General features: G+C 42.8%; 1 protein-coding gene across 1 annotated transcript; it reads left to right on the forward strand.

Annotated features, from left to right (window-relative positions):
• The first annotated feature begins 19,145 nt into the window (after window positions 1-19,145).
• Window positions 19,146-121,519, forward strand: CYB5R1 (cytochrome b5 reductase 1). The gene is made up of 9 exons (XM_073618010.1): window positions 19,146-19,333; window positions 49,942-50,088; window positions 59,544-59,628; window positions 61,796-61,899; window positions 71,951-72,080; window positions 78,705-78,788; window positions 109,386-109,471; window positions 113,524-113,623; window positions 120,365-121,519. Exons 1-9 carry the CDS (start codon window positions 19,319-19,321, stop codon window positions 120,535-120,537), a joined length of 924 nt encoding a protein of 307 aa, XP_073474111.1. The 5' UTR covers window positions 19,146-19,318; the 3' UTR covers window positions 120,538-121,519.
• The last annotated feature ends 5,840 nt before the right edge of the window (window positions 121,520-127,359 follow it).

A 127,359-nucleotide genomic window follows, 5' to 3' on the forward strand; every position in this document is an offset into this window, starting at 1 on the left:
GGGGTGTAAGTGCCTGGTATTGAAGTGGTTAAATGGATGAATGCCAAGATGCATGTACCTGAATGTGTCTAAACAAGCCTAAACACGTTTGAAAAACAGCCTGTGTTTAATGCTGCTTTCTTCTGCGAGGAGAAAGGAGTTTAGAAGAGTTGCAGTGGTCATGAGGTCTAAACCTGACAACATTTACAACCCTTTCCATTCTACTAAAATGAGAAGTATGCATGAGGCCTAATCAGTCTCTCTGTCATTTTTGGTAAGATTGCTCCTATGTGGCCTTTGGAAGAAGTATGGGGAAATATCCAGAATAATCACACAGACACCAGTATACAACACTCTTCCTCACTAAGCCAAATAGAAAAAAAATTCAAAATTGAGTAGCGACCATGATGACCATGTAAAATATTGTGCAATATAGAGCCCTTCCTTGAGGAACAATACCAACTCAACACTTCATGTTAAAAGAGCTTGTGAGAAATCTCATATATAGCCTGATCTTTTGAAAGGTGCTACAACACCTACAAAAGAGTGTAAAACTAGATCAATCATTTCATGTCAGTCTTAGGAACTAGACATGTGCACTGCCAAAAACTGTGTTAGTTTCATTAATTTTTTTTTTTTTTTTTCGGGTCATTCGTTATGATCGCAATTTGTAAAATTCGTAAATTCATACATTCATAAATTCGTACATTTGTACATTCAAAATTTTGGAAATTTGGAAATTCGAAATTCTAAAATCAGAAGACCCGAAAATTTGAAAATCTGAAATGACTAACTATTAAATTATAGGTATTGGAATTTCCTTTCAAATTTGGCTGTTAGTGAACGTAACAAATACAAATTTATCTGAAGTTACGAATTATCCGAAATAACGAATGCCGCATCTAAACAAATGGAACGGAACAAATTAATAATAAATAATAATAATAATAAAATGTTTTTATTATTATTATTGTTATCTATTATTATTAATTCATTACATTCCATTCATTTAGATACGGCATTCGTTATTTTGGATAATTTGTGACGTCGGATAAATTTGCATTGGTTACGTTCACTAAGGCCCCTTTCACACTGGGGCGGTGGGGGCGTCGTGGGTACAACAGCGCTATTTTTAGCGCTGCTGTACCGTCGTTCTTGCAGCGGTATTCGGCCGCTAGCGGTGCGGTTTTAACCCCCGCTGGCGACCGAAAAAGGGTTAAAATCCCTCGTACAGCGCGGCTATAGCCGCGGTATTGCCGCAGTATAGCCGCGCTGTCCCATTGATTTCAATGGGCAGGAGCGGTGAAGGAGCGGTGAATACACCGCTCCTTCACCACTCCAAAGAAGCGGTTTGCAGGACTTTTTTCACCGCCCTGCCTGCGCACCGCTTCAGTGTGAAAGCCCTCGGGCTTTCACACTGAACAAACAGCGGAGGCTGTTTAGGGGCGGTTTGCAGGCGGTATTTTTAGCGCAATACCGCCTGCAAACCGCCCCAGTGTGAAAGGGGTCTAACAGCCAAATTTGAAAGGAAATTGCAATACCTATAATTGAATAGTTAGAAATAGTTAAGTTATTATTAGTTAATTATTATTTCAGATTTCCAAATTTACAAATTTATGAATGTATGAATTTATGAATGTGCGAATGTACGGATTTACGAATGTATGAATTTATGAATTTTTGAATATTCAAATTTACGAATATTCAGAAAAATTTTTAAAACGGGTTTTCGTTAATTCGGATATTAACAAATTTGTCAAAAAACTAATTCGGAACAAAATGAATTGCATATGTCTATTAGGAACATCTGAGATGACAAACATAATGTTTTGTCTTCTGATACGGGCTTATGATCAGCCCCCAGCAGGGATCAAAAGTCAAACTACAGAGATCAATGTGATCCATAGCCATGCGTTCACTAGCTCAATAGATCCAATAGCCAATTGTTAAACTAGTCACAGTGTACGCTAATTCGACAGTTCTTTCCTCCTTCTCCAGAGAGTTTCTCCTGAGAAATTTATATAAAACCTTATTTAATCAAATAAGGTGAAGTGAACCAAATATCTTAGGAAGGAATTTTTTTATTAGAATTCACAAACCTTCCCTCTATGCAAAAAAAACAAAAATTAGTAGAATTCTGCTTTAAGCTGCCAGGCATTATTACAAAGTTGACTGCCAGTATGGGCACCACCCTGTAGAGCTTATGTGACCATCAGTATTCAGTCATTCCAACCACCGAAGTAGTAAACAAAACTCTGTGAAATGTGCGCTGTAATAAACTGCTTTTTTTATTAATTAATTTGAAAACACTTCATTTTTGTAAGTGTTATTTTGTTTTCTTTTAATTAACAAGAAATGTACATTTTCGCTCTAGCACTAACAAACAAAAGCAAATTCAGATTTTCAGTTCAGGTTGTTATTATTCATTAATGAGCAAGAAGAAAGATGACATTACGTTTGTCAGTGATTGCAAACCACAAAAGTATTATTAAAAGCATTTCACAAGATGCATCTCCTGGCAGAATATTTGATGGGCACCAAATACTATATTCCATTTATAATTGTCTCTAGAGAGACAGTACAAATGTTGCTTTATTTTCTTTTTACTTAGATTAGAACTTTGAATCAATATGTATTTTACAATATGTGTATAAAAGTATGCTAACACTACTACAATCACCCAAAAACACTGAAAAAGCCACCCGTGCATAATAGTTACATACAGTCTATGGTCTCCCTAATTTCTGCTTGTACTGAACCTGCAAACATGCTGGCAGATCATATTCATTTGAACAAAGAGCAGTAAACTAAAGAGGAAGATTAGTGGTGAGATTTTTGTAAGATGTAGGGATTACATGATTAACCACTTCAGCTTCCTGACCAGACCATTTTTTGCGATATGGCACTGCGTTGCTTTAATTGACAATTGTGCAGTCGTGCGATGCTGTACCCAAATATAATTGATGTCCTTTTTTCACACAAATAGAGCTTTCTTTTGCTGGTATTCGATTGCCTCAGTATTTTGGGGGTTTTTTGCGCTATAAACAAAAATAAAAATCCCTATAAGCATATATTGATAGGTTTGCGCAAAAGTTATAGTGTCCAAAAACTATGGGATATATTTAGGGACTTTTTTTTATATTGTTTATGTCATGGTGGAGATCAGTGATTTTTAGTGGGACTGAGGATAAATTGGACACTATGTGACACTTTTTAGGGGCCAGTGACACCAATACTGTGATCAGTGCTAAAATAATGCACTGCCACAGTATAAATGACACTGGCAGGGAAGGGGTTAACACCAGGGGTGATCAAGGGGTTAAATGTGTTCCTGGGAGGTGCTTACTAACTGTGTGGGGGATGGATACACTGGAGGAAAAGAGAGAATAGAGAGCTTAGCTGAAACACAAAATCTCTCTTTTGCTCCTTGACAGATCAGCAGTTTGCCTTGTCTCTCCACAGAACGATCGGTGGGTCGCGGCAGCCATCGCGCCCGCTGGACCCACTGATTAGCTCCTGCTGTGTCCAATCACAGCAGGAGCGGCACTCTGGCAGCACATGCGCGCCCCCTACACTGCAAGTACAACATTACGTACAGGTACGTGATTTTGCACAGCCGGGCTACTCTGCCACAGTATATATGTGGTGGATGGTCCGGAAGCGGAAAATGTTAAAAAACCACAGGAGAAGGCTTGGGACAAGTCCTTTATTAAAAATAAAACTATTAAAAATAAAAAAGAGATTCCAGCAAAGTAATCCAATAAATCCATGCTCCTACTCCAGCGATGTAATCCAATTCTCGATCTCCAGCGATGGATGATCTCCAGCGACTCCAGCGAGGAACACGCACAGGATCCTGCCTCCACTGGTGGCATCCAGCCAATGACGCGGCGCCAGCTTGACAGCTCTTGACCCCATCCCCCTCTGACAAGGGGAAATACTGGGTTTTCCAAGTGACGTGTACGGGTGACCCCGCCCCCCTCTGATGCAATGCAGGATTCCCGTTGCATCAGAGGGGGCGGGGTCACCTGTACATGTCACTGGGCCCTCAGCTACATAAGAGCTGTCAAGCTGGCGCCGCGTCATTGGCTGGGTGCCTCCAGTGGAGGCAGGATCCTGTGCGTGTTCCTCGCTGGAGTCGCTGGAGATCATCCATCGCAGGAGATCGAGAATTGGATTACATCGCTGGAGTAGGAGCATGGATTTATTGGATTACATTGCTGGAATCTCTTTTTTATTTTTTTAATTTTGAATAAAGAACTTGTCCCAAGCCATCTCCTGTGGTTTTTAAACATTTTGACACTTTCTTTTTGTGAAATGGTAGGGGTACAATGTACCCCTCACCAATTCACACGGGGGGGCGGGATCTGGGTGTCCCCTTTGTTAAAGGGGGCTTCCAGATTCCAATAAGCCCCCTGCCCGCAGACCCCCACAACCACCGGGCAAGGGTTGTGGGGATGGGGCCCTTGTCCCCATCAACATGGGGACATTCTCCCCATGTTGAGGGCATGTGGCCTGGTACGGTTTATGAGGGGGGGCGCTCTCTCGTCCCCCCTCTTTTCCTGCGGCCTGCCAGGTTGCGTGCTCAGATAAGGGTCTGGTGTGGATTTTTAAGGGAACCCCGCGCCTTTTGTTTTATCATTTTGGCGCAGAGTTCCCCTTAAAATCCATACCTCAGGTCTGGTATGGATTTTTGTGGGGAACCCCACCCCATTTTTTTTTACATTTTGGCATGGAGTTTCCCTTAATATCCATACCAGACCTGAAGGGCCTGGTAATGGAATTTTGGGGGACCCCACGCATTTTTTTTTTTTTTTATCTTTCAATGACTTTCAATGACTTTTATGTGTATTGTCAGGACCAACAATTCATTAATAGCCGGCACTAGCGCTAGTACTTTTAAATTACTTTTTAGAAATGTCATTTTGCTCTCAGACTGTTATAAACACAGGAAACATGCGCTACTTTTCAGGCATACTATAGACACCCCCCAGGTATGAAATTTAAAGGAATATTTCACTTTTATTGTTTCACTTTAAGCATTATTAAAATCACTGCTCCCCGAAAAAACAGCCGTTTTTAAAACTTTTTTTTGCATTGATACATGTCCCCTGGGGCAGTACTCGGGTCCCCAAACACTTTTTATGACAATAACTTGCATATTAACCATTAAAATTAGCACTTTAGATTTTTCCCATAGACTTTTAAAGGGTGTTCCGCGGCTTTTCGAATTTGCCGCGAACACCCCAAATTGTTCGCTGTTCGGCGAACGGGCGAACAGCCAATGTTCGAGTCGAACTCATGTTCGACTCAAACAGATAGCCCATCCCTAGTCGTGTGTACAGGGCATAAGTGATGGACCTTCCAAGAAGGGTGGACTCTCTTTTGACAGGATAAGTAATAGAAAAACTTCTACCAAAACCACACTCATGTGTATATATGCACCTTACTGAATGGCAAGACCATCTGTAACGGATGGTCAAACATGCTCTGTGTGTAATCCATGCCGTAAGGGAATTGCTGGAACTCCAAGAGACCTTCATTATATCACTCAAAAACATCCACTAAAAGGTCAAGAAAAATGGGGAGAAACTCTCATGGTGTAGTATGTAAATAAACTGGTTTAATGTAAACAATTGAAAATACTCACATAGCAGATAAAAAAAACAAACAACATCATATATTGCAGTACACAAGCATCGGAACTTCCTCCTCGTGCTGAAGTGGAAGGGTGTACAGCACGAGGTGGAAGTTCCGATGTTTGTGTACTGCAATATATGATGTGTCTTGTTTTTTTTATCAGCTATGTGAGTATTTTTATTTGTTTACATTACATGTGTCAAATGCAAGGCCCGTGGGCTGAATCCAGCCCGCCAGGCCATTTCATGTGGCCCATGCACCTCTCCTGCAGCTGCAGCACCCCTCTTATCTCTGCCCCCACCTGTACAGAAGTACACCTACAGATCATGCATCTCTATGTGCACCTTCAGGACCCCCTTGTCTCCATCTCCCCTCGTCTCAGAATTCAACAGACTCTGGAAGCTGACTCCAGCCCTCCTCTGGTCCTCCTCCAGACCCTGCACTTTCTGCCTCCCAGCTTTACCCCCTTCTTAAGGGAGTGCATTGTGATGTAAGGGAGGGTGGAGGACTCTTGACTTCTGATGGTGATGGGGGGGGGGGGGGTGCTCTGGCTATCTGCTTATAAATATTATGAGAATTATACAATTCTATGCCAGGAGGGTCCCACACTGCTGGTATCATCCACAAAAGTATTCATTGGAGAGGAGACTGTTTAGACAAAACACCATGGCAGATACAACTGCCCCTTTCGAGGGCAACCATAATGCTAATGCAGCCCACGATGAAATTGAGTTTGACACCCCTGGTTTACATTAAACCGGTTTATTTACATACTGCACCATGAAAGTTTCTCTCCATTTTTCTTGACCCTTCGGTGGATGTTTTTGAGTGATACAAGGAAGGTCTCTTGGAGTTCCAGTGATTCCCTTGCCGCATGGATTACACACAGTGTGTTTGACCATCCGTTATAGGTGGTCTTGCCATTCGGTAAGGTGCATTTATACACATAAGTACGGTTTTGGTAGAGGTTTTTCTATTACTTCTCCTGTCAAAAGGGAGTCCATCCTCATGAGATTCATCACTTATATGATTTTGGGACTTCCTTTTAAAAGCAGTCCCCGGGTTACAAACAAGATAGGGTCTGTAGGTTTGTTCTTAAGTTAAATCTGTTTGCAAGTTGGAACAGGTACATTTTTCAAGTGTAGCTCCAGCCCCAAAAAAATATTTTTAAGCTTTTTGGATAGCATAGGGAAGGGTTAACACCCCTGTAATGTTTGTTTTGGTGTCTGTGCCCTTGTTCAGAAGATTTCACCTCACTTCCTGTCCCAATGACAATTGGATTTTGAAAATTTTGGGTTGTTGTGGAAACAAGCCTTGGTGATAAAGCATCAGTGGAGACCCTTTTCCCATAATACCTCTTACAGGAGTGAATTTCCCTTCCTAGGGGTAGATTTCCTCTCACTTCCTGTTGTCTTCCTCCATTTGTAAGTAGGCGTCATTTGTAAGTCGGATGTTTGTAACTAGGGGACAACCTGTATATTTCCAAATCCTGTGGATTTATCACTTATATGAACTCTTGATATTTATATTTTCGCACACTTGTGGAGGTGAATTTATTTACAGCAATATTTGGTTTTCTCATTTGATGGTCTCTTTTTTTCACAAAATAATTGTTTTATCATGTATATTTCTTTGCATGAATTTATTTATTATTGTTTTTTGAGCTTTGCACTTTCTAAATTTGCAGGCGTCAAAAGGCTGCACACCTGGTGTTCTCTAAGCATAAGAGTGTCTGATGTATACAAGTATATTGGATAACGGAGTCAGTACAGAGAACTAGGAGTCAATAGTGTTATTGCTGCTTGCTTCTAAGCCCGGGACACCTGCCTTATGTTGACTGTCACATGACCGCAGCTCCCAGCCGGAAGTTCAGGCATTAGCAAGCGCAGTTCCACTTGTCCCCAAATGTGGTGATAAGCCCCCCCCCATAAGGGTACACTGACAAAACCAAGAACCTAATGGTACTTTCTGCTGCACATCTTTGCAAAAATGAAACAAATATTCTGTATTTTTAAATTATTTGTTATACACCTACATTTTCCAGTCTGTAAGATTACATATTTTATGACAATTGTGTGCAAAAATAATGGCAATCAATATCAAGGTTGAGCATACATTCACATAAAAAGCAGCTCTCCTCTATCATCCTTCCACCAGTTGATTTTCCTGTCTACCAGTTTTCAGTAATCCTTCTACAGTCCCTAGCACCCTTGCAACTGTATTAGCATTATAGAAATGAACTTAGGTCTAGCCCAGCAAGGGAACTACTGGCATTGTACATGTTAGGTTTGGCATAGAACCAGACTTGTTTATGACTCCTTCCATTAAAAAATTCATGTTAAGATCATATAACTCACCTCTCCCATTACATCAACCTCATCACATGCCACTCCTTCAAACCAAAATGTCACTGCAACATAAATTCAGTTCTCGTACGTTGTAGATACTTCTAAAGAAGCCATGAGGGACATTAAAGGTGTCTAGTTTCTTCTCTGAAATAGAGCAAACTGAACTACTATTTAAATATATATGTCAACTATTATGGCTTGGAATTTTAGACTTGTATCTTAGGCTTTATAGCCCTTATATCAAATAACATGCACAGAGATGTGTGATAATCAAGGCCCATTCACATTTAAAGTGGTATTAAACCCCCCAAAAAATGTAATATTTAAACCCACCCCATTTAAAAGGATGTGCATGGAGGCTGGATTGCCTAACCAGGCTATCTCTTGATCCTATAAACTCCTAATACAGCCTCCAGAGTCTTACCTCCTTTTTTTACTTCTCCCATTACTTTCCATAGTCAGCAGATTCCAAGAGTCTGGACACAAAATCTTGACAAGGTTGTACAGGGTGCCAGTAGTGCTTCAAAAAATGTATCCACAAACCTCCCACCTATGTGGGGAGTCGGACAGTATACTCATCTACATTTTTGGTCCTCTAATAAACTGAATTCTTTCTGGGTGAAGGTTGGTGAGATTATAAAAAAACTGCCAGATGCAGACCTTGGTCATGACCCAGCCTTTCTCCTACATGTTGAGCCTTGCAAGAAACAGATATAAACACTCCCTAATGGCCCATCTCCTGTGCAGAATCACATATATCTACGTGATTCTGCACTTCCTTCTACGGGGAGCGAACACGCCGCCAGCGGTCTGTTTCTGCTGTAATTATTCCCAGCAGAAGCCGATCTGCGGGTGCCGGGCACTGGATGTCCACTGGCACCCGCTGATCTTCAGGCAGAGTAACCAAGGCAGAGCTTCATTCTGACAGGGGGGAAATAATGCAAAGCAGGGAATAAAATCCATCACTTCCCTTAGTAAAAGCAGCACATACAGTACACAAAAACCCTGGCTGGGCACACAGAGAACCCTTTGATCGCACTAGTTGTTTAACCCCTTCTCAGTGTCATTAGTACAATTCTTCTTGAACAAAGCAATCAGGATTATGGGAGTCTTTTCCTCTGCCTTGTTTCTATTTTTATGTATACTTTAAAGTGAACAAACCATCAACACTATTTCCCCTCATTAATCCCCCTCCCTTATTTTTCCTTTCTTTCTTTTTTTTTTTATTTCTTTCTTTCCTTCCCCTTTCTACTCCATGGTCAGTCTAGGAAGATGGTGATTTTAGACTAGTAGGTTTACTGTACAACATAGAAGAACTTGACTAAGAATTTGATGCTGAATTCCAGCTAACAATTTATAAGGAGTTACAACAAACAGTTTTGTCTTCCTTTTGAGATAAAGGCTTTGCCTAAATGAACAAAAGCTGACCATTGTAAGCACCCATGTTAGTATTAAATGCTTTGTCTCAAACCTCACTCCGTATTTGCGCAGCGGTCTTAAAAGTGCAATTTTTTGGGGAAATAATACACTTTTTTTTTGTTTGTTTCACAAAGTTTTTATTGAGTGAACATAAGAACAAATTACAACATAATTTTGGTATAAACGCGTAAACAAATTATATATGACAGTTGGGTTTTAGTACAATTTATAGTAGAATATGGTAACGATATGATTATATACTTTTTTAAATTAAAAAATAAGACACCAGTAAAGTTAGCCCAATTTTTTTTATGTTGTCAAAGTAAATGTTACGCTGAGTAAATTGATACCCAATATGTCACGCTTCAAAATCACGCCCGCTCGCGGAATGGTGACAAACTTTGACCCTTTGAAATCTCCACAGGCGACATTTAAAAAATTCTACAGGTTACCAGTTTTGAGTTAGAGGAGGTCTAGTGCTAGAATTATTGCTCTCACTCTAATGCCCTGTACACACGATCGGACATTGATTGGACATTCCGAAAACAAAATCCATGGATTTTTTCTGACGGATGTTGTCTCAAACTTATTTTGCATACACACAGTCGCACAAAGTTGTCAGAATTTCCGATCGCCAAGAACACGGTCACGTACACCACGTACGATGAGACTATAAAAGGGCAGTTCAGAACCAAACCCGGCACCCTTTGGGCTCCTTTTGCTAATCTCGTTTTAGTAAAAGTTTGGTGAGAGACGATTCTCACTTTTTCAGACTCGTTACTGATTTTCAGGTCGCTCTTCACAGGCCTTGCTGTTCTTCAGTGCGTTCTGTTACTTCGTTCTGACCAGCCGACTGTTTTCTAGCCATGTTGCGTATACGTACTCCTCGTAGAGTTCGTGCTGTGCGAGGGCTTGGTTTTGGGGTCCTTACCTTGACACAAGCCCAGTCCATGAACAGGGTGGGGAGGAGTTCATGGACCAAGAATTGGTTGCTCCAGCGTGACCAATTCTGTCACATGCCTTTGCTCCGTGAGATCCGTGAGAATAATCCTGATGATTTCAGGAACTTTGTCAGGATGACGGACCCCGTATTTCACAGTTTGTTGGCTTTGCTGACCCCCTATATCAGCAGGCAGGATACCTGCATGAGGCAAGCCATCACTATGGAGCAGAGGCTAGTCGCCACCCTGCGGTACTTGGCGATGGGGAGAAGCCTGCAGGACCTCAAGTTCTTGACAGGCATCTCCCCCCAGGCTCTGGGGATCATTATCCCAGAGACCTGTTCTGCCATCATCCAGGTCCTGCAGAAAGAGTATATTAAGGTAAGATTTTTATCCTTTAACATCACATTTTATTGTATTTAATGTTTGATAATATATTGTATTTCTTTCCTCATTCCCTAATTACCATGATTGTAAAAAGCTGTGAATGTCCCCTTTGTCCTCATGCACGTTGGATTTTTAGCTAATTTTTATTTTTGTCCTTCATACATATTTGCCTTCACTTACCTCCCCAGCATGCTCTCCTGGGCCTATATTCACCTTGTGTAGTCACTTAACAATGTATTTTGTCAGGTCCATAGTAGTGCTTTACCCTAAATACTCCCCAAAATGTGTAAAATTGTGATTTGTGCTTTAAATTCTGGCAGAGTGCCAGAGGTTTTTTTTTTTGGGTCACAAAATCATTTGGAACCCCCCTCCCCCCAACTGCTAACTCAGCTGATACCAATCCTCTATCTGATGACTTTGCCAAACCCATACACAGTATACCCACCTCTTTTGTGGTCAGATTTATGGATGAATTCCCCAAAGCATGTAGTGCAAGGGCCGGCCTGAATACTTTCAAATGGTACTGTTTGAAGTTTTTGGATCCTATTATTATCTTGATAGGTAATAGCAGAATGTAAAAATGTGCTCAAATGTGTACAGTGTGTATTTATAGCTTTGTATTATGACATTTCTTACCTGTCCAGTGCGCTGCCAATAGTGTAAGTAAGGAAGGGCTGGCCAAAGTAATACACATTATTTAGGCATTAATCTCTCAATGAAGTGGAGAGGGTTACCTGTCCCAAACATCTCCCCCCCCCCCCGTAAAATTCACAAAATGGCCCATGAGAGGAGGGGGATCTGATAGGTGGACCTTATACCTTTGTCTTTAAATACTCCTTAAAATAAATGTAATACTGATGTTGGCAAAGAATGTTTGTGTCTAATCTGCTTTCCATGTTTATGTGAAAAATGATTAATTTTATTTTCTTGTTTGACTCCACAGTTTCCTTCCAACCCACAGGAATGGCAGACTGTGGCCTCCCACTTTGCCCAGCGGTGGGACTTTCCTAACTGCGGAGGGGCAATTGATGGGAAACACGTCCACATCATCCCACCACCCAACTCAGGGTCATACTATTACAACTACAAGGGGTTCAATAGTATTGTGATGTTGGCGGTGGTGTCGGCCACTTACGAGTTCCTGTATGTGGACGTGGGGAAGAATGGCCGGATGTCAGATGGTGGAGTCATCGCCCAGACAGAGTTCTACAGGCGTCTCCAGAATGGCAGCTTGGACTTGCCACCTCCAGAAGACAATGTGGAAGGACTCCCATTCGTCTTTGTTGCGGATGAAGCGTTTGCGCTGGGGGACCATCTTATGCGGCCATTCCCTATGAGGACACTCACCCCAGACCAGATGTTCTTCATTTTGTTTTTAACATCACTGATGTTTTTCTGGATGTTTTCCAAGTCCCTATTACACCCCATGATCTCCCCGATCAGGATCTGGGCACTTTCACTAGGTGAAATGTCCTTCATCCACAACATCACAATCACCTAAAAATATAGAAAAAAAAACACCATGTATTATAAATATGCCGGCATCCATCTCTTACCTGAGCCTGTGGTCGCAGACACTCACCTGTTGTGGTGACTATTTCCACCACGTCTCCTTCTTCCTCCTCCTCCTGTTGGCTTTGGTGGATTTCCACTTCCTCATGAGGTGGGGGGTCTGTGGTCTCCTCGGATGAGTGGTGTCCTTCGAGTCTTTCTCCCCTATGTAAAAAAAAAAATAGGTATACTTAGCACACAGATATTTTATGACAGAAATAGGAATATGAAACATTGCTTGGAAGTGGGGTACAATTGTCTCTTTTGGCAGAGTTGCAAGATAAAGAAATATTTTTTTACTTTGTCAAGTTTGAATACTTACCTGTTTTGTATAAACTTCACAGATGGAGACACCCCTATAGTATACACTGGAGCACCTGTGTGGGCCCTCTAATAAAAAGGGTGTTCTGTAGTCCCACACTAGTGCTCCAGTGTCCAGATGTGTAAACAGCTGCTGAGTGTCCTCTCCTTACACAGAATCTAGTTTGCATTTCATTCTAGTTAACAACCCATCTAGACAACAAAATTATTTGAAGAGAAGTAGGCTTGCAAAAATGTATTTAAATGCATATGTCCAAAACATGGTGTTTTCTATGCCAAACAAACAATGTTTCATACGAACGAATAATGTGCCCATGAACATGAAAGTTGTCATTTTAAACTGTACAACAGTTAAGAAAAGCACATGGAGCAGCACGAACGTTAGAAAAATAAAGAATAGGAACACAGGACAACTACTTACTTTTTTGCAGTACTCTCCTGATCCTTCTGTGCTGCTCGTGCTCCCTTAATTTGAGGTCCGACCACCACTTCCTGAGTTGATCTTTCAAGGGTCGTACCCCAAAATTCTTCTGCAGACTCTTGACTACTTTCGCCATGATCTTGGCCTTTCGACATTGGGGTTGGGGTAATGTCCATACTTCCCTTCATAGTCGGCCCTCTTCAGGATGTCGACCATCTCCAACATCTCCCCAAAGGACTTATTTGAGGCCTTATATCATCTCTTCTGGGATCGGGACGTTTCTGGTTTCGGGCCTTCCTCCTCCTCCTAATCGTTGGTGTAATTAGCACTCACCTGCTCTGTCTCCGCCATGTGCTCTTCCCCACTGCGCCGAAAGAGAAGGGGCGGGTAATGGACTAGAAAGAACGTCGGGGGCGGGCGGAGTTTCACGCATGCACAGTGTATATAAAGCGTAACACGCATGCGTAGTATGTACGATCTGTGAGTAGAGGAAAGAGTATCGGAGGCGCTGATCGTGATAACGAAGGTAAGATTTAAAATTGGGCCTATACTGCTTCTAGATTGAGGCCTATATTGTGACAAGATTAGGAGAGTTTAGCCTGACATTAGGGTTTGTGTTGTGTTGTGTCTTGCAGATAAAATGGATGGCTTCAATGACCACAACTTCCTCCCCCTGTTCATAGACAAATACAGGGAGCTGCCCTGTCTGTGGCAGATCAAACACCCACAATACAATAATAAACAAAAGAGGCAGGCAGCGCTGGAGAAATTGCTGGAGTTGGTGAAACCGGTGGTCCCCACAGCAACCATCCCCTATTTAAAAGCCAAAATTGGTTGCCTGAGGAGCACTTATCTTAGGGAGCGCAAGAAGGTCACGGATTCCCAGAGATCTGGAGCTGCAGCAGATGACGTTTATGTCCCCAGACTGTGGTACTATGAGAGACTGTGATTTCTGTCAGACCAGACTGAAGTCAGGGAATCCCTCTCATCCCTTCCTTCCACTCTTCCTTCCACCCTATCTTCCACCCCAGCTGAGGCTTCCGATGTCCAACCTGGGACTTCTAGCCAGGAAGAAGTGGAGGAGCCCAGCTGGAGCCAGGTATAGCATTGTTCAACAGATTTCTGTTCAAGAAATAAATGATGTTTACTGGATGTTATTATTGATCACTAATTGCTGATTTAATAAAGTGTTTTACATGTCAATAGACAGTAGTGGGCAAAAATAATTGGGGCAAGAATGAAAAATGCTGGGCTGAGAATGATAGTCTTTTATATTTGTTAACATTCAATTTGCTACAGTCATGAGATGAAAATTGTGTGTGATTGATGAAGACAAATCTAAAACGTTGTCCCTTTTTCATACACAGGAAGACCTCAGCCAGGAGGAGGCTGTGGAATGTGGCACACAGGAGGAGGCTGTGGAATGTGGCACACAGGAGGAGGCTGTGAAATGTAGCAGCCAGGAGGAGGCGGGGCTAAGTGGCAGCCAGGAGAAGGCCGGGCCCAGTAGGAGCCTGACAGAATCACAGGTCCCTCCCCTCCGCCTTCCAAACAAAAGACCCAGGAAGGTGAGTAACGTGCAGGATTCAGCACTCAGGCTAATTCAGGAGGCTCCTGCGTCCCTCAGAGCCTTCCCCACTCACGAAGAGGCCTTTGCCTGCATGGCTGCCACAAAACTGAAGGACATGCAGGAGGGTCAACGCCTCATGTGTAAGGCTTTATAAAGCCTTAACTAAGGGGGTGAGGGGCGAAATCACACACAAAACCCACCTGTATGAGTTGGACCATCCTCCTCCTCCTCCTCCTGCCACAACTCCACCACCACAGACACAGCATGGAAGGAAGCGTGGAAGGAAGACCAGAGAGTGATGGCCCTGGGTGCAGTCTGGTCTGACAAAAGATGCAGGCTCTTGTATGACCACAGCCTGGGGACATACATGTCATCGGCTGCTGTTCATGATCTCTTGGACTTCTGGACCAGATTGAATTCCCTTATATATGGACTCCTCAGGCCACCAATTTTGCAGTAAAATAATTGATGTCTGCCCTGGGGGCCAAAGGCTTCGCCAATTTCTGCTGTTTCTTCAGCGTTGCCTCCCCCTTTCCTTGGTTATGAGCCCTTAATAAATTTGTGATTTGATTTATTATACTCGCCTATGTGTGTTTTCCTTTAAAAAGGACAGTTTGCTTGTGAGGAGGCAGATACATTTCAAAAATACAATGTGAAATTAACAAGAGACACCAACACCAAGAAACCTCCTTGAGATTAAATAATACAAGATAATAATGGTGTTGTGGTAACTTGACACACAAAACACACCCAAAAATATTCTGGAGTTCAAAAAGCCCAAAAAAAAAAAAAAAAAAAAGTTTGAAATTTTTAAGTCAGATGTGACAAATCAAAATATAGTGATGAAATCACGATAAATAATAAAGAAAAAAGTTTGTGAGACGTCTGTGTGAATATGAGCAGCAAAACTACTTCATTCTTCTAGCATTATAAAGAAGAAGAGAGTGCGCTGCATTCAACAATTTCAAACATTGCACCGTGACGAAAGTGCTATATCCATTACGAACGCTAATTTTACCAGACCGAGCAGTTCCGTCTCGGAATTTATTCTGAGCATGCGTGGCACTTTGTGCGTCGGAATTGTCCACACACGGTCGGAATTGACACAATCGGATTTTGTTGTCGGAAAATTTTATAGCCTGCTCTCAAACTTTGTGTGTCGGAAAATCCAATGGAAAAAGTCAGATGGAGCCCACACACGGTCGGAATTTCCGACAACAAGCTCCAATCGAACATTTTCCGTTGGAAAATCCTACCGTGTGTACAGGGCATAACAATTGCGGCGATACCTCACATGTGTGGTTTGAACACCGTTTTCATATGTGGGAGTGACTTACGTATGCATTCGCTTCTGCGCGCGAGCTCGGCCAGACAGGGTGCTTTTTTTTTTTTCTTATTTATTTTACTTTTTATTTTTTATTTTGACACTGTCCTTTTGAAAAAAAAATTAAGTAAATTTTTTTCCTATTACAAGGAATGTAAACATCCCTTGTAATGGAAAAAAAGCATGTCAGGACCTCTTAAATGTGAGATCGGGGGTCAAAAAGACCTCCGATCTCACATTTACACTAAAATGCAATAAAAAAATTAAAAAAAGAAAATTTAAATGTCATTTTTTTGTTTGTTTTTGCAACAAACAAAAAAGTTCCCTTTTAAGACCATTGGGCATTAGTAACGTTTGACTTCGCTTCCGCCATCCACTGAGCGGGGGCCATCTTTCCCTCACTCTGCATTCAGCCTGTGAGGGGAGAGGACCTGATCGTGCCGCTGCTACGATGGCTGCAGTAAGCGGCAGAGACCACCGGAGCGTGGTGGGAAGGGGGGCCCTCTCCTTCCCCCGATAAAAGTGATCGTGCGGCGAATCCTACGTGGAGACCACTTTTATCTGAAAGAGGACAGTCCGCCGTTGAAGAGGATACCGGGGTTATGGCAGCTATCTGCTGCCATAACAACGGTATTCCACTTCAAACAGCCGACGTACAACTGAGGTACTTACTGTCCTTAAGTACCGGTAGTTAAATATCAACATGGGTATTGTTATTGCTACTACAGCCCCGAAATGTAGGGGCCAAAATACCTATTTATTTAACGATATAGCCAGAATCTTCCAGGTTAAATGATGTTGGGAGTCATTTAACTTGTAAGACATCTTGTGGTAAAACAGAAGTACTGCAGGGGACAACTCCAGATAAAAGGTGAATATTGCAGTCTGAGTTGCTTTTCAATCTTGTACCCTGCCTCAGGCCCCATTCACATTGGGATTTTAAATCTACAGAGCTAATGAGATATAATATCATCCGTACAGGGAGTGATTTGTTTTTAACCACTTAAGGACTAGCCTCGTTTTGGATTTTAGGTGTTTACATGTTTAAAACAGTTTTTTTTGCTAGAAAATTACTTAGAACACCCTAGAGAATAAAATGGCGGTCGTTGCAATACTTTTTTTTACACCGTATTTGCGCAGCGGTCTTAAAAGCGCACTTTTTTTGGAAAAAATTCACTTTTTTGAATAAAAAAATAAGACAACAGTAAAGTTAGCCCAATTTTTTTTTATATTGTGAAAAATAATGTTACGCCAAGTAAATTGATACCCAACATGTCACGCTTCAAAATTGCGCCCGCTCGTCGAATGGCGTCAAACTTTTACCCTCAAAAATCTCCATAGGCGACGCTTAAAAAATTCTACAGGTTGCATATTTTGTGGTACAGAGGAGGTCTAGGGCTAGAATTATTGCTCTCGCTCTACTGGTCGTGGCGATACCTCACATGTGTGGTTTTACCACCATTTTCATATGCAGGCGCTACTCGCGTATGCGTTCGCTTTCTGCGCGCAAGCTCGTCGGGACGGGGGTTTTTAAAAAAAAAAGTTTTTAATATTTATTATTTATTTTACATTATTTTATTTATTTTTACACTGTTTTAAAAAAAAAAATTGTGTCACTTTTATTCCTATTACAAGGAATGTAAACATCCCTTGTAATAGAAAAAAGCATGACAGGACCTCTTAAATATGAGATCTGGGGTCAAAAAGACCTTGGATCTCATATTTACAGTAAAATGCAATAAAAAAAAAAAAAAAAAGTCATTTAAAAAAATGACATTTGAAAAAATGTGCCTTTAAGAGGCGTGGGCTGAAATGACGTTTTGACGTCGCTTCCGCCCAGCAGTGTCATGGAGACGAGTGGGCGCCATCTTAGCCTCACTCGTCTCCAGGCACAGCACGGAGAAGGATGCGATCGCCTCCGCTGCTTCCAACGGCTCCGGTAAGCGGCGGAGGGCACCGGATCGCGGCAGGAGGGGGGGCCCTCTCCCACCACCGATAAAAGTGATCTCGTGGCGAATCCGCCGCAGGGACCACTTTTATCTGAAAGCCGGCCACTGCACGAAAACAGGGATACTGGGGTTATGGCAGCTAGCTGCTGCCATAACAACGATATACCCCTTCAAAGTTTGGACGTACATCGTCGTGCGGCGGTCGGCAAGTGGTTAAGGATTTGATTGATTTACAGAATTAGATTGTGAGTTGAAAGAAGCCATTGTATCAATGGTGGCCTGTCCATTAGCGGCGCAGGGGCGGCCGCCCCCTATCCATGCATCCGGCCCCCTAATCTACATGCAGGGCGACAAACGCATTTCTTCCAATGAGGGTTTTTTTTTTAAGCACGTGATTAGAACCAGAGACTCTAATAGGCTTCAAAAAAGGGTGGGCTCAGGGCGCAGAGCACTGCGCCGTGAGCCTGCCCAGTTGTGTGACAATAGCAAATGAATATTCGCTATTGTCACATTGATTCTCCTACCGGCCAATCAGGAAGTGGTGGGAAGTGAGACCTGTTTCCCGATTGGCCGAAACAGAAGCCATCCTATTGGCCTATGAGGAGGAAGGAGGAGGAGGAGGGAGGAGACGTACGGCCGCCATGATGCCGATGAGAAGCATGGGAAGCCCGACCGACGGAGCCGGATCACGGAGGAGACTGAGGGGAGAAGCCACCGCCTCCACATGTCAGTCTGGGGGCAGCACAGAGTGAGTGAGCTGGCGACCGGGGGGTGTGTGGGTATGGTGCGCAGCACGGGCTGGAGTAAAGGGGGGTCCGTGGTCAAGTCCATCTGCCGACCCCCCCCCCCGCACACCGATATAGCACCAGCCGCCACTGCATTGTATAGTACTAAAAACAGGAAGCAGAGCCTGGGTAATGAGCAAATATGACTCCCCCAATGTACATAAATAACTCTGATTGATACCTAAAATCAGATCATTTGCAAGCTGATCACTTTTGCATGTATGTCTTAACATCGGAAAAAAAACACTTTCCATTTAGGTTTTGGCCTCGTGCTTGCACTTAATGTTTGCCATTAAGCTACACGAATAATAAATAATGATATCCTACAAATCTATTCATTTAGGCTTACTTCATTCATTCTTGCTTTTCTCTACAGTCTCTGGGTTTGTAGTGCAGCTTTGCTAAGCCTGAGGTACAAAACCGGAAAAGTGTATGTTTTGTACAATAAATAAGCAAAGTATTGGGCTGTCTAAGGAGGGGCTTTAAGTCTCACAGGCAACCATGCACAGTGCCAATCAGTTTAGGCTTTCATTATATCTTCTCTCTAAAACACTGCTACATCCTGCTTATATTGCTGCTCAGGAAGCACTGAAAAGCACTGGTCCGCAACAGTCACAACTATCTGACATCATTTGTTAAATACAAATACTAAAAAACAAGTGGAAACATATTCCTGTTATAACATGGAATTTCTGCAGGTAAGTGATTTTTTTCTGCATGTTTAAGTCATGTTTGCAATATAAACATAGTTGTGCTACCTGCTGTGACTATTGCATTTGTTACATCAGTAACAATCAATACATCAGTAACCTGTATGTGTAATATATATATTTTTATGTATATATGTATGTATATATATATATATATATATATATATATATATATATATATATATATATATATATATTTAATATACCTAATCTCAAGTAGAATTCTGCATTTTTTTATTTATTCCCTCAATTTACACAAGCATACAGCAGACTGGCAGCTTCCTTTATTTACTGTATACATCTTCCAATAGCAAAACTGTTTTTGTCTTTGCACCTTGTACTAGATTTCCATATCTGATGAGCAATTAATGTTTTGTAAGGCTGATTTGTTGTATTGTATAAAAAAATTAAAATAAATCAATGGTCTTAACTAGTGCATGTAGTCTCTCCCCTTCACTACCTCTTTCCATAGATATACAGCCAGGTTTTAAAAACTATTATGTAATTGTAAAAGTCAAGAAAACTAATTTGATCTCCTTACTGCTCCATAAATCATCTTTTAGGAGAAGACTTCATCCGGTAGGATGAATGTGTATCCTTTTGCATGCAGTGGTGATAAAGTGGTCTGATGCGAAAAGTTACCCTGTGACTTTGTCCTAAAGGTAGCTTTACTTGTTTTGTTTTGTTCCTGCAATTTCCATCAGATTTATGCCGCATACAGACGATCGGACATTCTGACAACAAAATCCTGGATTTATTTCCGACGGATGTTGGCTGAAACTTGTATACACACGGTCGCACAAATGTTGTCGGAAATTCCGATCGCCAAGAACACAGTGACGTACAACACGTACGACAAGCCGAGAAAATGAAGTTCAATAGCCAGTGTGGCTCTTCTGCTTGATTCTGAGCATGCATAGAATTTTGTGCTTCGGAATTGTGTACACACGATCAGAATTTATGACAATGGATTTTGTTGTCGGAAAATTTGAGATCCAGCTCTCAAATTTTTCTTGTTGGAAATTCTGACAACAAATGTCCGATGGAGCCTACACACGGTCGGAATTTCCGACAACAAGCTCACATCGAACATTTGTTGTCGGAAATTCCGACCGTGTGTACGCGGCATTACAGTTATACTGTATGATGGCTATACAATTAGGCTCTGATCTAGGGTGTTTGGGCAGTTTTAGTCTACTATCTTGGGTCAAATCTGTTTATTTTTGCTCATGCTTTTGCCATTAATTTATATATTGTAACTCATTATTAAAGTGGGCGGAGCTTAGAAACCAGCCCAACTATGTACTAGTTAAAAGCCGTCCAGGATTTAGAAAGAAGATACAAGATTATAACAGAAAAGCCTATCTTTCATGTAGTGAACTAAAAAATATGATTATTCTATTTTTTTGTAAATGTATATGGTTGGTTTTTATTTTCAAAATAAGAAAATAACTTGTTGATTTGGAACTTCAGGCCCAAAAACTTTAATCTAAATCCATGTTATGGGCAGTAAATACATTTGCAGACCCAGATGTTTTAAAATTAGCAGTGACACCATCACTGTTCCTCACATACCCTGTGCAGACAGCAGAGCATTGGGTGTGACCCAACAGGTCTATCAATTACAAGGTGCCTACAGAGAACTACAAGGGGGCATATATAAGACAAGTCACTGTACCCAAGGGGAGAGAGCACCAGAGACCACCCTTTAATACAAGAAACTCCTGGAAAGAGGCAAAGTGCAGAAGTTATTTTATGCTGGAATCCTGCCAGGAGCAGTGTTGGCACTGGGCACCCAGGGCACATGCCCTGCATCCACTATAGGATGGTCTTGGTCATCAGCCACTGCAGCAGCCAGCATCTCTCCCAACCAGCTGCATGTCACAGCTATTTACACTAAGGCTAAAGGAAGATGCCCCTAGGCTCCTCCTGGGCTCTGATGTGTCACATGACACAACAGTAGGTGGCACCTGGGAGGAAGAGCATCCCCTGGCCATCTGGGAGGGAGGAGTGATTGTACTGGGCACATAATGACCTGGAAGGGGAAAGATAACACAAATCGGTGCTTTGAGAGAGAGCATTTATGCTGGGAGAGAAAATCAGGAAGGGGGAATTCATGTTGGGGGGATTTGTGCTGGGCGGGGGCATTTTTGTGGGAGAATATTTCTGCTGGTATATGAGATTTTGGATGGGAGAGGATTTGTTCTGAGAGGGAGGATTTTGGAATGAAAACATTTCTTCTGGGAGGGGGGATTTGCATGGGGAAGGGATTTGTGCTAAGAGGGGAGATTTGAGTGAGGCAAAGATTTGTGCTCTGAGGAGATATTTGGATGGCAGAGGATTTGTACTGGGGGGGGGGGGGTTGGGGGCAAAGATCCATGGTGCAGGAGATATTTGGGGGAGAAGGATTTGTGATGGGGAGGTTGCATTTTTGGTTGGATAGAATTTGGCTTGCAAAATGAATTTGTGCTTGGGGGTGAGTGTGCAGATTAGTGCTGAATTTTTTGTGGGCTGAGGGGACTCCTGTAAGTAGTGTGTTGCATACAACTGACCCCTGCACACTGTTAATGCACTTTAGCCACACCCACTGCTTTCCATGGTGCATTATTGCTTTATTTGGAGTGCCCAAAGGTGCATCTTGTTTTTTACAATCCTAGCAATGCCCTTGACGCTGCACAGATCTGGAAGAAACACATAAAGGACACCAAGATTAAACTAATAATTTACAGTACATGCTTCTCTTTTTTAGTCAATATGTGTTTGGCCCTAGTTTTCGGTTTTTCATTGTAAATTTTACTAGCAAAAGTGTGACTGTTACAGAATCGCAAGGTTGGGGTGGTCTGAGTTATGAGAGCTGGGGTGATTAGCTTCAGGGGAATTGGATGCAAAGGAGGGGCGGGTAGACAGCAGGCACAGGATAACAACTGGGGGGGGGGGCAATAGTCATAAAGTGAAAGTGAGGGGGAGGTGTACACAGGCATGGTGAGTGAGAGGGTACAGATACAATAGGTGAAAGGGTAGTGCAGCTGTCATAATGAGAAGGGAGGGCTTGCAAGCTTGCAGGTGCACTGCTAGAAGGCAGGAGGGCTCTTTCTGCAGACATGAAATGGTAGATGGGCAAGATAGTGGTAGTAAAGGTGCATTGGTTAGTAGGGATGAGAACATGCCAACTGGCAAAAAATGTGTTGGAACACGCGAACACCGTTAAAGTCTATGGGACACGAACATGAATAATCAAAAGTGCTAATTTTAAAGGCTTATATGCATGGTATTGTCATAAAAAGTGTTCGGGGACCTGGGTCTTGCCCCAGGGGACATGTATCGATGCAAAAAAAAGTTTTAAAAACGGCTGTTTTTTCTGGAGCAGTGATTTTAATAATGCTTAAAGTGAAACAATAAAAGTGAAATATTCCTTTACATTTCATACCTGGGGGGTGTCTATAGTATGCCTGTAAAGTAGCGCATGTTTCCCATGTTTAGAACAATCCGAGAGCAAAATTACATTTCTAAAGGAAAAAAAGTCATTTAAAAGTACTCGCGGCTATAATGAGTTGTCTATGAGAGAAATCAAAAGTGCTAATTATAAAGGCTTATATGCATGGTGTTGTCATAAAAAGTGTTTGGGGACCTGGGTCCTGCCCCAGGGGACCTGTATCAATGCAAAAAAAAGTTTTAAAAATGGCCGTTTTTTTTGGGAGCAGTGATTTTAATAACTCTTAAAGTGAAACAATAAAAGTTAAATATTCCTTTAAATTTCATACCTGGGAGGTGTCTATAGTATGCCTGTAAAGTAGCGCATGTTTCCCGTGTTTAGAACAGTACGAGAGCAAAATTACATTTCTTAAGGAAAAAAAGTCATTTAAAAGTACTCGTGGCTATAATGAGTTGTCTATGGGAGAAATCAAAAGTGCTAATTATAAAGGCTTATATGCATGGTGTTGTCATAAAAAGTGTTTGGGGACCTGGGTCCTGCCCCAGGGGACATGTATCAATGTAAAAAAAAGTTTTAAAAACGGCCGTTTTTTTTGGGAGCAGTGATTTTAATAATGCTTAAAGTGAAACAATAAAAGTTAAATATTCCTTTAAATTTCATACCTGGGGGGTGTCTATAGTATGCCTGTAAAGTAGGGCATGTTTCCCGTATTTAGAACAGTCCGAGAGCAAAATGACATTTCTAAAGGAAAAAAAGTCATTTAAAAGTACTCGCGGCTATATGAATTGTCGGTCCCGGCAATACACATAAAAGTAATTGAAAAAAACAGCATGGGATTCCCCCACAGTCCATTACCAGGCCCTTTGGGTCTGGTATGAATATTAAGGGGAACCCCGAACCAAAATTTAAAAAAAAAATGGCGTGGGGGTTCCCCAAAAATCCATACCAAACCCTTATCTGAGCACGCAAACTGGCAGGCTGCAGGAAAAGAGGGAGGGACGAGAGAGCGCCCCTCCTGCTGAACTGTACCATGCCACATGCCCTCAACATGGGGAGGGTGCTTTGGGGTAGCCCCCCAAATCACCTTGTCCCCATGTTGATGGGGACAAGGGCCTCATCCCCACAACAACCAGGCAAGGTCAGATCCCACCCCCTCCGTGTGAATTGGTAATGGGGTACAAATATACCCCTACCATTTCACAAAAAAAGTGTCAAAAATGTTAAAAAAGACAATAGCCGGTTCTTGACAATACCTTTATTAATGTCTTCTTCTTTCCCCGCTTCTTCTTCCATCTTCTTTTGACAAGGGGACCCCCAGATCCTGCCCCCCCTGTGTGAGTTGGTAATGGGGTACAAATGTACCCCTAGAAGCGTCACACAACGGGAGATTCCCATTAAGGCGGATCGTCCGGAGGACGAAGCGGGGAAGAAGAAGCCAGAGGAAGATGATGGAGGAGAAGACCGGAGGAAGGTGCCGGAGGAGAAGACTGGAGGATGAAGCAGAAGAAGATAGAGGAAGAACCGGGGGAAGAACAAGATGGAGGAAGAAGAAGAAAACCAAAGGAAGACCAGAAGAAGATGGAAGAAGAAGCGGGGAAAGAAGACATAAAGGAATTGTCAAAAAACGGCTATTGTTTTTTTTTACATTTTTGACACTTTTTTGTGAAATTGTAGGGGTACATTTGTACCCCATTACCAACTCACACAGGAGGGCAGGATCTGGGGGTCCCCTTGTTAAAGGGGGCTTCCAGATTCCAATAAGCTCCCTGCCCGCAGACTCCCACAACCACCGGGCAAGGGTTGTGGGGATGAGGCCCTTATCCCCATCAACATGGGGACAAGGTGCTTTGGGGGGCTACCCCAAAGCACCCTCCCCATGTTGAGGGCATGTGGCCTGGTGCGTCCCCCTCCTCTTTTCATGCAGCCTGCCAGGTTGCATGCTCAGATAAGGGTCTGGTATGGATTTTTGAGGGGACGCCCACGCCATTTCTTTTTTAATTGTGGCGCGGGGTTCCCCTTAATATCCATACCAGACTTGCAGGGCCTGGTATGGAATTTGGGGGAACCCCCACGCATTTTTTTTTTAAATTTTGGTTCGGGGTTCCCCTTAATATTCATACCAGACCCAAAGGGCCTGGTAATGGACTGTGGGGAATCCCATGCCGTTTTTTTCAATTACTTTTATGTGTACTGCAGAGACCCGACAATTCACTCATAGCCGCAAGTACTTTTAAATGATTTTTTTTTCCTTTAGAAATGTAATTTTGCTTTCAGACTGTTGTAAACACGGGAAACATGCGCCACTTTACAGGCATACTATAGAAACCCCCCAGGTACGAAATTTAAAGGAATATTTAACTTTATTTTTTCACTTTAGGCATTATTAAAATCACTGCTCCCAAAAAAACGGCCATTTTTAAAACTTTTTTTTGCATTGATACATGTCCCCTGGGGCAGGACCCAGGTCCCCAAATACTTTTTGTGACAATAACTTGCATATTAGCCTTTAAAATTAGCACTTTTGATTTCTCCCATAGACTTTTAAAGGGTGTTCCGCGGCTTTCGAATTTGCCACGAACACCCCAAATTGTTCGTTATTCCGCGAACGGGTGAACAGCCAATGTTCGAGTCGAACATGATCATAAAGCCCATCCCTATTGGTGAGCAGTAAAGAGCACAGTGAAAAGAAGGTGAGTAGTGAAAGCAGGAATGGGTGAGGGCATAGAAATGCAGTTTAGTGGTAGGGGTTTGCGCAGGCATGGAGTGAGGGCAGTGAAAAGCACACACTGGTGCAATTGTCAGAAGGGGTTTAGGCACACTGAGGAGAATCTATTAAGACTGGAGCAGCCGTGTATGACAATCAATCAGCTTCTATCTTTAATTTTCAAAGCTTAAATGAACAAGTCAAAGTTAGAAGCTGATTGGTTGCTATGCACAATCAGCTTCTATCTGCTTCAGATTCTGTCTGCTCCAGTTTCAGTAAATCCCCATAATGAGTGCCAAGGGAAAGGGAGAAACTTGTGCAATGGGTGCTGAGAAAAGAGGGATGCAGATGTGGTTGGTGCTTTGAGAAGGGGGTGTAAGCACTGAGTGGTTATGTAGGCAGGTGTTGGGCTGCAGTATAGCTATCAAATTGAAGGTGGCACTGTGCTGTTTCTTCATGGTGGCAGGAGACCATTGAGGACTAATTTTTCCCCTTCTTTTGGCTCCAGGCAGTCATCTTAGAGAAGACAGCATAGCTTAATGGATGACAAAATTCTACAAGATTTGGGGGCCATATTGACACATTGGTGTGCCCACGGTGTGGGAGTAAGATAGAGACAGAGCTCCTACTAGATAGGGAGAGAGGAACAGTAGCATTAGAGAAAGGTACCTGTTAAGGAGGGAAAAATAGATTTCCTATTAGGGGATCTCAGCTTTTCAGAACAGTTTCTGACTGGCAGATGGATATGTGCGGGTGGGTATTTCGGAGATTACAGTGTAATGCAGTAACACCACAACCCTTCCAAGAGAAGTGCTCCTCTGGCATCCTTTGTTCTGTAAGTTTGTATCATAACACTACTGGAAAACTGCATTGAGGAGGGGGCTGCACGCACAGTGGGTGGTGAGAAAAATATATCTGCAGGTGCAGTGGATGCTGAGAGCAAGGGGGCTGCAGGCACAGTAGGTAGTGAGAGAAATATAGCTGCAGTTGTGGAAGGTGTTGAGAAAAGATGGGTTTGACCTGGTGGTAGGTGAAGGAAGGGGCGTGCAAGCATGATCAGTGGTCAGTGATGAGAGAAGGGGGTGCAAGCATGGTGGGTGAAGAGAAAGGGTGATGTGTCCACTATGAGAGAAGGGGAGTACAGGGGCAGTTGGTATTAAGAGATGGAGGGCTGCAGATGCAATGCGGGAATGGTCTTTGGTTTGGTTTATTGTATCATGAAATCCAGGATTTCCCAGATTCCTCTATTTAACTGCGTTGCACAGCATCATGTGTTTTCATGGTGCAAGTGGCCCATCCATAACATGGAAACGAATAAGGCTGATCCAAGGTGGTCACCATCCAGCACCACCACCAACATTTGAAATAAGATTGATGGCTTTACAAGGCCCCCCGCCCCTAACCAAGGGACGAGTACGGGGGGACGTGTGTCGACATATTTAATCGCCAACATACCAATGGCATGTTCTCCAATTCTTCACCTTCACGCATAATACTACGTTGTAGGGATGAGTACACCCCCCCGGTTCGGTTCATGGCAGAACATGCGAACAGACCAAAAATTTGTGCGAACAAGTGAACCCCATTAAAGTCTATGGGACTCGAACGTAAAAAATCAAAAGTGCTAATTTTAAAGGCTAATATGCAAGTTATTGTCATAAAAAGTGTTTGGGGACTGGGTCCTGCCCCAGGGGACATGTATCAATGCAAAAAAAAGTTTTAAAAACAGCCGTTTTTTTGGGAGCAGTGATTTTAATAATGCTTAAAGTGAAACAATAAAAGTATAATATTCCTTTCAATATCATGCCTGGGGGTTGTCTATAGTATGCCTGTAAAGTGGCGCATTTTTCCCATGTTTAGAACAGTCTCTGCACAAAATGACATTTCTAAAGGAAAAAAAGTCATTGAAAACTGCTTGTGGCTGTAATGTAATGTTGCCCCCCCCCAGCCCATTACCAGGCCCTTTGGGTCTGGTATGGATATTAAGGGGAACCCCGCACCCAAATAAAAAAAAAAGGCTTAGGGCCACCAGGTCCTATATACTCTGAATAGCAGTATACAGGCGGTCCCCGGATTACAAACAAGATAGGGACTGTAGGTTTGTTGTTAAGTTGAATCTGTTTGTAATTTGGAACAGGTACATTTTTTAAGTGTAGCTCCAGCCCAAAAATCTATTTTTAAGCTTTTTGGATAATATAGGGCAGGGTTATCACCCCTGTAACTTTTTTTGCTGTCTGTGCCCCTGTTCAGAAGATTTCACCTCACTTTCTATCCCAATGACAATTGGGTTTTGAAAATTTTGGATTATTAGGGAAACAAGGATTGGTGATAAAGCATCAGTGGAGACACCTTTTTCCCATATTAACTCTTACAGGAGAGAATTTCCCTTCCTAGGGGTAGATTTCCTCTCACATCCTGTTTTCTCCCTCAGTTTGTAAGTAGGAGTCGTTTATAAGTCGGATGTTTGAAAATAGGGGACCGCCTGTATATACTATACGGCCTGCCCTATACACTCTGTAGAAAATTGGGCCTTAGGTGTTGGTGGTACGAGAACACTGTAAGCCCTCACAGTAACTCTTGGTGGGCGCTGGAACGGGTCCTGCTTCGAAATATTATATCAAGAATTGTAATTACATGCCCCTGTTAAACAGGGGCAGAAATATTGGGCCTTAGGCGATGGTGGTGGTGGCACAACACTGTAAAGCTTCGCAGATACTCTTGTTGAGCAAAGAAATGGGCCCTGCTGTGAAATATTAGATCAAAAATTGTAATTACAATACAGTGCAGCCGTAGTGAAGTTGCTACTACTTTTCTGGTGGTGTACACAGTACACAATACAGTGTAGTGCGGTGTTGAAAAACAAAATGTACATCATGTCCAGAAGGCCACCAAGGAGAGGCAAACGCTCACAGGCCACTAAAAGAGGGCAAGCAAGCTCTGTGTCTACAGTCAACAGTGCTGGTCATGGACATGGTGCATCCTCTGCCGGTAGCCGTGGGGCACACTTGTCCTTTTTTCTGCTGCTGGCCATGTTATTGAGCCACAACATGCAGAAGAGCTAGTGGAGTGGATAACAAAGCCGTCCTCATCCTCCTCATCCTCCTCATCCTCTGTCACCCAGGCTCAGAGTAGTTTTCCTTCCTATGCAGCTGCCAAAGCGACCTATTCCACCGGCTCCTTGTCCACAGTCACTCCTTCCGTAGCCCAACCATCATGCACGGAGGAGTCCCCCGAACTATTTGACCACAGTGTCGGGTACATGCTGCTGGAGGATATGAAGTGATTTGAAGTCACCGATGTTGGTTCCCAGGTTGATGAAGGGAGTAACGTGAGCCTAGAGAGAGGGGGTGCCCAAGAAGGACAAGAAACTGGCAGTCATGTTCCCCCAGCTGCAGCATAGTGCCAAGTTTGCTCCAGTGACGAGGAGGGAGGGGATGATGAGGTCACTGACTCTACTTGGGTGCCTGATATAATAGAGGAGGAGGCACAACTTCAATGAGGCAGGATGTCCTCTAGGGGGCAGCTTAAGGGCAGCCACCCTACTGCATCACACCGCAGAGATCCGCAGGTGCAGGATGCTGCTGACTCCCCGCTGATTTTGAAACGTTCCTTGGTGTGGGCCTTTTTTGGACACGCATGCAGCAGATCGCACCATTGCTGTTTGCAACTTGTGTATGAAGCGGATCAAGCGTGGCCACAACAGCAGCTGCTTGGGCACCACATACTTGACCAGACATATGACGACCCCCATACAGTCTTTTTCCCGTATACTATATTTGAGATTTAATATCTCTCAGATATGATTCGGGTTAAATGAGAGTTTTTTGACCATGAGTGAAAGCTTTAACACAATAACAACATTTATTGGTGAGTAGTTGAAAGTCTATCTAATACACAACCATCTTTCTATAGTCTACCAAGGAAGAAAACATTAGGTTAAAATAAGAGAATTACATGAAGGAATACAGAGTATATTCCTGAAAACATTAATCTGCAAACATATTTAGTTACAAGAAAAATGCAGACCTTTCCCATAATTACCCTTTGCACCAAGGTTCCATTCTGATGGTTTCTCTCCCATAAAAGTGTGTGTTTCCCTCCCATCTAGTATATATCATTACATGCTGATGCCTCATTGGTTGGCATAGCGTGGCTCTGATTGGTGAGCTTCCCTATTCCTGGTTAAGGACTGGCTACATTTCCAATCCCTATACTTTGCATAAGTCAGCCCCCTTTAATGGAAATCCTTATGACTACTCTGAGCAGGAGCTTAAATTGGTTTTCCGGCCGAAATTATACTTTTTAAATAAAAGTACCCCTATAATACACAAGCTTATTGTATTCTAGTAAAGTTAGTCTGTAAACTAAGGTCTGTTTTATTAGTTTATAGCAGTAGTTTGTCATTTTATAAACTTACAGCAGGCTGTGGCCATCTTAAGTGTGGGCATCTGAAGCCAGACTGTATTTCTTCTTGGATCTCATCCTTGCAGATCTCGCACATGCTCAGTGCAGCACAAGCAGTGTAATAGGTTTCAGGTTAGGTTTCCATAGCAACGGCAGTGTCAGAGGAAGTTGCCGCCCCTTCCCAGAAGGCATTGCAAACAGGAAATGATGCCATGGGCCACGGCCAGGGAAGAGGAAGTGAAAAATGAATACAGCAGATATACAGTAGGTGCTGAGAAAAAAAATTTAAAATATCCAATTCGTTTACAGTGCACAGTTTAGTGAGGGATGCTGAAGAGTTGTCAAAGTGAGTGAAACTCCACTTTAACTTGAATTTTCCCGGGAAGTTAAATGTTGATTATGGGTTGGCCTCCTTTCATTGCATATCCCAGCATGGGATCCTTTGAAGTGAGTATGTGTAAAACAATGAGGTTTGGATCCCTTTGCTTGTATACACAAAGTATTCACCCGACTTGTCTGGTCTACCAGAGATTTCTGTGAAGAAAATATGTTCTGCCCTACATAGATAAAAGCTAAATTAAATATATTCATTAAATATAAATAAATTAAATATAAATTAAAAATAAATTACATATATTCATAATTACAATATCCGTGGGCAACAGCACTTGAAAGACCCACATCAAAGAAAAAGGGGAATTCTCTTTGCTCCTCATCTGGGATCTCCAACCCTACTCCAGTCCTCTCGAAAACCTGCACTGAGAGGAATGAAGGTATAGCAATAGGTGTCCCAAGTACTTGCAGCCAATCTGCTAGCAGTACACCACCATCTAATTTTAGCAGGCAAATTTCCCTACCCCAGTTGCTAAACCATAAAAAGAAATTCGGTCCCAGCCATCCACATGCTCACAGTCTGAATGCCAAGATTCCTCCTTGGGGGTTGCTGTTTGCATTCAGACCTCCTCCTGTGAGCTCTGGGCCAGTCCACCTCAGCTCCCAACAAGCTGATGTTCCGCCGGTTGGCCCCCAGCCTTCCACGCCTATGCCCAACCTCATAGGAGTACCTGTAAGTAGCTTATTGAATCGGGCTCTACCCCCCAGCTTCTTCTCTCTTCTCCCCTCCTCCACACTTACACAGATTAAATATACAATATTATTTTAGATGTTTTTTAATATGGATGTTCTTTAATACTCATAGACACCTACCTCATACTTGCTCCTGAAGAGTGGCGTTCGCCACGAAACGCGTTGAGCCAATAGATGCCCCTACGTTTATACCATATTACCCTACTACTATATACATACTAATTGGACCATACCAATCAACGATGACTATAATCACCTACTATGGAAACACACCTCAGTGAATTTGGCTATCTACATTATTTATGGCATGAACCAATTAAGTTGTTCTATTATGGGAGTACGAGCCATTACTTGGCCCCCCCGTTGTCTATAATTGCATCAGCTTTTATCTTTATTTCTACTCTACATTTAAACTGGATATATTTTTTACCAACTAAGAATATAATGGATTGTTATTGAGACCTGTTATCTATGAAACTGCTTTCTACAATGTTTACAATATACAATGTTTACAATATAAAATTATTTTTGTATTTATGATACATTTTATGTATGATGTAAGACTCGGCTCTCTTAGATACAGGTTGTCTATAGTACCAATATGGACCATGTTACAATGTGTACCTTTTCTACAATCTTATATTATTAAATCATTTTATGCCAATCGATGTCATGTGATGCTTCTACTTAACGTCTTTGGTTCTGCTCTATTTTTGGGTACCTGCCATATTCATGGTGGCGGTGTTGTCTCCTGGAGTGCATGTTTCATTTAAAGTCCCACCTTTTTTGTTCCTTGTCTGAATGCCAGCTTGGCCAAATTGCTAGCACTGCAACTACTGCCTTTTCAGCTGGTAGACTCTGCCCCCTTTCGTGAATTTGTGGAATGTGCTGTACCTCAGTTGCAGGTTCCAAAACGCCATTTCTTTTCATGGAAGGCCATTCCAGCTCTCTACCGGCATGTGGAAGGCAATGTTTTTGTCTTGATGGACAGGGCAGTCAGCAGTAAGGTGTATATTACCGCAGACTCATGGTCCAGCAGGCATCGGCCGGGATGTTACCTTTCCTCCACGGCGCACTGGGTAACTCTGCTGGCAGCTGGGAATAATGCAGGACAGGGTTCAGTATTGTTGGAGCTTGTTCTGCCACCACACTTCCAAAATGCTAACTGTGATTCTGCCACAGCTCTCTCCTCCACCCCCTCCTCATCTTCTTCCTCTATGGCCTCTTCTGCAGATTTGTTCTCTGAACCAGCGGTGCTCCGTAAGCGCTCAAGGGGCTACGCAAGAACTCAGGCAAAAAGATGCTATGCAGTGCATGAGTTACATAGTTACATAGTAGGTGAGGTTGAAAAAAGACACAAGTCCATCAAATCCAACCTATGTGTGTGATTATATGTCAGTATTACATTGTATATATGTTGCTGTCGTTCAGGTGCTTATCTAATAGTTTCTTGAAACTATTGATGCCCCCCACTGAGACCACCGCCTGTGCAAGGGAATTCCACATCCTTGCCGCTCTACAGTAAAGAACCCTCTATGTAGTTTAAGGTTAAACCACTGCTTAGGGGACAGGAGCCACACTGGGGTAGAGATTCTGTCAGCTCTGCAGGGGCAGGCTCAGAGGTGGTTGACGCCACACCAGCTTCAGCCAGGACTGGTTGTATGCGACAATGGCATCAACCTTCTCTTCGCCCTCCGACGGGGACACTTGACTCATGTTCCATGTTTGGCACACATCCTGAATTTGGTGGTGCAGCGGTTCTTGAGCAGGTACCCAGGCTTACAAGATCTCCTAGGCAGGGCAGAAAAGTCTGTGGTCATTTCCAACGGTCATACAATGCCAGTGCTCAGCTGGCTGACATTCAAAGCTAATGCAACCGTCCCACCAACCGCCTCATTTGTGACATGTCCACCAGGTGGAAGTCAATGTTGCCAATGCTGCAGCGGCTGTACACGCAGCAGAGGGCCATCAATGAGTACCTGTGTAAGTATGGCACCAGGACAAGGTCAGGGGAGCTTGGCTTCTTTTTGACAAGTCAGTGGCTAATGATCAAGGATGCATGCACTGTCCTGTCACCATTTGATGAGACCACGAGGATGGTGAGCAGCGACAATGCATGCATCAGTGATACTGTCCCTCTTGTCTTCCTGTTGGAGCACACGCTTCATGGAATAATGGACAGGGCACTTGAGGCAGAACAGTGTGAGGAAGAGGAGGACTTCCTTACCTCTCAAGGCCCCCTTTATCCAGATATTATACCTGCAGGCCCGTCAAACATACAGGAAGAAGAGGAGAAGGAGGAGGATTGTGTCAGCATGGACGTGGAGGATAACACTCAGAAGCTGTCTTCAAGGGATGGTTTTCAGTCCCCAGAAACCCAAGGAGTTGTACGTTGCTGGGAGGAGGTTGTTACTGATCATGTGATCCTTAGTGACCCAGAGGACTCAGAATCAAATGCCTCTGCAAACTTTCGCAGGCTTTGCAGAATCAGGGAGGCCATGCAGCGTAAGGACCCTAGGATTTGTGATATCAAAAAGAAGAAATCATTACTGGCTGGCATCCCTTCTTGATCCACATTACAAGGGTAAGGTTGCAGAACTCATCCTGCCTTCGCAGAGGATGAAACATCTTCAGGAGGCCTTGAAGAAAGGTTTGTGCAATGCATTTCCAGACCCTGTGAGGTTACAATTTCCTGGTGCTGGACAACGTGTTGCTGAGGCTTCTGTCAGGTCACCTGAGGCCAGGTGACAGATGCACACTGTTGGGGTCAGGAGTGCACCGCAAAGGTAGTGGACCCTACGACTGACTGCTGCGGATGTAAGACTAGGTGGTTAAGGAAGGCAAGTCCACTGGAACACCAACACAGATCCCACAGGGGCTAGAGCGTAAGATTCCCCAGGGTGCGGAGTCTAAGAGCCAGCAGGTGTTCACCAGAGCCTCTAGTACTGAGGATGGACTGGGCTGCAACTGGCTCCAGGTCGCGACCCCCAGGGTCTCCCAGCTCACGCCCACAGTAAGCTACAGGAGGACAGAGATAGTAAGGGAATAAGCCAAAGGTCGGGGCGACTAGCAGACAAGGATAAACATAGAACACGCCAAAGGTCAGGGACACAAGCACACAGGGATAGTCGAGAACAAGCCAAGATCAGTAACTGGAATCAGATGTGGAAGACACAGCAAGATGCACACAGAAGCTAAACACACAAAGGTTGATCAGCAAGGCAGGCTTGCAGTGCACAGGTTAATCTAGAGTTCCCTGATAGGGGCTGGGGTAGAGCCATGCTTTGAGGAGAGATTATTTAAGTAGCCAGGTGAGAGTGGCTGGCCTCTAAAGGTGAACACATGGAGGAGAGGTAAGCTGACAAAGATTACTGCATAACCATGACAGCTTCGCTCAGTCAGAGGAAGAGCAGTGGAGAAGGTGGCTGGCTCACCGATGCCTTTAGACAATTTTTCAGTCCTCAGCGCCAAGGTCTGATTGGTTCAAGCAACCTTCGCCAGTGTCTGCATTATATGGTGCAGGAATATCTAGGGGCAAGAGCAGACTTGGAGACCTTTCCAACAGAGCATCCACTGGGTTACTGGGTCTTGAGGATAGACCACTGGCCATAACTAGCTCAATATGCAATTGATCTACTGGACTGTCCTGCATCCAGCGTTCTTTCTGAATGCACATTCAGTGCTGCTGGAGGGTTTGTAAAGGATCATAGAGTGTGCCTGTCTGCAGACTCCCTTGATAGGCTCACATTTATAAAAATGAATCAGTCTATGATCAGCAGCAGCTATCAAGCACCTGATGCTGGTGTAACTGATTGATTTTTTTATGAATGTGGGATCCCTTGAAGACTGCAATATTTTTGGTTTAGGGCACCACCACCACTGCCTAAGGCCCAATTTTTCTGTCCCCGTTTAACAGGGGCATGTAATTACAATTTCTGATCTAATATTTCACAGCAGGGCCCATTCCTGCACCCAACAAGAGTATCTGTGAGGGGTTACGGGGTTGTGGCACCACCACAAGGCCCAATTTTTCTGCCCCTGTCCCAGCAGCAGAAAAAAGGACAAGTGTGCCCCACAGCCACCTGCAGAAGATGCACCATGTCCATGACCAGCACTGTGGACTGTAGACACAGAGCCTGCTTGCCCTCTTTTAGTGGCCTGTGAGCGTCTGCCTCTCCTTGGTGGCCTTCCGGACATGATGGGGATTTTGTTTTGCAACACCACAATACACTGTATTATGTACTGTGTACACCACCAGAAAAGTAGTAGCAACTGCACTATGGGTGCACGGTATTGTGTACACCACCAGAAGTCTAATAGCAACTATGGGTGCACTGTGTGTATTGTGTACTGTGTACACCACCATAAAAGTAGTACTGCTACTGCGCTAGGGGTGCACGGTACTGTGTACTGTGTACACCGCCTGAAGTATATTAGAAATAGTACACCAGGAACGGCCTGCAGTGAGATATAGCTAAACTGTATGCAGTGGATATATATATATATATATATATATATATATATATATATATATATATATATATATATATATATGTATATATATATATATATATATATATATATATATATATATATACACAAGACTATCTGCCTATATCCCTTATGGGGAGTTTATTCGAGCTAAACGTAACTGTTCAACAAACTCAACCTTTGAACTAGAATGTAAGGTCATCCATCAGCGCTTATTGGACCGAGGTTATAACGAATCTGTTACACACCAAGGACTAGAAAGGGTTTTGATGATGGACAGAGAGGAATTACTGTCAGATAAGCCTAAAACTGAGAGAGAGCATACAAATAAAAATAATAACAAACCTCATCAACCTTACAACTCTAGGAATAGAAAAACGGGTAAACCTATCACATTTGTAACCACATTTTCCCAAGAATATAATCAAATAGTCAGAATAATAAAAAAGAATCTGCCAATATTACATACAGCTAAAGATTATAAAGGAAATTCTGCAAGCAGGTTGCCTTTTTTCTAGCCGACGTGCGCCCACAATGGGGACTGCACTATCACCTAGTCTATTTTCATCCAAACAATGCCAACCCACCTGGCTCTCCCATCCTGGCAGTTACCCTTGTGATATAAAAACCTGTAGGTACTGTAACTTGTGTGATCTGGGTAAAACATTTGTTGCCACAGCTACAGGTGAAGAGTTTACTATACAGCAATACATCAACTGTGGCACAAACTATGTAATTTACCCGATCACCTGTATTTCATGCAGCCTCCAATATGTAGGCTGTACCACACGTCCTCTGAGAGCCCGTATAGGGGAATATTACTGTGACAATTAACCCAAATGCTAGAAATATTTCGAATGCAACACGTCACTTTAGGGAATGTCACCAGGGCGATCTCTCCTCTTTCTGCTTTAGAGGAATAAAACAGTTGTCTCACTTGCCCAGAGGAGATGACAGGGAGAGAGGGCTACTGGGGAGAGAAGCATGGTGGATTTTTAGATTAAAAAGTAGATCGCCTCAGGGGTTAAACCTGAGATGGGATCTGGATTTGGACTTACGTTAAGCATGCCTCTCCCCAGAGCCTCCTCTCTCTTTCTCTCTTTTCCTCCTCTGGTGTCTTTTTCACATACCTGAATTATTATTTTTATTTTATTTTTTACTTTTTGTATCTAATGTTTTTTGTATTTCATGGTGTGTTTTGATCATGTATATGTGCATGAGTGCATGCATAAGTGTGTGCACACATGTACTTATTATCACTCTAAGGTGTGTGACAAATAGTGGCATACATATGGATCACCCAATATGCAGTATAGCTGATTCCCCTTTTTTGGATAATTGCCTGTAGTCAATTAAGACAATTAATGGGTGGAGCCAGTGATCCTCGGAGCTACTATTTATTTTCAAAGTTTCATGTTTGTAATGTGGTTATGACTAAAGCCTTATAGGCTGAAATGCGTCAACTGTTCTTACTTGCGTTTGGTCATTGTGGCTTGTCAATAAATATTATACTTCTTAAGACCAATCACTGGAGTGCGGATCATCTTTTCCTCATTTTCCTACTCAGCCAGCGACTGTGGATCGAGCACCTGGGATCTCTGCTTTCTATGTGATGTATGGGTAGTAGCACTGACTTTTTTGTTTATATCTGTATATATACAGTGGGGACGGAATGTATTCAGACCCCCTCAAAAACTTAAACAATGTCCCTTTTTCATACACAGGAAAGTCTCAGCCAGGAGGTGGCGGGGGTAAGTGCCAGCCAGGAGGTGGCCGGGCCCAGTAGCCTGCCCGATACCTATGTTCCCCCCCATCCGCCTTCCACAAAAAAGTGGCAAGAAGAGGAGTAACCTGGAGGAGGCAACAATTGGCCTATTTTGAAAGGCTACTGCGGCCCTCAGAACACCCTACAGTGTTCAAGAGGACTTTGCATACATTACAGCCTGCAAAATGCTGGAAATGGAGGAGGGCCAACGCCTAATATGTGAGTATCTCATCTTCCAAGCCCTAAATAGGGGTTGAGGGGCCAACTCACAAGCCAAAGCCACGTTTGTGAGTTCAACCATGGTCCTCCTCCTCCAGGTCCTCCTCCTCCTCCTCCACCTCCTGCCACACCTCCAACACCAGAGCCACAGCCTGGAAGGAAACGTCTAAGGAAGACCAGAGAGTGATGGCCTGGGTTCAGTCTGGTCTGACAAAAGATGCAGGCTGTGGTATGACCACAGCCTGGGGACAGATATGTCATCTGCTGCTGTTTCTGATCTCTTGTAGTCCTGGACCAGATTGTGCTCACTATTATAAGGACTCCTCAGGCCACCAATTTTGACTGTAAAATAATTGAAGTGTACCCTGAGGTACAAAGGCTTCGCAAATTTCACCAGTTTCTCCAGCGTTGCCTTCCTCCTTATTTTGTTATGACCCAGAATAAATGGATATTTATTTTTCACAAATAGTTGCCTGTGTGTTTTACTTCAAAAAGGACAGTTTGTTTGTGAGGAGGCAGGTACATTTCAAAAATACAATGTGAAATTAGCAAGGGACACCAACACCAACCTCCTTGAGATTCTAAAATACAATATAATAATGGTGTTGTGGTAACTTGACACACAAAACCCACAAAAATAATTATGGAGATCACCAAAAAAAAAACCACAAAAACAGGAGATCTTGATTAAAAAAACAAACAACAAATTATCAAAAATATAAAAACATAAAACCCCAAAAAATTTTGTTAGATCTGACAAATACAAATATTATATTCATGAAATCACAAGAAATATTAAAGAAAGAAGGTTGTGAGAAGTCTGTGTGAATATAAGCAGCAAAACAACTTCATTCTTCTAGCATTATAAAGAAGAAGAGAGTGCGCTGCATTAAACAATTTAAAACATTGCAGCGTGACGAAAGTGCTATATCCATTACGAATGCTAATTTTACCAGACCGAGCAGTTCCGTCTCGGAATTCATTCTGAGCATGCGTGGCACTTTGTGCGTCGGAATTGTCCACACACGGTCGGAATTTACGCCAACGGATTTTGTTGTCGGAAAATTTTATAGCCTGCTCTCAAACTTTGTGTGTCGGAAATTCCAATGGAAAAAGTCCGATGGAGCCCACACACGGTCGGAATTTCCGACAACAGGCTCCGATCGCACATTTTCCGTCGGAAATTCTGACCGTGTGTACAGGGCATACGAGTCATTAACCACTACTCTCTGAATTCTGTCTTTTAGCCAGTTTTCTATCCATTTAGAAATTGATCTTTCCAAGCCTGTAGGCTTTACCTTACTCATGAGCCATGTGTGGGGAACTGTGTCAAACGCTTTTTCAAAATCCAGGTATACCACGTCCACAGCCACCCCTCTGTCCAAGGTTTTACTTACCTGCTCATAAAAAGAAATTAGGTTTGTTTGACAAATTCTGTCTTTCATGAATCCATGCCGGCTGTTGTTTAAAATATTTTTTTCCAGCAAAGAACTTGTTTATTTGATCTTTTATTAAACTCTCCTGTATCCCATAGAAATGGTGATTACAGATCCCGGGGAAGATACTTAGTGGTAATAATTGAAGTTTATTCACGCAGGTTAGCCCTGGTAAATGTATATATTCCCCCTCCTTTTACAGGGAACATCTTGTATGAGGTGTTGGAGAAATTGGCGCCTCACGCTACATTACAGTTATTGGTGGCTGGAGATTTCAATAATGTTCTCAATTATACATTAGACACGTCCAACCCACGCAGGGCTCCAAACCACGACATGTCGCACTGGGCGGAAGCTGCGGGTCTCACTGAGATCTGGAGATGGAAGCATCCCACTGACAGATGCTACTCATATCTGTCCTCGGTACATGCTTCGTCCTCCAGAATAGACCTGGCATTTGCCAATGGGGCTTTATTGTTTAGTAGCTGGGGCATCCGACCTTCAGGGGGGTGTATCGGATCACACTTCATCAGCTGGGATCTCCAACCCCACTATACCTTCAGTCCTCTCTGAAACCTGCACTGAGAGGAATGAAGGTGTAGAATTAGGTGTGTCACAGCCAAGTACTTGCGGGCAATCTGCTATCGGTACACCGACATCAGATTGTACCAGGCAAATTTCCCTGCCCCAGCTTCTGCACCGCCGAAAGAAGTTTGCTCCCAGCCATCCACATGCCCAGCAGTTGAATGCTAGCTTGGCTAAATTGCTAGCACTTCAACTGCTGCCTTTTCAGTTGGTACACTCTGCCCCCTTCTGTGAGTTTGTGGAATGTGCGGTTCCTCAGTGGCAGGTTCTCAAACGCCACTTTTTCTCATGGAAGGCAATTCCGGCTCTCTACCGGCATGTGGAAGGCAATGTCTTGGCCTCGCTGGACAGGGCAGTCAGCGGTAAGGTGCATATTGCCGCTGACTCATGGTCCAGCAGGCATGGACAGGGATGTTACCTATCATTCACCGCGCACTGGGTAACTCTTCTGGCAGCTGGGAAGGATGCAGGACAGGGTGCAGTAGTGTTGGAGGTTGTTCCGCCACCACACCTCCAAAATACTACTAGTGGTGATTCTGCCACACCTCTCTCCTCCACCCACTCCTTTTCTTCTTCCTCCATGGCCTCTTCCTGTGCTGATTTGCCCTCGGAACCAGCGGTGCTCCATAGGCGTTCAAGGGGCTACGCAAGCATGCAGGCAAAAAGATGCCATGCGGTTCTTGAGCTGGTGTGCTTGGGGGATAGGAGCCACACTGGGGCAGAGATTCTGTCAGCTCTGCAGGGGCAGGTTCAGAGGTGGTTGATGCCACGCCAGCTTAAGCCAGGTATGGTGGTTTGCAACAATGGCACCAACCTCCTCTCTGTCCTCTGACAGGGACAACTGACCCATGTGCCTTGTTTGGCTCACATCCTTAACTTGGTGGTTCAGCAGTTCTTGGGCAGGTATCCAGGCTTACAGGATGTCCTGAGGCAGGCCAGGAAAGTCTGTGTGCATTTCCGCAGTCATATAATGCCAGTGCTCGGCTGGCTGACCTCCAAAAGGAATTTAACCTGCCCAAGAACCGCCTAATCTGTGACATGCCCACCAAGTGGAACTCAACGTTGGCCATGCTGCAGCGGCTACACATGCAGCAGAGGACCATCAATGAGTACCTATGCAACTATGGCGCCAGGACAGGGTCAGGGGACCTTGTTTTTTTTTCCCCACACCAGTGGGCTATGATCAGGGATGCATGCACTGTCCTGTCACCATTTGAGGAGGCCACGAGGATGGTGAGCAGTGACAGTGCATGCATCAGTGACACTGTCCCTCTTGTTCACCTGTTGGAGCACACACTGCGTGAAATAATGGACAGGGCACTTGAGGCAGAACAGAGGGAGGAAGAGGAGGTCTTCCTTACCTCTCAAGGCCCCCTTTATCCAGACAGTGTTCCTGCGTGCCCGCTGATCACACAGAAAGAGGAGAAGGAGAAGGATTGTTTCAGCATGGAGGCGGAGCCTGGCACTCAGCATCAGCAGCAGTCTTCAAGAGATCATTTACGTGGCTGGGAGGAGATGGGTGCGGATCATGTCATCCTTAGTGACCCAGAGGACTCTGGGCCGAATGTCTCAGCAAACCTACGCTGCATGGACTCCCTGATCCTGCAAAGCCTGCAGAAGGATCCTCGTATTCATGGTATCAAGGGGAGGGATGATTACTGGCTGGCAACCCTCCTTGATCCACGTTACAAGGGTAAGGTTGCAGACCTTATCTTGCCATCGCAGAGGGAGCACAGGATGAAACATCTTCGGGAGGCCTTGTAGAAAGGTTTGTGCAGCACGTTTCCAGAGCCTGGGAGGTTACAATTTCCTGGTCCTCCTGGACAACGTGTTGCTGAGGCTTCGGTCAGTCACAGAAGGAGCGGTGGAGAAGGTGGCCATCTGACCAATGCATTCAGACAATTTTTTAGTCAGCAGCCCCAAGGTCTGATTGGTTCCAGCAACCATCGCCAGCGTCTGATTCACATGGTGCAGGATTACCTAGGGGCAAGATCAGACTTGGAAACCTTTCCCACCGAAAATCCTCTGGGTTACTGGGTCTTGAGGATGGATCACTGGCCAGAGCTTGCACAGTATGCAATTGAGCTACTGGCCTGTCCTGCATCCAGCGTTCTTTCGGAACACACATTCAGTGCTGCTGGAGGATTTGTAACCGATCACAGGCTGCGCCTGACCACCAAAACGGTTGATCGGCTGACCTTCATAAAAATGAATTAGTCTTGGATCACCAGCTACCAAGCACCTGATGCTGATGTAACCGATTGATTTTTTTTTAAATGTGAGATCCCTTCAAGACTGCCTATGCTGATGCTGAGTGACTATCCTGTTATGCTGAGTGACAATCCTCTTCCTCCTCAATTTTCATGCTGATAGCTTGTAAGAACATTTTTGGTTCTGGGCACCGCCACCAGTGGCCAAGGCCCAATTTTTCTGCCCCTGTTTAAAAGGGGCCTGTAATTACAATTTTTGATGCAATAATTTGCAGCAGGGCTCATTCCTACGCTCCAACTAGAGTATCTGTGAGGGGTTGCAGTGTTGTGGCACCAGCACCAGTGCCCAAAGCCCAAATTTTCAGCCCCTGTTTAACAGGGGCGTATAATTACAATTTTTAATGCAATACTTTGCAGCAGGGCTCATTCCTGCGCTCCAACTATAGCATCTCTGAGGGGTTGCAGTGTTGTGGCACCAGTGCCTAAGGCCCAATTTTTCTGCCCCTGTTCAACAGGGACATGTAATAACAATTCTTGATCTAATATTTCACAGCAGGGCCCATTCCTCCGCAAACCAAGAGTAAGTGTGAGGGCTTACAGTGTTGTGGCAACACCACTACCACCGCCAAAGGCCCAATTCTTCTGCCCCTGTTCAACAGGTGCATATAATTACAATTCTTGATATAATATTTCACAGCAGGGCCCGTTCCAGCGCCCACCAAGAGTAGCTGTGAGGACTTACAGTGTTGTGGAACCAGCACCACCACCACCAAAGGCCCAATTTTTCTTCCACTGTTCAACAATGGCATGTAATTACAATTCTTGATCTAATATTTCACAGCAGGGCCCGTTCCTGTGCCCACCAAGAGTAACTGTGAGGGCTTACAGTTTTGTGGCAACACCAACCCCTAAGGCCCCAATTTCTGCAGAGTATATAGGGCAGGCCCTTACTTTCAAGCATCCAACTTACAAACGACTCCTACTTGCAAACGGAAGGAGACAACAGGAAGTGAGATGAAATCTCCCCCGAGGAAGGGAAATTCTCTCTTCACTGATGCTTTATCACCAATCCTTGTTTCACTAAAAACCCCAAATTTTCAAAAAACATTTGTCATTGGGACAGAAAGTGAGGGGAAATCTTCTGAAGAGGTGCACAGACAGCAAAACAAATGTTACAGGAGTGATAACCCTTCCCTATGTTTTCCAAAAAGCTTAAAAATAGATTTTTTGTCTGGAACTACACTTTACAAATGTACCAGTTCAAAATTACAAACAGATTCTACTTAACAACAAACCTACAGTCCCTGTCTTGTTTGCACCGCCTGTATACTGCTGTTCAGAGTATATAGGGCCTGGGGGCCCAACGCCTTTCCTTTTTTTAATTTGGGTGCAGGGTTCCCCTTAATATCCATACAAGACCCAAAGGGCCTGGTAATGGACTAGGGGGGGTACCCATGCCGTTTGTCTCACTGATTTTCATCCATATTGCCGGGACCCGACATTTCATTAAAGCCGCAAGCAGTTTTAAATAACTTTTATTCCTTTAAAAATGTCATTTTGTGCAGGGACTGTTCTAAGCACGGGAAACACGCGCCACTTTACAGGCATACAATAGACACCCCCCAGGTACGATATTTAAAGGAATATTTCACTTTTTTTTTCACTTTAAGCATCATTAACCGGTTCCCGACCGGCGCACGCGATGTACATCGGCAGAATGGCACGGCTGGGCAAATGGGCGTACCCGTAGGTCCCTTTGAATTTGCCGTCATGCCATTGCGTGCGCACCGCCGGCAGTGCATGCGCGCCGGCTGGGAGCTCCATGAGTCGGGTCGCGGGTCCCGCGGACTCGATCACTGTGGGGATACCCGCGATCTCCTCACAGAGAGGACGAACAGGGAGGTGCTAATGTAAACAAGCATCTTCCCATTCTGCCTAGTGACAGTGTCACTGATCTCTGCTCCCTGTGATCGGGAGCAGAGATCAGTGACGTGTCACACGTAGCCATGCCCCCCCCCACAGTTAGTAACACTCCCCAGGACATACTTAACCTCTCCCTAGCCCCCTAGTGGTTAACCCCTTCACTGCCAGTGTCATTTACACAGGAATCAGTGCATTTGTATAGCACTGATTGCTGTATAAATGACAATAGTCCCAAAAATGTGTAAAAAATGTCCGATGTGTCCGCCATAATGTCACAGTCATGATAAAAATTGTTGATCGCCGCCATTACTAGTAAGAAAAAAAAATTAATTAAAAAAATGCCATAAAACTATCCCCTATTTTGTAAACGTTATAACTTTTGCGCAATCCAATCAATAAACGCTTATTGCGATTTTTTTTTTACCAAAAATATGTAGAAGAATATGTATCGGCTTAAACTGAGGAAAAATTTTTTTTTAAATATTTTTTGGGGATATATATTATAGCAAAAAGTAAAAAATAATGCGTTTTTTTCAAAATTGACACTATTTTTTTGTTTATAGCGCAAAAAATAAAAACCGCAGAGGTGATCAAATACCACCAAAAGAAAGCTCTATTTGTGGGAAAAAAGGACATCAATTTTGTTTGGGAGCCACGTCGCACGACCGCACAATTGTCAGTTAAAGCGACGCAGTGCTGAATCGCAAAAAATGCACTGGTCAGGAAGGGGGTAATTCTTCCGGGGCTGAAGTGGTTAAAATCACTGCTCCTGAAAAAATGGCCGTTTTTAAAACTTTTTTTTGCATTGATACATGTTCCCTGGGGCAGGACCCAGGTCCCCAAACCCTTTTTAGGACAATAACTTGCATATTAGCCTTTAAAATTAGCACTTTTGATTTCGAACGTTCGAGTCCCATAGACTTTAATGGGGCTCTAAAGTTTGCGCAAACTTTCGGTCCATTCCCAGGTTCTGGTGCGAACCGAACCGGTGGATGTTCGACTCATCCCTAGCCACTAGACTTATGTTGGTACTACAGCATGTTATTTCCCCTGACCAGACAGGTTTTATGCTCAAAAGGCCAAGGATATTAATTTGCGCAGGGCTTTCACCCACACTCAGTTGGGCCCAGATATTTCCAGCGGTGGGATACTTGGGTCTTTCTGGATCTAGAAAAGGCCTTTTATTCCGTGGACTGGAACTACATGAGGGTGGTATTGGAGGTTCAGTCCTCAGTTCCGGAAGTGGGTCGATATTCTATATCATTGCCCCACAGCAGCCATAAAGCTAAACAATATGTTATCGGAATTTTTTCCAGTGCATAGGGGCACTCGCCAAGGATGCCCTTTATCCCCGGGTCTTTTCTCTATTATGATTGAACCCTTGGCTGTGGCCTTGTGAGCCTCTGAGGAGGTACAGGGGATAACGGTGGGTAGCTTGACAGAAAAAACTGCACTATATGTGGACGATATGGTTCTTTTTTTGCGAGACTCCAAGAATTCCCTGTCGGCAGTTTTAGACATTCTAAATTCCTTTGCTCATTTTTTGGGTCTGAAAGTCAACTGGGGAAAATCCCAGATTCTCTAACTCAGGATGCCATCCACCAGATGTGAGATTCCCACACATTGTCCCTTGCAGATTGTAGAGGTGATCAAATATTTAGAGTTACATATCTCCAACTCTGTATCAGACTTTATTGCCTTGAATGTCGATCTGCTTTTGACTAAACTAAAATCCAGACTGCAGGCATGGCAGAATCTACCTTTGACACTCATAGGTCCCGACCTTGGCTTATTCCCTTACTATCCCTATCCTCCTGTTGCCTACTGTGGGTGTGAGCTGGGGGACCCTGGGGGTCGCGACCTGGAGCCAGTTGCAGCCCAGTCCATCCTCACCACTAGAGGCTCTGGTGGAAACCTGCTGGCTCTTAGACTCCGCTCTTAGATTCCAGGGAATCTTACGCTCTAACCCCGGTGGGATCCATGTTGGTGTTCCAGCGGCCCTGCCTTCCTTACCACCCTGACTCCCATCCGTAGCAGTCAGCCATAGGGTCCACTACCTTGCGGTGCACTCCTGATCCCAACGGTGTGCATCTGTCACCTAGCCTCAAGGTGACCTGACAGGGGGCTTCCAGACTCCGATAAGCCCTCTGCCCGCAGACCCCTACAACCATTGGCCATGGTTGTGAGGATGAGGCCCTTGTCCTCATTAACATGGGGACAAGGTGCTTTGGCTCTCCCCCCCCACCCCAAAGCACCCACCCCCTCATGTTGAGGGCATGTGGCCTGGTATGGTTCAGGATCCTCGCTCGTCCCAGCCCTTAACTGATCTGGCAGGCTGCATGCCCTGATAAGATAGATATTGGGGGGCCCCAAGCTGTTTTGTTAAAAAATTTTGGCACAGGGCCTGGTGTGGACTGGGCGGGAGGGACCCTACGCTGTTTTTTTCTTTATTTTCTTTGCAACAGCCGGGTGTCATTTTAAATGGCATTTGACTCTTTTTTTTCTTTAGCTACAGATGCGCCACTTTACAGGTAGACTAAGGGGACCACCACCACCACCACCCCCAACACTATATTTATAGGAATTTTTCATTCTTATTGTTGCACTTTAAGCATTGTTAAAATCACTGCTCCTGAAAAAGCTATTGTTTTTTTAAAAAATGTTTGCATTAATACATGTCCCCCGGGGCAGTACCCAGACCCCCATACCCCTTTTATGGCCCATTACTTGAATATAAGCCTTCAAATTGGGGACTTTTAATTTTTCCTGTTCGGCTCCCATAGACTTCAATGGGGTTCGCCATCTAAAACCAAGCCAGCATGTGGCTGTTGGTGTCTGAAAAGAAAACCTTGTCAATCATTAATTGTCATAATTTTCATGGTAAGTGACACTAGCATGTAGACAGGTTGCCTACATTTGGTTAGTTGGTCTACCTGGCTGGGAGGAAAGAGGTTAATGCTTGTGCCGCCTTCCCTTGTGCATTTAGCCTGGATCCACAGGGGGGGGGGGGACACCAAGAACAATGGGAATGTAGAACAAGAGAGCAAAGGGAAAACCCAAAAAAAAGCACAGGAACCTAGAATGGGATCAGGATGCACGTATGGAGACTCCGAATTATGTTGTAAGTATCTTGTTGGAATGCTGACCCATCAGAATATTCCCAAGGACATGAACTCCTTTGTTTGCGCTAACACCAGTTTGGACTTTTCCCAAATGCTACACCCATACAGGTAACCTAGGGCAGACACAGTTAAAGTGATTGTAAACCTTCCTGTTTTACTTTTTTTAAATAACAAACATGTCATATTTACCTCCACTCCATTCAGCTCGTTCTGTACACAGTGGCCCTGATCATCCTCTTCTGGGGTACCTCGGCGACTCTCGCGGCTCCTTCTTGCATCAGATAACCCCCCAGGAGAAGCACTCTCCCGGGTGGTTGCCATGCAGGCACGCCCCCGACTCCAGCATTTGCGTCCATAGACACGAATGCGGGACTCAGCCCCACCCCCGGCACCCACATCATTGGATTTGATTGACAGCAGTGGGAGCCAATGGCTGCGCTGCTATCAATCTATCCAATCAAGAGCCAGGACCCCGTGCAGAGAGAGAGAGAGCTCGTCTCCGCGGAGGGAATTACGGGGCCCAGGTAAGTAAAATGGGGGGGCTGGGGGGGCCAGTCACTGCCAGAAGTTTTTTCGCCTTAATGCATAGGATGCATTAAGGTGAAAAAACATGAGGGTTTACAACCCCTTTAAGCTTAGTTAGGGAAAGAACGTTACTGCATGCTGTATATGTTCTGCCAAGTATTCAGTAAAGTTGTTAAATCTGCTCAAAGCCTAGTCTGAAGCTACTCAAGGGGTGCATGTGGGGTCTTGGCATATCCCTCTAAGGAACCAGGGTCAGAATTAGCACATTGGGGTCTGTGAAACATCATTGCAACAAAAAGTTCACTTTGCTATGAGTAACCAGAAGTAAGAACAGGAACCAGTCCTTGGCATGGTACATTAATAGGTGACAGGTTCTCAGGTAGTCCACCACCCACCCTAGTTGTCTGTCTCCGCCGGTCACCAGAAGAGGACTAGCGTAACAGAGATCTAATACCTCATCACTTGGTGGAACAAAAAGGGTTAAGTGGAGCATGCATGAGGTCTGCGCTATGTGCTCAGCGGGACCCCATTCTGTTACTGGGAGTGATGTAACAGAGGTAAGATGATTGGTGGAGTGGGCATAGGCTCTGCATGTCCCTCCTAATGCAACACATACACCTCTGTTCAAGTGTGTAGGACAAGGGACAACATCTTTGGGAGGAATTCCGCATACAACACCACACACAAGCTGCTCATTTCTGAGTTGGGGGACTGCCTTAATGTTTGACTTTCATATGAACGACTGCTCCCCGGCATTGGTGAGCACGCCTTCAGACAAGTTACCACTGTGCTAGTATGAGTAACCCCATTCATCACCTGGCATAGCCCAAAAAACCCACCCTGGGGTATGCCTCCTATGTGACCCACACTTGGCACCCAACAAGTTAATGAGGAACATATGGAGGAGGTGTCATCTGCCTGCTGCACCTGAAGACCACCCCCAAAGGGACCATGGCTATAGTTAGTTTCAAGGACTTGTCCAGGCTTTCTCTATGATACTCCAGGCAGACAGTGTGTGTCTACCTTTTAATTAGCTCCTACAGAAAGTACCCCCACCGGATTGGTGGAAAAGTTGATAAAGGGTGTATATAGCGACACATCCTGAAACAATTGTGGTTTATGGAATTATGGAACAATGGATTATGGTTTGATAAAGGAGCTGATTGGCGCTCTAAGCGCGTTACCAGGGCAACAGGTTCATCCTCTGGGCATGACGTCGCTTAGGCGTTCCATGGTGGTTACCGAAGTCCTCCTCCGCATCAGATGAGCGGTGACCCGGCTTCCACCATCTGAAGCCACCAGCGGCAGCTGGCTACCGACCTGGAACTTGGGTAACCCCTCTGTTGATACTACCAGATATGCACATCCTTATGGAACACACGTGAGTGTTTATTTGGCTGCTCCACTGAAGTTCTTATAAATATTGCACTTAGAGGCACCCCACTGTGTGTTTTTGTTGTCTTACAGAGATCCTTTCTTGTATCTGGGAAGCACTGCCAACCTAGTGCTCTCTTGATACACCATTCCTTCCTGTGGATTTATGGACTATTGTTATTTTTCTGAACTTTTATGAACTATAATATGACACATATTACAACTGGTTTTATATAAGACTTTGGAAGTTTTACACGATAATTTATCAGAGATTCCGCCATATACCTTGCTGTTGTTGTTACACCAATGGAAGTGACCATTACTGATGAGCAAGCTCCATTTGTCATACAGGTAGACTGCTCCAAGCCACCCAAGGAAATCTTGTGGGACCCGCTGGTGTTTGACAGCGATAAGGAGTCCCCACCATCACTATAACCCAGTGTGTCCTATCTAGCCATTCCTCAGAAGCCTTCTCAATCTAAGGAAGCACCAGTTGAGAGAACTGGCCACAAGTACAGCCGCTTTCCTGTTTGCTTAAACTAGAAATTAATTTTACTCCACTTAGCCATAATCTGTTTTGTTTAACATCTTATCAATCCAAAATAAGCCATGGTTTTTCATGCTCTGCAGCTAACTTAAGGAGGTTGCATGTTTTTTGGCATAAATAGTGTTGTAATTAAACCAGTGGTCCTGAACGTACATATGACCCCAGAGAAAATGAGACATTATTTGCATGCTCCCCCTACTACTCTATTGAGATATAAACCCTTTATATTTTTGAACGTGTGTAGAATGTGAGACATGTAAATACCTATTGTTTCAAAAAGGCTCTACTGTGCTAAAACTCCAGGAAAAGCCAGTTCAGCTTTGTAAGGGCTTGTGCGGATTGTGATCCATAGTGGATCGCTTTTTAGTGGACATTTGACAGGGACTGTTATGTATATTTCTTGCTGCCTATTTTAACCCCTAGCCAACACCACCACGCCACAACCGCCTGCACTGCACATTGTTGCAACAATGATTCTCTACAGTCTTCTCATATGCTCTTCTTGATTAGAAATGTCACAGGAGGTACAAGGTCAGTGTCAGCAACAACCTCTGCAAACCATACTTGATTTGTGTTATCTTTACATACACACAGATTGTATGTGTTTAAATTGCCCCTTCCACCCCTAGGCCCCATTGCAACCATGTGGGCTCCCTTGAATTTTAAGCTGCCTACACACAGAGACAGAAAAAAATTTGACTGATATGATTGTAAGTTATATTTTAGTACTTTTTAACCAATGTTATGTATGTGTTGTTATTCTTTTTAACAGATAAAAGGTGCATTTATTGCCATAGGTATGGTCTTGTTGACTGTATTTAGCGTGGCTGCTGGTAATTATATGTTCTACAAAAAAAGGAAAAGTGTAACTCTGCAAGATCCAAACAAAAAATACAGATTAAGACTCATTCAGAAGTCAGTAAGTACACTATAAACATTGTTATTTTATTCACAAAGTACTGCTTATTTGAATGCTTGAGACACCCAATGCCTGTTTATGTCTTTAAAACAGGATTTAGATGTAAAATATTAAACAGATGGTGTGTCATGTGTGGAATAAAATGACACCAAGTCTAAAACATTTAAAGAGTAAATCCACTTTGGTTGAGAAAAAAAAAACATTCCTTTCTGGTTGATCTATGTATATTACAAGGATTCTACTAAACTTTGTTGCAGATTCCTACCTTTTTTTCTGCAAAGTGAATGTGAATGAGAGTTTTTTTCATCATCAATCAGCTGCTGCACTTGCAGGGTCCTAGTGAGGAAAGTGTCAGGGTCCGCATCCCTATAGACATGATTTTCCTTTGGTAGTATCTTACCATCAATTTCATTTTTGTTGCAGGGGATGCCCAAAATCCGACTTGTATCTTAGTGCAAACTTCTGGAAAAATCAGAAAGCCAATCACACAAGCAGGAAATGACATTTATGGGGGGCATTCGATACAGGTTGCCATATTGCATTGCATTTACAGAAAAATACAGCAGCTGCAGATTGAAAAGAAAAGGAAATTTATAATAATGCTATACTATAGTATAGCTTGTGCAGCAATTGTATATGTATATATATATATTTTTTATTTGCTGTTTGTTTCACGAAAGTGGAGTTACTCTTGAACCATAACCACCTTTTAGGCTGGGTTCCCATATGAGCACGCAGTGGCTCACAGCAGGAGTCTGGAGTGTCCTCGTTCACCGATTCAGGTCCGATTTCAGCACAAATTTTTGGCTGAATTCGGACCTGAAACTGACCAAAAGACGTACAGAGCTCCTGTGCAAATTGCACCGGAGCCGCTGCGGAGATATGTGAACCGGCTCCATGGAGAGCCGGTCACAATCTCCTGCTGTGCGAATTGGATGCGAAGAAAATCGCATCCAATTCCCACTAGTGTGAACCCAGCCTCACACCTTTCTTTTTTTCACATATCTTAACATATAAATGTTCATTTTAATGATTCCATTATCAGACCAAGTGATATTTCATATCTTTGCCACAGAACCCTGTAAATCTATATTTTGTATAACGACCATAACAATGAGTTTTTTGGTTTTTTTTGGGTGGGTAATACACTAAAACAAGTTTATTTTCAATTGTACAGGGATAAAGCGGGTATAGAAAAGAATCATCACCCCCCCCCCCCCGTAAAATAATCACATTTTGTTGCTTTGCAGCCTGAAATGAAAACAGACATAGTTTTTGTTTTATCCAGCTGTATTTACTCTTCTGCAACTTATAACATCCAAGTGAAAGATAAAATACCAACATGTTAGAAAAAAATAAAACAAATTCAAAAACAGAATCACTAAGTTGGAAAAAGGATCACCCCCTTGTGCCAGTATTTTGTTGAACGACCTTTTCCTTAACCACTTCCCGCCCGGTCAATATCATATTGACGTCCGGGAAGTGGTTGCATTATCCTGACTGGGCGTCATATGATGTCCAGCAGGATAACATGCATGCGCGCGCCCTCGGGGGCGCGCAGCGCAGCGATCGGGGGCGACGTGTGTCCCTCGGATTTTATTGGCTGTTTACCCCGTTTACCCCGTGATCGGCTGTGTCAAAGTCACAGCCGATCACCTGTCACAACAAACTCGGCGGCGTGCTCCGTGTGCGCCGCCGAAGGCATCCAGAGCAGGGATCGAGGAAGGCGAGTGTCCCTTGGACACAGCGCTTCCCCGATCAGGGTAAACAGCCAATGAAATTGGCTGTTTACCATGTGACCGGCTGTGTCCAATCACAGCTGGTCACAAATGTAAACAATGAGTAGCTGTTACTATCTGATCCCTGCTCTCTCCTCACACCGATTGTGAGAGGAGAGAGCAGGGATCAGTGAGTGAAATCAGTGTCTGTCTGACATTTTACTGCATTGTACTGTGCACAACACGGCCCCCCCAATAAAGAGGACCTGTCACACAGCCCAGCCAATCAGCCCATCTGTCAATCAGCCCATCTGTCAACCAGCCCATCTGTCAATCAGCCCATCTGTCACAGGCCCACCGCCATCGGTACCGCCACACAGGCTACCAGTACCACCATCGGTACCGCCACACAGGCTACCAGTACCGCCATCAGTACCACCACCAGTAACGCCACTAGTACCGCCATCAGGCCCACCATCTATACTGCAACACAGGCCGCTACCAGTATCACCACTAGTGCTGTCATCGGTACCACCACCACCCGTACCACCGTCAGTACTGCCATCGGTACCACCACCACCCATACTGCCATCAGTACCATCACCACCCGTACCGCCACCGGTACCGCAATCACCACCTGTACCGCCACCACCACCTGTACCGCCATCTGTACCACCATCACCTGTACCGCCACCGGTACCGCAATCACCACCTGTACCGCCACCACCACCTGTACCGCCATCGGTACCACCACCACCCGTACCGCCACCGGTACCGCCACCACCACCACCACCCGTACCGCCACCACCACCCGTACCATCATTGTTACCACCACCACCCATACCGCCATCTGTACCACCACACAGGCCCGCCACTAATACCTCAATCGGTACCACTACCACCAGCAGTACCATTACACAGGCCCGGCAATAAGCATTGCCATAATGTCCCAAAGGGTTTACACACCTGAGGAGGCATATGAGATTCTTGCCATGTCGAATGATGAGAACAGCGGGGAGCTCACATCATCTGGTTCGGAATACGAGCCAGTGGAGGATAGTGGATCAGAGTCCGCGGAGAAAACCGTCCCTCCCAAAAGAATGAGATCAAGACCAAGATCAGGAGATCTGCCCACCACCAGCAGCGCCAGACCCCAGGAAGAAGAGCCCAGTACAAGCACTGGAATGACCCGCCCAACCCGAAGAACCCAGCCCCAGTCCTACCTTCCCGATGCCCTGGCAAACCCCTTATGGTTGCCTGCCAACTCAGGATCCGCTATCATCCCCCCTTTCACCGCACAGCCAGTTGTGCAGCCCGACACTACAAATTTTTCTGAATTCGATTATTTTTCTTTATTTTTCCCACAAGATTTTCTGCAGAATATGGTGGATCAAACTAATTTGTATGCATCCCAATTTATTGCTGCCAACCCCAATTCTTCCTACGCCCGCATGTTCCAGTGGCGATGTGTCACACTGGATGAACTTAAATTGTTTTTGAACCTAACATTCAATATGGGGCTTACAAAAAAGAACGAAGTCCATGCATATTGGTCCACCCACCCCATCCAACACATGCCCATATATTCCGCTGTCATGTCCAGGACAAGATACGACATGATTATGCGTTTTCTCCACTTCAATGACAATTCACAGTGCCCTCCCCGAGATCATCCCAACTATGACAAATTGTACAAGATACGCCCCCTAATCAATTCCTTTTCCCAGCGATTTAAAGAAGTTTTCATCCCAGACCAAAAAATTTGTGTGGACGAGTCACTCATACATTTCACTGGCCGAATGCACTTCAAGGAGTATATACCAAGCAAGAGAGACAGGTATGGGCTGAAGTTAAATAAATTATGCGATCGAGCCACTGGATATGTCTTCACATTCCGGATCTACGAAGGCAAAGACTCCCAGCTCCAGCCCCATGATTGCCCCACATATATTGGAACCAGTGTGAAAATTGTCTGGGAGCTGGCATACCCCCTATTCGACAAAGGATACCATTTATATGTCGACAACTATTATACCAGCCTGCCCCTTTTTCGTCACCTTTATAGTAAAAAAACCCCGGCCTGTGGTACCTTAAAGAAAAACCGTAAGGGATTCCCACAAAATCTGTTGGCAAAAAAATTACAAAAGGGAGAATCGGCATTCATGAGGAACGAGGAGGTGTTGGCCATGAAGTGGAGGAACAAGAAAGATGTCCACATCCTCTCTATCATCCACAATGACATCGTGGTGGAGATCCAAAGAAGACGTGGCCCCATTGTAAAGCCCGAATGTGTCCACGACTACAATATGTATATGGGGGGGTGGATTTAAACGATCAGATGCTACAGCCCTATTTATCAAACAGAAAGTCCCGTTACTGGTACAAGAAAGTTGCCTTTCACCTATTTCACATGGCCCTTTTTAATTCGTTTGTCTGCTACCAAAAAGCAACTCAAAACCAACAAGTCACCTACCTCAAGTATATTGAATATATCGTCACTGCCCTCATTTACCAACAAGGTCCCACCCCAGGAAGCATTCGCTCGGATAATGTGAGTCGACTTCACGAGCAACACTTTCCCTATAGCATTCCCCCCACAGAATCTGGAAGAAGACGCCAATTGAAATGCCGTGTATGCAGCAGAGGAGGAGTAAGAAGAGATTCCAGCTATTATTGTCCCCAGTGTCCCTCCCAACCTGGCCTGTGCATCGGAGATTGCTTCAAAAATTATCATACATCCATCCAATATTAGTTAGCTGTATTATTACCAGACTGCCACTTCCCCATTTGCCTGCTACCATGTTAATTAACTGACCCTGGCCTGTTTACCAACTATGTCTTTGCTTGCCGATTTAAACCACGTTTCTGCCTTCCACGTACACCAACCTCAGCCTGTTTACCGACCATGCCTCTGCCTGCCGATTTAAACAACGTTTCTGACTTCCACGTGTACCGACCTTGGCCTGTTAATCGACCATGTTTTTGCCTGCCACTTGGACTGATCTTTTGGCCATCTACTTTAGTACACAGGGGTCTCACATATGTGAGGGGCTTCAGAATAGCGTTCTGAGTAGAGAAAAACAGTTTTTCGTTTTCTGTGCTCCCAGAACAGGGTCTGGTTGCCCGGAGGCTTCAAAGCGATTTGGGTGGGAGAAGCCTCTACCCCTGTCCCCCTGGCCCTAAGCTTGATGGTCCTTCCTGCTGCCTGGACCAATACTTTGGCTTTGCTGACCATATTGCTGCCTGTAAAGACCCATGACATTATGGACCATGTTTCTGCCTGCTACCTGGACCTGTGCTTTGGCTGTGCTTTGGCTGTGCTCTGGCTGTGCTGACAGTATCTCTGCCTGTACGAACTATGGACAGTATTCCCGCCTGCTGCCTGGATGATTGCATTTACTGTCGCTGACCTCATTCTTGCCTGCTGCCTGGACTGATGCTCTCCTCTGTGGACCACTGCACTTCTAAAACCACAGGTAATCTTTTGTTATTTGGTATGTACCTGCTATGTGTTAGAAATATGAAGGGCCTTCAAAAATGTGATCGGTAGTCAGAAAATGATATGTGTGATTAATGCTGCTAGAATGCCTGGAGGTGCTACTTGGATTTTGGGCCTCTGTATGTGGCCAGGCTGTGTAAAAGTCTCAAACATGTGGTACCGCCATACTCAGGAGGAGTAGCAGAATGTATTTTGGGGTGTCATATTTGCTATGTACATGCTATGCGTTATAAATATCTTATAAAGGGACAACTTTGTGTAAAAAAAATGCATTTTCATTTTTTTCCACATTTTCCAAAAACTTCTGGAAAAAAATGAACCATTCAAAAGACTCATTATGCCTCATAGATTATATGTTGGGGTGTTTTCTTTCCAAAATGGGGTCATTTTGTGGACAATTCCATTATCCTGGTGCTCCAGGGCCTTCAAAAATGTAATAGGTGGTTGAGAAATGAGATGTGCAATTTATGCTTGTAGAACGCCTGAAAGTGCTACTTCAATGTTGGGCCTTTGTATGTGACCAGGCAGTGTAAAAGTCTCACACGTGGTATCGCCATAATCAGGAGGAGTATTGGAATGCATTTTGGGGTGTCATTTTTGGTATGTACATGCTATGTGTTAAAAATATCTTATAAATGGACAACTTTGTGTAAAAAAAAAGCATTTTCATTTTTTTTCCACATTTTCCAAAACCTTCTGGAAAAAAATGAACCGTTCAAAAGACTCATTATGCCTCATAGATTATACGTTGGGGTGTGTGCTTTCTAAAATGGGGTCATTTTGTGGACAATTGTTCTGGTGCTTCAGCGCCTTCAAAAGTGTAATAGGTGGTTGAGAAAGGATATGTGCAGTTTATGCTTGTAGAACGCCTGAAAGTGCTACTTCAGTGTTGGCCCTTTGTATGTGGCCAGGCTGTGTAAAAGTCTCACACATGTGGTATCGCTATACTCAGGAGGAGTAGCAGAATGTATTTTGGGGTGTAGTTGCAATTATGCATATGCTGTGTGAGAGAAATAACCTGTTAATATGACCAGTTTGTGTAAAAAAAAAAAAAAAAAATCTTAATTTTCCCAAGAATTGTGGGAAAAAATTACAGCTTCAAAAAACTCACCATGCCTCTTAGTAAATACATTGGACTGTCTACTTTCCAAAAAGGGGTCATTTGGGGGGTATTTGTACTTTCCTGGCTTGTTAGTGTCTCAAGAAATGAGATAGGCCTTCAGGTGAGATAGTACATCAGGTGTGAATAATTTTTAGTGATTGGCACCATAGTTTGTAGACTCTATAACTTTTACAAAGACCAAATAATATACATTAATTTGGGTTATTTTTACCAAAGATATGTAGCAGTATAAATTTTGGCACAAATTTATGAAGAAAAATGACTTGTTTGCAAAATTTTACAAAAGAAACTAAAAAAAAAGTAAATTTTTTTCAAAATTTTCGCAGTTTTTTTGCTTATATCGTAAAAAATGAAAAACCCAGTGGTGATTAAATACCACCAAAAGAAAGCTCTATTTGTGAGAAGAAAATGATACACATTTTGTTTGGATACAGTGTAGCATGACTGAGTAATTGTCATTCAAAGTGTGAGAGAGCTGAAAGTTGAAAATTGGTCTGGGCGGGAAGGTGCATAAGTGCCTGGTATTGAAGTGGTTAATTACAGCCTTTAGTCTATTAGGATATGTCTCTACTAACATTGCACATTTAGATTTTGCAATATTTGCCCATTCTTCTTTGCAGAACTGCTCAAGTTCAGTTAAGTTTGATGGTGACCGTTTGTGGACTGCAGTCTTCAAGTCATTCCACAGATTTTCAATGGGATTTAAGTCTTAGCTCTGACTAGGCCATGCAAAGACATTCACCTTTTTCTCCTTCAGCCACAGTGTGGTCATGCTTGCTGTGTGCTTTGGGTCATTGTTATGTTAGAAGGTAAACCTTCTTCCCATTGACAACTTTCTGGCAGAGGGCAGTAGATTTTGATGGCATCTTGTCCCATCAATTTTCCTTTCTATCGTGGCAAGTGCTCCTTGCTGCAGAGAAACAATCCCATAACACCAGGGCCGCCATCGGGGGGGGGGGGTACAGCCGTTACAACTGTAAGGGGCCCGTTCGGGCAAGAAGAAGGCAGGACGGGTGAATGGGAGCCGTGCTGTGCATTACAGAAATGATCTCACAGCGTGTACTTTCTGTGGCTTTGAGCTCAGACATCGAGCTCTTTACTGCCACCTCTGGCTACTATGTGCATGGGCACCCCTCATGTACTGGGCTTTTCTGTGCAACATGTCAGCTTTGTGAAAACGGTAGGAAGAAATTCTTTACAAGTATGGGCTGTGAAGGAAAGGGAGGAGGGGCTGTTTGTGTACAGGGAGGGGCCAGATCTTTGTGTGTTTACAGATTTGTGTATGTGTGGGGCTGACATATATATGTCAGGTGTGTGTGGGAGGCTGGACTGGCATATACAAGCAGTGGCGGTGCACCCATTAAGGACGCACGGCGCCGCCCCCTCTCTCCAGCCACCCACCTCTATGTATCATGGATAGATTCATGCATTGCATTGCATGAATCTATCCATGGCCGCTGTAGCCTCCCCTATTCAGGCATCCGGCCCCTTTTCGGGTGCCAGGTGAATTACAGAGGTGTATTTTTGAAACACTTGATTAGAGCCATAGGCTCTAATAGGCTTCAAAAAAGGTGACCTGCAAGCGCAGAGCATTGTGCTCGCAGTTCACCCAGGTGTGTTAGAACAGCGAATGAATATTGCTTCTAGGCATTGTTAAAGCCTTTGAAATTTTTTTGGTATCCATCTTTTTACCTGTGCCTGTCCACAACTTTATCACAGAAATCTTTTGACAGTGCCTTGCCATCCATAGTTGATTGTTTGTTTCAGGTGCACTACCAGGGACTGAAATGCTCCAAGAAAGCTCTTTTCATGGTGAGCTAATCATATTGACCACAGCTGATCACAGTTGAAAGTCAAATGGCTTTGTGTGCCATTGAGATGGTGATTAGAGATGGTGATTAGCTACACCTTTTTGAGTTTTCAAGTATTTTTTAGAAGGGGTGATCCTTTTTGCAACTCAGTGATTCTATTTTTGATTTTTTTTTTGTTGTTGTTCTGACATGTTGGTGTAATATCTTTCGCTTTGATGTTATAAGTTGCACTGAGTAAATACAGCTGGATAAAACAAAAAAACTGTGTCTGTCTTCATTTTAGGCTGCGCAACAACAAAATGTGGTTATTTTAAAGGGGGTGATTCTTTTCTATCCCCACTGTAATATACATGTTTTCCATCCTTGCGATATAAATAAATTAGAGAAACAAGGTGGAAAAACATAAGTTATATAACAAAATAATAATTACAGCTGATTCAGTAATATATATTATTCTTCGTTCAATAAATATCGTGATCAAATAAAGTCCCCCAAACACTACATGAAAATATTTTTAACCAAGTTTAATCTCAAACAAAATATGTTCAAATGAAGCAATTAATCGGTGTAATGACTAAAAAGTTCCCATCACCAATAGTATTATTCCAAGTGTTGAATAATCTTTGATCCAAGGTGACCACCACCACTAATATGGGTGTGCCTATTTCACTACAAGATCGGGCAAACACAGCTTGTACTTTTTCCAAAGATCTTCCAAAACAGGTGCAGTACACTTTAGGGCTTCGGCTCCACTGCTGTCTCCATTCAGTGGTTAGATTTCACAGCCAGCATAAAAATAACAACAACAAAAAAGGCTCCCATAGAGTAGTATCTTAAACATCAAAATTTATTTCACACAAATAATCAAGGTACTCACAAAAGTTGTTTAAGCATAAGCTTAAAATCAAGGATGTGTTGGCAAAGATATACAGAGAAGCTGCTGACTGCCAGCCACTCCAATCCTTACCATCTTACAGAAACAACAAAAATAATGGGACACTCCTACGTCCCAGCTTCAGGTTATGCAGCCATGTTGCACTGCTTGAGCCACAGAATCCATGTTTGTGGAGGTTTCATAATCTTTTTTGTATAATTCTACAGTGTATGCATACTCTTTACAAGCCCAAACCTGTATTGCATGTTGCTTTTACTTTTGCATTTTTTTAGTTAACTGCAAGTTACAGTTATCTGATTTTTTTAGCTAATTACCTATTCTGTTCAATGATTGTTAGATTGGATCTGTACTTTACAGTGTGATTACAAGTTCGCCATGTAAACTAGATATCATTTTATTTTAACTATAGATTATAAATTACAATACAAGAAAATTTCGCTTTGCTCTTCCATCTGTGTATCATACATTGGGACTTCCATTGGGACTTCCTCCTGGTGAGTACAGGTATTCATACAACCATTCAATTTTTTTTTTTTTCTTGATTTATTTCTTCTCGATAGCTTGTTTTATAAAGCTAGTCTTTGATACTAAAATCTGAATAAAAGCTGAAATATAAAGTACAGGGTTACATTTAAAAAAAGATGCATTTTATAAAGGGACTATTAGAAATACAAGTAAAACAAACTAAATATCTGTACATTTTGCTTGTCACCGCAATCGTTTGGAACATATGGAATGCTGTTTCTATAAAGAAGTTATTACAGGTTAATTCAGGTGGACAAGCTCTGGTTCGGTCACTGCCAATGTTTTGGAACAACTAGTGTCCCATTTGTCCAGGAACAAATTGAATTGTTCCACAGGGCCTTCAGCTACAGAGGTGTGTCTTTTAGCTCATTTACTGATTGTTATTGTAAATACTCAAATGTACATAGCCTGGCCACAGGCCAGTACTGTTGATGTCCTGCACCCTCTTTGTGGCCATGCCCTGCCTTCATACATAAACTCTAGTAATGGCGTCCCTAGGGGGGCCAGAGGGGGCCCTGACCCCCCCCCCCCCCCCACACATTATGATGTGCCCCCCAATTTAAAAAAAAAATATATATTTTTTTTTTTTTACAAAAAGGCAATGTCTAAGAGGGGGAGCGCCCCCAGTCAGCTCCTGTGGGTGATTCCTCCCCTCTTCCTCTGCTCACTGACACTGCATAATGCGAGCGCTCACACATCCACGGCCGCCCGATCTGCTCCTTCCCCTGCATCCTCATTGGAAGGGAGAAGAACGAGTTGCAGGAAGGACTCCACCAGGATTCTCAGTTACTGAAAAAACAGACTGATTTCTCCCGTCCTTAGGACAGGAGAACCAGCCTGTAAATTCCAAGAGATGCCAGACCAGCGCTGTCAATAGCAGGGGCAGGACAGCAAGAGGAGGCTGGGGAACCCCACAGTGGCAGAACACCAGGGCCCGGTGGCAAGACAACCTTTGCAACCCTGATAGTTCTCCCACTGCTTTGGACCCTTATATTTTCTTGGTATGCTGGTGACATATATCGCTTGTTTTCTGCCACCCTGGGGGGCCCCCAATACAGTAGGAAGGGAGCTCACTGCAGAACATGTGAAAGGGCCGTTGTGGGATCGTAGTAAAGGGGCCCAGGATATATATATATATATATATATATATATATATAATTGCATTTTATAGTTGCCCCCCCCACTTTTGTCCCTGTCCCCCCATGTGCCCCCTCCTTAATATGAAAGCTGGAGACACCACTGGACTCTAGCACTGGTTGCATGGCATTTCTCAATGCAGGTTCCTGTTGGTGACAAGAGGGGACTATGCCTGCATTATGTGTGTTAAAACAACCACTTGTAGTCTCTATCGAAAGCCATGTGACAGGGTGACAACACAGGAACATATCTGGGAGACAGGGACAAAGCATTGTCACCCTACAACAGTAGGTCCCTAAACAATGACCTTGTGAGATGACCATGTATTATTTTAATGAAATCTGCAGGTTTAAAATTTTCAAAAGTGACTTTTCAAATTGCATTAACATTTTTAGGCTAATGAATGAAATGTTACCGGATTTACATATGCTGTAATAATGCAATGTAATGAGTAGACACCAAATTATACATTCAGCACACATGGGGCTAATGCATTAAAACTGGAGAAAAAAAGAACACACAATTGTGAGCTAACAGCAAACCAACTGGGTTTATACTGTCATTTAAAAAAAGAATCAAGAGTTCTGGTTAATGTCCATCAAACTCCAATTTGTTTTCTAGATTTTTTTATCAGCTACACATATTTTCATTAGCCTTAAGCCAGCCATACTTAGATATTTCAGCAGGCACCAGCCAAATTTTTGATCCATGTATACCAATCATCTTCTGTACAATCAGCCTGTTGGGTTTTTCCTGATTGATCAGTGCCACCGACCATAGCCGGCACCACTAATCAATGCATTCTGACAGCGGGGAAGTCTCCGAACTGTCAGAATACAATAACTCAGCGGAAGTGATTTCAAGTGTGTGGATGGGGGAATCAGGTCTTTTTTTTTTGTTCAACTCGCTGGTTGAATGAAAAAATTATTAATGTATGGCATGTCTTATTTTAAACTGCAATTATCTGCATTTCACCTGTGATTCTTTGTCTCTTCTTAGGTAAATATGTTTACCTTTCCACTAGAATCAAAGGTAATCTTGTGGTCAGACCATATACTCCAGTGTCATGTGAGGATATGGGCTATGTTGACTTCATAGTAAAGGTAACGTCGTATGTAATCATGAATTATATTAGCATGTACCACCAATGGTTTCCGTATTTGTCAATTATGTTTAGAATTAGTGATCAGTTACATATGTCAAAATGCATTAGTGTATCTGTACTATAAATAACATTAAGGGCTTGTCACACTAGGTGTGGTATGGAAACGCGTGCTAAGTTGCATGTTTTCCTGCATTGCACAAAAACGTGCTGCCTTCTGCAGATACGGGTAAGTGCTATGAATTCTTATAGGCACCCACCAAAACGTATGGTACACAAGATTTTAAAAATCATGCTTGCACTAATTTTAGCTGTCTTACATGCGTAGGGCAGCCCATGGAAAATTAATGGGCTGCCCTAAAATGCAAGGTGTGAGACATGTGGGAACATGCACTAAAACCATACATGCTCAGGCACACCTCATGGTGTGAACGAGCCCCTAAGCCTATGAAAAAGTTCAAAGCTTAACTCCATGTAAACAGACAAACATACAGCTTACATTTTTATATACTTCCAAATCAGAGCCGGATCTAGCCTGCATGATGTGAAGGTACAGTTAAAAATGTCAGGGTCAGCAGAGGATGCAAAGTCAGCAATTTGTAGCACAGTGTACAGAGGCCATTCATTTGTAGTGCAGTGTATATGAGTAAGCAGGGAAGAGGACAGGGAGCAGCAGGGCAGTGTACAGTGGGTCAGCAGGGCAGTGTACAGTGGGTCAGCAGGGCAGTGTACAGGGATCAGCAAGGCAGCGGATGGTAGGTCAGCAGGGGAGTGTACAAGAGTCAGTAGGGCAGTGTGCAGTATGTCTGTAGTGCAGAAGACAGGGGTCAGCAGGGCAGATGACAGGAGTCAGCAGGACAGAGAACAGGAGTTATCAGTACAGAGAACAGGAGTTATCAGGGCAGAGAACAGGAGTTATCAGGGCAGAGGACAGGGGTCACAAGGGCAGAGGAAAGGAGGTCAGCAGGGCAGAGGAAAGGGGATCAGCAGGGCAAAGGAAAGAAAAGTCGGCAGTGAAGAGGCTAGGGGTTAGCAGGATAAAGGTCTGCAAAGAAGAGGACAGGGTCACTGCTGGCAGGGCACTCAGATCTCCTCCACACTACACAGCACATAGCTGAGATGGGATTCCCTTACAAACACAGCCTCGATCTGCAGTGTTTAGCTGGTTACTGTAGCTGCCATTCTGATTTGGGAATTTCCCAAATCATAACTGCAACTATCAGGGAAGATGCATGTATGTGCACAGGTGCATGGTTCCTGTCCGTGGCCGTTTAGCGTGTGCGAGTGCACGTACGCATGTGCAAGTGCGCATTGGCGCCAGGCAGGCTATTTAAACTGAACTAATACCTTGTGTCAGTGCCGTTTGGTCTATTGCATTTCTGAAGCATCTGTGTATCTGTTCCTGTATTGCTCGCCTGTTGCCGACCCGATCCGCTCCTGACTTTGCCTGAACTCTTCCTGCACTGACCCCTGGCTCGCCCCTGGACTACATTTCTGCCTTATCCTTCTGCTCATCTGCCTTGTTGTTACTGACCCCCGGCCTGACTTCTGACTACTCTTCTGCCTATGTCTGATCTACCTACTAGTTGCTGACCTGGACTGTCTGACCTTGCCTTGGCTATTATTCCTGCACCTGATCCAGCCGTGCTGTGCAGGGCCAGTACTAGGGGTGGGCAGGATGGGCAGCTACCCTGGGCGGAATGATTTCGTTGGAGGAAGAGGGCGCTGTCTGCCTGGGGTAACCTTGCCCAGCACATAATGTGCTGCTGAGTGCCAAATCTAAAAGAGTAGGTAGATATCGGTTTTGTTCCTGCATGTATTCTAGCTTGTAGCACTACACCTGCCCCCTACCTGCACAGTGCACTGTACAAGTCCCTGATTGACAGTAGAGTGGAGTGGGCGGAATGCATGAGGTTGGGAAAGCATATCAATGCTTTCCTATGATTCCAGATACATACAGCTTTCCAGCTCCTCTGCTTGCCTGGACAGCGGCTTCTCCATCCCCTCTCCATTTCTTTCTATCACTCCTACTTTCAGAGGGCCCGATGTCTGCATGACATCACCAGCTCTGCCCCCTAGCCTCCTGTTTTTTTCCTCCCTACTCTGGACAATGTGGAGGTGTCTCCTCCTCTGTGTTGTGACCCCTCCCCTCCTGTTCTCTTTCCCTCGGGTCCCCCATAGTTGCCAACATTGCAAAAAAAATTTGTGGGACACTTTTTTGGCAGTAGGCGGAGCTGTATAATAATTAGGGGGTGGGGTATGCGTTTGTAGGGGTGTCATAGCAAAAAAAAACTGTGGTGCGCAAAAAAATGGGTTTACATGAAATAATGAGCGTGGCTTAATGGGCATGGCTTAAATGGGCATGGCTCAAATGGGGTGTAGTTAGAGTCTGAGATGAATGAGGGATGGAGCGGGAAAGGGGGAGAGAGGAATGGAGGGACAGCAGGCCCAGATCCTACACAACAATAGAAATATGTGTATTCTAGAAAGTTTAACAATCAGCAGATAAAGATACTCCAAACACCTGGTGTTAGCGCTTCAATCATCCCGGCACCATGATTGTTATGGTGTCAGGATGATTGAAGTGCATTATTTCTATTATTACATTGTAATATAAAATGAAATTATTTAACTCACCATAATGCCGAATCAGTGGGATCCCTGAGCGTGTCACTAGCCACGTTGCCTAGTTGCCGCAGAGTCCTTCCTTGCAACAAGTGCCCCCAGCAGAGTCTGTTCTTGCATCAGGTGTCCCCAGCAGAGTTCGTCCTTGCATCAGGTGTCCCCAGCAGAGTCTGTCCTTGCATCAGGTGCCCCCGGCAGAGTCCCTCCTTGCATCAGGTGCCCCCAGCAGAGTCCCTCCTTGCATCAGGTGCCCCCAGCAGAGTCCTTCCTTGCATCAGGTGCCCCAAGCAGAGTCCCTCCTTGCATCAGGTGCCCCCAGCAGAGTCACTCCTTGCATCAGGTGCCACCAGCAGAGTGAGTCTTTACACCAGTGTTCCCAGCCTCAGTCCTTAAATCAGTGTCCCATGCAAAGCTATAGTTACCCCCCTGTACATAGCTACCCCCTCCCCCTGTACATAGTTTCCCCTCTCCCCCTAGTTACCCCCTGTACATAGTTACCCCCCTGTGCATAGTTACCCCTCCATACATAGTATCACCACTGTACATAGTCCCCCCCCCCACTGTACATAGTAACCCCTCCTGTACATAGTTAACCCCCCTCCTGTAAATAGTTAACCCCCTCCTGTAAATAGTTAACCCCCACTCCTGTATATAGTTAACCCTCCCCTCTCCTCTCCTGTACATATTTAACCCTCCCCCCTCCTGTACATAGTTAACCCTCCTCCCTCCTGTATATAGTTAACCCCCCTCCTATATATAGTTAACCCTCCCCCTCCTGTATATAGGTAACCCTCCACCTCATGTATATAGTTAACCCCCCTCCTTCTGTATATAGCTAACCCCCCCTCCTCCTGTATATAGTTAACCCCCCTCCTCCGATATATAGCTAACCTCTCCCTCCTGTATATAGTTAACCCCCCTCCTCCTGTATATAGCTAACCCCCTCCTCCTGTATATAGCTAACCCCCCCTCCTGTATATAGTTACCCCCCCTCCTCCTGTATATAGTTAACCCCCCTCCTGTACATTAAAGTTAAATTGCTGCAGAGACAAGAGCCAGTGGCATCACTACAGCTGGTGTCACACGGTGCAGAAAAAAATTGGTGTCACTCCCCCCTACCAACTATGGTCCCCCTTCAGTACAGACCCCCCTCCCTCAGTAAAGACCCCCCCACTAAGTACAGACCGCCCCTCCAGCAGTATAGAGCCTCCTCCCTCAGTACAGACCCCCCAACTAAGTACAGACCCCCTCCATCAGTTTAGACCCCCTCAGTGTAGACCCCCCTCATCAGTATAGACCCCCTCAGTACAGACCCCCCTCAGTGCGGTCCCCCATTTATCAGTATAGACCCCCTCAGTGCAGACCCCCTCCATCAGTGCAGACCCCCTCAGTGCAGACCCCCCCTCCATCAGTGCAGACCCCCCTCTATCAGTGCAGGCTCCCCTCAGTGCAGACCCCCCCGTATCAGTGCAGACCCCCCTCTATAAGTGCAGACCCCCCTTTATCAGTGCAGACCCCCCTCTATCAGTGCAGACCCCCCTATCAGTGCAGACCCCCCACAGTGCAGACCCCCCTCTATCAGTGCAGACCCCCCTCTATCAGCGCAGACCCCCCCTCTATCAGTGCAGACCCCCCACAGCGCAGACCCCCCTCTATCAGTGCAGACCCCCCTCTATTAGTGCAGACCCCCCTCAGTGCAGACCCCCCCTCTATTAGTGCAGAACCCCCTCAGTGCAGACCCCCCTCTATTAGTGCAGACCCCCCTCAGTGCAGATCCCCCTCAGTGCAGACCCCCCCCTCTATCAGTGCAGACCCCCCTCTATTAGTGCAGAATCCTACTGTAAAGTGAGTGCTGTCTCTCTCCTATGTCTCTGTGGTGCTGAGGCTGCCACTACTCAGCTAACAGGTATCTGGCATCTTCGCCCTGGGCATTGAATTACCTTGTCCCACCACTGGTGCTGTGCATGTCATCAGTTCCTGCTCTTCTGGCAGTGTGCTACCAGCCAGTTGCTTCTGCGCTTCCCGACACAGATCAGCATTCTCCAGCAGAAGTCCTATTAGGCACTTATGCCACTCTGTGCTCCCTGTTACTCTACCAGGGCTCCTGAGCTAGAGCTGTAAGAGAGGCCATCCTCTACCTTTTGGGCACCACCACCAGGTAGGTAACCGTTACAGCAACATAGCAGCCAGCTACACACTGTGCAGATTGAGTCTGTGTCTGTAAGGCAGGCCATAGATTATGCCATTTTCTTTCCTTCCACCATGGGGAAAGAAAATAGCTTGATTTCTCTATCAACTATTGCAGGAAGCGCAGGAGCACAATGATTAGTATTGCCAGCTATACTCATTTGGGAAAAACCCAACAGGCTGATTGTACACAAGTTGATCGATAGAGGAGGGGGAGAGCACAGAACAGCCCGCACCTCCTTCTGGCTCTCTCTTCTCTGCCGCTGTCACTGCCTGAACTTTAGTGTTCACTTTAGTTTACTGCGCCAGGCGGCCTCCACTTTATTATGGCCCTGAGTACAGGGATGGGGGGAGGAGCTCAGCAGGCCAAGCACAACGTCAATAGTGGGGCAGCCTGGGGTGGGGGACACAACTGAAATCAGGGGACAGCACCCCCCCTAGATCCAGCCATGTACCAAATAATTTGTGAATCTGTTTAGCTAGTCCAATTATCTCATAAACCCTGCTAGATAGCACAGGTCCAGGCAGACATCAAAACAGAAATAGCTGTCAGGCTGGTCAACGTTGTTCATTTCTCAGTGCAGATGTATACTCAGTACAAGCAGCTGGATCCTGGCAGAATCTTCACTGCTGGGATATCCAGTTCTCTTCCTGTCTCTGAACTTCCAGTGTTGCAAAGGTTAACAGCTTCAGGTCTTCAAGCAGAACAGCAGTACAGATGGTCCAACGAGGACACTCCACCTCCTTCCTCCTCCTCTATTGAAATAGTATCTTTTATTAATTACACTGCCTGTAACATGCTCTGTGAGGGGAGAGAATATTGTGAATGATCAGACTCTCCACCATTCATAGATAGCGAGAGTTATGTTACAGGCAGTGTAATCAATGAAGGAACTTTTCTCATGTGAGGAGGAGGAAGGAGGGGGTATATCCCCATCAAACAATCTGTACTGCTGTATTGCCCAAAAACCTGAAGCTGTTATCCAGTAGATATGTGCATTCATTTTAGTCGGAATGCATTTTCCTCAGAATTTCGGGTATTTTCGTTATCGTTTTAACAAACGATAACGAACGTGCAGAATCCGAAAACCAAAAGACACGACATAAACAAATGCTTTATTTTCGTTTTCATTGCGACAACAGTTCGATATAGATAGGAGATTCGACATGATGCTGACAATAGCGATCTGTGTCTATCGAACCTGTGGTCGAATGTGCCTAACCTAACTCTATTAGTCCAAGATTATTTGACATAGAGAGAAAAGATTCAACATGAAGATTCGACGAAAAGGTCACCGCGAGAGGACATTTATGGTCAAATGCTCCGCCCATAGGCTATAGAAGAATTCTAATGTTGGTTGATTAGTAATAATAATTAATAAATATAATTATTACTAGTGTCATACAACATTAGAATTCTACTATAGCTTGTAGGCGGAACATTTGACCGGAAATGTACGATTGCGGCGTCGTACAGTTTAGCTGCTCTGTCGAATCTTCTTAGAACATTCGACAGACACCATAAGCCTTTAATTACATATTCAACCTTAATTATTTCGGATTTTCAGACAAATGCATTTTTTAACGAAACAAAATAAATAAAAACGAATTTCGGGAGTAACTAAATACATTTATTTTTCGGACAAAAACGAAATTCCGAAACGAAATATTTCAAGAGTGCACATGTCTATTATCCAGTACAGCACTGTGGGTTCAGAGACAAAAAGAGAATAGGCATCCCTGCAATGAAGAATTTTCTAGGATCCAGCTGCCTGCACAACATGGGACTTGAGGTGAGTAATGTGACTAAAGCTGTAGTGATTTTCTTTTTGTTAGCTAAACATCAGCTTTAAAGTGTATGTAAACCCTCACATATACCCAGTGAAGTGAACAGCCTCAGATGATACACAGGAATGAAACAAATCTCTCTACATAAGTTGTATTTGCATATCTGCTCTCTTCATCTTTATATACTGTTTAGAAAGTGCACATCCTGTTAGGGAATTTTCTCTTAATGTTTAGTACTGCAGTGAAGCCTGGGCATACAGCCAAGACAGCTGATTGGAGGAAAGGCACACACCCTCTCTCCTCATAGGTAGAAACTTTCAGCTCTGTTTGTAGAGCTGAATCGTTCGGCTGCTTTTATCACATGTGATGGAGAACTTGTCAGAAGTTATCAGGCTGATAACAGAAGAACTGAGCAGGCAATAGCTACAGGACATAGTACTCTGAAGAGAGAATACAAAACACTGCAGATATATGTGCCCAGCTCAAATTTAATGAGTCGGGTTTACATCCACTTTAACCACTTCAATACTGGACACTTTCGACCTTCCTGCCCAGGACAATTTTCAGCTTTCAGCGCTGTCACACTTTGAATGACAATTGCGCAGTCATGCAACACTGCACTCAAACTAAATTTTTATAATTTTCCTTCCACAAATAGAGCTTTCTTTTGGTGGTATTTGATCACCTCTGCGTTTTTTTTTTTTTTTTTGCTAAACAAATGAAAAAAGTCAGAAATTTAAAAAAAAAACAGTTTTTCTTCGTTTCTGTTTTCTCCTTCACTGACGGGCACTAATGAGGCAGAACTGATGGGCAATGATGAGGCGCACTGATAAGGTGGCACTGATGGGCACTGATGATGAGGCACTAATATGTAGAATTGATGGGCACTGATAGGCGGCACTGATGGGCACTGACAGGTGGCACTGATGGGCATTGACAGGCGCACTGATGGGCACTGACAGGTGGCACTGATGGACACAGATGGCACTGATGGGCAGCACTGATGATGAGGTACTGACAGGTGTTACTGATGGGCACTGATTGGCACTGTGGTGGGCACTGAGGTGGGCACTGACTCGCACTGTGATGGGCACTGACTGGCAGCTGATGGGCACATATTTGCAGCTATGGTGGGCACATCTCATGAGGGCTGCGCTGATAATTAATGTGCTGATTATCAGCACAGACCCCCACTCTGACAGGCCGCTGATCAGCTCTCCCTGTCAACGCGAACCAAGGAAAGCCGTTTCCTGGCACTTCCTGGTTCATCCGATGATCGGCTGTGATTGGCCTCTGACGGAGGCTCCTTACCACGATCTGAGATGCGGTGTGTCAGACTGACAACACCGATCGCCGTGCTGCGTGCCCCCGCGTCCAGTCAGGATAACAGAACCACCGCCCAGCCATCATTCTGCTATAGGCCGGGCGGGAAGTGATTAAAAAGTGTATGTTCACTTTGCAAAGTGAATAATAGTTTATAAGGTGAAACTGTGTTCACTTTGGATAGCCAATCATTTGTGAAGGAAATTGATTGTTTGAGGTCACTTTCTTTACTAAGCTCGGTGGGCAATCTTTTTGAGTGAACAGTCCCTATGCCTTTAGTAAATCAACTACAGTGTTTTTATTTAAAGTGGTTGTAAACCCTTACATATAATGAGTGAAGTGACTGATGCACAGAGATGAAACAAATCCTTCTACATAAGTTGTACCTGTTTATCTACCACTCTCTCTTCTCTACATCTGTTCAGAAGTGCAGAATTTACACAGCATTTCTCAGCTTTGAAAAATAGGGGATGGGAAGCTGAAGTTACAATCTGCAGAGCTCAGTGAGGAGAGCTGAGAGCTGATTGGAGAGAAGAGACACACCCCCCTTCACACAGCACACAGGAACAGAGCAAAGACTGTCAATCTACTGGAGCTCCCTACCCTGTCATCTTTTTTCTCTTGGTGTCAGGAAAACTTGTCAGGATTGATTCATTCTGATAGCAGAGGACTGAAACAGCAGACAAGAATGACACAAAGGGCTCATTTACACTTACTTTGGCTTCAACACACATTAAGGTGCCTACCGCTTCAACATGCTTTTATGATGTGTTTTTGATGCTTCGTGGTGCTTTGATGATGCTTTGGTGGTGCATCAATGAAGCTTTGGTGATGCTTCGGTGGAGTGTCGGTGATGCTTCCGTAATGTTCTTTTAAAGCCTTGTTGAAGCTTGATAGATGCCCTGTGTGTGTGTGGATATCTCATACCTGCAATTTCTCCAAAACAGAGTGAAGCTAAAGCTGAATTAAAGCCTCTCAAAATCTGCAGGTGCTTCAAGCGAGCTTAAAGTGAGCTTCAAGTGAGCTTTGCCATAGACTTCTATGGAGGCTTTGAAGATGCTTTGAAGCACCACTAAAGCGACATGGGGTATAATTTTTGAAGGGAAGCCCAAGCAAAGCAAACGCAAGGTGTAAGTTTGCACTTGCTTCAAAACAAAAAGACTTTGTTAAAGCTCTCTGAACGCTAGTCAAAGCTCCTGACACTAAATAAAATGGTTAGCTTACAGTCCTGTTTACACATTGCTTTTGCTTTTCTTTGATTTCGCTTCAAAAATTATACCCCATGTAGCTTTAGTGGTACTTCAAAGCATCTTCAAAGCCTCCATAGAAGTCTATGGCAAAGCTCACTTGAAGCCCCACCGGAGCCTCATCGAAGCCCCACGAAGCCTCACCGAAGCCCCACCAAAGGTTCATCGAAGCCCCATCGAAGCTCCACCAAAGCCTCATAGAAGCACCAAGCAAAAGCAAGGTGTAAACAGAACTGTAAGCTAACTGTTTTATTTAGTGGCAGGGGCTTTGACTGGCGTTCAGAGAGCTTTAACAAAGCGTGTCTGAAGCTATGTTTTGAAGCAAGTGTAAACTAACCCTTAGTGCTCTGAACTGAGACAAATACACACTATAGAGAGATGTGCCTTATTCATGTTGTATGTCTGAGGTTCGCAACCGCTTTAATGATGGCAAACAAATTTAGAGTTATTTCTTGTACACTGTAACTAAGGGCTCATTCACACCAGAATGTGGTGCAGAACACCCACATTCCATGAGCACACCATGTTCAAAATGCACTGGGTGTGCGATCCTCTGCTGGTGTCAATGTATTACAAACTACACTCCAAATGCAGATTGTAAACCGCAGTACCATGTGACCTGGTGCAGTTCATTTCTGAAAATTAGTACATGCAATAAGTTCAGTGTGATCCTGTGCGATTTCAGGCCATTCAAATGAACAGGCTCAAAATTGCACAGGAATCACACAGAAAAACACCTTGTTCCTGTGTGATTCAGGTGTAAACCAACCCTTACAAACAGGGCATTATTAATTAATTAATGGTACTTAGTGTTTAAAAGAAATGTTGCATAAAAGTAAAATGATTGCAGAATTATGATTCCAGAGTATGTTTTTTTTAAAGATCTATTTTAAAGATGAACATCCTGACTTTCCTGAAGGAGGTAAAATGTCCCAGTATCTAGACAATCTCTCCATAAGGGACAGCATTGAAGTTCAAGGTCCCAGAGGACTTCTTGAATACGAAGGAAAAGGTATGGGATCATGATACATAGCTAGATAGATAGATAGATAGATAGATAGATAGATAGATAGATAGATAGATAGATAGATAGATAGATAGATAGATAGATAGATATGATCTAAAGTCATACACAAATCTGGACGCTAGTCTTGGTCCCTCTTTCACACACCTGCTGTGCCCTCTTATTGGTTAATGAGGTAACACATTTTATTAAAGACAAAGAGGAAAATTTTTGAGGCTGAGGGGGCAGGGCCAAGCTTTACTTTGATTGAAAATATATATATATATATATTTTTATATATATATATATATATATATATATATATATATATATATATTCATATATTCACTCTTGAGAAGAGGAGAATAAGGGGGGATATGATCAACATGTTCAAATATATAAGGGGTCCATATAGTGAACTTGGTGTTGAGTTATTCTTTTTACGGTCAACACAGAGGACACGGGGGCACTCTTTACGTCTAGATGAAAAGGGATTTCATCTCCAAATACGCAAAGGTTTCTTCACAGTAAGAGCTGTGAAAATGTGGAATAGACTCTCTCCAGAGGTGGTTCTGGCCAGCTCAGTAGATTGCTTTAAGAAAAGCCTGGATACTTTCCTAAATGTACATAATATAACTGGGTACTAACATTTATAGGTAAAGTTCATCCAGGGAAAATGTAACTATATGCAACCCTAATATCTCTGGATCTTACTACTTACTTTGAATTGCAGCTTTCACTGAAGGTAACCTCCACTTATGATATTTTATTGCTTGCTCAGTATGAATTGCCAGTAGACATGTGCATTCGTTTTCGTCCGAATGCATTTTCGTCCGAATTTCAGGTATTTTCGTTATCGTTTTAACAAACGATAACGAAAGTGCAGAATACGAAAACCAAAAGATCCAACATAAGCAAATGCTTTATTTTCGTTTTCGTTGCAACAACAGTTCGATGTAGATAGGAGATTCGACATGACGCTGACAATAACAATCTGTGTCCATCAAACCTGTGGTCGAATGTGCCTAACCTTAACTCTATTAGTCCAAGATTATTCTACATAGAGAGAAAAGATTCAACATAGTGAGAAAAGATTCCACATAGAGAGAAAAGATCGCTGCTGGAATTGGGTGGGGGAAGTAAAATAAAAATAATGATGATGATGAATGTTATTGGCTGATTGTAACCAAAGAGGAGGGGCAGTAAAATAGCTAGAACTAAGTACAAACGTACACAGGTCTTTTTTTCAGCGGGAACGCGGGGGAACGCAGTTCCGGCACCTCCAGCACTAAATGTATGTAATAGTATGGGGTGTGGGTGTGCTGGAGGGTCTATTGATATTGGCTGCTGGGGAATCTATTGTCACTGGTGGGGATCTGATTTTGTGTGAGGGTCTATTGTTGCTGATGGGGAATCTATTGTTGGGGGGGTCTTATGTTGCTGGAAGAGATCTACTGTTGAGGGAGAGGTCTATTTTTACTGGCTGCTGGAGGATCCATTGATGCTGGCTGCTGGGAGATCTGTTTTTGCTGTTGGGGGGAGGGGGGGGCATCTAATGTTACTTGGGTGGATATTTTGTTACTGGGTGTAATGCTTTGTTGTGGGTGGTTCACTGTTGCTGCAGGTAATCTATTGTTGTTGGGGTGGAGTCCATTGTTGCTGGGGGGGGTCTATTGTTGTGTGGGGATCTATTGCTGGGATTCTATTGTCTATTGTTGCTGGCTGCAGGCGATCTATTTTACTGCTTTTCTTTTTATCATTAATATGTTCCATACAAATGATTTAGCACCACAAAATGATACTTGGTTCTGTATTCTCTAAAAGGGGCAGTACTGGTAGGTGGGTAGATGGTGGAATCAAGGGACGGTGGTCAGAGGTGGGTACGGGCAGAGACAAGGGGTGACTCAGACGGGGGGAGTTCCTGCACCTATTCTCCAAGAAAAAAAGCCCTGCGCATACAGCCAACTTACTTTCACTTACGATTTGCTAGCAGAGAGAGACACACACACTGAATCATTTCAGAAGACAGTCAATCTTAGCTGGTCCGTTTGTCAGAGAGCCTGAATTATTTAGCAATTAAGCATAAGCCAGCAGCAGAACAATACTGCAGCAAGCTACAGTTCAACTTAACTTTTTCATAATAATCTGCTGCTATTGTGTTAATGTTGCGAACTTGATAGTGATACTAGTGTTGCTAGTGTTGTGATAGCCTCAGAGGCTGCCCGTGTTGTGGGGGGGGGATTTATTATTATAGATTCTACTACAGCTAGTTTTTTTAGGCGGAAAATTAAATCGGAAATGTACACGTACAGTTTAGCTGCTCCGTCGAATCTTCTTTGAACATTCGACAGACACCATAAGCCTTCAATGACAGATTCAACCTTAATTAATTTGGATTTTCGGACTAATGCAATTTTTAACGAAAAAGGAAATAAATAAAAACAAATTTCGGGAGTAACTAAATAAATGTATTTTTCGGACGAAAAAGAAATTCCGAAACAAAATATTTCAGTGTGCACATGTCTAATTGCCAGGGCTTTTGACTGGTTTAATATAAAATGTAAAATATAAAATGTGTAAGACAACACCCATAATGTGGGGGGTTGTGTTTCTTTTAGGACAACTTCTTCAGTTATTCCTCCTAGGTCCCAGAGTGCAATTCACCAACTAACATACTTACCTTAGCCCCAATCCAGCAGTTTTTGCCCAGCGCCACACAGACTGACAAATGAACCTCAACCATAATTTATTCACAAATAACTTTGTCAGTATTTAAGATAAGTCTTTATTTTGGTGATATTTTCTTGCCAAAATTCCTAAAATTGTATATAATCCATAAACAAAAAAGCAACAAAACTAAAAAAAAAATCTAATTTTTTTACATTATCATTTTTTAATTTTAACCACTTCAGCCCCGTCAGGATTTACCCCCTTCCTGACCAGAGCACTTTTTACAATTTGGCACTGTGTCGCTTTAACTGCTAATTGCGCGGTCATGCAATGCTGTACCCAAACAAAATTTGTGTCCTTTTCTTCCCACAAATAGAGCTTTCTTTTGATGGTATTTGATCACCTCTGCGGTTTTTATTTTTTGCGCTATAAACGGAAAAAGACAGAAAATTTTGAAAAAAATGATATTTTCTACTTTTTGTTATAAAAAAATCCAATAAACTCAATTTTAGTCATACATTTAGGCCAAAATGTATTCGGCCACATGTCTTTGGTAAAAAAAATGTCAATAAGCGTATATTTATTGGTTTGCGCAAAAGTTATAGCGTCTACAAACTAGGGTACGTTTTCTGGAATTTACACAGCTTTTATTTTATGACTGCCTATGTCATTTCTTGAGGTGCTAAATGGCAGGGCAGTACAAAACCCCCCCAAATGACCCCATTTTGTAAAGTAGACACCCCAAGGAAATTGCTGAGAGGCATGTTGAGCCCATTGAATATAAATTTTTTTGTCCCAAGTGATTGAATAATGACAAAAAAAAATTTACAAAAAGTTGTCACTAAATGATATATTGCTCACACAGGCCATGGGCATATGTGGAATTGCACCCCAAAATACATTCAGCTGCTTCTCCTGAGTACGGGGATACCACATGTGTGAGACTTCTCGGGAGCCTAGCCGCGTACGGAGCCCCGAAAACCAATCACTGCCTTCAGGATTTCTAAGGGCGTAAATTTTTGATTTCACTCCTCACTACCTATCACAGTTTTGAAGGCCATAAAATGCCCAGATGGCACAAACCCCCCCCCCCCAAAATGACCCCATTTTGGAAAGTAGACACCCCAAGCTATTTGCTGAGAGGCATGTTGAATCCATGGAATATTTTATATTTTGACACAAGTTGCGGGAAAGTGACACTTTTTTTTTTTTTTTGCACAAAGTTGTCACTAAATGATATATTGCTCACACAAGCCATGGGCATATGTGGAATTGCCCCCCCAAAACCATTAGCTGCTTCTCCTGAGTATGGGGATACCACATGGACTTTTTGGGAGCCTAGCTGCGTACGGGGCCCCGAAAACCAATCACCGCCTTCAGGATTTCTAAGGGTGTAAATTTTTGATTTCACTCTTCACTGTCTATCACAGTTTCGGAGGTTATGAAATGCCCAGGTGGCACAACCCCCCCCCAAATGGCCCCATTTTGGAAAGTAGACACCCCAAGCTATTTGCTGAGAGTCATGGCGAGTATTTTGCAGCTCTCATTTGTTTTTGAAAATGAAGAAAGAAAAGAAAAAAACATTTTGTTTTCTTTTTTCAATTTTTAAAACTTTGTGACAAAAAGTGAGGTCTGCAAAATACTCACTATACCTCTCAGCAAATAGCTTGGGGTGTCTACTTTCCAAAATGGGGTAATTTGGGGGGGGGGGTTGTGCCACCTGGGCATTCCATGTCCTCCGAAACTGTGATAGGCAGTGAAGAGTGAAATAAAAAATTTACGCCCTTAGAAAGCCTGAAGGCGGTGCTTGGTTTTCGGGGTCCCGTACGCGGCTAGGCTCCCAAAAATTCTCACACATGTGGTATCCCCATACTCAGGAGAAGCAACACATATTTCACATATTCCCTTGCCATGTTTGAGCAATATATCATTTAGTGACAACTTTGTGCAAAAAAAAAAAAAAATTGTCTTTTTCCCGCAACTTGTGTCACAATATAAAATATTCCATAGACTCGACAGCAAATAGCTTGGGGTGTCTACTTTCCAAAATGGGGTCATTTGGGGGGGGGTTGAACTGTCCTGGCATTTTATGCACAACATTTAGAAGCTTATGTCACACATTACCCACTCTTCTAACCACTTGAAGACAAAGCCCTTTCTGACACTTTTTGTTTACATGAAAAAATTATTTTTTTTGCAAGAAAATTACTTTAAACCCCCAAACATTATATATTTTTTTAAAGCAAATGCCCTACAGATTAAAATGGTGGGTGTTTCATTTTTTTTTTCACACAGTATTTGCGCAGCGATTTTTCAACACAAAAACACATTTCTTGGGGAAAAAACACACTTTTTTAAATTTTAATGCACTAAAACACACTATATTGCCCAAATGTTTGATGTAATAAAAAAGATATTCTTAGGCCGAGTACATGGATACCAAACATGACATGCTTTAAAATTGCGCACAAACGTGCAGTGGCAACAAAATAAGGACATTTTTAAAAGCCTTTAAAAGCATTTACAGGTTACCACTTCAGATTTACAGAGGAGGTCTACTGCCCTCGATCTGACCTTCGCGGTGATACCTCACATGCATGGTGCAATTGCTGTTTACATTTGACGCCAGACCGATGCTTGCGTTCGCCTTAGCGCGAGAGCAGGGGGGGCAGGGGTGCTTTTTTTTTTTTTTTTTCCTTTATTATTTTTTTGCTTTTTTATCTTATTTTTAAACTGTTCCTTTCATTTTTTTTTTAATCATTTTTATTGTTATCTAAGGGAATGTAAATATCCCCTATGATAGCAATAGGTAGTGACAGGTACTCTTTTTTGAAAAAATTTGGGTCTATTAGACCCTAGATCTCTCCTCTGCCCTCAAAGCATCTGACCACACCAAGATCGGTGTGATAAAATGCTTTCCCAATTTCCCAATGGCGCTGTTTACATCCGTCAAAATCTAAGTCATGAAATGCTCATAGCTTCCGGTTTCTTAGGCCATAGAGATGTTTGGAGCCACTCTGGTCTCTGATCAGGCGCTAACCTGACACTGCTTGGGGCTGGTGCTTGCCAGTTCACCAAAACGCTACCAAAAAAACTGTTAGCGATCGCAGTGATCAGGCCTGACTCTGCGAATGCTGCAGTTATGCGTTTGGTGTTTTGTAAGTGTCAGTGATCGATCGATACTGCACTTGGGTGGGCTGGGCTGGGCCGGGCGGAGGGGCAAAACGCAGGTGCTAGCAGGTATCTGGGCTGATCCCGCTAACACTGCGTTTTTGGGAACCCTAAACTGCTGGGGACGCTAGTATAGATCTGATCGGATCAGATATTGATCCGTTCAGATACTATACCACTAAGGGAGGTGTACGGTGCGTGCGTGGGTGTTAGTGTTACTGGCGCTAACCTGACGCTGCTTGGGGCTGGTGCTTGCCAGTTCACCAGAACGCTACCAAAAAAACTGTTAGCGATTGCGGTGATCAGGCCTGACTCTGTGAACGCTGCAGTTATGCGTTTAGTGTTTTGTAAGTGACAGTGATCGATCGATACTACACTTGGGTGGGCTTGGCTGCTCCGGGCAGAGGGGCAAAACGCAGGTGCTAGCAGGTATCTGGGCTGATCCCGCTAACGCTGCGTTTTTGGGAACCCTAAACTGCTGGGGACGCTAGTATAGATCTGATCGGATCAGATATTGATCCGTTCAGATACTATACCACTAAGGGAGGCGTATGCTGCGTGCGTGGGTGTTAGCGGTACTGGCACTAACCTGACGCTGCTTGGGGCTGGTGCTTGCCAGTTCACCAAAATGCTACCAAAAAAACTGTTAGCGATCGCAGGGATCAGGCCTGACTCTGCGAACTGTCATTTCATCCGGAACTCCGCTTTAAAGATAAGCAAAGAAAGAACCAATATTAATTTTTTATTAGGTACAAGCCTATTCACTGATTTTACCACTCTTTTTGTCATTAGGTTATTTTGCCATTCAGCCAAATAAGAGATCTCCAGCAGTGAGAAAGTTTGTCCGTCAACTAGGAATGATTGCAGGTGGAACAGGTATGTAAAATGATGACAAAGTCAAAGCATTACTCATTACTCATTCCTGCCATGAGACAGGGTGGAAATCTTGTCTCAAATTTCGCCTTTTTGTCAGTTGTGACAGAAAAGGTCCTGATTGTGAAATACTAAAGCTTAGCGTAAACCTGTCCATTATCACACCTTTTTAAAAATGTTCAATTGCCTGGATGTTTTTGTGCCCCACTACCTTAAGCTGAATTCAAAGAAAACAGCAAGTAAAGTGTAAATATATATAGAGATAGATCTATATATAGATCTATCTCTATATATAGTATCTCACAAAAGTAAGTACACCCCTCACATTTTTGTAAATATTTTATTATATCTTTTCATGTGACAACACTGAAGAAATGACACTTTGCTACGATGTAAAGTAGTGAGTGTACAGCTTGTATAACAGTGTAAATTTGCTGTCCCCTCAAAATAACTCAACACACAGCCATTAATGTCTAAACCGCTGGCACCAAAAGTGAGTACACTCCTAAGTGAAAATGTCCAAATTGGGCCCAAAGTGTCAATATTTTGTGTGGCCACCATTATTTTCCAGCACTGCCTTAACCCTCTTGGGCATGGAGTTCACCAGAGCTTCACAGGTTGCCACTGGAGTCCTCTTCCACTCCTCCATGACGACATCACAGAACTGGTGGATGTTAGAGACCTTGTGCTCCTCCACCTTTCATTTGAGGATGCTCCACAGATGCTCAATAGGGTTTAGGTCTAGAGACATGCTTGGCCAGTCCATCACCTTTACCCTCAGCTTCTTTAGCAAGGCAGTGGTTGTCTTGGAGGTGTGTTTTGGGTCGTTATCATGTTGGAATATTGCCCTGCTTCCCAGTCTCCGAAGGGAGGGGATCATGCTCTGCTTCAGTATGTCACAGTACATGTTGGCATTCATGGTTCCCTCAATTAACTGTAGCTCTCCAGTGCCAGTAGCACTCATGCACCCCCAGACCATGACCCTCACACCACCATGTTTGACTGTAGGCAAGACACACTTGTGTTTAAACTCCTCACCTGGTTGCCACCACATATGCTTGACACCATCTGAACCAAATAGGTTTATCTTCCAGTTCCAGTAATCCATGTCCTTAGTCTGCTTGTCTTCAGCAAACTGTTTGAGGGCTTTCTTGTGCATCATCTTTAGAAGAGGCTTCCTTCTGGGAGGACAGCCATGCAGACCAATTTGATGCAGTGTGCATTCTTCAACCTCTGCGGCAATGCTGGCAACACTGATACATCTATTTTCCAAAGACAACCTCTGGATATGACGCTGAGCACCTGCACTCAACTTCTTTGGTCAACCATGGTGAGGCCTGTTCTGAGTGGAACCTGTCCTGTTAAACTGATGTATGGTCTTGGCCACCATGCTGCATCTCAGTTTCAGGGTCTTGGCAATCTTCTTATAGCCTAGGCCATCTTTATGCAGATCAACAATTCTTTTTTTCAGATCCTCAGAGAGTTCTTTGCCATAGACATGTGCATTTCGTTTCGTTCCGAATCGAAATTCGGACGAATTTTTAATTATTCAGAAATTCAGATGCATCCAAATTTCTGAAATACAAAAGTAAAGAATTTAAACAAATCCGAAAAAAAACGAACAAATTCAAAAACAAATTCGAATCGAATTCGAAAAAAATAGAAAACGTAAACGTTTTTCTAAAAAAAACAATACGATAGAATATAAAATAATAAATAGAATATATATATATATATATATATAAAAAAATTATATATATATATATATATATATATATATATATATATACAGTATATATATATATTTTTTTTTATTATTCTCTTCTATTGTTTTTTTATGCTTTTCTTTTCTATTATTTTATATTCTATAATAGTCTTTTCAATTCCAATTCAAATTCATTCTATACGAAATTTGAATTTCGGAACATGGCTTCTGAAGTTTGAATTTCGTATAGAATGAATTCGAATTTAAATAGAAAAGATTAGAATAGAAAATAATAGAAAAGAATAGACTAGAAAAACAATAGAACAGAATAGAAGAAAATATAATATATATATTATATTTTCTTCTATTCTGTCCTATTGTATTTCTAGTCTATTCTTTTCTATTATTTTCTATTCTATTCTAATCTTTTATATTCAAATTTGATTTCGGTCTATATGAAATTAAAATTTTGGAAGATGTTTTATATATATATATAAAATATTTTTTTCTATTCTGTTTCATTGTTTTTCTATGCTTTTCTTTTCTATTTTATTCTAAACTTTTCTATTCGAATTTGAATTCATTCTATACGAAATTCGAATTTCGGAAGATGGCTTCTGAAAGTGAAATTTCTTATAGAATGAATTCGAATTTGAATAGAAAAGTTTAGAATAGAAAATAATAGACTAGACAAACAATAGAACAGAACAGAATAAAATATAATATATATATTTTATTCTATTCTGTTCTATTGTTTTTCTAGTCTATTCTTTTCTATTCAAATTTGAATTAATTTTATAACAAATTCGAATTTCGGAAGATGGTTTTATATATGTATATATATTTTTTATTTATTTATTTTTTCTATGCTGGTCTATTGTTTTTCTATTCTTTTCTTTTCTGTTATTTTCTATTTTATTCTAATCTTTTCTATTTGAATGTGAATTCATTCTATACGAAATTTGAATTTGAAAATGGTTACACAGAAACAGAATGAAATAGAATGAAATTGATTTCTAATAGAAAAGACTAGAACAGAGAAACAATAGAACAGAATAGAAAAAAATTATATATATATATATATATATATATATATATATATATATATATATATATATATATATATATATAAAACATCTTACGAAATTGGAATTTGGTACAGAATGAATTCGAATAGAAAAGATTAGAATAGAATATAAAATAATATAAAAGAATAGCATAGAAAAACAAGAATAGAAAAAAATATAAAATATTGTATTCTAATCTTTTCTATTCAAATTCATTCTGTACCAAATTCCAATTTCGGAAGATGGTTTTATTTATATACATATATATATATATATATATATATATATATATATATATATATATATATATATATATATATATATATATATATATATATATAATATTTCTTTCTATTCTGTTCTATTGTTTTTCTATTCTATTGTTTTCTATTAGAATTTGATTTCATTCTATTTCTATATAACCATTTTCCGATATTCCGATATTCCGCTATTTGCATATTACTTACTTATGGTAATTAACTCCTTGCCACCCAGGCCAATTCTAACATTTCTCCTCTACATGTAAAAATCATAATTTTTTTGCTAGAAAATTACTCAGAGCCCATAAACATTATATTTATACATATATATATATATATATATATATATATATATATATATATATATTTATACACACAGAGCTTTTTTTCTCAAACAATAGGTGCTGGAACTCAACCACGACCCCCCAAAACCCTCCACCCACATACACCCTCCAAATCACATCAAATAGTGGGTGTGGTCATTCAAATCTTACGAACAGTAGAAGGGTCTGAAAGGGGCATTAAATACCAAGATTGCATTACATACAGAGTGCAGAGTTCAGGGGGGTTACACACAGAGTGCAGAGCTGTCACTTGTAAACACAGTAACCGGACTTCTGTGTTTACAAGTGATTGTGGTGAGCAGCCCCCCCCCGAAAAGGGTCTGAGCCAAGTTCAACCTGAAAAAAATCCCTGTATATATATATATATATATATATATAGTTTTATCAGACACCCTAGGGAATAAAATGGAGGTCTTTGCAACTTTTTATGTTACACAGTGTTTGCGCAGCAATTTTTCAAACAAGTTTTTTTTTCTTTGAAAGAAACAGTTTCATGAATAAAAAAATGTAAAAAACACTAACGTTAGCCCGATTTTTTTTTTTGTGTACTATGAAAGATGATGTTATGCTGAGTAAATTGATACCTAACATGTCATAATTTAAAATTGCGCACACTTGTGGAATGGCGCCAAACTTGAGTACATAAAAATCTCCATAGGCGACGCTTTAAAAATTTTTACAGGTTACATGTTTAGAGTTAAAGAGGAGGTCTAGTGCTAGAATTATTACTCTCGCTCTAACAATCATGGCGTATGTAACCTGTGTGTATCTCGCTCTGATATTAGCCAGTGCCTCACCAGCCACTGACCTCACTGCATGTCCCTGGTATGTAGGTAACCGCTTTGGGCTAAAGCGATAATGCCCTTCTTCAAACCAAAATACATACATAATTTTAAAAATACAAAGACTGGTATACTGTATATATTCATTACATGATTTGGAACCATTCAATCAATAAGTACTTCTCAATAACATTAATCGTTCAAATATGTAACATAGCGAAATGATAGCTACATGCACCGCAGATCGTTTCCTTCTTACAGTGTCCCTCATACGAAATTTGAATTTGAAAATGGTTACACAGAAACAGAATGAAATAGAATGAAATTGATTTCTAATAGAAAAGACTAGAACAGAGAAACAATAGAACAGAATAGAAAAAAATTATATATATATATATATATATATATATATATATATATATATATAAATGAACATCAGGTGGGTTACCCTCTTATCTTGAAGTCCTTGTTCAATCAAAGCACCGTCAAGGTGGACTCCCAAGTTTAACTCCACCATAAATGATAGAAAAAACACATGGAACGATGCTTGATGCCAAAAAGTGTCCTTTTACTGAAAAGTTAATCCATTAATTGTTTCAAAATACAAGCAAGCCACTGTACAGTTCCGAGCACAACTCGCTCTTCGTCAGGCTTTTCAGGCTGTGTGTGAAAGGCTAAACCACACTGTGTTCCTTTATCCACACCCAGTCTGATACACACCTGTGTCACATAATTAATTATCCTATACAAAACACCTAAAACCATTCCAAATTTAACCCTATTAAATAAACCTACTACCCTAAAACCATCCTAAATTCCCCAATAGGGGATAATCTACAAGATAGGTTCATCATATTACATCTCAAATATCCTCATCATATCACTTATGAACCAATTATATTATCTCATTTAATTAGCTCGGTGTTTTGTAAATATTTCTCATGAATATACATATGTTGCTATTTCTATACATGTCTCAAGTTTCTTCATGGATTCCAGTTGATATTCTGCTATCTAGTATTTCCAACGGGAGCCTTTTGTGATCAATCTAAAGAAAATATAACATATTCAAAAATAGTCATACCTCTAATCAATCTTGTACTATAAATTTTTAAACAAACAGAAACAAATCATAGTCCCTGTTCATACCATCAGGGTACAGGGACTGTAATTTGTTGATCCACCAAACTTCACGTCTTTTTAGTTTCAAAATCCTATCACCCCCTCTTTTGTCATGGGGAATCTCTTCTAAAACCATAAAGCGTAGATCTGTGTCTTTGTGGCCCATTTCTGAGAAGTGACGCGATACAGGTAAACTTGATTGAGGATGTCTAATTGTACTACGGTGTTGTGCGATACGGTCTTTAATTTTTTGGGTGGTTTCCCCCACGTAAAGGAGATTACAGGGGCATGTGAGAATGTAAATTACATATGATGACTGACAGGTGTAAAAACCGTTAATGATTATTTTCTTATTAGTCCTAGGATGAGAAAAGTTATTCCCTTTGATAACTAAATTGCATTGAATGCAATTGAGACAGGGGTAACAGCCTTTTCTTTTACTGCCAAGAAAGGTCATCTTTTTCTCATCCTGCCTCTCTGGTTTAAATTCGGATCGCACTAAGAGGTCGCGCAAGGTTTTATTGCGCCGGTATGCCTTCATCGGAGTTAGCTGAAACTCCTCTATATGAGGATAGGATCGTTTCAATATCGTCCAATGTTTTCTTAATACATTAAAGATCCTCTCGCTATAACTGTTAAACTGGAAGACAAATGGAATTCGAGGTTTGTCAACTGAGTATCTTTTCCTATTGGGAATTTCAATAGGATTCAAAATCTTATTTAATTCGTGTCGGATTATGTTTTCTGGGTAGCCCCGCTCCTTAAATTTGCAGCACATTTCATCTAATCTTTCATTTTTAACTGTAGTATCACTCACTATTCGCGTCACTCTGAGAAGCTGGCTTCTGATAATAGAACTAAAGACATGAGGGGGATGATAGCTGTCATATCTCAATAGCTGATTCCTATCTGTAGGTTTCGTGTATATGTCAGTTTCAATCCGTCCCTGTTTTATATATGCCCGTATATCTAGAAAGGGGACCGAATCTCCACCAATATGAATCTTGAACTGGATCTCTGGTGAAATACTATTGATCATCTCATCAAACATTTTGAGTGATTCAATGTTGCCCCGCCATATGACAAAAATGTCATCTATATAACGCCACCAGGTGGCGCAATGTTCCCGAAACAGATCATTCACAAAAATATGTTTTTGCTCAAAATCATGCATAAATGAACAAGCATATGGCGGGGCAACATTAGAACCCATGGCTACCCCCGTCAATTGCACATAGTACCGGTCCTTAAAGAGAAAATAGTTATTGTACAAAATCAATCTAAACAATTTCTCAAAAAAAATGATTTGAGCTTCTGAGTACTCCTGACATTTCCTAATTAGGCTTAGCGCTGCCTCAATGCCAGCCACATGAGGAATCGATGTATATAGACTTGTTACATCCCAAGTGACAAGGATATATTCATTCTGGATTTGTGGTAAGTCCCTGATTTTGGTCAGAAAGTCACCAGAGTCCTTGATGTAAGATGGGGTGGCCTTAACCAAGGGTGATAGTACTTTATCCAGTAACTTGGCCGTGGGTACAAAAATCGAATCCCTCCCCGATACAATCGGGCGTCCCGGTGGGAGTCCACCTTGACGGTGCTTTGATTGAACAAGGACTTCAAGATAAGAGGGTAACCCACCTGATGTTCATTTATTACACTCCCAGTGAGTAAGTTACCTTCAGTTGTGATGGATACTAATGGAGCTACATTTTCATACACCCAAGAAGAGACCACACAGATCATGTCTCAGATCTCAGGATCCAGAAATTTTCTAACGGGCAATACCCCGGTCTACAACTCTCGTACATGGGAGAAATTAAGAAGGAAACATACTTCTCTGGAATTGCACGGGCTAACCTTGGCCGAATACCATCGAGTACAACGAATCCCCAGAGGTCTGAGGGTACGTTTGGCCCCGACCCTATTCAGCGATAATGATGAGTTTAAGAGTACATTTATGCAAATTCTCAACAAATGTTCATTTGATTTAATGACTTTGACCATCTCATTCATACATAAGGAATTGGCTTCATTGTCGGAACAACTCACCAAGATTGAATCAGAATTGCGTACTGCGATGTCTCTGGAAGAGTTTAATAAATGTAAGGAGATGGCCGATGAAAGTATTAACAAGTATCGTTGTGAATTGGAGACCAGAAAACGCAGTAAATTTGATCGGGATATTGAGGATTATGAGAGGAACCAGGTGTACCGATGGCCACGTCCATACAACCGACGAGGTCGCAGCGACTATGGAAGCCATAGGAGAGAGATATCTGACAACTCTTCAGCCAATACAGATACCGATTCCTCATCCAATTTTTTACAAGCAGATCGCAGAGAACGGTCTACCACTCGGATGCAAACCAGGTCCCGCTACAACAGAGAAGAAAGCCACGACAGATATCGCAATACACGAGGCAACCGCGGCCGACCAAGGGAGACCTAGTTCATAATATCTCCAGGCGGGTCCTTTCACCGGATGAGGTAGGACTTTTTAACCGTGGTTTATCTTACTGTCCTAAAAGTCACCTAGATCCATTTCAGTTAGATCAAGATCTGTATCGCCTATTTCGCAATATTAGATGGAAGGTCCATTTTCTTCACAAACCATTTGTTCATAATGACATACCTGAAGGGAGACTAAGCAGTAAAAGTCTAGGACTGGTAATGAAATCTAAATCCGTCCCCCCTACCACTTATGTCCCTGTTGAGATGTTTGTACAGGAGGTTACCCGAGATGTGAAACGTTTGTTGAAACAAGTGGACTTTAAAGATCATGTACCTAACAATCTGTCCCCTCATGAAAGAGTGACATTACGGGAATTAACCAAACGGAATGATATTATTTGCAAACCTGCTGATAAAGGGGGTTCGGTAGTCATTATGGACCCCCAGGCTTATGAGAATGAGATCAGGCGACAATTGGATGACGACACAGTATACAAACCTCTACAATCAGATCCCACATGGAGTATTAGAAAGATCTTGGAGAGTATTGTGAAACCGGCATTTAAAGAAGGATTAATTTCACACGATTTATGCGAATTTTTGTTACCAACACATACCCGCATTCCGGTCTTGTATATACTCCCCAAGATCCATAAGGACAAACATTCCCCACCGGGACGCCCGATTGTATCGGGGAGGGATTCGATTTTTGTACCCACGGCCAAGTTACTGGATAAAGTACTATCACCCTTGGTTAAGGCCACCCCATCTTACATCAAGGACTCTGGTGACTTTCTGACCAAAATCAGGGACTTACCACAAATCCAGAATGAATATATCCTTGTCACTTGGGATGTAACAAGTCTATATACATCGATTCCTCATGTGGCTGGCATTGAGGCAGCGCTAAGCCTAATTAGGAAATGTCAGGAGTACTCAGAAGCTCAAATCATTTTTTTTGAGAAATTGTTTAGATTGATTTTGTACAATAACTATTTTCTCTTTAAGGACCGGTACTATGTGCAATTGACGGGGGTAGCCATGGGTTCTAATGTTGCCCCGCCATATGCTTGTTCATTTATGCATGATTTTGAGCAAAAACATATTTTTGTGAATGATCTGTTTCGGGAACATTGCGCCACCTGGTGGCGTTATATAGATGACATTTTTGTCATATGGCGGGGCAACATTGAATCACTCAAAATGTTTGATGAGATGATCAATAGTATTTCACCAGAGATCCAGTTCAAGATTCATATTGGTGGAGATTCGGTCCCCTTTCTAGATATACGGGCATATATAAAACAGGGACGGATTGAAACTGACATATACACGAAACCTACAGATAGGAATCAGCTATTGAGATATGACAGCTATCATCCCCCTCATGTCTTTAGTTCTATTATCAGAAGCCAGCTTCTCAGAGTGACGCGAATAGTGAGTGATACTACAGTTAAAAATGAAAGATTAGATGAAATGTGCTGCAAATTTAAGGAGCGGGGCTACCCAGAAAACATAATCCGACACGAATTAAATAAGATTTTGAATCCTATTGAAATTCCCAATAGGAAAAGATACTCAGTTGACAAACCTCGAATTCCATTTGTCTTCCAGTTTAACAGTTATAGCGAGAGGATCTTTAATGTATTAAGAAAACATTGGACGATATTGAAACGATCCTATCCTCATATAGAGGAGTTTCAGCTAACTCCGATGAAGGCATACCGGCGCAATAAAACCTTGCGCGACCTCTTAGTGCGATCCGAATTTAAACCAGAGAGGCAGGATGAGAAAAAGATGACCTTTCTTGGCAGTAAAAGAAAAGGCTGTTACCCCTGTCTCAATTGCATTCAATGCAATTTAGTTATCAAAGGGAATAACTTTTCTCATCCTAGGACTAATAAGAAAATAATCATTAACGGTTTTTACACCTGTCAGTCATCATATGTAATTTACATTCTCACATGCCCCTGTAATCTCCTTTACGTGGGGGAAACCACCCAAAAAATTAAAGACCGTATCGCACAACACCGTAGTACAATTAGACATCCTCAATCAAGTTTACCTGTATCGCGTCACTTCTCAGAAATGGGCCACAAAGACACAGATCTACGCTTTATGGTTTTAGAAGAGATTCCCCATGACAAAAGAGGGGGTGATAGGATTTTGAAACTAAAAAGACGTGAAGTTTGGTGGATCAACAAATTACAGTCCCTGTACCCTGATGGTATGAACAGGGACTATGATTTGTTTCTGTTTGTTTAAAAATTTATAGTACAAGATTGATTAGAGGTATGACTATTTTTGAATATGTTATATTTTCTTTAGATTGATCACAAAAGGCTCCCGTTGGAAATACTAGATAGCAGAATATCAACTGGAATCCATGAAGAAACTTGAGACATGTATAGAAATAGCAACATATGTATATTCATGAGAAATATTTACAAAACACCGAGCTAATTAAATGAGATAATATAATTGGTTCATAAGTGATATGATGAGGATATTTGAGATGTAATATGATGAACCTATCTTGTAGATTATCCCCTATTGGGGAATTTAGGATGGTTTTAGGGTAGTAGGTTTATTTAACAGGGTTAAATTTGGAATGGTTTTAGGTGTTTTGTATAGGATAATTAATTATGTGACACAGGTGTGTATCAGACTGGGTGTGGATAAAGGAACACAGTGTGGTTTAGCCTTTCACACACAGCCTGAAAAGCCTGACGAAGAGCGAGTTGTGCTCGGAACTGTACAGTGGCTTGCTTGTATTTTGAAACAATTAATGGATTAACTTTTCAGTAAAAGGACACTTTTTGGCATCAAGCATCGTTCCATGTGTTTTTTCTATATATATATATAAATATATAAAACATCTTACGAAATTGGAATTTGGTACAGAATGAATTTGAATAGAAAAGATTAGAATAGAATATAAAATAATATAAAAGAATAGCATAGAAAAACAAGAATAGAAAAAAATATAAAATATTGTATTCTAATCTTTTCTATTCAAATTCATTCTGTACCAAATTCCAATTTCGGAAGATGGTTTTATTTATATACATATATATATATATATATATATATATATATATATATATATATATATATATATAATATTTCTTTCTATTCTGTTCTATTGTTTTTCTATTCTATTGTTTTCTATTAGAATTTGATTTCATTCTATTTCTACATAACCATTTTCCGATATTCCGATATTCCGCTATTTGCATATTACTTACTTATGGTAATTAACTCCTTGCCACCCAGGCCAATTCTAACATTTCTCCTCTACATGTAAAAATCATAATTTTTTTGCTAGAAAATTACTCAGAGCCCATAAACATTATATTTATACATATATATATATATATATATACACACAGAGCTTTTTTTCTCAAACAATAGGTGCTGGAACTCAACCACGACCCCCCAAAACCCTCCACCCACATACACCCTCCAAATCACATCAAATAGTGGGTGTGGTCATTCAAATCTTACGAACAGTAGAAGGGTCTGAAAGGGGCATTAAATACCAAGATTGCATTACATACAGAGTGCAGAGTTCAGGGGGGTTACACACAGAGTGCAGAGCTGTCACTTGTAAACACAGTAACCGGACTTCTGTGTTTACAAGTGATTGTGGTGAGCAGCCCCCCCCCGAAAAGGGTCTGAGCCAAGTTCCCCCTGAAAAAAATCCCTGTATATATATATATATATATATATATATATATATATATATATATATATAGTTTTATCAGACACCCTAGGGAATAAAATGGAGGTCTTTGCAACTTTTTATGTTACACAGTGTTTGCGCAGCAATTTTTCAAACAAGTTTTTTTTTCTTTGAAAGAAACAGTTTCATGAATAAAAAAATGTAAAAAACACTAACGTTAGCCCGATTTTTTTTTTTGTGTACTATGAAAGATGATGTTATGCTGAGTAAATTGATACCTAACATGTCATAATTTAAAATTGCGCACACTTGTGGAATGGCGCCAAACTTGAGTACATAAAAATCTCCATAGGCGACGCTTTAAAAATTTTTACAGGTTACATGTTTAGAGTTATAGAGGAGGTCTAGTGCTAGAATTATTACTCTCGCTCTAACAATCATGGCGTATGTAACCTGTGTGTATCTCGCTCTGATATTAGCCAGTGCCTCACCAGCCACTGACCTCACTGCATGTCCCTGGTATGTAGGTAACCGCTTTGGGCTAAAGCGATAATGCCCTTCTTCAAACCAAAATACATACATAATTTTAAAAATACAAAGACTGGTATACTGTATATATTCATTACATGATTTGGAACCATTCAATCAATAAGTACTTCTCAATAACATTAATCGTTCAAATATGTAACATAGCGAAATGATAGCTACATGCACCGCAGATCGTTTCCTTCTTACAGTGTCCCTCATTCTGAAATTCAAAAGTTGGAAGGTATGTAATGAGTATGTAACTGCTTTAACTTGTGGTTTTCATATCTGCCTGGGGTTCAGCTTCAATAGCATCGCTGACCAAGAACAAGTATGTAGATCTGGAGAAAGTTGGAGAAAAGTCCTTATTTGTTACTCATTCTGAATCAGTGAAGAGTCATTTGTTCTAGAAGGCACATAAAACATTGTGCAATGCTGTATGTAATTTTATTGAAAGGCCAATAGGTGGCAGCAACAGATAATATAGAAAAATCAGTACATGCCAGCTTTTCAGAGTGTACTAAAACATAAATTTGGTCATTAGAACTGCACATGGATTTGAATATTACACATTTGGTAGCAATTTATATGTATGATAAACTTTGGCGATTGCAGCGTCCTGATTGATAGCTCCAAGTATTAGGCCGGGTTCACATATGTGGGCCTGCGGTTTGCAGCCCGGGGTCCGGTGCGTTCCTGTTCACCGGTTCAGTTGCAAATAAGGTCCGGATTTTTGCCTGAATTTGTCGTGCGAATTGGGTGCGATTTTAACCACATACAATTGGCATAACATGTGAGTGTGACTGACTTTCAATGAAGCCGGTTCACACACTGCGGTGCAGTTTTGAAACGGTCCTGTGCGTTTTTGGGTCCGATTCAGGTGCAAATTCAGGGAAAAATTTGCACCTGAATCGCACTTGAACCGGTGAACAGAAACGCACCGGACACCGGACTGCAAACCGCACCACAGATATGTGAACCCAGCCTTAAACCGCATCCAATTCGCGCATATGTGAACCCAGCCTTAGTGATCAATTATTAGCAAAGAGGCCAATAGGACCAAAAAACTTTTTTAGCTCTGTAGTGCGGATGTACATGTGAGTATTATACTGACACAATTATAAACCTTCCAACTTTGGAACTTGAGAAAAAGGAAGAGTTTGAGATGAAGCCATGCAGCGTGCCCCGTGCTAAAATAATCTGCATTGCTAAATTGTGCTGAATATTGGGTGTGGCCTAAAGAACCATGGTTAAATATAATCTCACATATAAACCTACCGTAAGCAAAAACCTAATTAGTTGTTGCAAACTAGTTTGCAAAAAACTATCACTTCAGTCAGGATTATGTAATATGCAACATTATATACAGAGTGCAGGGGTTAGGTGTATATAATGCACTAGAAAGCAATGTACGACAGTATACAAAGTGCAGCAGTAAGGACTATGGGGGTTATTTACGAAAGGCAAATCCACTTTGCACTACAAGTGCAAACTACAAGTGCAAAGTACACTTGAAATTGCACTGAAAGTACACTCAGAAGCGCAGTCGCTGTACTGTAGATCCGAGGGGGACATGCAAGGATAATAAAAAACAGCATTTTAGCTTGCATATGATTGGATGATAAAAATCAGCAGAGCTTCCCCTCATTTCAGATCTACCCCTCAGAGTTACAGCGACTGCACTTCCAAGTGCATTTTCAGTGCAATTTCAAGTACACCTTGCACTTGTCGTTTGCACTTGTAGTGCAAAGTGGATTTGCCTTTCGTAAATAACCCCCAATGCATCATAGGGTCCCTTATACTGCTGGTCCGTGGGAGAGAAAAAGCCCCAATGTCAGTTATGGGGAAAAATGGATCATTCAAAGAAGAAAAGAGAAAATGGGTAGAGAGCTAACACTTTGTCTGAGTCTAGCCTAAAGAAGAACTTCATTAAAATGGTTACAAAATACAGAGTAACCAGCAAAAAATAAAAACTTTTTGGTCAGGACTTTGTAACACACAGCATACAGTATAGAGTGCAGGGGTCAGGACCACGTATCACGCAGTAGAGGTCAGTGGGAGCTGAAGGCAAGACAAGGACAAGGGAGGGGGCAGAAGGGTCACGTGCCCCAGGCACAGTGTTCGAGGGGGCATGCTGGGAGCTTTTCTCCTGAGCCTCATTGACAGACATGGGCATTGCCGCCATGCCTAACTAAGCTGTAGGGCTCTTTCTTTGCCCACCTGCCCATCACTGTAGCACAGAGCTGAGGGGTTTCAGAGCACTTCCCTTGGCTCTGATAGGTGGTGGGCAGGCCAGAAGCTGCTGGGACTAAACCAGAACAGATCTCAGAGCGCTGAAGCACTTTCAGTGGTAGCGTTAGAGGTACAGTGCAATTATGTTCTGCTCTTCTCAGGCTGAGGATTTGAGCACTGTGGATGTGATTACTAAATTGAGGAGTACTCAGTGGACCTTTTTAATAGTCCCTAAAGTGACTTTGTGCTGTTTGATGGATTTTTTTGGGGGCAATGTGTTTTTTTCATTTTTACACTTGCGGTTGGGGGTGGTAAAAACATGTGGCTCAGCCACGTTTTTATCATTCCCTCTTTAGCTGCAAAGGCAGCAACCAGGGATGTACACATTATACCCCCTATCATATGAATTGTGTCACATTTAAACCTCCCCTCAACTGCCTGCAATGAACGTGGTTGCAGAGCAGTAGTGCGCCTTTTAAGGGGTTAAACCAGGCGGTGAGGAAGTGACATATAGCCTCCTCATCACTTGCCAAATGCCTTTGAAAAGCACTCCAAACATGGATCGCTTTTCAGAGGAGTGGCTGTTTTTGCCACAAGTATAATTAAGCCCATGCTGCTGATTTGATTGTACTTAGCAATATTAAAAACATATTGTGTTTCTTTTTAGTGATACAGTAACAATGTCCTTTAACATATACTGTATATAAAATCTCTTTGCAACAAATGCATATAAATTAGTGACATACAAATGTGTGTAATGGAAGCTACGGTCTGTGTTGCTTTCATTGCTTCCAAGAGGCATATCATTTTTAGTTCTGGGTAAGCAAGTTTCATGTTATTGCACAGTGATTTTATATATATGTGTGTGTGTGTGTGTGTGTGTGTGTGTGTGTGTGTGTGTGTATAATATACACAGGGGCGTAGCTATAGGGGCTGCAAGAGTTGTGATCGCAACCCTGCCCCCCATGCGGCTCCCCTGTCAGGTTTGTCTACACTTCAGCCAGAGCCGGAGTTGGGGGGCGGAGCTTGGAGGCGGAGCTGGCGGACCTAGGTAAGGAAAGACTGCATGCCTCTTGACTTTACACGCTGTATGCAGCCAGCACCAGGCTGGATAGGAGGGCTGGCAGGGCAGCATATAGGAGAACCGATCTTCTCTATTGTCCTCCTGTCTCCTGCAGGTCTTTCAGCAGCTGCAGCAGAAGGATCGGTTCTCCTATATGCCGCCCTGCCCGCCCTCCTATCCAGCCAAGAGTCAAGAGGCAAGCAGTCATCCGTACCTAGGACCGCCAGCTCCACCTCCTAGCTCCGCCCCCCAACTCTAGCTCCTACTTCCTGCCTCAAGGCTGTTCCTGCCGCCGGAACTGTAGGAGAAACAAACTCTCTGTCACAGCAGAATGTAAAAGAATACACTGCCCAGCGAGTATAATGTTCCAGTTGTGCTGCTGACTGTCTCTGCTCCTTCCCATACTGCCCCTCTCCGGTCATGCTGTCCCCCCATACAGCCCTCCACTACCACCCTCCCATCATACTGTCTCCCCATACTGCCCGCCACCTCACCCCCCATCATCATCCCAGATAGCAAGGATAACTTGCCACAAATTTGTGGCATTGTTGAATTGTAAGTCTGTTAACTTGCTGCACATTTTCACTCTCAAGTTGTACACTTGCAGAGCACTTGAAGCAAAAGTTCTAGTTGACACTTTTGTAGCAAATTTGCGTGGCAAGTCTCTAGCAAGAGCAAAGTTGCATTGGTGAGTCTACAGCAAGAGCTCTGCAGATCTTTAGCATGAAAATTCAGCCACAGTGACCCCTGTGGTGGGATGACTACTGCGCAACATAACTTAACCAGAACTTGCAGCAGACTTGCAGAATGTTTGCAAAGAAAGTTGATCTGGAGTCATGCAATGCGGACTTGCTGCAATTGTGCAACAAACTGGCAAGTCTAGCAATAGCTTTGCAAGTCATTTTCAAACTTGCAGCACAATTGCTTGCTATCTGGGATGCTGTCCCCCCATACTGCCCTCCACTACCCCCCCCTCCCATCGTGCTGTCCCTCCATATTGCCCTCCACTACCCCCCCATCATGCTGTCCCCCCAATATGGCCTTCCACTACTCCCCCATCATGCTGTCCCCCCAATATGGCCTTCCACTACCTCCCCCCATCATGCTGTCCCCCCAATATGGCCTTCCACTACTCCCCCATCATGCTGTCCCCCCATACTGCCCTCCATTACTTCCCTATCAAAAATTGTAAAAAAAAACTATAAAAAATAAAATGGTAAAAAAATAAAATAACAAAAAATAAAAACTACTGACCACATCCACTGCCCTACTGACCATGTCCACTGCCCTACTGACCACGTTCACTGCTCTACTGACACCTTTCACAGTCCACACTGATTCCACTGGCGGAACTACCAGGGTTGTAAAGGTCACACTTGCGACGACTGGGCCCTGGGCTTCCACCACCATGGCGGGCCCAAGACTGAAGGGCTGCACAACATGTGAAAGGGATCCGCTGTGGGACCGTAAAGGGTCTTGGGATCAGCGGGAAGGGCTTTGGGCTCGGAGGGCATGGCCCAGGTCGGAGGTTAGGTGGCCCTGATGGTTTCTTGCACTAGGACTCTGAAGGTTCTAGTTACGCCTGTATATATATATATATATATATATATATATATATATATATATATATATATATATATATATACACACAGGTATTTAGGTATTTACAGAGGACAAAATAAGTATTGAACACATCACCATTTTTCTAGGTAAATTTCTGTCTAAAGGTGCTATTGAAATGAAATGCTCCCCACATGTCGGTAACAACCCATGCAATCCATACATACAAAGAAACCAAAACAAATAAGTTCAGAAATTAAGTTAAAGCGGAAGTAAACCCATTCATAAAACTGTTTCATTTCTGGCACGTGCCGGAAATGTAACACTCCCATTGGTTGTGCTCTCAACCAAACTGTCAAGCCATCCAAAGGCTGGTGTCATAACTGATCACATGTGCAGCATCATGGCAGTTGTAGATTAAACAAAGGCAAAGATGGCAGCTTCCTTGGCTGAAAATGATAGGAGGGTTTACTTACACTTTAAGGTAGTGATAGCTTCAAGACGCCTCCTGTATGGAGAAACTAGTCACGTGCATTGGCCAGGTGTGATTTTGGCCTGTTATTCCACACAAACAGTCTTTAAATCTTGAAAGTTCTGTGGGCCTCTTCTATGAACTCTGATATTTAGTCATTTCCAAAGATTTTCTATTGGGTTCAAGTCAGGTGATTGGCTGGGCCATTCTAGCAGCTTTATTTTCTTTGAAGCCAATTGAGAGTTTCCTTGGCTTTGTGTTTGGGATCATTGTCTTGCTGAAATGTCCACCCTCATTTCATCGTCATCATCCTGGTAGAAGGCAGCAGATCTTTATCAATAATGTCTTGGTACATTTTTCCATTCATTCTTCCTTCAAGGATATGAAATTTGCTAGCTCCTTACCATGATGTTCCCACCTCCAAACTTCATTGTTGGTACGGTGTTTTGGGGTGATGTTAAGTGTCATTTGACCTCCAAACATGGTGTGTTTTATGGTATCCAAAGATTTCAATTTTGGTCTCATTTGACCAGACGTATTCTCCCAGTATTTCGCAGGCTTGTTTAACTACTTCCATACAGGGCATTTTCACCCCCTTCCTGCCCAAGCCAATTTTTAGCTTTCAGCGCTGTCGCACTTTGAATAACAATTGCGCGGTCATACTACACTGTACCCAAATGAAATTTTTATAATTTTTTCCCCACTAATAGAGCTTTCGTTTGGTGGTATTTGATCACCCCTGCGTTTTTTATTTCTTGTGCTATAAACAAAACAAGAGTGACAAGTTTGAAAAAAACACAATATTTTTTACATTTGCTATAATAAGTATCCAAATTTTTTTTTTTTTTTAAACAAATTGTTTCCTCAGTTTAGGCCGATACGTATTCTTCTACATATTTTTGGTAAAAAATATCGCAATAAGCGTATATTTATTGGTTTGCGCAAAAGTTATAGCATCTACAAAATAAGGGGATAGATTTATAGCATTTTTATTATTATTTTTTTTTACTAGTAATGGCGGCGATCTGCGATTTTTATCGTGACTGCGATATTGCGGCGGACACATCGGACAATTTTGACACATTTTTGGGACCATTCACATTTATACAGCGATCCGTGCTATAAAAATGCATTGATTACTGTATAAATGTGACTGGCAATGAAGGGGTTAACCAGGAGGGGGCGCTGTAGGGGTTAATGTGTTGCTAGGGAGTGATTCTAACTGTGGGGGGAGGGTATTCACAAGGGGAGGAGACCGATCGGTGTTCCTATGTACAAGGAACACACCATCGGTCTCCTCCCATCTGACAGGACATGGATCCGTGTGTTTACACACACAGATCCACGGTCCTGCTCGGTTACCGGGCAATCGCGAGTGCCCGGCGGACATCGCGGGTGCCCAGCGGACATCGCGGCCGCCGGGCAAGCGCACCGGGACCCGAGCGATGCGGTGGCGCGCGCGCGCCCCCTGGGCTGCCTGGAAGGCTGCGCCATCATATGACGGCGGCCCAGAACAACAGCTGCACCATCCCGCCATCATATGACGGCGGGCGGGCAGCAAATGGTTAAATGTTGTGCAGAAAACTTTAAACCAGCTTCAACATGCTTTTTCTTTACCAATGGAGTCTTGCGTGGTGAGCGTGAATACAGGCCACGGCAGTTGAGTGCATTACTTATTGTTTTCTTTGAAACAATTGTATCTGCTAATTCCAGGTCTTTCTGAAGTATTCCACAAGTGGTCTTTGGCTATCGGACAACTCTTCTGATAATTCTTTTCACTCCTCTGTCAGAAATCTTGTGAGGAGCACTTGGTTGAGGCCAGTTTATGGTGAAATTATGTTCTTTCCACTTTCGGATTATGGCTCCAACAGTGCTCACTGAAACATTCAGAGGTTTAGAAATCCTTCTGTAACCAATGCCATTAGTATGTTTTGCAACAATAAGGTTGCAAAGGTCTTAAAAGAGCTTTTTGCTTTTACCCATCATGAGATGTTTTTTGTGTGACACCTTGGTAATGAGACACCTTTTTATAGGCCATCAGTTGAGACTAAACCAGCTGATATCAATTTGCACTGGCAAGTGCTTTCTAATTACTGATGGATTTCAGCTGGTGTTTTGGCTTTCCATGCCTTTTTGCACTTCCCTTTCTTCATGTGTAAAATACTTTTTCCCTGTGTCATCCCATTTTATTGTACATAGCTTCATTTTTTAACTTCTTTGTTTTGGTTTCCTTGTATGTATGAATTGCATAGGTTGTTACTGACATGTGGTGAAAATTTCATGTCAATAGCACCTTTAGAAATATATTTACCTAGAAAAATGGTTATGTATTTAATACCTGTTACAAATAGGACCATCAATACTTTGTAGAGCCTCCTTTTGCGGCTATCACAGCTCCAAGTCACTTTGGATAAGTCTCTATGAGCTTGCCACATCTTACCACTGGGATTTTTGCCCATTCCTCCTTGCAAAACTGCTCCAGCTCCTTCAAGTTGGATGGTTTGCGCTTGTGAACAGCAATCTTTAAGTCTGACCACAGATTTTCTATTGGATTGAGGTCTGGGCTTTGACTAGGCCATTCCAACACATTTACATGTTTCCCCTTAAACCACTCAAGTGTTGCTTTAGCAGTGTGTTTGGGGTCATTGTCCTGCTGGAAGGTGAACCTCCGTCCTAGCCTCAAATCACACACAGAGTGGTACAGGTTTTGCTCAACAATATCCCTGTATTTAGCACCATCCATCTTTCCCTCAACTCTGACCAGTTTCCCAGTCTTGACTGCTGAAAAATGGTGTTCTTTGGGTGATGTGATGTGTTGGCCTTGCGCCAGACATAGCATTTTCTTTGATGTCCAAAAAGTTAAATTTTAGTCTCGTCAGACCAGAGCACCTTCCTCCATACATTTTGGGAATCTCACACATGCCTTTTCGTAAACTCAAAACGTGCCATTTTGTTTTTTGCTGAAAGTAATGGCTTTCTTCTGGCCACTCTGCCATAAAGCCCAACTCTATGTAGCGTATGGCTTATTGTCGTCCTATGTACAGATACTCCAGTCTCTGCTGTGGAACTCTGCAGCTCCTCCAGGGTTACCTTAGGTCCCTGTGCTGCCTCTCTGATTAATGCCCTCCTTGCCCGGTCTTTGGGTTTTGGTATGAGGCTGTCTCTTGGCAGGTTTGCTGTTGTGCCATGTTCTTTCCATTTGGTTATGATAGATTTGATGGTGCTCCTAGGGATCATCAAAGATTTGGATATTTTTTTATAACCTAACCCTGACTTTTACTTCCCAACAACATTGTCCCTTACTTGTTTGGAGAGTTCCTTGGTCTTCATGACAGTGTTTGGTTAGTGGTGCCTCTTGCTTAGGTATTGCAGCCTCTGGGGCCTTTCAAAAAGGTGTGCATATGTAATGACAGATCATGTGACACTTATGTTGCACACAGGTGGACATCATTTCACTAATTATGTGACTTCTGAAGATAATTGGTTGCACCAGAGCTTTTTATGGGCTTCATAACAAAGGGGGTGAATACATACGCACATGCCAATTATCAGTTTTTTATTTCTGAATAATAGTTTTATGCATATATTTTTCTAATTTTACTTCACCAACTTAGACTATTGTGTTCTGATCCATCACATATAATTCAGATTAAAAAAACATTGAACTAAAGGCTGTGATGTAACAAAATAGGTAAAAAGCCAAGGGGGATGAATACTTTTGCAAGGCACTGTATATATTAAAGTACACTGCTATCATTCTTTTTTTAGTTTTTCAAGCACTTTATTTTGTATGTAGCCTACATCATTTGTGTTTTTTTATACAGCAACTCGAAAATAAAAAAAGCTTTAAAAAAATCAGTGCTCTTTTTATGTTAACTATTTCAGTGAAATTAGGGATTCTTGCATTGTTAGCTAATACATTTTATTATTTTTTTAAGTGTGCCAGTCTGTACTCACTGCATTACTGTACTCTGTAAGTTATACAATTCTAGCTCCTGCATTCTGTATGTTTTGCAATCCTAACCTGTGTACTCTGTGTTATGCTCTCATGACCAAGAGCAGAGTAGGCTGCACATAGCATTGCTGGGCTCACTAGTCCGCTTACAGGAATTATCCTGCTGCAGCTCTATGCCATACGAATAGAAGTATTTTTTTATCAAGTGAGAATTGACCCGTAGAGGCTACTGCAGAGGATACAGCAATGTACAATTGCCCAGTAGTAGAACAATTTTATTCAGTGATAGTAGGCCAAAAGGTACTAGAGACAAGGAGTAAAGGCAGGTATTTTACTAGAAAAGTCAGTATACTGTACATGGTACAAAAGTGAAAAATTATCCAGCAGTAATTATGAAGCAGCAGGGCCGTTTAATCAAGGATAGACATGTGCAATAAGTTTCAGTCTGAATCTAAATTCGGACGAACTTTTAGAGATTTAAAGATTCTGATGTATCCGAATCTGCGAATGACAATAGTAACGAATTTCATTGACTAGAAAAAATTTGTTTAGTTTCAGGTAGATTTGTTATGTCACCAATTTTGTTTCATTGATTTGTTTCGGAAATTGTTTAGTTTAGTTTTGTTTTGTTTATTTGTTTTCTAGCAAAATCCAAGCTTTCAGAAAGATTCAAATTCAGCTCGATGAAGATTGATGGACCGATTCAAATTCTGTGTGAAGAATAGCTGCTTGTTAAGGAAACCGGCCACCACATCCTTAACAACCGATGACTCATCAGCATTCAGCGGGTTTCCCCGCTGACAGCTGAATGTAAACAAAAGAATTACTGGCAATTAAAAATTTGGAAAGACAAAAACGCCCAAAACAAAACAAAAACAAATAGCGTGGGATCGCCCCCAAAATCCACACCAGACCCTTATCTGAGCATACAGCCCAGCAGACCAGGAAAAGGGGTAGACGAGCGATCGCCCCCCCCCTCCTGAACCATACCAAGCCATATGCCCTCAACATTGGGGGGGGGGTGCTTTGGGGCAGGGGGCTCCCAAAGCACCTTGTCCTCATGTTGATGGGGACAAGGGCCTCTTCCCCACAACCCAGGCCCAGTGGTTGTGGGGGTGCAGGGGGCAACGTATCGGAATCTGGAACCCTTAATTACCCCTACTCACTTACCAAAAAAAAAGTCAAAGTTAATAATAACACGACAACAGTTTTTGGCAATCCCTTTATTAAAAAACACCGACCCCTACAAAGAGAAAATGAAACGACTGTCTGCCGAACACGACTGTTCCCATCGAGGGTATGACAGGTAAACATAGGGTTGGGAGTTAGCCCGCTGGCCACAGACCCCCATAATCACTGGCCCAGGGTTGTAGGGAAGTGGCCCTTGTCAAAATGGGGACAAGGTATTTGGGGGGAGCTCATCACCCCCTTTCCTGGCCCACATGCCGCAATTGCAGGTATCGGAAAAACATCTTTGGTGGGAGTTGGAAGGTGTGTTTCAGGTCATCATAAGAGAGAAGTCTACCCTCTGGCATAATTTGTTGTAATGTTTTAATGTCGTATCCAGCCCAGACTGCTGGGTTCGGGATAAACTGGAGGTGGTGAAACCTAGGGTTGCCCCAGAGTGGAGTGTATGGGGAGAATGTGTTAGTCGTGTTGAATCTAGCAGACATTTGTTCCCATACCTGGGTTGTCATGCGCATTGGCATTGTCATTGTCGGGTGCGCTTTTGGACCCCTAAACACCATATTGTTCAGTGCTGAGTAGGACCCCAGGATGGCAGCCTCTAAGTTAACAGACAGGTTATTATGTGATTGGGTGAACCACCATCTCAATGTCACCACCACCGCTGCCCAGTAATTTTGTTTAAAGCATGGGAGCGTTAGTCCACCACGGGAGGGGGGCAGTTGCACGGTAGCTTTAGCCACTCTGGGGGCCAAGCCAGCCCAAATGAAGGTGTTCACCACCTGGTCTAACTTTTGGAAAAAGGAAGTAGGAATAGGGACGGGAGTGTTTCTAAATGCATAATAAGAAATTTTGGGAGAAATGTCATTTTGAGGTTAATCCTCTCCACTGGTGTCAGGGGCAGGGATTTCCAAGCCAGGCATCTATGCATGAGTTGTTGGAGAATCGGGTACACATTGTCTTTCGGATATGAAGAAAGATCTTTCTGTATTTCAATACCTAAGTATCTGAATTTAGTAATAGACATCAGGGGTATGTGAGCTGGTGCGGGTTGAAGCGAGTAGGATAGCGGGAAAAGTATGGATTTGGCCCAGTTGATGCGGACCCCCGAGAAGGACCCATATAGGTCAATCACCTGCAGAGCCCCCAGATCCATGTACAAGGAGAGCTTCTCTGTCAGAGGACCTACCACTATCCCTCCCGTCGCCTCAGAAGATCTGATTAGGAGAGCTAGTGGTTCGATGACCAGGTCAAATAGTCCTAGGGACAGCGGGCAGCCCTGCCTAGTACATCTGTGTAGATAGAAGGGGGGTGAAAGGATGCCATTTGTTCTGACTCTAGCTGAGGGGTTTTTGTACATTAGTTGTATCCAGGAGATAAATTTAGGACCACAGTTAAACTTCTTAAGAACCCGCCAGAGAAACTCTCACTCAACCGAGTTGAAAGCCTTCCCGGCACGACACTCTGGGACCCTGTAGCAGTTGCATGGGATATGTTTGTGTAATGACGCAGATTGATGTCTGTACCCTTGCCTGACATGTAGCCGGTTTGGTCTTCGTGAACCAGGGAGAGGATGACCGAGTTGAGTCGGTTCACCAGAATCTTGGTAATTTTTTTGGCATCTACGTTGAGAAGCGAGATTGGGTGGTAGGAAGCACAGAGCTCGAGGTCTTTGTTAGGCTTAGGGATCACGATAATCACCGCCTCTGACATAGATGGTAGGAGGCATTCCTCCTCCAGCATAGTCAAGAGTCCATTAAACTGGGGGATGATGAGTTCACTATTAGTCTTATAAAATTCCGCCGGTAATCCATCAGGGCCCAGGGTCTTTGCAGGTTGGAGTGAAGCAACTGCTGTCTGTACCTCTTTGATGGTTATTGGGTCACCTAATCTAGTGCACTTCTCTTCCGAGAGGGTTGGGAACTCTATTTGGGCTAGAAATTTCTGCAGGGTAGCTGGTGTAAATTCTGCTCTGGACGTGTAAAGTTGTTCGTAATATTGTGCAAATCTAGCGTTGATCAGTAGTGGGTCAGACTGTATGTCTCCCTGGTCATCTCTAAGGTTAGCAATGTGAGCTGTGGTGGAGCGTTCCCTAGCCAACCACGCCAATAGCCTGCCTGACCTTTCCCCTTGTTCGAATATCCTCTGCGACTGTGACAACAGGAGCTTCCTACTTAAGGTAGCTCTTAGTACCGAGATTTCTTTGTACAGTGATTGCATAGCTGCATATGTCTCTGCATCTTTATTAATAACATAACTGGATTCCAGGGCCTGAGCCTGTCTTTCTGCTTCCTCCAATGCAAGCCCAGTGTTTTTCCTAACCTTATTGATGATCATGCGATATTGCCCATGTGTGTCTTTACAACTTCTTTAACAACCAGCTATTCTTCACACAGAAGTCGGATCAGTCGATCATTTTTTGGTCAATCTGAATTTGAATCATTCCAAAAAATTGGAATTTGTTAGAAAATTAATAAACTAAACTAAATTAATTTTGAAACGAATCAACAAAACAAGATTAGTAACATAATAAATCTGCCCTAAATTAAAAAAAATGTCTGCTCTTCACATGTCTAATCAAGGATAATAGGTCCAACTGGTGTATGCAAAACTGATGTAAGGAAGCCTTGCTGCAAAAAATGTTTGCATATGAACAAACAGCTAAAATTGACAGCTGATCTCAAATCATGCACAAACTAACATAAAACACAAAAAAAAAAAATTAAAAGAAAAAAAAGCAGCAAAGGGATTGTTTGTCTAAAGAGCTAGCAATCTGAATGAAAGTAGAATTTCATATTCAATCAAAAACTCTCCCTATGCAGTTAGTCGGCTTTTCCTATTCTTTACATACAGCAGCTTTTAATTCACAGACATTATGGCTGCTCTGTACCCCCCTTTTATTGAGAGGGGGGCTGGCGGAATGAAAAGCCCCCTAATTGGCTCTTATAAGCCTGCTGCTGGCCATAGTTTAAAGGACATGCAGTACATAAATACTACCGGTACACAAAGTACATAAATTCTCCCGGGCAAGGCTGAACAAAAATTCACCAGAACGGCAAGATCTCTTTTACTGACTATCAATCCTCTATAACAAACCTTCTGGTACTCAGTAAACCTGTTCCAACTGGTATGATCATTTTCAGGCAAGACATATGAACACTGATATGATATGAGCACATACGAACAGAAAGAAAAATAGACTACTTGGTTTGCCTGGTTTAGCTATCAACCTATAGCTACAAGTAGTTAGACATGCTTAGAACAGTTTTTATTATTGCCCAAATGTTCTGGGCTTTACAAAGCCAAATAATAGGATCGGCTCCGCTGTTGATTATCTATAATGCAGAGTAAACAAAGAAGTGGGAAAACTAGCTATGTGAGAGTGACGCCTTTAATTTAGTGTTGTGAGATGAACTATGACACAAACTAGAATGAGGAAATTGAGCCACTGAAGTCTCATAGAGCTGTACAAAACTGTTGGGTAATTCAACGCACCATTGTCCAACCTAAACTGTTGCCCTTGAAAATCTTACAGTAGGGTAAATATCAAACCATATGAATCTTGCTGTATTCCTGCAAGTAGTCAACAACTGGGATTAAATCAGACCTTGCACTAAAATAAAAGGTCTGCTTAATTGTCAACCCCCCACCACCTGATAACAAAATGCCAGATTCAAACAATAAAAAAAAAAAAAAAAAAATATTCCCCTTATCCAAATAGTTTACAATGCTTCCAGTTGCTGATGTCATTGGGCCTCACAGTGAGATCTTGGAAAATCTAAGGGATTCCAAATCTCACAAGAATATGTTCCAGCACTGTGCAGGAGTGCATTCTTCTAAGATTTGGGATCTTCAGCTTTCACGGGATCCTATGAGAAGACCCAGTAATGTCACCCTAGCCTAGGTGAGCCTTTGTTTGTGTTAATCTAACTTTTTGTATTTAAACCACTTGGGCACTTTTACCCCCTTCCTGCTCATGCCAATTTCCAGGTTTCAGCGCTGTCACAGTTTGAATGACAGTTGCGCGGTCATGCAACACTGTACCCATATTAAATTTCTATCATTTTTCACACAAAGAGAGCTTTCCTTTGGTGGTATTTAATCACCTCTTGTTTTGTTTTTTTTTTAACCCTTTCATGACTAAGCCTATTTTTGAAATTTGGTGTTTACAAGTTAAAATCCATATTTTTTCCTAGAAAATTAATTAGAGTACCCAAACATTATATTTTTTTTTTTAGCAGAGAATCTAGAGAATAAAATGGCGATTGTTGCAATATTTTTTATCACACGGTATTTGTGCAGCGGTGTTTTAAACGCAAATTTTTGGAAAAGGGACACTTTCATGAATTTTAAAAAATCCAAACAGTAAAGTTACCCCAATTTTTTTGTATAATGAGAAAGATGATGTTACGCTGAGTAAATAGATACCAAACATGTCACCCTTTATAATTGCACGCACTCGTGGAATGGCGACAAACTACGGTACCTATGAATTTCCATAGGCGACGCTTTAAAAATTTTTTATGGTTACCAGGTTTGAGTTACAGAGGAGGTCTAGTACTAGAATTATTGCTCTTGCTCTGACGATTGCGGCGATACCTCACATGTGTGATTTGAACACCGTTTACATATGCGTGCGCAACTTCCGTATGCGTTTTCTTCGCTGCGCGAGCTTGCGGGGACAGGGGCACTTTAAAAAAAATTATTTTTTTTTTTTATTTATTTATTTTTTTTTTTACTTTATAAATTGTGTTTTAAAAAATTTTTTTTTTTTTTTTTTACTTTTATTGCTGTCACAAGGAATTTAAACATCCCTTGTGACAGTAATAGGTGGTGACAGGCACTCTTTATGGAGGGATGGGGGGTCTAAAAGACCCCCCATCCCTTCTTTACACTTCAAAGTATTCAGATCGCCGAAAACGGCGATTCTGAATACTATGTACTTTTTTAAATTCGGCGCCATTGGCAGCCGAGTAAACGGGAAGTGACGTCATGACGTCGCTTCCGCGTTTACAACGAGAAGGCTGGAACGAAGCCGCCCACAGCTTCGTTCTAGCCCGCCCCCAGCTGCCGAAGATACCCAATCGAACACCGGGCCTCCCGATCGCACGGGAGGCCCGGTAACAGCGGCGGGAGGTGGCGGGAGGGGGGGGATGTTCCCTCCCGCTCCTCCGGTATAACAACCGAGCGGCTTTTAGCCGCATCGGTTGTTATACTCGGGTAGCCGATCGCCCGCTGGAAACAACGGTACCGGGATGATGCCTGCAGCTGCGGGCATCATCCCGGTATAACCCGGGCATCATCCCGGTATATCTGCGTACAGTCGGCGGGAAGGGGTTAAATTAACAAAAAGGGCCAAAAAATGTGAAAAAAAGCATGTTTTTCTTTGTTTCTGTTATAAAATTTTGCAAATAAATAATCGTTCTTCATAAATTTAGGCAAAAATGTATCCTGCTACATTTCTTTGGTGAAAAGAACCCAAATTATGGTGTCCGGTGGACGGTGACGATCACACCGAAACGTCATATGACGTCCTCCCAGAACAATAGGGTTCCGCCTGTCTGTCATTGTTCAATGATGCGGGCGGGAAGCAGTTGAGGGGTGGGTGCGGCCACATAAGTGACTCTTGTATTTTAGTGTAAGGACCCCTTTAACCTCTCTGTCAGGTAAATTGTAAAGTAAGTACAACCTCCATTCCAAAAAAAAGTTGGGACACGGGGGAAGATTTATTATCATTGGTGCACACAGAATGTGGTGCAGCTGTACATGGTAACAAATCAGCTTCTAGGTTTTATTGTCAAAGCTGAATTGAACAAGCTGAAGTTAGAAGCTGATTGGTTACTATGCACAGCTGCACCAGATTCTGTGTGCACAGTTTTAGTAAATTATCCCCACTGTGTAAAATACACATAAAAAACAGAATTCAATGATTTGCAAAAAAATCCATATTATTTCACACAAGAAAATAGAAAACATTGTTTTATATTCTTTCTTCTTGTACAACAATTTCTGTATGCTCTTACCAACCCCTGCATGGGTGTGTCCTATTTGTCTTTTGGCCACCCCATAACTTAATTGGTATGGTATGCTTGATTCTATCCATGTACGTGCCACATTGATTTCTCTTCAATAAAATCTTTGGTAAGAGAAAATAGAAAACATAATAATTGTTTAAATTGATAAAATGTACTATTTTAGGGGGGGGGAGTAATTTTGAAATTGATGGCAGCAACATGTCTCAAAAAGTATGGGACATGGCCATGTTTACCATGGTGTAGCATCCCTTCTACTTCTAACAACACTAAACGACTGGGAACTGAGACCAGTTGCTGGAATTTTGGGAGAGGAATGTTGTCCCATTCTTTCCTAATATAGGATTATCACTGCTCAACAGTTCTGGGTCTTTTTTGTCCTATTTTTCCTTTTAGGATGCCCCAAACATTTTCAATTGGTGAGAGGTCTGGAGGCAGGCCAGTTAAGCACCTGGCGGACAATATAAACAGACAGTGATTTTTGGAAGTATTCCTCAGCCCATGCAGTGATGTCCATCACAGAATCATGCCTGTTTCTAATGCAGTGTCATCTGACTGCCCAGAGATCACAGGCATCCAATATTGTGCTTCTTCCTTGTCCCTTGTACAGAGATATTTCTCCAGATTCTCAGAATCTTTTGATGATATTACATACTGTAGATGATGTTATATTTAGTCTTTGTAATTTTACATAATTGTGAAATTGTGCAAAAAATTTTTAAATGCAGCTTTTCACAGATTGGTGAACCTCTGCCCATCTTTACTTTCGAGACACTCTGACTCTCTAAAGCCCCATATACACACACAGGCCGAATGTCGGGAGGCATCGGCATCCAGCCTGTGTGTATGGCAGCTGGTCGAAGGAGCATGACCGAAAAAGGTTTGCTGACCGGCTCCTAATCAGCACTCTCAGCCAATGGCTGAGATCGTTGACTGGAATGTTCTAGTAGCGCCCCCCCCCCCCACATCAAAACACAATATAACACCAAGGGAGATTGATGTACTAACATCAGGTTGTTAGTACAGCAGCTCTGACCTGAGCTGTCAGGTTTTTTTCGTTCAGCCCGCTGGGTTGAACGAAAAAAAAAAAAAAAATAGCAGTGTGCACTAGGCTTAAGATACTCTTTTTATATGCAATCATGTTACTGACCTGTTGCCAATTAACCTAATTGGTTGCAAAATTGTGTTAGTATGCCACTTACTTTGGCAAATGTGAAAAAACCAAAGTGTGGCGCTAAATATAACAATAAACAGCAATAAACTGAAACCATGAATATGTGAAAACATATAAACATGTGTTGTAAACATACAAAGTGAATGTCCAATGTTTACATCTGTGAACATGATAAGCCAGTGAATGTGAAAACTCAAATTAACGTGAAAAAACTCCTAAGGGGGTGTGTCCATCTAATACGTGGCGTGAGTCCTCATAAAAATTTGATGGTGGTGCGAACAATATATGACTGGCTGTGAAACTGTTGAAACAAGGAAACCTTCTGTCAAAAGAATATGGATGGGTACTCTTACCTGATAGGGTGGACCCACTTACCGGCAGTAGTGGGTCAGTCAGGCTTGTATAGGCCACATGCCTCAGAGTTAAGAGTTGGCAGGAGGATGGTCACTCCAAACGAGGTAGTTCCACTCCTCAGTAGTTGGGATCCAGCCGAAGTTCCAGAGGTTGAGATAGCTCTCCAAAAAGGCATGGAACCTCCACCCAATGGGAGAACCGTCTGGAGGCCGATGGTAATAGCAGGATAGGCTTGGATGAATTGAAGAAGCAAAGGCAGGTGTGGGCGGTGCCTGATGAGCACTGGGTAAGCCGACAGTACAGTGGTGTGTTTATCCCAGAAGATAACTCTGTCTGTCAATTTAAAAATTCTCTTTTTTTTTATTTATTTTTTAATGGTACATTTTCTTACTTTAAACATTTGATATGTTTTCAATTTTCTATTATAAATAAAATATGGGTTTATGTGCTTTGTAAATCATTGCATTCTGTTTTTATGTAGATTTTAGACAGTGTCCCAACTTTTTTGGAATTGGGGTTGCATATGATGTTTGCACAGATGAACAGAATTATGTACATAATCAATTATAAGTTTCCAATGTAATGTTTTCGTTTAGTTTTTTTAACTGTATTTTATCACTTTTCAGGCTTGACTCCAATGCTTCAGTTAATCCAAACTATACTAAAAGACCCAGAAGATGAAACAAAATGTTTCTTACTGTTTGCCAATAAAGTGAGTACTTTACTGGATGAGTGAATGGATGGATATGATCCTTACCTTGCATGATGCAAGAACAGGGGATTGTGACTGTTGTTGCCAGAGGCTAAAGCAGGAAAAGGTCCAACCTTTTGCTCCATCAGGATAATTTGTACTCTGATGCTCCTTCTCCACAGCAAAGGCAAACCAATGGTGTAGACCTTGTTGCTCCATAGTTGAATCCTTAGCCATAGCGATAACTAATAACAGCATCAATGTCCCCAATCAGTGAAACACAGGCATCACTGAGGTTATTCATAGTGCTAGTATTAGGATGTGGGGAGATTTTTGGGTTCATTGTTATGCTTCTTATAGGGATTCATTATTGTATGGTGATATAGTAAAACATAAAAAGGTTATTTTCTGGTACATGGTGGTAGATACTAATTCTAAAAATGTGGGGGGCTTTATGCAAGAAACTAAGCATATTCTGTAATATACAGTATGAATTCCAGTCTGGAGATCAATGCAGGATCAATTCATGAGAAACATGCTGTATGTAACACAAAGACATTATAAAAGTGTCCCTCTGTCAATGTTCCAATATATTGAAAGGAAAAAAAGATATAAAAACAAGCTATTGAATACTAAAATGTGATCTGTGGACATTTTATGTTAATAGCAATCAAGTACAACCATTAAATACAGTGCCTTGAAAAAGTATTTATGCCCCTTGAAATTTTCCACATTTTGTCATGTTACAACCAAAAATGTAAATGTATTTTAAAAAGAGAGAAAAAACTGCGCTAATCTAATATAACAATAGGGTGGACAAATCCCCAAGCTGCAATAAATGTGGGATAAACACAAATCAAATAAACAAGAGAAAATTGCGCTAATAAAGTCCAGATTGGTAAAGACATATATGGAGAATTCCAGATGCTTCAGCAGTCGAGATAAACTAGATATTCCTCACAGAAAAATCATAAGAAGTGCATGCTTACCAGAGTGTAAGCCAAAATAGACGAGTGGCTAATACCCCAGCCTGGGTTGGTGGTTGTACAGCATGAAGTGTAGACCTCGCGAACTCCTCAGCATGGGTTAGCATCAACTCCAGAGATATTTATTAGGTGTAAAACAAATATTGTGTACATAGCGTGATACCGTCAAAATTATAAATTATATGTGTACAATAGATCTAGTGACACTCACATTATGAGCAACCAGACGTGAGCAAAAGAAATTATTAATAGTCACCCAGTGAATGAGATGACAATAGGTGTACCATCACCAGACAGAGGACCTCCTTACCAGATTTAAATGGCAAAAGGGCATGACGGATATAGCAAATAGAAAAACAAACATCCACCCAGTGGATAAATCGAATGGAATGGGACCGTCACCACATAGAGAGCCTCCTTACCAAACGTCAGATCAAACTGAGCAAATAACTGCACCAACAGAAAGCAGAACCACGGCATAATCCAGGGAATGACTTGTGTGGTAGATGGGTCAATCGCTCAGCAGATAAAGAAAGTGGTCTCACGAAGCCATAGTTGACAGAAGATGATAACCTGTTAACTCACTTTTCAGGAATCTTCCAGGACGGCTTACAGAGAGAGATAGGCTCCTCCCATCTTTTGCTCTCACAGACCAGTGTTGTCTGTGTTTCCCAGGCTGTTTCCTCAGCAGATAAAGAAAGACCACTTACTTTATCTGCTGAGCGATTGATCCATCTACCACACAAGTTCCCTGGATTAAGCCGTGGTTCTGCTTTCTGTTGGTGCAGTTATTTGCTCAGTTCGATCTGACGTTATCTACTGGGTGGATGTTTGTTTTTCTATTTACTATATCCTTCATGCCCTTTTGCCATTTAAATCTGGTAAGGAGGTCCTCTGTCTGGTGATGGTACACCTATTGTCATCTCATTCACTGGGTGACTATTAATAATTTCTTTTGCTCACGTCTGGTTGCTCATAATGTGAGTGTCACTAGATCTATTGTACACATATAATTTATAATTTTGACGGTATCACGCTATGTACACAATATTTGTTTTACACCTAATAAATATCTCTGGAGTTGATGCTAACCCATGCTGAGGAGTTCACGAGGTCTATACTTCATGCTGTACAACCACCAACCCAGGCTGGGGTATTAGCCACTCGTAAATGTATTTTATTGGGATTTTATGTGATAGACCAACACAAAGTGGTAAATAATTGGGAAGTGGAAGGAAAATGATTAATGGTTTTCAAAATTTTTTGAAAGAGTATGGCACAACTGCAAACCAAGACATGGCCGTCCACCTAAACTGACAGGCTGGGCAAGGAGAAGATTAATCAGAGAAGCAGCCAAGAGGCCCATGGTAACTCTGGAGAAGCTGCAGAAATCCACAGCTCAGGTGGGAGAATCTGTCCACAGGAAAACTATTATTCGTGCACTCCACGAATCTGGCCTTTATGGAAGAGTGGCAAGCAGAAAACCATTGTTGAAAGAAAGCCATAAGAAGTCCCATTTGCAGTTTGCAAGAAGCCATGTGGGGGTCACACAAACATGTGGAAGAAGGTGCTCTGGTCAGATGAGGCCAAAATTGAACTTTTTGGTCTAATGGCAAAACGCTATGTGTGGTGGAAAACTAACACTGCACATCACCCTAAACACACCGTTCCAACTGTGAAACATGGTTGTGACAGCATCATGTTGTGGGGATGCTTTTCTTCAGCAGGGACGAATGGATGGAGCAAAATACAGGGCAATCTTAGAAGAAAACCTGTTAGAGTCTGCAAAAGACTGGAGACTGGGGCGGAGGTTCACCTTCCAGCAGAACACTTCACAATTATGTGCCACTTTGTGTTGATCTATCACATTGATTTCCAATAAAATACATTTATGTTTTTGGTTGTAACATGACAAAATGTGAAAAATGTTAAGGGGTATGAATACTTTTTAAGGCACTATATAACGGTTCTCACACAGAGTCACTGCATTTTATGGTTTTGTGGCAATACCAGATTCAATTTGGATTAAACAGAGAGGGAGTCTGTGTTATTACTCTTGTATTGTGGTGTAGGATCTACACTTGCATCCATATGAAGATGACATTCGAGTAAAGGAAATTATATTTTTATCCTACTGAATTATATTAGTAATCCTACTAAAACCCCAATGGAGGCACATGACCAAACACCTGTCAGAGTTTCTAACCTATTCCCAACTCCTTCCAAAACATAAAAATAGGTTTTGGCTGGAATTGGGCTTTAAATATTTAAAGAGGAACTTTACCCTTAACAACATGATAAAAAGAAAATAATGTTCTTTAGCACGAAACATACATTCCACATTAATAATTATGCTACCAAAATGAATGTGTGCTGTAAATTGCCTCCAGCATTGTTCCTGTTTCTTCTTGCTGGAGGCTGCCATTTTGATGAATCCCAGAGCCCCTGGTAAATCTTTAGGCTGTCAGCAGATCGGCCTAAACAAATTCAGGACAGTGCCTAAAAATAGAGACCAACTGAGCATGTGCAGAGCAGTGTTAAATTGTCTATTACTTGATTGTATACAGTATAGGCACTTTTATTTAATGTTTTACATAGTTATACATGCAAAAGGGACCAGCCTGAAGTGATCTAGCAGGCCTTCATTTTCTAACTAATGTTTCACTTTAAGACTCCTTTCACACTGGAGGCCTTTTTCAGGTGCTTTAGCGCTATAAATAGCGCCTTTAAAGAGCCTGAAAAATGCCTCATCTGCAATCCCAGTGTGAAAGCCAGAGTGCTTTCACACTAGGGCGCTGCGCTAGCAGGACGTCAAAAAAAGTCCTGCAAGCAGATTCTTTGAGGCGCTTTAGGAGCGGTGTATACACTGCTCCCAAAGTGCCCCTGCCCATTAAAATCAATGGGCAGCGCCTGCTAAGCGCCTCGGCAGCGGCACTTTGTGGGTGCTTTTAACCCTTTAAAAGCGCCTCTAAAACGAAAGTAAAGCGCCGCTAAAACTAATGTGAAAGGACTCTAAGTGAGATAAAAATCTGTAGCTACAGTGCAACAAGATTCAGAAAGCTGAAAACAATGTATCTCTCTTTTCAGTCAGAACAAGATATAATACTGCGGCATGACCTTGATAACTTACAAAAAGAGCACTCAGAGCGCTTCACCCTCTGGTTTACTGTAGAAAATGCCCCTCAAGGTAAGCAAGTGTCTTTTTCAGTTGCCTATATTACTGAACTACTACTCTCTTGTGGAATTTTTACTGTTATTTTACTTTACATGGAGAACAGCAGAGGAATTGGTACTTCCTGCTGCTTGGAGAGCCTAAAATGATATAAACCAGTTGGCTCACCAGAGACTCTCAGAACCAAATGATGTCTTTACTGCTTTAGCTACAGCAATTGCTGTATATGTCACAGGCCAAAGTAGCAAATAGATAACTGGCTAACATTTGATAAAGACTTGGTAAGTAAAACTGCTTCAAGCATACTAAAATGATAAAGTTACTATTTTATTAAAGCAGTCTTAAACCCAAAATAAAGCGTTTATTATATTGCAATTATTATATGACCAAGTCTTGGATGTGGTGACTGCAGTTGTTTTCTTTTTTCACCTGATAAGCCTGTCTTTTTTCAACAACATGCTGTCCTGCAGATGTAACTGTTAAGACGATTGAGACAAACCATTTACACTGACAGAGCCCCCATGTCTGCACAGCCAGGCACACCGAATTTTCATAGGCATTACAGAGTCAGAGAACAGTCCATGACTTTGTCTTTGTTATTTATTAGGGGGTTAATAACTTGGATAGGGATGGGAGGTTATGGGATGCCCACTTGACTTCAACAACAACTTCAGGGATATCTTCCTATATAAAGCATATAAACAGTCTCCTCTACTTTCCTCCTGCACACACTTGCTTGCTGGCTCCAGCTGAATCATTTTTAGTTGAACTGATCTCAGAATTTAGCAGCGGCCCTTTACAGGCAGAGACTCGCAGCCCGTTTTGTTGTGTAGCAAAAATACAGTGAACAGCCTGTACTCTTCCTCCACTGTGGCTACTGATCCCAGCACCACCTCTTCAGGCACAGCCAATTCACCTGCAAAGAGGGGCAGAAAAGGAATCCTACCAAGAAGGTCACTTCAGCAGAGCACCACGGTTAAATAAAATTGTGTTTATTTATAGAAAAAGCACCTTGTAATTAAAGTGGTTGCACACCCTGTACAACCACTTTTACCTACAGGTAAGTCTATATTAAGGCTTACCTGTATGTACTGGAAATATTTCCTAAACCTCCACGGTTTAGGAGATATTTACAACAAAGCCGTGCACCAATGATGTCTACGACGCATGCGCACTTTAGAAAGGGCAGATCGAGATCGTGCCTTTCTAATAGGGGTCATGCCGTGACTGGCAGCTCCTGCGCGCGTGCACGGGAGTGACGTCACGCGACTCCAGTCAGTCACAGAGCCGGAGTTCGCGGCCCCAAAAGGAAGAGGGGTGAAGATGGACGCTCGCTGCTAGTGGGGACAGCGGTGACATCGCAGGCTTCAGTTTCAGGTAAGTGACACTTAATGGGCTACTATGCTTTACCTTTGCAGGGAAATAAAGAGTAAGTAAAACCCACCAGGGTTTACTTCCTCTTTAAACACCAACAAAAATCAAGTGAAAAATCTTCCAAAAATACATTAAAAAAGACAACGTTGTCTGGGGGAGAGTCGCAGCTGCGCTCACATCCATTCACCAAGCAGCCACACTTCAAAAATGATCTGAAATACTACTGATGACTAATTATAGAACTAATCAATTCATAAAAGATATCTTGAGACCATAAATTGGATATGTATGTCCACTGGCATGGTATCAGATGTGCAAAGGTGGCTAATACATTCAGGGACCGCTCAACATTGCAGCTGAATTAAAAAGATATATGAAAGTCCATGCAGGTACTTCTAGCAGTCCTATTGCTCTGATCTCTATGGCTCTGGGCTTTGACTGCAAATAATTTGGGTCACACACCCTAAATCTGTGTCAAGCATTTTAGGAACACCCTGGAGTTGGAGAGTTCTTAGGAGAAAGTTCAACAGTGGGAGGATGATGGTGGGAAATTACACCAGAGGGGAGGGGAAAGAGATCCTTTCCATGGGGGTATATATCATAAGACAGTCAATAATGTGTAAATCATCTCACCACCTCTACCATCTCCACTCGGACATCCACCGCTCACTCCCAATGAATCCTCTGGAATTGTGGCTGAACATCGCAGCAAGAAGATTATTGGTTACCAGTTTTTTAAACGGCGGTGACTCCACTTCCAAAGCGCACCTCCAGGGGTCACTGTGCCTCTGCCATACAGAGCTGATGCTGTGGGCTACGGCCGTCCCTCCGTCACTGATGTGCTGACGTCACGGTTACGCTGCGTTTCGCTAGCCTATCGTTGTTAGCTTCCTCAGAGCAAGGAGGGGTCAGTGAGGTAATCTTAAATAGCAGCCAGATCATGTAGTTCCTATCAATGGCCATTAGATATCATCCTGACCTTTCTCCCACTAACATTCAGCACTTTTCTTTAAAAAAGACACGTTGAGTGCATTCGACAGCCTTTGGTAGTAGAAAGTGGAAAGTAATGGGAATAATCATTTATTCGTGATCTAAGATGGGATTTAGGGAGCTACATACAGAAAACCTCAGGATTAGTTTTAATCAATCAGGGGCTCCAGCTTTCACTAGTCCACCAGGCTAACTCTCCACACCAGTTCTCCACACTGACTTTTCTCCAGCCCACCCGGCTGACTCTCGGGAGATCTCCCGGTGAAGGATGAAGACTTAAGCATACCGCTGTCTTCAGAGGGACTGGCTACATGTAGCAGTCTCCCCCCTTGTCAGTCCCCAGCAGTGTTAATCTACTCACGCTGTCAACACTTGCTCCCATGCCTCCAAGAAGGGCTTCCTCCCATGTGTTATGGCATGATCCTTCTAGCCCCTGGGCCCAAGGCAGGAACCCCCCCCCCAGACTAGGGGGCACCCCTAAGGGCCACCGACAGCCTTCTCAGCACTGTATCTCCATTTTCTACCTGACTGCCCCTGCTGGCATGGCTCATGCCTATTTATGAGGTAAGCTCTGCCCCCTGCAAGCCCACTACTGTGGATTGGCTGAGGCCACATAAATATTCCACACAGCTCCTCATAACCTCCACCCACTAGCTTTAGAACATTCTCCAATGTCCCAGAAACAGGGGGAGACACCAGAGGAGCTGTCAGGATGAGTCATCAAGCCCTGACTCACTGAACCCAGGCCGAAATTCCACAGCTCAGGCTTAATCCGTAGCTAACTAAAATTTACCTACTCTAACATAACCTACACTACTCCTAGCACACACTTGAGGGTGCTACAGTAACCTCTTATAAAGTATTAGCAGAAATTTGGCTTCAATTTTTTTTGTGTATTTAAATCTGCTAGTGTAGGCACTCTAGTACAGGCAGTGTGTTACTGGTCAGATCACCAGGTAAAAACAGGAGAAAAGCCTAAAAAAGAAAACGAATGCAGCCACCATATCTCGTAAGCTACAATATAGGAAAAATGTGTTGATTCCTAGGATGTAAATTGTGTTTAGAATAAATAAAGTGATTTATGATAAAATAGAAAATAATGAAAATATATGACAGACGCAGTTGTAATGTGTACCCGTATGCAGTGGTGTATTTAGGTTTTGTGCTGCCCTAGGCCTGACGAAATTCATGCACCCCCTAATTTAAATACGACCCACCCTTCCTGTCGAAGCCTTCCTATTTAAGACCCACCCTACCATCTGTAAACCACACCCCTTCCAGACCCCCGACCCTCCATCTCTCTCTAGCAGCAAAAATACCCCCTTTCAGCACAAATCCTCACCCTCATATAACCCCTTCCAGTACAAATCCCCCTTCTCAGCACAAACCCTTGCCTCAATCTCCCCTTTCCCAGCACAAATCCCCGCTCTTAGCACAAATCTTCCCCCATCTCTCTCTCCCAGCATAAATTCACCCCATCTCCCCCTCCCAGCATAAATCCTCCCCCATCTCCCCCTCCCAGAATAAATCCCCCCTCTCATCACAAATCCTCCTCCATCTCCCCCTCCCAGCATAAATTCCATCTCTCATCACAAATCCTCCCCCATCTCCCCCTCCCAGCATAAATTCTCCCTCTCATCACAAATCCTCCCCATCTCCCCCTCCCAGCATAAATCGCCCCTACCTCCCCCTCCCAGCATAAATTCTCCCTCTCATCACAAATCCTCCCCCATCTCCCCCTCCCAGCATAAATCGCCCCTACCTCCCCTTCTGAGCATAAATTCTCCCTCTCATCACAAATCCTCCCCATCTCTCTCCCCCTCCCAGCATAAATCCCCCTCTCATCACAAATCCTCCCCCATCTCCCCCTCCCAGCATAAATCCCCCCACCATCACAAATCCTTCCCCATCTCCCCCTCCCAGCATAAATCGCCCCTACCTCCCCTTCCGAGCATAAATTCTCCCTCTCATCACAAATCCTCCCCATCTCTCTCCCCCTCCCAGCATAAATCCTCCTCTCATCACAAATCCTCCCCCATCTCCCCCTCCCAGCATAAATCCCCCCACCATCACAAATCCTCCCCCATCTCCCCCTCCCAGCATAAATCGCCCCTACCTCCCCCTCCGAGCATAAATTCTCCCTCTCATCACAAATCCTCCCCCTTCTCCCCTTCCCAGCATAAATCGCCCCTACCTCCCCCTCCCAACATAAATCCCCCCACCATCACAAATCCTCCCCCATCTCCTCCTCCCAGCATAAATCCTCACTTTCAGAAAAAAAACCCTCATCTCAAACCTGTGCCTCCTTCTCTCCCCTCCCAGTACAACCCCCCCCCCCCAGCTCCTTCTCCTGTTCTGTAAGAGCAGCCTCCTATGCTGGGGCTTGTAGTGCACTCTGTGGGGGGGCTGAGATATGGCAGCCTCCTATGCTGGGACTTGTAGTGCCCTCTGCGGGGGGCTGAGATATGGCAGCCTCCTATGCTGGGACTTGTAGTGCCCTAGACTACAGGGGACTGAAGAATGGCAGCCCACTCTGCGGAGACTTGTAGTGCCCTCTGTGGGGGACTGAGGAATCCTCAGTCCCCCCACAGTCTAAGGCACTACAAGTCCCAGCATAGGAGGCTGCCATATCTCAGCCCCCCAGAGTGCACTACAAGCCCTAGCATAGGAGGCTGCCATATCTCAGCCCCCCCACAGAGTGCACTACAAGCCCCAGCATAGGAGGCTGCCATATCTCAGCCCCCCCACAGAGTGCACTACAAGCCCCAGCATAGGAGGCTGCCATATCTCAGCCCCCCCCCCCAGAGTGCACTACAAGTCCCAGCATAGGAGGCTGCCATATCTCAGCCCCCACAGAGTGCACTACAAGTCCCAGCATAGGAGGCTGCCATATCTCAGCCCCCCCCCCCCCCCCCCACAGAGTGCATACCTCCCAACATTTAGAGATGGTAATGAGGGACACCTACTAGCAAACATATGTAGGCAGAGGACACGCCCCCTGCCACAACCCTTAAACGAGAATTAACCAAAAAAAAGTTTATTAAACCTACAAGGGCTTTTTTTTACCACTACTATTCCTTTATATTGGCTTTTAGAAATTACAAATGCAGCAATTTAGAATTTGGATGAAAGGTTGATGAAAGCACTGGGAAACACTTTTTGAAAGATAAAAAGTGCATTTTATATACAACTATATAGATCAGACCAAAATGAGGGACAAATTAGGAGGAAAGAGGGACAGAGGGACATTGTTCCAAATCAGGGACAGTCCCTCAAAATCAGGGACAGTTGGGAGCTATGAGAGTGCACTACAAGTCCCAGCAAAACGGGCTGCCACCAGACCTCCAAACACAGCATGAGGATACTGCACAGCCTTCCACTCATTCCTTGGCTGCCATACACTCTTTCCCACTCTCCTACCTGATTCTGGGCTGCATGTCACGCTGCATGGTGAAGCAGGGGGCGGGATTTCCTGAAGTCTGAAGATACGTCCAGGCTCCCAGACCCCGGCACAGCACAGAGCACACAAGGCTGCAGATCACTCTGGTCAGGCACCTCAGTGGCTGTGGGCGGCGGATGCGGCCGCAGACACCACGTGCATGCACACGGGATGCTGCCTCTAAGCGGGAGGAGGCTGCGGGAACCGGGACTCGGGAGGACAGGACCGGGGGAAGTTTTTGTGAGGGGGGGGGGGGCGGCTGTTCTGCCGCCCCCCCGCAGAGTGCCGCCCTAGGTCTGGGCCTTGTCGGCCTAGGCCAAGACACAGCACTGCCCGTATGAACACAATTTGGCTATTAATTGATAATCAACCACGCTAGTCACAACTATCAATCATTTAAACACCTCTAGCTACCATATATAGTGCTCAACAGAGGGTTTCCTCTTATCATTTCCCTCTGAGTGGTATGATTGGGTTGTCAACATCAAGTAGATCTAGCACAGGAGACACTGGATTTAAAGGGAACATGCCCCACAAGCTCATTTGACCATACTAGCAATAGTTGTCCAAATAATTTTGGTGAGTGAAAATCCATGTGGGGCACTATATGCACAATTTGGATCAAGCACCAAAGTTAAATAAATACAGCACACCTGCACTTGCACAGTGGGCAACAGCGAATGGGACTTTTTTTAAATGTTTTAACAAGCTTTAAAGTAAATACATTTTACTGTCTTTTTGTCAGGTCCAAAGTTAGAGCTAGAAAAATGCATAATGCAATGCAGTCATTTTAGATGTGCAGTAAACATAGTGATACAAACATAGTAATGATATCTGCCTTGAAGTAACACATGCCTGAAAATGTGTGTATTTGACTTTCTTTTTTTTTTTACGTTGCAAATCTTATCAATGACTAATTCACTATTGTCTGCTTTTGCTTTGATTGCGTTAAGATTGGGAATACGGTAAAGGTTTCATTGATTCAAATATGATCCAAGAGCATCTTCCACCACCAGCTGACGACACCTTCATTCTGCTATGTGGACCACCCGCCATGATAAAACTGGCCTGTAAACCCAGTCTGGACCTTTTAGGATATGATGAAAACATGTGTTTTGTTTACTAACAATAAAAAAACTCTCTAAGTCCCCCCCCCCCGTTCACACCGATGTGATTTGTTATCTGATACGACCGCTCCAAATCACATGACAAGTCACACCCCATTATCGGCAATGGAACCGTTCAAATTGCGAGTTGCATAGACTTCTGTTGTATGAAGTTGCAAGCAGTAATGAAATCGGCAGTGCAAACCGCACTGATGTGAGGCTTTGAAATATTGCTGAAGTAGTGCATTTTCAAATCTGCACCGTTGTGAACGTGGGCTAAGGTAGCAATTCATCCAGTATTTATATTTCACTTCTAGGAAAATGTCAGTAGATGAATTCACCCCCTGGTTTATTACATCTCCAAGCGACTCCACCAGTAACCTCCAAATACCAGATTGCCTCTAAATGCCACAGATGTAACAGAAGTACACCATTATTCATTTTTAATTCTTCAAATTACATCCTCAGTGGATTGAATATTTATAGTAGATGATGAAGACATTCCAAAGATATCAAAATCCAGGGGGTGATCCAACCTGCTAACATCCTTGACATATGTCTCACGTCTCATGAGTTTAGGCATTGTTGTATTTTCAAATAAATTAAATGCTGATGATGTAAAAAAAAAAATCTACGTATCATTAAAAAACAAGAGTATCAAAATAACTATAGCTTACTTTATTCAGTAGTGGATTTGATATTTACCTAATATTGAAGCATTGAGGGCTTCAATGCTAAATAAAAATGCATGCAGTGTTTCTTGCATATACTATAAAGCTACATGTGGTGTTCGTGTGTTTATAACCTACAAATTTCACATGCTGGTAGGCTGGTTGTTCATAATCTTCCATACAAAAATCATTCTGGAAAATATGCAGAATGCACGTTTACCCTGATAACATGGGGTAGGGAGCGTTTAGGTTTATTATTATTATTTCTGAGAAAATCAATATGATCTTCTGGTAAACAGTGCAGCCTATAAGAAAGATGACAATTTTTATGATGTGGGAATAAATGAAATAAAAAAATTAAAAAAGAAATTAAAGTGATCATGTTTATATTGGCTTACTATCTTAATTTCCTAATTAACTATTGGATTTTTGATGCTTGTGGAACTGCATGCTGGGAAACCTGTACATATATAAAGTAGATGTAACCCCAAATTAAATGACATTAAGTTTGTTAAACCACTGTAATTCATTAACAAGTGTTCTTAAAAAACACACACACACACACACTTTCACTTTTTTTCATCCTGTGTTGTATTTCAGTGCTTCTGAGCTCCTTCAGCTTTTTTGTAACCTCTTCCTATTATTTACATGCATGCACTTCACCGAGAGCTGCATAGTGATGCTCAGGGCAGCTTTCCAAATGGTGACAGCCAGGGGAATACTGGAAGCCTTTGTTTGGGGAAGGCCAGACACAACCAACTAACCATTTAGGGACAGATTAAAGTGGGTTAAAGAAAGTATACAATTTAAAAAATGCTATGGTGCTCATTGATTGGTGGTCATGGAGAAATGCGTTCCTAAAGGATTTGGTTTTATTACACACCTTCACATGCTCCAGCATCAGCTTCATCCTAGTATTACAAAATAAGGTATTCATAGAAGACTTCTCTTTGGCAGACACTGTGGTCACAGGTTTGAACGCTATGCCAGTAGCTATATAATGCCCAACATGTGTCATCAACGGCAGTCCCTTTCCAACTGAAGTCTGAATGATAAAGTATCTACATTAAGGGCCACCAGCCCAACATATCTTTTTAGAACTGGCCCAGGGCCCAGTCCTCCCCCGACCTTGACCCTTGACCATGCCTGCATAATTTGTGTTAAAATGACCACTCGTAGTCTGTACTGAAAGCCTGTGTGATAGGGTAACAACAAAGGAGCACAATTGGGAGACATGGACAGAGTGTTGTCACACTATAGCAGGAAGTGCTTTAACAAGAACCATTATGGCATAATATTATAATAAATGCTAAGGCTTTGAAAATATTAAAAATGACTTTTGAAATTAAATTAACATATGTTTTGGGAACTGTGATATATTTGGGAAAACCCTCCCTGAATACTTTTTGTAATCTTAGTAAGCCTGTCTTCTTGTCTGGGGGACAGGTGGGTGGGGCCTTTCTGGATGGTGGTTAGGGACATTAGTTACCTACTTCTCTTACCTTAGCTTCCAATATTCCTTTTCCTTACAAAACTACATCTTTTTTTCTTAAAATACACATGACAGCATATACGTATGGGTAGGCTCCGCCCCCGCCCTATTCCAGGAACGGGTATACTATATAAGTAAGTCTCCTCCCTACAGGCAGCATTCTCCTTTTTTTTCTTACTGCTTAGCCAGTTATGCTGCTACTAAGAGCAGAAGTTTTTTTCTTTTCCCTCACCTTGCCGGGCTCATCTGGCCAAGCCGCACAGGATCAAGCCTCTCCTGTGGCAAAGCTCCCCGCTGCACAGGCTGTAAATCTCCTATATGGTGGAGACATATGGTCTCTAGGGATTGCTTCTTCATCATGACTCCATGGATGGACATTCATTGGACTTCCTGTTTGGCCATGAGGTGTGCCCAGTCACCTTTGCAGTACATTTGTCTATGGTAGGTTTAACTTGCTAGCACTAATTGTCTGATGACTATTAACTTGTGCTGTTTGCTTGTGATTATATTGACCATACAGTACTAATGATTGCTATGCGTTTATTACTATGCATTTACATGCTGGTTCCGATGCTATAATGAAATTCAAGATCTGCTTAGTTACATTTGCTTAGTCCTTTACCTGTTAGTTATCAATGTGTAATTGCTTCTGCTACTGGTGGTACACCACAGAGGGATAGGTGCTTTGCTGCTTGTAGTGGTTTACTACTGATGTTTTTAAACAAATACTAAGGTATGTCTCCAGTCTTTCAGCTCATTTGGGAACCAGTAGCAATCAGTTTCCTAGAGACCAGCAATGTTCACTAAGGTGAGGGCAGGTAGGTATATTTTATCCTAAAAGAGTGGACATTATGGACATAATGGATTGTAAATCTCTCCAGCCCTCAACAGCGCCACTTCGCAGGAGGAGGAGAGTCAACCTGCGTCTGCAACAGGGACAGGTCCTCTTTAGGCCTAAAGGATCCACTATGTATTTAGCTGCTGAAAGAGGCAGACTAAGGAAATTTCACTACAATAATCATCTGGGGCGATAGTGGACTGGTAGCAGGCGTGTCGGCCATAATGCATGCCAAGTTGCCGGCCTACGCAGCGGCAAATGGGCAGAGACTGAGAAAGCCTATAGGCACTAATGGTTCCATACCAAGCCTAATCAAACAGCAACCTCAGAAGCAGTTGGCCAGGGAGTATTTATCCGACTGGCCAGATGGGTCAGCCTTAGCTGGTAGTAGCTTGCTTCTGGGAAGTTGCTATCGCAAGTTGGCACATCAGAAGCAAAGAGTGGATGTTTTAACTCTGTCCAAACTGACTGTGTGGATCTCTATTCAATAATGCACAGGTACTAAGCTAATCAAACAACTAAGTTGTTTAAAGGGTACCTCTGCCTCAAAAGCCTCAAAAGCAACCTGCCAAACAGACTTCATCGGATTAGCCAGGGGTGACATTCTGCCAGCAGAAGAAGCAATATCCTTTGCAGAGACCCTGGAACAGCGAATGGATCTGGAAATGAAGAAGGTTTATACTACTATTAAGTAGTGTTTTGTGGCCTGCGGTTGAGCTCACTTCAGTAGCCAGACTGTCTGGATCTCAGACAAGATAAAAGCAAAGCTCTGGCCAGTGATAAACTCTCTATGATGACTGATCCTAGAGTGAAAATGAAGTGGCCATTGATGCAGATTAGCCACGGTGGATGCAAGACTGTATACTGTTTCTCTAGTAATCCGCTGTGGTCAGTTAACCCTTATGGCTCATCCCACAAGTGACACATACCGCTTTTAAGTCAGAGTGGTGACTGTTCAAGTCAGATCCAGTGATATCTAGAAGGGGGATTAATCCCTTATGTTAATCGCCAGTGACCAGAGGATAGCCAAAAGGCAATTAACGCTGGAAAACAAGTGTTACCACATCTTGTTTAACAGTGAGCCATCCAGCCAAAGAAGATGTCAAGGATTATGTCTGCATTGCCCTTAGTCAAAAGGCAGACTTGGGTATGAAGCAGAAGGATTAGGATCCAAACCTTCATATGGCATCGTTGCAATCAATCACTCAAGCCATCAGATAAAATTGTAGGTTGTCTCTAGACCTAGCAGGTGTGTGTATATTATATATACACTTTGATACACCCATGCTTCTGAAAGTACCTTTGCTTGGCCGTTCGAGAGTTTTACTACGAGTTTATCTGGCAGACTTTGGCCTTTTCACAAACTCAGGGCATTTTTCAGGACATTAGGTCCAGTAGTGGCTGTGTTGCGGGAGCAAGGGCTTCTGGTGATCCTTGTTTGGGCAACAGCCTGCTGGTGCAATGTCTTCCAGGTCCTGGAAAAAAGTTCTAGTTCAGACTCTGATTGAATTGGGAGGAGGCATCATTGAGAGACCAACTAGTCTCATTACAGCAATGACCTGCATGGAAGCAGTTCTGAACCCCTGAAGAATACAGTAGAGTTACCCTCAGTGAGAGCGACAGTATAAGTATCTCACTTGAACAAATTATAGCTCTTTCCCATTGGTTGCATCCCATAGTTGCAAAAGGGTAGAGAAGTGGTCTGCAGTAAGCCATGTGGTCCGAGGGGCTCACTGGAAGGTGGAGAACTTTATTAACTAATTTTGTAGTAAGGGAAGACTTGCTTCCTGCACCAGGAACCGTGACTCCACAGAGGAGACAAGTCCCCTTTTGGAGGTAGTTGAGCTAGCTAATCTTTCAGCTGCTACTGGGCATACCATTCATCACAATCTATTACTTTGTTGGGTATTCATGCCAATGGAGGACAAAGTGTCCAAAAGTCAGAGGTGCAACGGTCTCAGGCTGAAGTCCTTCCTAAAACGCAACATTGAGAGCCTCAGCTATGCTGCAAAGATTCAGCAAATTTGGGAGGTCCAAACTTTGCTGTCAAGAAGGAATACAAGACTGGTCAAGTTCAGGTGTCCTAGAACTTCCTGTCAGATGCCGTAAGGAACAAAGCTGTTGAAAGTCAAGGGATGGTCTCCAAACCAACTAGCCACTCAGGGGATCGACAACAAATAAGGCTATCAGGATCTTGACCTAACAGTAACTTTGGTGGCTTCCCTGGGGTGGAAGCAGAGGAACTACTGACATCCAGCTGGGTCTGAAGATTAGCCAATATATATAGCGAACAAACCTAGTGGTCTCCAGGCTCCTTATCAGGATCTGCAGTCGTTCAGTGGTGATGAGGACAATATTTGCCCGGTGGGCTGCAGGCCATGATATCCTTGGGAACAGTCTCTGATCCGGGAACCTCCTATTCTCCTTCCTGAGATCCAACACCACACAGTTCCCCATAAACATTTACTGTACAAAATAAGGTCCGTTGGCATGGACCATAGGGTGAGTACATGGATTGAAAACTGGCTACAAGGGCGAGTTCAGAGGGTGATGATAAATGGGGAGTACTCTAAATGGTCAGAGGTGGGTAGTGGGGTCCCCCAGGGTTCTGTGCTGGGACCAATCCTATTTATTTTGTTCATAAACGACCCGGAGGATGGGGTAAACAGTTCAATCTCTGTATTTGTGGATGATACTAAGCTAAGCAGGGCAATAACTTCTCCGCAGGATGTGGAAACCTTGAAAAAGATCTGAACAAATTAATGGGGTGGGCAACTACATGGCAAATGAGGTTTAATGTAGAAAAATGTAAAATAATGCATTTGGGTGGCAAAAATATGAATGCAATCTATACACTGGGGGGAGAACCTCTGGGGGAATCTAGGATGGAAAACGATCTGGGGGTCCTAGTAGATGATAGGCTCAGCAGTGGCATGCAATGCCAAGCTGCTGCTAACAAAGTAAACAGAATATTGGCATGCAATAAAAAGGGGATTAACTCAAGAGATAAAGCGATAATTCTCTCACTCTACAAGACTCTGGTCCGGCCTCAGCTGGAGTATGCTGTCCAGTTCTGGGCACCAGTCCTCGGGAAGAATTTACTGGAAATGGAGCGAGTACAAAGAAGGGCAACTAAACTAACAAAGGGTCTGGAGGTTATTAGTTATGAGTAGGGATGAGCTTCGAGTTCGAGTCGAATTCATGTTCGACTCGAACATCGGCTGTTAGCCAGTTCGCCGAATAGCGAACAATTTGGGGTGTTCGCGGCAAATTCGAAAGCCGCGGAACACCCTTTAAAAGTCTATGGGAGAAATCAAAAGTGCTAATTTTAAAGGCTTGTATGCATGGTATTGTTATAAAAAGTGTTTGGGGACCTGGGTCCTGCCCCAGGGGACATGTATCAATGCAAAAAGAAGTTTTAAAAACGGACGTTTTTTCAAGAGCAGTGATTTTAACAATGCTTAAAGTGAAACAATAAAAGTGTAATATTCCTTTAAATTTCGTACCTGGGGGGTGTCTATAGTATGCCTGTAAAGGGGCGCATCTTTCCCGTGTTTAGAACAGTCTGACAGCAAAATGACATTTCAAAGGAAAAAAAGTCATTTAAAACTACTCGCGGCTATAATGAATTGTCGGTCCGACAATACACATAAAAGTTCATTGATAAAAACGGCATGGGATTTCCCCACAGGGGAACCCCGAACCAAAATTTAAAAAAAGAAAATAGCATGGGGGTCCCCCTCAAAATCCATACCAGACCCTTATCCGAGCACGCAACCTGGCAGGCCGCAGGAAAAGAAGGGGGGACGAGAGAGCGCCCCCCCTCCTGAACCGTACCAGG

The sequence above is a fragment of the Aquarana catesbeiana genome, linkage group LG02 (genome assembly GCF_042186555.1).
Source record: "Aquarana catesbeiana isolate 2022-GZ linkage group LG02, ASM4218655v1, whole genome shotgun sequence".
NCBI classification, from domain to species: Eukaryota; Metazoa; Chordata; class Amphibia; order Anura; family Ranidae; genus Aquarana; species Aquarana catesbeiana.

Excerpts from the sequence above, each read along its gene's own strand:
- CYB5R1 (XM_073618010.1), top strand. Across the intron at positions 78,789-109,385 it reads AATGATTGCAGGTGGAACAG|GCTTGACTCCAATGCTTCAG; the intron begins GTATGTAAAATG and ends ATCACTTTTCAG. Across the intron at positions 113,624-120,364 it reads TGTAGAAAATGCCCCTCAAG|ATTGGGAATACGGTAAAGGT; the intron begins GTAAGCAAGTGT and ends GATTGCGTTAAG.